General features: G+C 35.0%; 11 protein-coding genes, 1 long non-coding RNA gene, 9 other non-coding genes and 6 pseudogenes across 29 annotated transcripts; 16 read left to right on the forward strand and 11 right to left on the reverse strand.

Annotated features, from left to right (window-relative positions):
- Positions 1 to 16,346: 16,346 nt before the first annotated feature.
- Positions 16,347 to 19,335, forward strand: LOC145631534 (scarecrow-like protein 8 pseudogene; annotated as a pseudogene).
- Positions 19,336 to 23,438: 4,103 nt separating this feature from the next.
- On the forward strand, positions 23,439 to 25,596 carry LOC145630080 (uncharacterized). The gene is made up of 4 exons (XM_081682322.1): positions 23,439 to 23,668; positions 24,486 to 24,949; positions 25,049 to 25,107; positions 25,208 to 25,596. The coding sequence occupies exons 2-4, from the start codon at positions 24,529 to 24,531 to the stop codon at positions 25,385 to 25,387; spliced, it is 660 nt and encodes a 219-aa protein (XP_081538448.1). The 5' UTR covers positions 23,439 to 23,668; positions 24,486 to 24,528; the 3' UTR covers positions 25,388 to 25,596.
- Positions 25,597 to 26,035: 439 nt separating this feature from the next.
- Positions 26,036 to 26,877, reverse strand: LOC145631536 (germin-like protein subfamily 2 member 4). Its single transcript, XM_081683641.1, has 2 exons — positions 26,769 to 26,877; positions 26,036 to 26,577 (listed from the first exon to the last, which is right to left on the reverse strand). Exons 1-2 carry the CDS (start codon positions 26,875 to 26,877, stop codon positions 26,036 to 26,038), a joined length of 651 nt encoding a protein of 216 aa, XP_081539767.1.
- A 457-nt stretch (positions 26,878 to 27,334) lies between these two features.
- Positions 27,335 to 32,363, forward strand: LOC145631325 (DEAD-box ATP-dependent RNA helicase 35 pseudogene; annotated as a pseudogene).
- Positions 32,364 to 32,660: 297 nt separating this feature from the next.
- Positions 32,661 to 38,698, reverse strand: LOC145631535 (ferric reduction oxidase 4-like). Of its 2 annotated transcripts, XM_081683640.1 has the most exons (9): positions 38,417 to 38,698; positions 36,782 to 36,871; positions 36,574 to 36,673; positions 36,060 to 36,254; positions 35,711 to 35,945; positions 35,194 to 35,521; positions 34,551 to 34,791; positions 33,365 to 34,083; positions 32,661 to 32,980 (listed from the first exon to the last, which is right to left on the reverse strand). In XM_081683640.1, exons 3-9 carry the CDS (start codon positions 36,639 to 36,641, stop codon positions 32,841 to 32,843), a joined length of 1,926 nt encoding a protein of 641 aa, XP_081539766.1. In that variant the 5' UTR covers positions 36,642 to 36,673; positions 36,782 to 36,871; positions 38,417 to 38,698; the 3' UTR covers positions 32,661 to 32,840. The 2 variants fall into 2 exon arrangements, with proteins under 2 accessions (XP_081539766.1, XP_081539765.1); XM_081683639.1 differs by lacking the exon at positions 38,417 to 38,698 and having other exon boundaries at positions 36,782 to 37,537.
- Positions 38,699 to 38,866: 168 nt separating this feature from the next.
- LOC145630081 (uncharacterized) lies at positions 38,867 to 43,499 on the reverse strand. 4 transcript variants are annotated; one of them, XM_081682324.1, is made up of 7 exons: positions 43,145 to 43,493; positions 41,452 to 41,678; positions 40,864 to 40,974; positions 40,027 to 40,182; positions 39,705 to 39,946; positions 39,103 to 39,454; positions 38,867 to 38,936 (listed from the first exon to the last, which is right to left on the reverse strand). In XM_081682324.1, the coding sequence occupies exons 1-6, from the start codon at positions 43,447 to 43,449 to the stop codon at positions 39,131 to 39,133; spliced, it is 1,365 nt and encodes a 454-aa protein (XP_081538450.1). In that variant the 5' UTR covers positions 43,450 to 43,493; the 3' UTR covers positions 38,867 to 38,936; positions 39,103 to 39,130. The 4 variants fall into 4 exon arrangements, with proteins under 4 accessions (XP_081538450.1, XP_081538451.1, XP_081538452.1 ...); XM_081682325.1 differs by lacking the exon at positions 38,867 to 38,936 and having other exon boundaries at positions 39,082 to 39,454; positions 39,705 to 39,937; positions 43,145 to 43,499; XM_081682326.1 differs by lacking the exon at positions 38,867 to 38,936 and having other exon boundaries at positions 39,082 to 39,454; positions 41,452 to 41,704; positions 43,145 to 43,496.
- Positions 43,500 to 47,702: 4,203 nt separating this feature from the next.
- On the reverse strand, positions 47,703 to 52,837 carry LOC145630082 (ferric reduction oxidase 4-like). Its single transcript, XM_081682327.1, has 8 exons — positions 52,687 to 52,837; positions 52,457 to 52,556; positions 52,106 to 52,297; positions 51,190 to 51,424; positions 50,378 to 50,705; positions 50,033 to 50,273; positions 48,212 to 48,930; positions 47,703 to 48,097 (listed from the first exon to the last, which is right to left on the reverse strand). Exons 1-8 carry the CDS (start codon positions 52,835 to 52,837, stop codon positions 47,958 to 47,960), a joined length of 2,106 nt encoding a protein of 701 aa, XP_081538453.1. The 3' UTR covers positions 47,703 to 47,957.
- Positions 52,838 to 54,729: 1,892 nt separating this feature from the next.
- On the reverse strand, positions 54,730 to 56,683 carry LOC145630083 (uncharacterized). The gene is made up of 4 exons (XR_014112003.1): positions 56,543 to 56,683; positions 56,401 to 56,455; positions 55,033 to 55,241; positions 54,730 to 54,894 (listed from the first exon to the last, which is right to left on the reverse strand). It is a non-coding gene; the product is annotated as an uncharacterized LOC145630083 (long non-coding RNA).
- A 989-nt stretch (positions 56,684 to 57,672) lies between these two features.
- On the forward strand, positions 57,673 to 58,424 carry LOC145631326 (germin-like protein subfamily 2 member 4 pseudogene; annotated as a pseudogene).
- On the reverse strand, positions 57,997 to 62,575 carry LOC145630084 (uncharacterized). Of its 2 annotated transcripts, XR_014112004.1 has the most exons (7): positions 62,138 to 62,575; positions 61,478 to 61,704; positions 60,514 to 60,624; positions 59,948 to 60,103; positions 59,447 to 59,688; positions 58,418 to 59,049; positions 57,997 to 58,341 (listed from the first exon to the last, which is right to left on the reverse strand). XR_014112004.1 is itself a non-coding variant. In XM_081682328.1 (6 exons), the coding sequence occupies exons 1-6, from the start codon at positions 62,443 to 62,445 to the stop codon at positions 58,726 to 58,728; spliced, it is 1,368 nt and encodes a 455-aa protein (XP_081538454.1). In that variant the 5' UTR covers positions 62,446 to 62,575; the 3' UTR covers positions 57,997 to 58,725. The 2 variants fall into 2 exon arrangements, 1 of the variants encoding a protein (XP_081538454.1); XM_081682328.1 differs by having other exon boundaries at positions 57,997 to 59,049.
- Positions 62,576 to 62,902: 327 nt separating this feature from the next.
- On the reverse strand, positions 62,903 to 65,534 carry LOC145631538 (uncharacterized). Its single transcript, XM_081683643.1, has 4 exons — positions 65,202 to 65,534; positions 63,851 to 63,924; positions 63,651 to 63,777; positions 62,903 to 63,535 (listed from the first exon to the last, which is right to left on the reverse strand). The coding sequence occupies exons 1-4, from the start codon at positions 65,214 to 65,216 to the stop codon at positions 63,263 to 63,265; spliced, it is 489 nt and encodes a 162-aa protein (XP_081539769.1). The 5' UTR covers positions 65,217 to 65,534; the 3' UTR covers positions 62,903 to 63,262.
- Positions 65,535 to 65,631: 97 nt separating this feature from the next.
- On the reverse strand, positions 65,632 to 71,060 carry LOC145631537 (NF-X1-type zinc finger protein NFXL1-like). The gene is made up of 2 exons (XM_081683642.1): positions 70,807 to 71,060; positions 65,632 to 69,448 (listed from the first exon to the last, which is right to left on the reverse strand). The coding sequence occupies exon 2, from the start codon at positions 69,323 to 69,325 to the stop codon at positions 65,894 to 65,896; it is 3,432 nt and encodes a 1,143-aa protein (XP_081539768.1). The 5' UTR covers positions 69,326 to 69,448; positions 70,807 to 71,060; the 3' UTR covers positions 65,632 to 65,893.
- Positions 71,061 to 74,132: 3,072 nt separating this feature from the next.
- On the forward strand, positions 74,133 to 78,601 carry LOC145631539 (putative receptor-like protein kinase At5g24010 pseudogene; annotated as a pseudogene). The gene is made up of 2 exons (XR_014112398.1): positions 74,133 to 76,937; positions 78,219 to 78,601. The product of XR_014112398.1 is annotated as a putative receptor-like protein kinase At5g24010 pseudogene (transcript).
- A 109-nt stretch (positions 78,602 to 78,710) lies between these two features.
- LOC145631327 (NF-X1-type zinc finger protein NFXL1 pseudogene) lies at positions 78,711 to 81,524 on the reverse strand (annotated as a pseudogene).
- A 5,911-nt stretch (positions 81,525 to 87,435) lies between these two features.
- Positions 87,436 to 92,546, forward strand: LOC145631540 (deSI-like protein At4g17486). Its single transcript, XM_081683644.1, has 4 exons — positions 87,436 to 87,837; positions 89,281 to 89,542; positions 90,863 to 90,930; positions 91,883 to 92,546. Exons 1-4 carry the CDS (start codon positions 87,703 to 87,705, stop codon positions 92,177 to 92,179), a joined length of 762 nt encoding a protein of 253 aa, XP_081539770.1. The 5' UTR covers positions 87,436 to 87,702; the 3' UTR covers positions 92,180 to 92,546.
- A 609-nt stretch (positions 92,547 to 93,155) lies between these two features.
- Positions 93,156 to 95,892, reverse strand: LOC145631541 (uncharacterized). The gene is made up of 2 exons (XM_081683645.1): positions 95,730 to 95,892; positions 93,156 to 94,583 (listed from the first exon to the last, which is right to left on the reverse strand). The coding sequence occupies exon 2, from the start codon at positions 94,117 to 94,119 to the stop codon at positions 93,505 to 93,507; it is 615 nt and encodes a 204-aa protein (XP_081539771.1). The 5' UTR covers positions 94,120 to 94,583; positions 95,730 to 95,892; the 3' UTR covers positions 93,156 to 93,504.
- A 2,734-nt stretch (positions 95,893 to 98,626) lies between these two features.
- Positions 98,627 to 98,715, forward strand: LOC145633594 (small nucleolar RNA R11/Z151). Its single transcript, XR_014112904.1, has one exon. It is a non-coding gene; the product is annotated as a small nucleolar RNA R11/Z151 (small nucleolar RNA).
- A 139-nt stretch (positions 98,716 to 98,854) lies between these two features.
- On the forward strand, positions 98,855 to 98,968 carry LOC145633595 (small nucleolar RNA Z152/R70/R12). Its single transcript, XR_014112905.1, has one exon. It is a non-coding gene; the product is annotated as a small nucleolar RNA Z152/R70/R12 (small nucleolar RNA).
- A 110-nt stretch (positions 98,969 to 99,078) lies between these two features.
- Positions 99,079 to 99,216, forward strand: LOC145633598 (small nucleolar RNA snoR80). The gene has a single exon (XR_014112908.1). It is a non-coding gene; the product is annotated as a small nucleolar RNA snoR80 (small nucleolar RNA).
- Positions 99,217 to 99,318: 102 nt separating this feature from the next.
- LOC145633587 (small nucleolar RNA Z157/R69/R10) lies at positions 99,319 to 99,404 on the forward strand. Its single transcript, XR_014112897.1, has one exon. It is a non-coding gene; the product is annotated as a small nucleolar RNA Z157/R69/R10 (small nucleolar RNA).
- A 114-nt stretch (positions 99,405 to 99,518) lies between these two features.
- LOC145633588 (small nucleolar RNA Z157/R69/R10) lies at positions 99,519 to 99,602 on the forward strand. Its single transcript, XR_014112898.1, has one exon. It is a non-coding gene; the product is annotated as a small nucleolar RNA Z157/R69/R10 (small nucleolar RNA).
- Positions 99,603 to 99,678: 76 nt separating this feature from the next.
- Positions 99,679 to 99,763, forward strand: LOC145633586 (small nucleolar RNA Z157/R69/R10). The gene has a single exon (XR_014112896.1). It is a non-coding gene; the product is annotated as a small nucleolar RNA Z157/R69/R10 (small nucleolar RNA).
- An 80-nt stretch (positions 99,764 to 99,843) lies between these two features.
- LOC145633593 (small nucleolar RNA R11/Z151) lies at positions 99,844 to 99,929 on the forward strand. The gene has a single exon (XR_014112903.1). It is a non-coding gene; the product is annotated as a small nucleolar RNA R11/Z151 (small nucleolar RNA).
- Positions 99,930 to 99,987: 58 nt separating this feature from the next.
- Positions 99,988 to 100,095, forward strand: LOC145633596 (small nucleolar RNA Z152/R70/R12). Its single transcript, XR_014112906.1, has one exon. It is a non-coding gene; the product is annotated as a small nucleolar RNA Z152/R70/R12 (small nucleolar RNA).
- A 58-nt stretch (positions 100,096 to 100,153) lies between these two features.
- LOC145633599 (small nucleolar RNA snoR80) lies at positions 100,154 to 100,286 on the forward strand. The gene has a single exon (XR_014112909.1). It is a non-coding gene; the product is annotated as a small nucleolar RNA snoR80 (small nucleolar RNA).
- A 4,006-nt stretch (positions 100,287 to 104,292) lies between these two features.
- On the forward strand, positions 104,293 to 112,063 carry LOC145631543 (septum site-determining protein minD homolog, chloroplastic pseudogene; annotated as a pseudogene). 2 transcript variants are annotated; one of them, XR_014112400.1, is made up of 2 exons: positions 104,293 to 105,536; positions 111,932 to 112,063. The product of XR_014112400.1 is annotated as a septum site-determining protein minD homolog, chloroplastic pseudogene, transcript variant X2 (transcript). The 2 variants fall into 2 exon arrangements; XR_014112399.1 differs by lacking the exon at positions 111,932 to 112,063 and having other exon boundaries at positions 104,293 to 105,705.
- LOC145631542 (U-box domain-containing protein 35-like) lies at positions 108,216 to 113,031 on the reverse strand. The gene is made up of 10 exons (XM_081683646.1): positions 112,770 to 113,031; positions 112,514 to 112,635; positions 112,147 to 112,268; positions 111,833 to 112,044; positions 111,613 to 111,648; positions 110,774 to 111,525; positions 110,609 to 110,695; positions 109,985 to 110,413; positions 109,104 to 109,862; positions 108,216 to 108,624 (listed from the first exon to the last, which is right to left on the reverse strand). The coding sequence occupies exons 1-10, from the start codon at positions 113,017 to 113,019 to the stop codon at positions 108,436 to 108,438; spliced, it is 2,958 nt and encodes a 985-aa protein (XP_081539772.1). The 5' UTR covers positions 113,020 to 113,031; the 3' UTR covers positions 108,216 to 108,435.
- Between the last annotated feature and the right edge of the window lie 9,657 nt (positions 113,032 to 122,688).

The raw sequence follows: 122,688 nt of genomic DNA on the forward strand, positions 1-122,688 counted from the left end.
ACTTCCGCATAATTAAGAATCTGCCATAAAAAATTACATATATTAAACCAACATAGTTGATTCAACTTAATCTGCCATGTGAAATAAAAGTTGTTATTCGGCATTGCTTATTAGCCAATCATGGTGTAAAACTTGAAGACCTGAAATGAGTGTTAAGCCATCCGCAGGTATTTAGATCTTAAACTAATCCATGTCTTTATTGCCATCAAAGTTATATTGCCATCAAAGTCCAATGAATAAAAAACCTTATAACAGCTACATATAAATGAATGTAACAACATTGCTAAAATTTGAGGTGATGATTTTAGTTAAAAGGTTAAAATTTCCACGTTTGTTATGAGTTGAAATTTGTGAAATCGTGACACCCAATCCATAAGTTCAATTAATAACATTCCCTAAATATATATATATATATATATATATATATATATATATATATATATATATATATATATTTCTATTTTTTAACCTTTTAACTAAAATCATCACCTCAAATTTTAGCTCTTCCATCTATTAATTTGTATATGGTAATCAAGATTTAGGATCTAATCTCATATATGTAAGTAATGTTGTTACATTCATTTATATATAGCTTCCAACAAAAAGTAAAAGACCATACACATTTATTTTTAAATTTAGATCAAGATAGCATCTATCTTTATGTGCTTCATATATGTTTTCATTGACGCTAGGCCGCTAGGGTGCAAAAGCTTATTTTGAGCACATTCCATGAACATTATTGTGTCATAGATTTTACATGTATTTTATAATTTATTTAGCAGCATTTTTACAGCAAATTAAAGATAAGACAGTTGAAAAACAAGGGTCAATGTTACTGAATTTAATGGCCAGGATGACGATCGACAGCACGTGGCTTATCTATTTTTGCAAAACCGCTCACATAGTCATACTATGCACTCGATTTCAGCTATATATTTGAAATCAGTAATATATTGCAAACCAGCAGCTCAAAAATCAGCTGCTCAAAGATGCAACCAGTTATATATTCAACTAAAATCTGCCATATATATTTTCTAATTAATGAACTAACACTAAACCTGAAATTAAACTAAGTCATTGTTAAAGTTAAATGCTACATTCTATCTACCATGAAAAGATTGAACATAAATAGAAGCAATCTTACCTTAGGTGAAATTGACTTCATAAATTCAATAATGTCAAGCCGAAATCCCCCCTCGAATTATTGTTGCTGTAATTTCTTGACTGGAATTCGAACAATTTCTATTTATGACTGAAATAGGGGATTTCGAACCCTTAAACCCAGAAAAAGACGTAATTCGAACAATTATTGTTGCTGTAATTTCTTGAAATCAACTATTGTTGCTGTAATTTCTTGACTGAAATTCGAACAATTTCTATTTATGACTGAAATGGGACGAATTTCTTAGGGTATTTTGCGTCGCTGCCAAAAACCCAAATCCCCCTTCGAAATCCCCCAATCGAACTTGAAGACCGAAAATGAATTTTTTGGGGTTTCCAGGGTTCGAATTCATATGCTTTTGAGTTGATTTTTTGCTCGAAATGGGGGATTTTTGGTCGGAAACAATCAATTTTTCTGGGTTCAAGGGTTCGAATTTCTTAGGGTTTTTGGTCTAAATTTTTGCTCTAAATTGCTCGGATTTGCTGCCGATTATGGGTCTTCAACTTGACTGCGATTTTAGATGTTAAATTTGTTGGGGAATCACAGTTTTTTGGCCGATTTTGTTGGATTTCAGAGACGAATTTGTGGGTGTTTTGCTGTAGAAATTCACTGGAATTGAAGAACTCTTGCTTTTTTTCTTTTTGTTTAGTGAATGTAGGCGTACGTGATGAAAAACTAAGGTAAAAAAACGCAGAATAACCTAAAGCCAAAAGAGTTATTTGCGACACTTTATTATAAAAAAGCGACGCAAATAACCTTGTTTATAATGTTGTACACAGCACATATGCGTCGCTCATTTAGTAAAAGAGTGACGCAATTTACTCAATCACTTATTTGCGTCGCTTGTTAACAAATGAGTGACGCAAATAAGTTTATTAATTGCGTCGCTTTAATAAATAAGAGCGACGCAAATGATAGAAAGCTGAAATGAACTTGAGTTTTGCGTCGCTTCTTGAATAATATGCGACGCAAATAACTTAAAAGGATGGTAAAAATAAACATTTGCTTCGCTTCTTAGAATGAGTGACGCAAATATGGCGACGCAAATGTACATTTTTCTACTAGTGGTTGTTGCGAGCTTTCGTAACTAAACGATCTCATAAAAACTGGAATATCAGTTACGACTTGGCCCCAAAAGGTAGCCCCACCGCACACGTGCCACGAACCAAACCGGTCGAGCGGCAGCACGCGCGTGGGGATGCCCCCTTCTAGCCCACAACAATAAGGAAAGCACTTCAAACACCAAAGTATAAAGACACATATTTAAACCAAGTAAAACCTTCCTTATCCCACCAATGTGGGACAAAGAGTTTTCTTCCAAAAATAAAAAACCTTCCTTTGCATTATTTCCAACACATGGCACTAGTTTTTGAGGAACTTAGTTATTAAATTAACGTTGGATCGGATGCTTAATGTTCAAAATACCCTCCCTTCCCACCCCTTCTTACCCTTGATAGGGTAAAACACCAAACTAATCACAATTAGGTAGTGCCCTAGAATGTCATTTATTTAAAGCTTTGACCTTCCAAATAATAAACACAATATACATAATTTGGTTTGGTTTGGTAGAGATATTAAAATATTGAGATGAAGAATCTATCTTATTGGATAAAGCTTTATTAAACTATTTCCTCTGCTCTTACTTTTATAAGTGCTATTTTTTAAAAAAATAAAAATAAAAATTAAGTACTATGATGAGTAATTTTTTTATTTTTTTTTTTAAAAAAACATTATGTATAAAAATTAGAACTCTGTTAGATTAGTAATATATTGTTGGATTAGTCTTGGTGAATATGCATGTTTCGACTACTCTATTTTTTTATAAACTTTGATTAACGCATATAATATAGAATACCGTCTAATTAATAAGAACCTTCACCAACTCCTAATTTAATTAAACAACTTGAGCTGTACACCGTATGCCCTTTCCCATGATCTCCAATATACGTATAGCCGTATAGGAGATAGTATTAGAAAAATAAAGCTGAAAGTTTCCCAAATACCAACATTTAACAAGCGTTGTTCTATGCTAAGGAATACAATTAAGACTAGATTAATTAATGAAAGCTTTGTCTTATAATTTATAAAACATTTTTTTCCCCCTAGTAACTTATTATTAGTGGTAGGTAAGTGATACTTTTTGGTAGTTCATAAGTAACAAATCTTCTATCACATACATTTTCATGCAATGTAATTATTGTCAGATATATTTTTTTTGCTGTCCCAAACAATGTAAGGGTAAAATCCAAGTGACATTAATATAAGACTACTATTAATGCTCACGTCTTATATGTGAATATTTTCCATTGAAAATTTACCAAGGATTTACCTTGAACTTGACTTAGGGCTTGTTCCGATTGACTGAACTCAGCTGAACTGAACTGAACTTATTAATTAGTAATTTTTAACTACGGATTAGTGATCTTTGATTATTTATTGATTATTTATTACTATACATATGTGTATATACAAATGTACATAATAATAATAATAATAATATTATTATTATTATTATTATTATTATTATTAATTATTGATGATGATTATTATTATTATTATTTATTGATTATTATTATTATTATTGTTATTTACTATTATTATTATTATTTATTGATTATTATTATTATTATTCTTATTTATTACTTATTGATTATTATTATTTTTTTATTATTGTTATTATTATTATTGTTGTTGTTGTTGTTGTTGTCGTCGTCGTCGTTGTAATAAGAGTTTAAAAGAATGAAATTTGGCTTTATATCATTCGCAATATCATTAGACGTAAATTAAGAGTTGAACTGAGCTGAACTGAACTGAGCTGAACTGAATTGAACTGAACTGAAATTCAACAGAAGAGAACAGACCCTTAATTCATAAACTATAACCAAAAACGTAAATTTCAAAATTTAAATAACCAATTATAGTTGTTAAGAATATAATACTCATGTAAATACTTTAACATCTCATATAATTGATTGTTGTCAAAATAAGTGGTTCCTCAACCATCCAAACCTCTTGAAACCTCGAATTTATATGAAATTAGAGAATAAAACTCGCAGTAATTACAAAATAAAATTCCACAAAAATTGAAGAAAAAAAAAAGAAGTTAAAAGTGTTTTTAAAGACAATGCAAGTAAAAGAGAAGACACGTTCCCAAAAATGGCACTTATGCAATGCAATCCTTGAAAAACAAAAATAATACAAATTCATGAAAATAATCCTCCTTTTTATGGGATGGTGTCTTTTTGGAATCATTAATAAATACAAACCCTTAGTTGGGTAGTTAAAGCTATAGATGCTTCATATTGTAGGCAAAATCAAATAAAAATTTTAATTTTTCAAATCAAAATAAATTTGTAAAATACTAAAAATTAAAGTATGGTTGAACCAAGTCTTTGGATCTAGAGTCTAGCCAATCGTTGGATTGAGTTGACCGGTAACCGGTATTACCTGTTAACTTATATAATTTGGTAATTTGTGGGGTTTCGTATGCCGTCAAATTAATCAATTTGGCGTGTGTCAATTACCAAATTCGTTTCTTATTATTAATTTTTTATTTTTTATTTTTTATATTGCAAGCGCGTGATATTCAACAGAAATCGGCGCGTGAGGTGATCAACTTTGGAATAGTAGTGATGTGAAGAGTAGAGTGTAGCCATTGGGCGGCGGTTCTGAAATCCAAGGATAAAAGCTTCTACCCAACTTATGAATTTTCTTGACTTTTAACTAACTCGAATTTTAGTTTGGATATTAATTAATTTTATGCCGGCACCTATAATTTATAAATTTAATTAAAACAAAAACTTAGTAGTATAGAAAAAATATGGACTATGACGTTTCTGATTTATTAAACTGAATTTATTGGAGTTGAAGTGAACTGCATAAGGAAATTAAGAATTAAACTGAATTTATTGGAGCTAAACTGAACTCGATTGAAAATAAGCTGAAGAGAACAAACCCTTATTGAGGTGAAATTAGTTAATTTTACCAGGTGAAAAATGCATCCGAGCTAATTTCTTTTTCTTGCTATGGTTGTTATTTATTAAAATGATGTAGGTAGTTATGCATGATATAAATCTCCGCGTTTTTTACATGAAAATGTCTTTATACGTTTATACGTACATGTGTATATCAGGCGGCGAAAGCGTAATGTTTAAGATGTTTCATGACAAATAACTCCATAAAGTATGTAAGTTTTCATAAATGTACGTATTGCAAAAAATTACTACCTCCGTTAATTGTTATCTGCAACTTTGGGGTATTATTATTTGTGAGATATAAAATATTCCAAAGTTGCAGATAGTAATTAACGGAGGTAATACTTCTTTTGATTCTAGATATATGATCATATTGATTTTATGTACAATCTACATGCTTTATTTGATTTAAGACTATATTTTCATGCGAGATTTTACTAAATTTATCTCAATGTACTTGATATATTATATCAACTTTGTACAATTACGTATTATTAATAAATAATGATTAAAAGTATTTGTAGTAGATACGCTATGCACTGACAATTTGACAAAGGTGTACATATACCTACAAATAAATTTATTTATGTTACTCGTAATAATAAATTGTAAAAAAAAAATGAAAAAAATGAAAAAAAAAAAAAGTCGAGTAGAATTGAGATTTAGGGTCTGTTCTGATTTACTGAGCTGAGCTAAGCTGAACTGAACTGATTGAAGCTGAACTGAATTGTTTATAAGAGAAGAAAATTAGGAACTGAATTGAATTGTTTATGAGAGAAGGAAAAAATGAACTGAACTGAACTAAAATTAAGCTGAAGAGATCAGATCCTTAATAGTAATAATACTTATGACATCATACTTGTATAAATTCAGGCTATCTAAATAATCCCTTATTTTTGTGTGTGTTTCACATATGAGTTTAGGATATAATACGTACATTATACTCTTGTTTATTACATGTCGGCAACAAATATAAAAGAATTAATTAACTCTCTTCGTCCATGCCACGTTAAGGACTATAGCTTATATAGCTTATACGAGTTATACCGTTTCAAACAAAGGTTGCTTTGAAGCTCTTGCTCTTCATATTGCTTTTACTAATAATACCCTAATATAATTATAAGAATTTTATCTAAATCATAAATATTAAAAGACGATGTTGGTGTGTTGGATAATCTCATATTTTATACTCTAAATGTTTCTTAAATTTCTTTATACTTTTTGTTTCGAGTTGTTCATTAAAAATATTTAAGCATGCGAATTATTAATATTTCTTTATCCTATATAATCTTAATTGTTGGATCCGCCTAGCTTATTTCAAACGCTGTACTCTGGTAGTTACAATTTTTCTCTTCAATTATTTTCACACTCCACAATGGAGTAATTAAGGGCCTGTTCTCATACGTTGAACTTCAGTTTAGTTCAGTTCAGTTCAGCTCATTTCAGTTCAGTTCAATTCAGCTCTTAATTTCCTTCTCTTGTAAAATATTCATTCCATTTCAGTTCACTTCAGTTCAGTTCAATTCAATTCAGTTCAATTCAATTCAGTTCAGTTCAGCCGAGTTCAGTCAATGAGAACATACCCTAAATCTTCGACATATTTTTAAAAAGGATATTTTGAAACGAAGAAGTATTAAAAACGGATCAGAGTTAAATAAGTTCTTAGAAATGACGGATGAATTGATATATTATTTTCCTTACAGGTTACTCCCTTCGTCTTCTTTTGATAGTTTCTTATGGGCATTTTTTACGGGAATTAATAAACACAAAATAATAGAAGTAGAGAGAGAAAGTAATAAAAGTACACGGGAAAACAAAATTTACATGCGAAAATTAAATTTGCACAAATATTGTTGCAAATTGGAGGAAATTTTGGTAAAAATTTAATACTAATAGTTGTTGGAAAAAGCAAATGAGATGAATATTTTGGGACTCAAATTTGTCCATAAAAGACTATCAAAGGGGACGGAGGGGGTAATAGTTACATATAAAGGGTTAGTTTAATTTGAATATTTGCGTACGTTACTTTGAAGTTTTGGTCATAACTTAAGTTGTAAATATGTTAATTGCGTCCAACAGGTAACAACTACCAGTGTCTACTGTCTAGCACTTGATTATTATTAGTTGATTTGATTTTTAAAGCAATGATGTTTGCCTTGCTCAAAAGTTTAATTAAGATTAAAAAGTCTAAAGACATATTTTTTAATCGTTATAAATTGGTTTATCTTTTTTCCATAACTCAGTAATTTGTGAATTGATAAATACAGTATTTGAATATATCATGTAACAATAATAAATTATTACTTAGAATGAAAAACTTCGAGGGTATTTATCTTGAAAGTTCAATTAAAAAAAAATTATATTTTAGAAAAAGTTTGGTATATGGTATAAAAATATGTGGATTAGTAGATGGTGCAAGTTTAGTTTAATTAGCATTGAATGGGTAAAGCTTCTTAAGTCTGCGTAAGTGGTAAGATAATAAGATTTTTCAACTGCAACATAGAAATGTCAATTTTTCCTCCTCAAAATCTTAGGGGGATTTTAAAATTTTTTGTTAAGCAAGTAATCATATTCAATATATGACTAATTAATTGAGATTAATATATTGAGATTAATATGCACAAGTGATTATTACTTTTCTATGTTGAGAAAATAATATATACACTTCAACAACATATTTTCATGATCGAAGAATAAGCATCATCTTGAATGGATATTTTTTTTTTTTTTGGAGAACCTTAAATGAATATCAATAGTTAGTTAATTTGAATTCATACGCATTCTGTATTATTTTCTTTAATTTATATTGAAATAAAGAGAATGTACCCGTCAAACTCGAACCTTTATAGGATAATCCAACACGAATTAGCGGGTAAAATCTAAGGGGGAAGGTAAGAGAATCCCCGCCCTCAATTAAGTTAAGCTGCTCATAGCCTCCTAGCTAGTGAGAATTGCCCTCAGTTGTGACTCTTGTGAGATACAAAATTCTTATTTTCACTAAACCCTGGCCTCTATATTACCTGTTTGGCTAATTCACTTTTAAGTATTTTGTACAATTTTACACCCTCTCTCAATTAATAAGGCCACAAATAATTTAATGTCTTTATTTAGGCTAGGCTCAAAATATTCACCCAAACCCCATATATTTACCCAAATATATCCCACATAAATTACATATCCAATACCTTTAATAGATATATCTTTTAGCTAATTGATATAGCTAATTATATAAAATGGTTTAACTAGCTGGTTATATTAGCCAGGTATAATTAGTTGATCATGTAACACTGTTTGGTAAATAACTATTTGTTATTGCAATATATAGTTGTTTTAGGGCCTGTTTCGATTGGCTGAACTCAGCTGAACTGAACTGAACTGAACTTAACTGAACTTATTAATTAGTGATTTTTAACTACGGATTAGTGATCTTTGATTATTTATTGATTATTTATTACTATACATATGTGTATATACAAATGTACATATTATTATTAATATTATTATTATTATTAATTATTGATGATTATTATTATTATTATTTATTGATTATTATTATTATTATTATTATTATTATTATTATTATTATTATTATTATTATTATTATTATTATTATTATTATTATTATTATTATTATTATTATTATTATTATTATTATTATTATTATTGTTGTTGTTGTTGTTGTTGTTGTTGTTGTTGTTGTTGTTGTTGTCGTCGTCGTTGTAATAAGAGCTTAAAAGAATGAAATTTGGCTTTATATCATTAGCAATATCATTAGACGTAAATTAAGAGCTGAAATGAACTGAACTGAATTTTAACGGAAGAGAACAAACCCTTAGTGTATTTACCCAATAAGCTAATTGCACAAAGCTCTTACAATGAGCTTTTTCTAAAAGAGTTTTTTGGACCTAAAAAGCTCTTTTAGTAAGTAATTTACCCAACACCCAAATTACGAGTAGTTTTTTTAAAATAGTCAAACCTCTAATAGTGCTTAATAAGCTAAAAGCTTTTCAAAAAACTCTTTAAATACCAAATTAAACAAAGCCTACACAACTCAGGCTAATAATGAATTATAAGTTAAAATATTAAAATTTTCTAACAAAAAGTCACATCCTAGAATTCGAGAAAATATAAAGATACGTATAAATATATAATCCCTGAGAAAATGAAATTTCCTCTCTCTATATATACATATGTATATCCAAAAATGTTCAAGCAATACACATGAATATCCAAATATGTAGAATCAGAGTATTCTTAAATGCTAAAAATAATCTTATATGTCTTCTTTATTTTTTTTCTTTTTTTAAACACATGCATCTCACAATTTGGGCACATATTATTGCTCTTAAAATAATGTGTGATAGTGTAAACTATAAAATGTCTCACATAAAATCGCATCAACGCGTAAGCTAAAATTATAAGTTTGAAACCAGCTAGGAAAAAATATTTTCAAGGTCTAAGAAATTTAGTCTTTTATTATATATGCAGTCTAACAAGCATAAGATTTGTCGCATTTTCTAATTGCTCTAAGAACTAGTCACAACTAGTTGACCTATTCAACTAATTTAAGAAACAAGTTACTCTAGATTTAAGGACTATCATTTTAACAATTGTGTAATTAAATAATCATTAAAAATCAAGCACTTGAAAGTATATGTATCTAATATGTATGGTATCATACATGAAATTTCCTGAGAGTTACAAATTGCGTAAATAAAATATCGCATGAAATAATCATTGATACGGAGTAAAATATACTACAATATAATTTTGTAATCTATGAATGACGAGATGATTTATAAAATCTACTCGTATTTATTAATTCGTATATCTTAAAGTTTTGCATCTTAGCTTATACGGAGTACAATAATTATATATTCCGTAGCTTTATGAGTAATTAATTATATTATTCTAAATGATGATTAATTTTAAAAGGGTATAATGTTGTGGACCCAGTAAAAAGGTCTACTTGTAGTTTAAAAACAGAGGGAAATTAAAGTGCCAATAACAACAATTGATTTTTCAATTAAAGTTGAGTACTTTTCAAGTAATGAAAATGTTGTAATATTTGTGCTAAACAAATGAAATAAGACCTTAAAATAGCAGTTAAATGACCATCATACCCTTCAGATGCAACGTGTTGGGACTATTTGGACTTTGTGTGTGATCCGTTTTTCTGTTAGGCAGTCCCTATTTGACATTATACTTATTTTGGTGGTTGATCACATTGATATATATATATAAATACCAAAAAATAAATATTTTATTGTATTTTTTGTATGTGGTTCAGAAATTAGTTAATTACATACTCCTAGTATTCTAGTAGAGTAGTAGCTAGGACTACGTATGTATGTAATAAAAATACCTTTATAAAAATAATTAATCTGTTTTAAAATAATCTTCCCGCTTTAAACGTATAGGTTTGTCTACACATTACTTTGATCATAAATATTATTTTTATATACAATACATATTAATAAAATATATAACAATTGAATAATAATAAACTATTTGTCGAGAATAATCAAACAAGACCCAACACATGTATATATATGCGGTAGAGGGAGGAGGAGTGGGAAATGTATTCCAAATAATACATACACTGATACACAATTGTAAAACTAAATATTGATGATGATGATGACAATAATTTTGCAACACTAATCTCATGAAAGAAAAAAAAAATGGAATAAACCGCACTAATTAATAAATTTAATTAACTCATGACCTTCGTGTGGTTCCTTCGCCTATTAATTAGTGGTAGACTGGTAGTTAGCTGTAACTTAGTTGCAAATTGGAAAGGGTAAAGAAAGAATGAGAGAGTTTGGTGAGACAATAATACTTGTTTATAATAATCTAAGGCACTGTATGGATTAGGGAGATTAATTGGGTAGTTTGGTATTTAGCCATTTAAATTAGAAGATAATATATTATTATTAATCAAATTAAATAAAGGGTTTGATCATTTCAGGAAAATTGAACAAGTGTACAAGTTTCTTAAACATGGTTTACTATTAGACAACTGTCAGTGGATTGTCCCTTTAAATATTCTATTTATAAGACTACAAATTATATCTCTTCTAATGTCCTTATTTTATTGCCAACACGGCAACACGCAACTTTTATCAGCTCTAAAACATGGAAAGTAAAAATTGAGTTCAGATCTATTTATTTTATCGAACATATCTTAACTTGTTTCATATCAAATCACAATCACTTAATTTATTAGGTTATGAATTGATTTTATTTGATCTAATCGGACTTAAATTTGACCTTGTTCTTACAATTATATTGCTATTCAAAATAATTAAAATTATGTACGTCAATAATACATGTACTCGTGTTATTGTGTACATTTTCAAATAAGATTTTACAATTTTTGTTTTTACAAACTAAGGGCTTGTTCTCTTCAAATTATTTTTAGTTCAATTCAGCTCTAATTAGTTCAGTTCAGTTCTTAATTTTCTTCTCTTAAAATATTCAGTTTAGTTCAATTCAGCTCACTTCAGTCAATCAGAATAGGCCCTAAGAATATTTAGCGATAATTACTAGCTAGCGATGTTAGATGATTTAAAAATTATAATCTGATCTAATTTGATTATACATGTACATATGATATAAGTATGCATTAGCTTCATAACTTGAACTAAACATAGCGTTAATTATATCTATAATAATCCACATACTACACCCGTTTCATACTATTTTCAATGATTTGATATAAAGTGTGTGTAAAAAGTGTCTAATCGTTGCAAATTATATAAAACGGGGGTAGTATATAGTCTTTATATATACGGTGTTTCCCAAGTCCCTGTTATCTTAAATTAGGTGAAACTCTATATTAATTTAGGTAGCAGTAAGAAAATTTTACCCCCCTAATAAGGAACTTGTGGAAAAGTGGTCAACACCTCACAAACCTTATTCACCATCCTCATCATCATCAATGGGGAAAAGAACAAGCAAAAAAGTGAATGAAAGAGAATTTGACTCTTCATGCATGAAAGATGCATGTTGACATTTGACAATCATGTAATTTTAAATTAACCGTGATTTTTGTGAATTTAATATACCATGTATTAAAATAAGTAGTTCTCATCTCAAGAAAAACTACTCCATAGTATTTTTTTTTTTTATTACTCCGTATTATTTATTTTTTTCTTTGACCTACTACATTTTAAGGTTTTATTTATTTTTAACCTTAATCAGTTAAAAATCTTGAAATGGAAGTAGGGTTGTCTTAGCCAGGGACAACATTTTCTTTAAAAATTTGAGAACTCGCGTGAAGGAACCATTTAAAAAAGTTTGTGATTTTATTTATTTTCGAGAGGAATATTGATCGGATTATTGATATTATTCTAACAAATCAAGTTCCACCAAGGTAACTAGTGCGTTAAGAGGGTAAGTGTTTAGAATACTCGATGAATCCCATTAAGGGTGGTAATCAAGCCACTAATTGAGTTACACCATAATTGGCCCTACGGATATGGCAAATACAAGAGAAAGAGGCGAAATTAGAGATTAATATACAAACATTTTTAATGATTAAATCGAAAGGAGTTCTTCCTAGCTTCTTGTCTTGCGTGCATTGGTGATCTCCTGGATAGATGGATTGCCTTCACCACCTTATTCATTGTTGGTTTCAGAAAAATTAAATTAATATGTAGTGACGTAGTCTGTCATCTTTTCGTAATTAGTTTTCCTATTTTTCTTTAGCTCTATTAATTATTATTTTGAGATGGATTTACCATATCAATTTTATGATAATACTTATTTTTTTTTTCCAATAGTTAAAGTAATTTGTTGGTTTTTATTTAACTTAGCGCCTATTCTGATTTACTAAAAAGAGCTGAGATGAACTGAATATTTTATGAAAGAAGGAAATTAAGAACTGAACTAAACTGAAAATAAGCCGAAGAAAACAGGTCGTTAGTTTAAGTATCTAGTGCCACTGAGAAATATGGTCAATTTTAATCATATTTTTATATGTAACCATTCTTTTCCTATGAAAATTAATTTAAAACCTAATTAGTCAAACCATATTGATACGTACACATTTGTTACCACAAGGCCGACCAAAATTATTTTCAAAATAAACCACATCAATGAAGATTAGTGTGAAAGAATTTCCTTAGCGATATTAACTACATATTATTGATTATTATATATGTTTTCTATTTTGTAAATAAATCATATAAAAAAAAAATCCTTTTGTATGATACAAGAAAGTGATTATGAATATATTAAAGCCGGACTCAAACAAATAGCTATATTCTTTATATGATATAGTGATACCGTATAACGTTTCAACATCAAAACTACTCCACTTATCACTTATTTGTACTCCATATTATAATAAAGTAAATTAAATGTTGTAAATTATATGTCACACAAAATGGAACACTTAAAAAATAAACGATTGAGATATAATATTTTAAATAATGTCACTATTAAAATATTTTATAGGGAAAAAAATAATTGTTGGAAAATAATACAGTGTCGAATATGTATATAGAGGATGATACGTGATTAATACTCTAATAATGTTGTTGGATATGTGGGAATAATTTAATGGTTGGGGCTTGGCCAACATATGGCTACCTTTTTAGTTTCAAATTTTGCATTTTGACGTAAAGTCCCGTGATCACACCGACACGTGGCGGTAAATCTCTCACAAACAATTTTTTTTTTTAATTTAAAAAAAATCATAATCATACCCGATTTGTCCGAATATGAAGATTTGTGGATACAATTTTTTTTTTTTGGGGGTGCACGTTAAATGTTATTTCGTGATTTGTTATTCTATAAAATTCCATCACGCACTAAAGATCTTGAATGGGATTTGAGATTTCTATTAGGAAGGATAAATAAATAAATGGGATTAATATTAACGCACCTTTATAAATTAAAAATTATATACCCATTTGGCCACATGGCTTATAAAACCAAGGAGAAAAGATATAATTCATTTTAAAAAATTAACATGCAACCTTTTAGTGAAAATAATATACTATATGATCGATATGAGATTTTATCACACATTATTGAATCAATTCATAGTTTTAAATTCACATTGATTAAATAGCATAAAGTGCTTCTTTTAATTTTTCCATTGCTAGCTACCGTGCGGGATGAAAACAGTATAGTTGCTGATTGATTAGCAAATAAAGGGATGCTTTGAAGCTAAATGTCATTCGAGTTTCTCTATTGGTTGGGTTGTACTTTACACGAAGATCTATTCACCAAAAAAAAAAAAAAAAAAAAAAAAAGCCAAGGGTTCTATTGAAGCTAAATGTCATTCAATTTTCTTTATTGGCTAGGTCATATTTTACACAAAGATCTAATAAAAAAAAATAAAAAAATAAAAGGAATGCCCTTTTTCATGCTTACTTTATTTTCACTTAAATACTTAAATGGGATGCATGTATTAAACGGATTGTTTCTCCAAAACTATTTAATTGATCAATTTCTACTTATAAATAATGAACCGTCATGCAAATGTGTGTGAGTTTTCAAGTCATATACAAAATACAGTTCTCAATAATTTTCTCTTTTAGGAATTCACGATAATTGGATTTTATTGTTGTACTCTTGAGTAAAGTTACACAAAATAAAATTTTCCTATAAAAAAGTAAAATACAAAAATTTTCTTTATTCACCACTCATCTCGGATTTTAGAGGAGCTAAAGGCTAATATGTTCGGTATATGCTCATGTAATCAAGTTTGGCCATTGAAAATGATATGAGAGTTGATCAATCAACAATGTCCATTGAATAAATACACTTATACACTCACATTGAATGTCAAAAATTTCCAATAACAAAAAACATATAAACCAACTATACACTTATGGATTACTGGTATTTTTTCTCATTAGTTTATGTTAATCCGGTGGTGGATAAATCACAGATTTTTTTTTACCCTATTCCGCCTTAAAAAGAAAAGTTTTACCCTTTGGATTAAGTTTATGCAATAAGATAAATTAGAGATCAACACACCTATCAATGATATGATAATGTTTACAATATCAATATGAGAAAATTTCAAAGTAACCCCTATTCAACTATCCAAATTTGTTGTCTTAAAAAAAAAAAAAAACTATCCAAATTTGATTTTTTTTACCCTTTATTACTATTAATAAGTTTACATTCTAAAATAAACTACAAACTAATGTATCTATCAACGATTTCATATTATATTCACACAAACACATTATCGATAAAACAAATATCTATTTTGTACTCCGTATAATTTATTACACAATCCATATTTCTATGGATAAACTTTCACTTCCAACAACGATTTATAGGGTTCAATTCTCACCCCCTTCAATTTATATATCCTTCACGGTAAAATAGAAGTAAATAGTTATGTAAATTTCAAAAATTTTAAAATCTTACATTTATTGCACACTTACCTATGATGTATCACTATAATTCCAAAACAATTTTAACAAATTTAAGATAAGCTAAATTTGTACCAATCTTTTGATATGAAACTATGTACTATCATGGGACCACATACCTTCCCATCAAATTGTAGTAGGCGTTCAAAAAAAAAAAAAAAAAAAAAAAAAAGAAAAGGTGTTTTTAATATTTATATGATTCCACACGCGCCAAAGTTAGGAGAGTGTGTGAAGAAATTAATAGCTAGTAGTGGTGTGAAAGAGCTGGAAATTGTACCCATTTATATGAATAATTAATTTAAAAATATTCTCTACAAAATTTTAAGTACTTCAAAACAGAATACGTGTTTGGTGAGTCAGCACCGTCGGAGTTATTTACTTTTCATCGACGCTAACACCCTTAACACCCAATCCAACGGCCACTAATACGCAATCAACTCTTCCACAATTTTTCATCAATATTTTCTGGAATTGGATTGACATGTGCGAGGTTTTAACTTGATAAAACTTTCACCTTATCTTAAAAAAATCAACCATTATTACAGCATTAGTGTGATTAAATATGAGCTTTGATTATATTTCCTAATATAATTCTTTATGATACTCCGTATTAATTTTAATTAATTCAATAAGTGAACTATAATTTTGAATTATGAAAGGAAAGTAGTACGTAGTAATTACGTGTCGATCAGTGTTATTGCTTTAACTCGCTTTGATGAGTACCTATAATATTTCCAAAAATAAGAAATAATAATAATTTAAAAAAATAAAAAAATAATACCGAAGAAACTAATGTTTTCTCTCTCCTGGGGGGTTATAATTAAGAGAATCAATTCAATATCACAAGAGAAACTCTCCCTTCTTTTAACATTCACATTGATATTCTCTCTCCTTCGTTCTTCCCTTACATCACACCAAATGTATGAAATTTCTCTCTCTTAAATTGTTTCTCTTCCTTTTGTCCGTTTCTAATGTATTAGCAATTTCTTTACCCAAATCAATCAATTGAAAGAGCACCAGAATAAGATGACGTCAGGGTATTCCGGTGATCTTTTCTACGCCGGAGGAGGGGCAGAGACGGGTGCAGGAAGGCCGTCGTCGTTAGCCGGGATGGCGGGTTTTCGACAACAACAGCAACAACAACAACAACAGCAAGGGATGTTAATCTCCCCGATTGACCAGATCGCTCAAAGGAGAGCGGATTTGTTGATGGGTAAACGCTCTTTTGGTGATTTTTACCAACAAATTCTCCTTCAACAACCGCAACAACAACAGCAACCGAATCCGCTTTTGTATATGCAAAAACAACAGCAGTCGCAGCAACAACCACAACAGAAATCTCATCAGCAGTTGTCGTTCTTGCAACAACAATACTTGATGCGATCGGTAAAACAAAGAACCAATGCTTTTGTTTCTTCCCCGATTTCTCCGCTTTCACAAACCATTGATCTTTGTTCTCCTACTAGTAATAACAATTCTCTCTCTTCATCCTCGACTCGTTTCGGTGTTCCGATTTACCAGCAACTCCGTCAACAACAACAACTGCAACAGCAACACCAACTACAACAACACCAGCAACAGCAAGCAATTTCTGTCCTAAACAATAACAACAATAATCACCAATTTCTCCACCATAACCAATTCAACAACCCCACAAATAATTGTTTAATCCCAACCCTTTCTAATAATACCAACAATAATCTCATCAGCCCGATTCAAAACCCGAACATGGGGTATTCAAATTACGGGCCGAATTCGGTCAAACCAAAACCCGAACCTCAGCCCGAAAATTTTTCTGGTTCTGGGTTTTCAAATTTGGGGCAGAATCCCAACCTCGTTGAGCCCAAGATTGATGCGGATTCCGAAGATCACAAGATTCTCAACACCCTTCAAGAGCTTGAGAAACATCTTCTCGACGACGACGACAACGACGATGAAAACGATGCCGTTTCGGTAATCACCAACAGTGAATGGTCTGAAACGTTTCAGAATCTCGTGAGTCCGAGTGGAAACCCGAACCCAAGCCCGAGTCCAAGCCCAAGCCCGAATACCAACCATGCTTCTTCCAGCACAAGCGGGAGCAGCAACACCAATAATACAAATACCATTGCAAGCAATAACAATAACATGATTTCGCCTTCGCCAACATCGTCCACTTCATCATGCTGCTCTACGTCTGCGCCACCACTTCCACCGCAGCAACAACCACCACCGGCCGAGACGCTCTCGGCTAAGCAACTGATTGCCGAGGCAGCGATGACTATCGCAGAAGGAAAGAACGAGGTAGCAACTGATTTGTTGGCTCGTTTGAGTCGAATTTCGAACTCCAAAGGGAGTTCGGAGCAAAGGTTGGCCTTTTACATGGGGAACGCGCTACGTTGTCGCGCGTGCCCCAGTGAGATCTCTGCCCCTGTGCATGAACTCTACTCGGAGGAACAAATGCTAGCGATGTACTCGCTGTATGATATCTCCCCTTGCTTTAAGTTCGGGCTATTGGCCGCAAACCTCGTGATGTTGGAAGCAATCACGAGTGCTTTGCAGGAAGGGATTAAGGTTCATGTCATTGACTTCGACGTCGGCCACGGCGCGCAGTACATTAATCTGCTGCGCGCCCTGGCCGAGCGTCGGTCGCAAATCGTATCGGCCGGGGCCGGGTCTTATGAGCTGAAGGTTACTGTCGTCGAGACAGAGGTTAACAATCGCGGGGTTAAGGAGTCTGTGAAGGAAGGGTTGATCAAGCTGGCTGAGCGGGTTGGAATTAATTTGAAATTTCAGGGTTTGACTCGGAGGATCACCGAATTGAGTCGCGAGTCACTTGGGTGCGAAGATGGAGAGGCGATTGTTGTGAATTTTGCTTTCAAGCTTCACCGGGTACCGGATGAGAGTGTTTCAATGGAGAATTTACGTGACGAGCTACTTAGGCGCGTGAAAGGGCTTAACCCACGCGCAGTTACGTTAGTGGAGCAGGAAATGAATGGGAATACTGCTCCTTTTATGACCCGCGTGAATGAATCATGTGCGTACTATGGAGCCTTGTTGGATTCGCTCGAATCGACCCTCCCTAAGGAGAATTCGGACCGGGCTCGAGTCGAGGAGGGGCTAGGGCGAAAGATGTCGAATTCGATTGCGTGTGAAGGGAGGGAGCGCGTGGAGCGTGCGGAAGTGTTTGGAAAGTGGCGGGCCCGGATGGGGATGGCTGGGTTTGAGCTAAAACCGCTTAGCCAGAGCGTGGCGGAGTCAATGCGGGCTAAGTTAAATTCGGCCCGTGGTGGGAACCCCGGGTTTACGGTTAAGGAAGAAAATGGTGGGGTCGGGTTCGGGTGGATGGGTCGGACTCTTACCGTCGCATCTGCTTGGCGTTAACTTCACTCATTATCTTTCCAAACACACCCTTAAGGAAAATTAGTATTAGTATATTATTGTTTACTTACTTTTGCCCACAATTGTCATAGTATATGCTTAATTTTAATTTTAGTATTAGTATATTTTTAATCAAATTTTCCTTTTTTAAATTTTGTTTAAGGGAGAGGGGAATGTAAGGAGGGAAAAACCCCACCAAACAAAGTAATAAAAAGAAGGTTGGGGGAAGTGTTTGGATGGATGTGAGAGAAAATTCTTGTGATCAATTATTTTATTTTGTTTTTAATTTTTAATTTTAAGTGGTTAAAGGAAGGTGGGATTTAAGGGATTGTTGAAATTGGAAAAGTTTGTTTGGCAAATTGGGCTGACTTGTATGGATAGGTTCTTCTCTTAATTGGCAAAAATATATTGAATGGGGTCCACTATTTTATTAGCATTTGAAGTATTATTATTATTATTATTATTATTATTGTATTATATCCTTTTTATTATTTGGCATGTATGTATATATTTTTATAAATTGTTTTCTCTTTTATCATAAAGTTATTGGATACTTTGGATCATATGCTTGAATATGTTCTTTTTAACAAACAAAATGTAAGGTTGTGTTAGAGAAATAGCGTTTACTTGTCCTATTTTTATTGGCTAATGTAGAACGATAATAATAATTTTTTTTTTCTTTCCTAATAATATCTCGAGTTGATTCAAAAAAATACAAATAATTGATTAGGCCTTTTTCCCTTCTTTTGTGGGCTATGAATGGCTAGTTGTTTATGAGCCTTATTAAAGCATGCTTTGACTTAAACAGGCAAATTTTTTTAATCTTTTTCACCAAGTTGCAATAATCATTTATGATACAATTGCAACAATGGTTTTCGCATTTTCTATCTTCATTCATGTACAAACAAGATGTAAAAGTTAGGTCAGCACGAATTGGTTGCCAACTTATTTTGTCAAACGCCAACCAACTATAATTAGAATTTATTTGTTGCACTTATTTCGCCAAATTAATTACTAGTATCATTTTGGATGCACGCACACATACTCGCTCATAGTCTCATACTACACATATAAATAAGATTGGTTGAGGTTAAAAAATTTCTCTAAGGATATATAAAAATCTAACTTACTTTTGCAATTAATAGGAGTTCATACGTACTCCTCTCATCAATTATTTAGTTGGTTCACTAATCACTTGTACGAGTGTACGTTGTTAGGTCGTTGACCTTTTTGCAATACAAAGAATACCGATCACATTAAACAGATAATAAGTCGTGGCAATCCTCTCGTCAATTACTTTATAAGTTTCTCACTATATGTACTATTTTTAAGTTTTTGTACGATTAATAAATGTGACCATTTTTTATGGTTATTGTGTAATAATAATGTATCTTACAAAAAATTGTTGTTGAGTCAAAATTTCAAAATGTAAACTTTTTATTACTTTAATCTAGTAATTTACAAAGTCTAAGGGCCTGTTCATATGTACTGAACTGAATATTTTATGAGAGAAAGAAATTAGGAGTTGAACTGAACAAACCCTACTGGCTACTACTTATGGTTAAAGTCGAGTGTTGTTAAACATAAATTTTATAAAATCCGAAAATTGCAAAACGGAGTAAAAATATGTTAGTATGTACTTTCTACATTTTTCATTTGGCCTTTCTTTGGATTAAAGATGAGAGCTTATTATCATCTGATATGGATTGTAACAAGCTAAAAGGGGAAGTTAGTTTATTTTCCTTGAATGGAATGCAATGTGGAAATATTATTTTACTTAATGCCAAAATAATTGCTTCATTTGCGCTCAATGTAACTATGCAACGCCAAATTGTACTATGCGGCCACTAAGGATCAAGTCTAAATGCAGCTAATCTGCTTCAAGGAGATATCAATCTTCAATTTCAATAATATTACAAAGTCATTTATTAAAAGTAGTATCAACGTGATTTGAGCAAAAGGATACACTAAGCAATATTATCCATTAGAGGTTGCGGATCACCGATCTTTTTTGATTCATTTTCGGTCATTAATATATCAATAAGAGTAAATTTTAGAAACTAGACCTATTAAATACAATCAACAACTTTCACGCTAAACTAGTGAGGTCTTTTGGTCTTGGCCTAATGGTTTATTGGCCGGGCTTGTGTACACACTACACAAGTTACATGTTCGAATTGTCCATCTTAATTGTTATTTAGTTCGTAGACTACTTTTGAATTGAAAATCCTTATTCCTCGGTAAATATTGTCGTAATAACAAATAAAGCTCACCAATCGGCCTTAATAAGACAAAATTTGAACAAGAAAAATTAGTTTTCCGTACTCCTAATGTATTTAGAGAATTTTTAACCACTATAGAACCAATGGAATAACAAATATTCTAAATTTAGTTTCCAACAGAACAACATTTTGTACGTGTACTTATGTGAGCCTAAATTACCCAAAAGATGTAACAGAATGTTACTGCATTTTTTTCCAGCCTCATAAATGTTTTAAATTCATTTATTGCATCACAATTCACAAACAATTTATTGTGTTACTATTTTTTTTTTTTTCACTAACAGTTTTGTTTACTACTGTATATGCTAGCTAGCTAGAGCGTTCCATACAAACTTGGATTTAAAAATAAACCTTTATTCTTTCACACGTTATAATTATACCCTTTTTTTTTTTTTTTTTTTTTTTTTTTTTTTTTTTTAATTTCAAGTTGCAAGTCATGGAAATTTTGTTAGAAGCTAGAATCAACTATATTTCTACCTAACAATTTCCACATCTACTTGCATTTTTCTATTCATTCAGTTATAATATAAGGTTCACAGTTTAAACTTTAACTATGATACTATTGTATAACTATTTAGGAAAATTTGCCAATTACTACCTTAAGTTGATACTACTTTGTAAATTACTACCGTAAATTAAAAAAGTTGTGAATTACTACCGTAAAAAATTTTAAGATGTTGCGATTACTACCAAACCCCCCATTAAACCCAACTATGACGTCATTATATCACTTTAACCCATGGTTAAAGCCCTTAACCATGACGTCATTATATTCCTAATCCATTTTCTTTTTTGAGGGGGCTCGTTAAAGCCCTTAACCATGGTCAAACACGGGTTAAAGTAGAGATGGCAATGGATCGGATTCGGATCGGGTGGAGCTTCACCCGCATCCATCCATTACTTTAATCGCTCCATCCATATCCATCCATCATCCGCTTCACCCATCATCCATATCCGTCCGTCCATCATCCGCGGATGAAACGGGTGGAGCGGATGATTAATGGATAAGTATTAAAATGGAAAAAAAACTCACATAAACTCTAAATTCGGTTATTTTTACAATAATTTTATTTATTTTATTAATTAAAAATGAAACAATAACAATATATGTTTGAAAAATTAATTTGCAACATAAAAAATAAGTAATTTTCTTGCACATTTCATATTTTATTATTAAAATTCTTAAATTAAAAAATCTAATATATGTTAAATGGGTGGGTGGATGGTTAGCGGATGAAAAAAGTATCATCCACATCCGATCCGATCCATCACCCGCTTCATCCGTCACCCGCTTTTCATCCATTTAATTCGGGTTTTCGTCCATATATTTATAGCGGGTGGAGCGGGTTTGTGGATATCCACTTAATATTGCCATCCCTAGGTTAAAGGGATATAATGACGTCATAGTTGGGTTTAATGGGGGTTTGGTAGTAATCGCAACATTTTAAAATTTTTTGCGGTAGTAATTCACAACTTTTAAAATTTGCGGTAGTAATTTACAAAGTGGTATTAACTTGCGGTAGTAATTGGCAAATTATCCAATTAATTATAACTTAAGTTACATCCTTCCAAATATTATACTAATAAAAATGATTGTGTTTATTGCGATACGTTGTCTTCATATACAATACAACTATACAAGTATTATTAAGAAACATAAAGTATGGATTGGAGCTAATGCTAGGGTCCAACAATTTCGGGCATTGGGGCTGTAATCTTTTTTTGGGCTAAAAGCGGGCTGTAGCTGAACCAATTCAGGCTAATTAACATAGAATATTATGCAAGTATAACAAGGATAAAGCTAAGAGATTCGATTTAAACTTTTTTTTTTTTTGACGAGGGAAAAAAATAAAACAAAGGGGCAAGGATTCGAATCTTTTACTGTTTGCTTAATAATTATCCCATGTCGTAATATTTTTTGTGTAAAATTAGTTTTTAAGTTCATAAACTAATTAATTACAATGATCTACCGGAAGCCAGGCTCGAAAATGGCCCCGGTTGAAAGTCCCCTCTGCTTCCGACTATGGATCTAACAGAACTATTTTTTTTTTTTTTTTGGAAAACAAATAGAACTAATTAATAGTGTGGAACTGAATTAAATTTTTTTTTTCTTTTGACAAAGGAACTGAGTTAAATTTGGGACTATATACAATAATACAAACATAGAGTTAGTAATTAAACTCGTCCAAATCCGATCATTCATTCATATAAACTCAAACGGCCCATTTATATGATCCAAGTAGTTTATGGGCCAAGAAGTACGATCCACAAAAGTAAAGAAACAAAAAGGGTAAAATGGTAAATCGTCTTTAAAATGTTACCGTTGTAGCAAAGACCGCCTTTTTATACACACATCACAAACAAACTCTCTCTCATTTTCTTTCCCTGTAAACTCATACTTTGACGTTTTTTGTTCCGTTGAGAAGATCAAGAATAAAGCGACGGAAAATTCACTCAAATTTTCGATCAACAGAAGCTCTTACATAAGTAAGCAACAATTTCTTCTTTAATCTTTCCCTAATTTCTCTATTTTTTTTTGGGTACAATTTTTTTTTACAAATTTTCTGCAGCGATTATATGTCAAAGTGGTTGATTATTAAGTTAGCATAATTATTGATTGTTTCTGTTGAAATCATGTGCAAAATATTAAAATTTTTTTGTAGAAATCTTGGTAATTTTTCACTTGGTGTTTGAAATCTGCAATTTCGAAATTTCCAGTTAGGGTTTTAGGGTTTTTTCGGCTTCAATCATTTTGGGTGTCTTTATACTTTGTCAGAAATCGGTTGTTATTTGTGGGTTATAATCAAATTTTCAAAGAACACTATTAAAGCTTATTATTGATGAATTGACGAATTATTGTCCAACTGCGGTAAATGGAAGCAAATGAGAAAATTGATGTTATTGAAACTTAAGAGTTTTATTGATATAATTTTAGAGGATTTCTGTCTATGTCATTTACTTAATCATGATTCATGATCAGTTCTTTTGTAAAATTGTTGCTTACTCGAATTGTTATTTCGGGATTGTTTAGGAAATGAAAGCTCGTATATAATTCTGGGAATGGATTTATTTGATGTAAATTAGGCAACTCAATATATTCTCAGTGCATACATAGTTTTGGCCTTTATTGTGGTGAAATTTGCTGGATTTCTGTGTCTGTTGTGTATTTTCGTGGTGCTGTCTTTCTTTGTGTAATCGTGTGCATTGTGGTTGTGTTGTCGAATTGACTGCCCCGTTAGGATGATTCTTGCAAGTTAAGCTTATATCTGTACTCTGATTGTGTCATTGGTTGATTTCCTTGCAGTTCTGAAACAGAAGTATACTGAAATTCTGCCCATTACTTAGCAATGACGTCGTTTGAACCTATCATTCGAATGGATGAAAATGCGTTTAGAGCTCATGAGAAGATTCAGCAGCCTAGAGTGGGCAGGAAACCTCTTACTGATATGACCAACTCTAGGAAGCCAACTGCAAAGGACAAGTCATCAGTGAAGAATATCAGTGGTTTCAAGGCTCCAGAGAAGGTGTTGCAGCCTAATAAGATTGGCAGGAAACCTCTTGGTGATCTAACAAACTCGAAGAAGCCGACTGCTCAAGAGAAATCGGCTAAAAATAATTGCACTCAGAGTGTTTCAGCTGCTGTCAAGAAAGAGCAAGTCCAGAGTTTTGCTTTAGAAGGTTTTCTGCATAACCATGATGATTGCATAAAGGCAAATCGACAATCTATGAGCTTGGATTATTTCCTGGAAACTGTTGCCCTTAAAAGAGGTATGATACCTAAGAGAAAGAATTTCTAGCTGGATAATAATATACTTTCTACTGATTTGGTTGTTATGATGATAAACTATACATGGTTTTCAATTTCAGATTCTGCATCAGTTGCAACTCCTCAGCACCCTGAACTGTCTAAGGCCGCGAATCTGGAGGTTTGTACTAATTATAATGTGACTTGCATCTCTTATTCCTCCCCCGTGCCCCACCTCTTTATCTGTTTTGCTCATCATACACATGTTTTCTATGTTTCAGCTTGAAATTCCTATGGAGATCGAAGAGATGGAAATCGAAACTTGGGATGTCTGCGCTCCTGAAAGTCCTCAAGCACCAAAGTCTCCAAGGTCCCCTGATTGGAGTATGGATTTTCATGATCTGGAGTTATCACCCTTGAAGCTGAAGGAGTCACCAGTCAGGAGGAGCCTCAGGATTTAGTTTTCTGCTTAACATTCATTTCCTTGTGACATCTTGGCTTTATCAGGTGCCTAGTATAGTCCCATGATTGTAGAATAAAATAGATTGCTGCTTTCTTTTGCTGCTAGAGGGAGATCAATACTTTCTTGTGTTATCTCCTCACTTTGTTGTGTCGATCCAATATTAAAATTGGAGTATTAATATTAGTTCCCGATCTCTTTGTTTTACTACTAGTCTGTTGTATCAGGTGCCTAGTATAGTTCCATGATCGTCTCTTTCTGTTTTCCCCATCTTTACGGTTTTCAGCTGAAAAGTTGACGTGTTGTCAATTGCTTATAAGGATTAAAAAAATAGGTGAGGATGAGGATGAGGATGAGGATGTTGGAGTTTCCCATCAAAAGCCACTAGTAGTACAAGAACGAGAGAAATATAATTGAATGGAGTTTCACAAAATTATACAAGGAACGGAGTTTGAACAAGTAACAACTTCGTTTATTCTGTTAAATTAAATAGCATTAATACACACCAATGAAGAACAACAATCTTAACAACGAAAACATAGAATTAACGTAAGATATCAAAATCCAATTTGGTCTTTACAGTCGTGCAATATTAATGTCAATGTGATGAATAAACGTGTTTAGGAACTCAAATTCGTTAAGGCTAATTTTAGGCAGCAAGGCCAGCCTTGATCTTCTCAACATTGTGTTCGTCGATGTTAAATGTTTGAGCCAATACGTCGTTAGACACAGGAGGGTTGGAAGTAAAGAGAGCAGCAGCAAACTGTTGAGTGCCTGGCAATTGGCTGTTAAAGGCAGCTATAACAGAAGTCGGGTATTTAGACTTGTTTTTCTGGTAATGAGCCAAACCTCTAGGAAAAACAAATACTTCACCTGTCTTAACAACCTTAGAAATGAGTTTGTTACCGGTTGTTATGAAAGCAACGTACAATTCACCCTCAAGAACGTAGATTATCTCAGTGGCACGGGGATGAATGTGAGGTGGGTTTAGACCGTAGGGAGCAAAGTCGACTCGAGCCATGGAGACTCCTAAGGTGTTAAGGCCAGGGATGTCCATAACATTTGCCCCGGTGACTTTCGATCCAAGGACTTTGTTGGTAATCTGGCCTGGTTTAGAAATCCCCATGAAGAAGAAGTCTTCCGCGGTTATCATGCTCATATTTTTGCAAGGAAATCCATTCACTAGTATTCCTGTGACATTGATCAATACAAAATATGAGTTGACATAAGTAATAAAAAACGAGTTGACATACTATATACCTCTGTTTCTTATTATGTGCAACAAATGGGTAATATTTATAGTACAAACTATTTCTTTGATGCACATAATAAGAAACATAGGTGCTTAAAAATGTACAATATTTTCGCTACTTTGAATATACCTGATGCATCAGCAACACAAACATCTTGAAGCATGTCTGGATCATTGGCAAAGGCCCCAATTGAACATGCCAGCAGCAAAACAAAGACGACTGCCCTAACACCGGCCATTTCGAAGGTTCACGTAGCGTTGCAATAGGCTTGTAAGTGTATGAACACAAGAAGGGTACTATACTCAAGTCTTGGTGCAAGTTTGAGAATTAATAACAGGGACCATGCTTTATATAGTACTAATATCATTATATAGAAGAAGTCAATGATGAGCAATTAGGCAAGAAACATGCCTTCTTAGCTCTGAACACTTCAACACTAATAATACAAACATTAAAGAATTCCATTTCCCCTTTCCATTAATCTACTACTTGTATATATCAATTATATATACAATTAGTTGCTTAATCTATGTATTTTTATATTATCTACTATCAATTGTACAAATTGTACTTCAAATATAAGAACCAACACAAAAATGAAGAAGGATAAGGATAATGATTGATAGTTGACATTTTTTTTGCGACAACATTTTTATTTTGATAACAGGTGGACATTATATTTTGGTTTTAGAAACATGGACTCTTTCAAAAACATCTCGCAAAATTTAGATTTCAAGATTAAAAATTCAATGTACCAAAAGAACAAAAGTGCATATTTACAAGTATATTTTGTTACTTTCATAATGTTAGTTTCATATACTATTTTGGACGTTTCAAAAAGATCTACCCATATTGAATATATTTCATTTACAACTTGATTTTTTTTGGAATTAATTGGTTGTGAATTGATAATATGATTCCAAGTAAGAAAATCTTTACCTTAAATTATGCAATTAAAACTTGTGCTTTTCCTAATAAAGAATAAAAAAGTTAAATAAGGTAATATTATGAATTATGTTGTACTTTAATGTTACATTCCAAATATATTTCTTTTCTTATTTTATGTGATTGATTCCATATGGAACTAACATTATGAAACGGAGGGAGTATAATACAACAACTTGCAAACAAATATATATACTCACTTTAGTTGTTTAACGTATGCTGAGACACAACTTTAACTAGAGCTGTCAAAAGTTGACCCGACCCGAAATACCGACTCAAACCAAATTATTAAACGACCCATCTGAACCCGAAAAAATGGAGACCCAAACCTGACCTGACCCGACCTAAAACCAACCCTAGACCCGAGTTGACCCGAGTATGTGAGACCCGAACCCGAACATGAACTGACCTGGAGGTGACCCGACACGAATGTAACCCGTAAATTATTGACCTAAACCGAACCCGACTTGAACCGAAATTGACCCAAACTCGTTTTAACTGGTCAAAACCCGAATTTAACCCGACTTATTACTAACCTGACCTGAATTCAACCCAACCTGTTCCTAACCAACCTGTTACAAACCCGACCCAAAATCAACCCGACTTGTCATTGACCTGACCCAAATTCAACCCGACTTGTTATTGACCCAACCCGAATTTTACCAGACCTATTGCTAACCCGACCCAAAAATTCAACCTGATCTGTTACTAACCCGACTCAAAATCAACACTACTTATTATTGACCCGACCTAAATTCAACCCAAATTGTTCCTGACTCAATTCAAATCACCTTAAATGCAATTTAGACCACTTAATTATTGTTGATCAAAGCATTTTGTCTAGGGAGACTAAGTCGGTTCAGGCCAACAAAAGAAAGGAGCATCATCCTCAAATTTAAGAGTTAATTAAATATAGTATATATTTGTTGTGTGGTCAAAGGAGATAATTTCAAAAGGAGATAATTTCAAAAGGAGATAATTATCTTCCTAAATTATAAACTATAGTTCCCTAGTATATTGCCATAATTAGCTTAAAAAATGATAATTATCTATTTATAGTTAGTTGAACCTGAATATGACCTGATTTAGAAATGACCCGACCTGATTGTAACCTGTAAATTATTGACTTGAACATAACTCGACTTGACTCCGAGAATGACCCGACTTAGAAATGACCTAACCTGATTATAACCCGCAAATTATTGACCTTGAACCAAACCTGACTTGAACCCGAGAATGACCCAACTTAAAAATAACCCGACCTGATTATAACCCACAAGTTATTGACTTGAACTGAACCTGACTCAAACCCGAGAATGATCCGACTTGATTCTAACCCGACTTGATTCTAACCCGCAAATTATTGACTTGAACCGAACCCGATTCGAACCCGAGAATTACCCTAACCCGTTTTAACCCGAATTAAATCCGACTTATTGTTCACCCGACCCGAATATAACCCGGCCAGTTATTAACCTGACCTAAACTCGACCAAAACTCGATAAGAAGTATGAACCGTAATGACCCGACTCAAGCATGACCAAACCCAAACCCGACCCGCATAGGTTATGGAATTAATCCTAATTGACCCGACCCGAGTTGACCTGATCCACTCTTACCGACCCAAACCCGACCCATTTACCCGAATTAACAACTCTACAAGAAACCTAAAAAAATTCTCAAAAATCGTGGATATTAGCCTTCAATTTTGGAAATTTTTGACTTTTATTCCCGAAATAAAAATTGCCGAAATGTTTACCATGGTCCCTGATACCGTCCGGGAGTCCCATTGTATGGGTGGAACCATCCAATTTGCCTTTAAACTACCAATTCACTGGATTATAACTTGCACCGATTTCATTAATTCAAGCCTACCACGAACATTTATGACAATAAATAATAATCATATATGGTTCCAAACAGCATTATATGACCCCGAGATGTATCCCCTAAAATTTCAAGACTTTTCGACACTGGGACCCGAAACCTTCAAAATTTCTTAAAAAGCGTGGATATTAGTCTTCAATTTTGGAATTTTTTGACTTTTATTCGCCCCGAAATAAAAAATTGCCGAAATGTTTACCATGGTCCCTAATACCCTTCAGGTGTCCAATTGAGTGGGTGGAACCATCCAATTTGCCTTTAAACGACCAATTTATCGGTTTATAACTTGCACCGATTTCATTAATTCAAGCCTACCACGAACATTTATGACAACAAATAATGATCATATATAGTTCCAAACGACATTATATGACCCCGAGGTGTATCCCAAAGAATTTCAAGACTTTTCGACACAGGGCCCCGAAACTTCCAAAATTTCTTTAAAAGCGTGGATAATAGCCTTCAATTTTGGAATTTTTTGACTTTTTTTGTCGCCCGAAAATAAAAATTGGCAAAATTTTTACCATGGTCCCTAATACCCTCCGGGAGTCCAATTGAGTGTGTGGATTCATTCAATTTGCTTTTAAACGGCCAATTTACCGGTTTACAACTTGCATCGATTTACCGATTTACAACGGCCAATTTAATTAACTTGCATCGAACCCGACTTGAACCAAAATTGACCTAAACCCGTTTTAACACGTCAAAACCCGAATTTAACCTGACTTGTTACTAACCTGACCTGAATTCATCCCGTCCCGTTTCCTAACCCGACCCGAATTTAACCCAACCTGGTACAAACCCGACTCGAATAAACCCGACTTGTTATTGACCCGACCCGAATTTTACCATACCTATTATTTACCCAACCCAAAAATTCAACCCGATTTTTTACTAACTCGACTCGTAATTAACACGATTTGTTATAAATCCGACCTAAATTCAGCCCAAATTGTTCCTGACCCGATTTCGAATCACCTTAAATGCAATTTAGACCACCTTATTATTGTTGATCAAAGCATTTTGTCTTGGGAGACTAAGTCGGTCCAGACCAGCAAAAAAAATTTAAGAGTTAAATATAGTATATATTTGTTGTATGGTGAAAGGAGATAATTATCTTCCTAAATTATAGACTATAGTTCCCAAGTATATTGCCATATATATTATAGTCAAAGAAAATAATTAGCTTGATAAAAATGATAAATATCTACTTATAGTTAGTTGAACCCGAAATATGATCTGACTTGGAAATGACCCGACCTGATTGTAACCTGCAAATTATTGACTTGTCATAACCCGACTTGAATCCGAGAATGACCCTACTTGGAAATGTCCCAACCTGATTATATCCCGCAAATTATTGACTTGAACCAAACCCAACTTGAACCCGAGATAGACCCGACTTGAAAATGACCCAACCTGATTATAATCCGCAAATTTTTGACTTGAACCGAACCCGACTCAAACTCGAGAATGACCTGACCTGATTCTAACCCGCAAATTATTGACTTGAACTGAACCCGAGAATTACCCTAACCCGTTTTAACTCGTGAAAACCCGACCTATTGTTCACCCGACCCGAATGTAACCTGACCTGTTATTAACTCGACCCAAACCCGATAAGAAGTATGACCCGACTTGACCCGACTCAAGCATGACCCAACCCAAACCCGACCTACACAGGTTATGGAATTAATCTGAATTGGCCCAACCCGATTTGACTTGATCCACTCTTACCCGACCCAAACCCAACCCGTTTTCCCGAATTGACAGCTCTAACTTTAACCATTATCTTTTCTAAGTATATGTTTGTATAATAAATAAAGAATTTGATATTATAAAAGTATACATTATGACGAATCCAACAATATTTGTAATTTATATACTTCGTATTAGTTAAATAGCTGAGTCAAAACTTATTCTAAAAAAAAATCAAAGCGTAACACTAAAAAAAAACACAGATGTAGTATATGAGCTAGTGATCACCTCCCCTTAGAGATTTATCAGCACTATAATTTTATTTATTTATTCATCAATCTTGAGGAGAGTGTGCATATTGTTGTTGCTACTCTAGGGAGGCTCAACAATTTGCTTGTAAAGAAGTTCATGAATCTTGATGATTGTAGAAATGTATGTTTGGATGAAGCTCATCGTTTGCTCGATTTAGGTTTCGAGGATGATGTTAGAGAAGTCTTTGGTCTCTGCAAAGAACAATAAGGCAGACAATCTTGTTCTCTGCTACAATCCCAACAAAGATCCAAAACTTTGCTAGAAGCGCGATGGTTAAGCCTACTGCTTTTAATGTTGGTAAACCCGGGGCTGTAATCTTGATATCATCCAAGAAGAGTATGTGAAGCAGGAGGCCAAAACAGTTTACCTCCTCGAATGCTTGCAGGAGACTCCACCCTCGGCTCTAACATTTTGTGCAAACAACAGTACGCGATTAAATTTTTCAAAGCAGGGAAGAAAGATGTCTTAGTAGCCACCAATGTGGTCTTAAAGGGGCTGGATTTTCTTCATATCCAGCATGTAATCTACTATGATGTGCCTGCTGAGATTGAAAACTATGTACATCATATAGACCGGACAGAAAGACGTGGTAAAACTGGAGTTGCAACGACACTTATAAATAAAAACCAAAGTGAGACTACACTGCTTGATCTAAAGCACCTTCTGCAAGAAGCTAAACAAAGGATACCTCCTGTATTGGCTGAACTAGATGGTCTAACAGCGGATGAAACAGAGTCAATTGCCTTTCTTAGTGAAGTTAAAGGTTGCGCATATTGGAGGGCTTGGTCATAGCATTCAAAATCGTCCTAATTGGAGTACTAAAATTCGCTACTTGTCAATTCTAGGAAGGATTTTGGTGGTGGTGGTTTTAGGGCTGAAATATGAATTTGTTTTGATCTCAGTCAGTTTGTTATATGTACAGACTATTATGTATGAATGATTAGTGTCAATATTATGTATCATGTATGTTACATGAAAAATTTGTGACTCTTTTGAATGTAAATCTTATAAACGAGGTGGTAAAGATTGAACTATAATAAGAACATTTAGTTCATAAAAAAAAAAAAAAAAAAGAGAGATCTAGATTTGTCACAAACAAGCTCTGTAACACGTATGTTGAAGTGTTGATAGAGTCCAAATAATTCGTCATATCACCATAAACAAGATCAATACATGAGAAAATTGTTGTACAAAGAGCTAGAATGTCGATAATTTTTTACTTACTGCTGTAATAGTTGAGCGGCTTTAGCCTAGTTTTAATTTACATACAAATCTTAAGCAAGACATTCAATATAATAAAAGAACAAAAGAGAGAAACAAGTATAGAAAGCATGCAATTCAAACTCTGCAGCGCGATCAGAATCACCAGTTGAAGCTAAGGTATTCGAAATGCAGGTTGGTTGCGCCACACCCTGAACAAATTCTTGCAACATCATGTCTTAATCCCCTTGGTCCTGAAGCCATGACTCCCACATCATGTCCTTTGGACTCCAACAATATTTCTGCCCAAATTTCAAACAAAACTTTAACTGCTATTTGAAGACAAAAAAACATTTTTTTTCCTAGTCTAAAAATTACTAGTACAACCCAAGATTTTTCATTATCAAGAAGGTATGTGTTTGATAATTAGTATATTTTAACTATATGCACATTTATAGTCATTAGTATGAATGCAATATCATTTGTTGGTTCAATATAGGAATGCAGCAATGCACTATTTTTTGTCAAATTTGATTGAAATCAATGATATAATTGATCGAAATGCTTGATAGCAATATTATTAATTCAACAATTAACAGGTTTTGAAAACTCGTATATAACCTTATATGACATGATGAAGTGGTATGTAAAATTTGTACTACGTAGTAGATATAGCAATAACTTACTCTGGAGATTAGGCCTTCCTCCATAATGCACCTGAGTAGCTTGAACAAGAGACTGATAGGGATGACTTTCGAGCTCCCCGCCCCCACCACATAACCAAGATCCTGGAGAAGTCATTGGCATAGGCACCTCCACATTCTTGATCTGCTTCTCTTCTAATGCAGCCATTTTCTTCTTTTGAATAAAAAAGACGATGCTGCTTATGAAGATAATGCTAATGCACATAAGAAACATATCCCAGACAACCCAGCTAGTGAAGTCATATAAGCTGTTGGTGTTTTTATCTATGGGGTAGATATAGTATTGAGTCACTACGGCAAGGAGGATAAGAAACAGGACAAAGGAAGATGCGATAATGAGGCAAAGGCAGAGCCAACTATTGTGTCCCAAAACCGGAGTGATGGGTGAGTCTAATGGGCTAGGTTTAAACCAATTGGTATGAACTAACAAATCCTGGCCATTGGATGCAGGTGGTGCTTGATCCTCTCGAGTCACGTATGCCTGAATTTCAAGTTGGATATTTGAAAGATCAGCTGGAGAGCTCTCAGCAGGAAGCAAGAGGTCAAGCATGGTGAGATCAGCCGCATGCTTGAAGGCACATATAAGGACAACTTTTGGGACTTTGCCTTTTTGGGTATTTGATTGATGTATAATCTCTCGAATTATGGATATATATGGGGTCATACCACTTCCTCCACTGATCAACACCAAAGTTTCATGCCTGGAAGAAGGAAAAAGTTTTAGATTATTGAACTTTATAGTTAAGCTGGCATGTTGCATGTACAAGATATAACCATCCACCATCCCTTCTCAATTCTAAGTATTTTATTTGATTGAGTTAATTTGATCTTTTCCTCATTACAAAAGAAAATAAAGAATCAGTCTTAGGCCAATGTGTGTCTCATCAACTTATTTTCACTAATGAAATATTTCAAAAAAAAAAACAAAAAAAAAACAAAAATACTGGAAACTGAGATAAGTTCCGCATAAGGATTACCCAAGCTCTTTCCATAACTACATTTAGATCATCATAAAAGTTTTTAGGTGAAGAAAACACATCCTAAGAAGGTCTCAACTTTGGTAGCCCGAACACAATGAAATATTTAGGGGCATACTAGAAGCTGAATCTATATCAATTTGCAACTTCCGAACATACAAAATTGAGCTAAGTTTTACCACTTTACTTACTTGATGAAGCTGGTAGAAGCTGGACCATATGGCCCTTCAACAGACACTTCAAGCCTGTCCAGAGAAGAAGATGACAGTTCTTTGTACAGCTTGGTTGTCCAACTCCCTCCAGTCTTGAACACAATACTTAGCCTATCAGGTTCCATGTTATCATTTGAGCTCACAGTAAAAGGGTGCCACTGTAACGAGGAAATTTTTGGCACGCTCACAAATAAGTTACTTGCGACGTTGTAATGTAAACCTGTAAAACAAACAAGTAAAATAGAAAACTTAAAGCTTTTCTAATCTCGACAATCACGCTAAAGTTTTTGTTTCTACCTAAGAAAGAAATACTTATAAGTTCTACAATGACCATCCTTTTTTAGTATTTTGATTGTCATTTACAGCTTTTACTAGTCAATAAAAGATCATTGCATGTTCTCTTTAACTAAAAAAATAGTATACAGTAACAATTCCGACAAATGAGAATTAATTTTCCGATCCCACTCCAAAATTTGATTTTGACACTTTCATTGTGAGAGTATAACCTATTTATATAAGTCAGACGGAAGTGTGAGGCCAAAACCAATCTAATAGTGTAGAAATCACTACCGGTGCATTATTAAAAATCAATTGTAGACAAATGTTAAAGTTCGACAATCACCTCGACTCTTGGCAAATGTCATCTCCACAGTCCCACCCGGAAGAACGCGAACTGAGGTTAACCTTGCACGAGAGCGTGACTGTAAGAACCTTAGGTATCGATCAAGTGTGAAGAGGTAAACTCCAGGAAGGAGTTGCATCGTCCAGGCAGCTCCTATGTGCACGATGTAGAAAAAAGTGGCTAGGGCGTAAAGTTGGTGAGTGTAAAAGAAAACTTCGAACGACTTTCTTCTGGTGTATGCAAAGCTTGTTATCCACATTGCTATCAAGAAAACCCAAGATATCTCTCCTGCTATATTTGACACATGAGTTTTGCTCCATTCAAGTGCCTACATAACCGAAAACCCTTGTTAGCACCAATTACCACAATAATATGCCTTAATAATATAGGCGGGTTAGTTTGGCTTCATTCTTTTCATCTGAATTTCCCTTGTCAGAACTAATTAGCTTTAAGTAGATTTGAAATAAGTGGCCTCTGTGTAAATTTTTGTTTAAATTAAGCTTTGAAATGAACTTACTAGATACAATTGGCTAACTATAGCCCAGTAGATGAAAAAACCAGCACTGTGTAACGCTGAAGTTATCATGACTACTTGCCCAATCCATATATGATACTTGATGCTAGACTCAGATGTGAGACCAACCAAAGGCAAAAGTGACGACAATCGAATTACAGGGAAGAACACAAAGGCCCAGGATATGTTTGAGGCATAACCAAGTCTTAGTGACACAGTCCGTAAAGTAATTTGCCACCTGAAAATCGAACAAAAGAAAGAAAAGAAAAAAAATAACACAATTCTTCGGTGTTAGTAGTAGCACAGTAGTACGTAATAGAATTAGCACGAAAATAGTAAGTTTCACACGTACTTTTTTTGATGCTCTCTGCCATGCCCCATGAATGGATGCTTAACACTGACATAATAATAATGGCCAAAATGCCAGCACACAAGCGCAATCCCCATAACCAAAAACACGAGTTCCATTGCTGTAACCACCCCTAGAGGCCCTATAACAAGAAGAGGACGTCTCAACATTGCCAGATGCGTCTGAGGTGATGAATTACTATATACAAAGATGATTGATTTTGTTAGCTCTTTGATAGACAAAATCATCAACTTTATTATAAAACAACCAAAAACCGAAAAAGACAAAAACTGCTCCGATCAAATTTAATTTAAGCCATATACAAAAATAATTGTTAGATGTTTGATCAATATGAAAAGGCCAACAAGCTAATTGTAGGCAAACAACCCAAAATCAAACAAGGCCATACCCAAGAGCAATTCTGTCACAAATTAATAATGAATATCGAAAATGTTGGTACAATGTACGTAGCAGTATAACACTATATTTAAACATGCAATGTAAGAAATGAATAAACCTTTCCAAGGAAGATTCTCTTTTATCCTTCAGATGAAGGTAAAAGCAGCCGAGAACCACGATCAACATCACAGGAAATGTAAGGAAGAAAAGGTTTACTCCTGCAAATAATGAGGTTAATTATTAAATTGATTCTAACCATAGACACATACAAAGTACAACATCAATAAAAAAAAATAAAAAAAAAATAAAAAAGCTTGGTTTTATACCTTGCTCTCCAATGTATGTTGGATTGAAGGATTCTGCTAGTTTGGGAAGCCAATTATACTTGAAAACTTCCAAAGGTAATACAATCCATACTACCATCCATCCAAGAAAAACCAGCACACATGTTAGCTTCAGCAATGCAAGGCTGCTCATTGATCTTTTTCTGCTTTAATTTCTTAAAAATAATTCACAAAATTATTGTTGATTTCAGTAGTATATTCTTTATACAATATACAATTCTTTTCTTTTTTTTTGATGGAAATAGTTTCTTACAAGACGTATATATAGAAGCAAAATTAATGTAAGTCAGCTTTGTTGTAACATCATCAGAAAATCTTGCAGTTTATGATGCTTAACCAGAAAGGCATGATTCTTGCAGTTTGTGACTCCTATCATATAAAATATACAAAAATTTCCAATTTCAATGTTAAATAATCAAATAAAGACACAGTTCTTCAAACACACATTAAAAATATGACATATTTGCTATGTCAAAAATGAGTGGACTTCAATGCAGGCTTTTCAAATTATAGTGGACTATATGTTTTACAGCCCCAGGTTAATGAAGTCCACCCAATGTTAATATAGACTCAAGTACATAAATACATGTGTGTGGCACAAGTAGTCGAGTACATGTCCTAGGGTTAGAGACAGCTACTTTGTGGTAAATAGTAAAGTGCTTAAAACCTTGACAACATTAAGTTGAAGTATAACAATCAGACAAAGAGTCCAAATATAATAGAATTACCGTACTTTGACATCTTGCATGTTGGAGATATTTTTTTTAAAAAAGAAGATTAATCTATATAGTTGAATAAATTAATACTACATATCATAAGAGAATGATTCTAGGAACCCTCAAATATAACTTCCATTGGATGTTAGTACAGTTGACTTGCGAGTTCTCAAATACTTCTGTACTATAAAGTAGTACTACACATATACAGAGCAATCCTGGATAGCTTAAAAAATAATTTCATGAGAAAATGACCTAGTATCTTTCATTGATTCACATATCCAAGTTCTATCATTAGGGACATGTACTACTTGTACTAAAACTTTGACTTATTAAGCCTCATATATATAATTATATAAATATACAAAGAGATTGACTCAGAATATGGCCCCTTCAGAGTAAAAATAATTAAGAATTATAATTTGATAATAACTTTTTAATTTTTAAAATTGTTCTAGGCTTCAAAATTTTGAGGTCTTTTTAGTTATTGTCTACAAGGAAAGACTTTAATGAAATTTACATTAATTAGTGACAAATTGTACATCATACGTAGTAATATATTACTAAGTCACATATAAACCAAAGTCAAAACACCTAAAGCCATAAAACAAAAAACCTTACATCTATAAAATCATTCGAAATAAGTGAATAACTAATAAAATATTATCATAAAAAAAAAAGCTCGGAAAACCATGCCCGTCATAAGTGACAAGAAACAGAAACCCAATTATCAAGTTAGCATCACCATCAAAGAATTATAACATCATTTATGTTCTATGTGTAACGCATCTCCCTATCAATCGTAAATATTCTTAAGGTGCCTTTTCTGAAAATAATCCATAGATCATATAAGTTGCATTTAAAGCAATAATTAGATCATACTCAGGATCAGACTTCCTACTTTGATCAATCCTTCCATGAATAGTTTCTTAGTGACTCCTCATTTTCTTCAGAAACTTCACAGCCCCTGTAGCAAATATTATCAATCATCATTTTAGAAGAAACAACATTATTCAAGCCATGAAATTCAAATCCTTAAGAACAAAATAAATTACCAGAATATATAGCCTCTTCGTTTCAAAATACGTACATTAAAGCTCCTTGACACGCAAATTTAAGAAAAAAGAGAGGGTAAATGGACAAATTATTAAAAAAAAAAAACCTTTAACCCAACCCACCCTTTTACTACTGTGTAAGTTATTTAGTTTTAAAATGTGTGTTTACCCTCTCTTAAATTACATGTCAATAAGCATGGTTGCAACTTGCAAGTATTATAAAATAAAAGTATATATTATGAAAAATAAATGACAAGAATGAAGATAAGAGTTCACCTTCTACCATGGAAAATGGAAGATAGCTTATTGTGGACAAACAAAACCCACAGATTTCAGGGTTGCTAGTTTGCTACTCAATCCAACAAGCTGTAGTGAAATAAATGTAGATAAAATTAAATAATTCAGATTCCATATCTTATGAAGGATATTAGGAGGGGAGGGAAAGGAGGAGGTCTCTTTGTCAAAATCAAATAATTCAGATTCCATAGCTTATGAAGGATATTCAACAGAATTATACTCAGAAACAATCTACCATTCAAGCATTATGTGTGTTTGTTAAGTTACATGTGCTTAAGGACTGTTACTCCAACACCAATAGCAACAAAAGTTGCGATAGCTATGCCAAAAATGCCAATAAGAATCCCAGGAATGATCAAAGATTTCCACCCTTTGGATGTGGCCATTCCTGAAGCTGTAGTAGGGCCTCCAATGTTAGCATTGGAAGCCAAAAGCAACAACTTAAGATCAAAGTTAAATATCTTCCCTAAACCTAGAATGATGAACAGATGGGCCATAACTTGTACAAATGCAAACAAGAAAATACTTGGCGCGGTGTTGATAACACTCCAGACATTGCCACTTGCACCAATCACAACGAAGAAAACCTATTATTGCATAAAAAATTAAGTCAATTCTGAAATGTCAAATAAATATCTGCAAGCACCACTAATAAAATTCCAAGTTTTTCTGTAATCAAAACAAATCCAATATGGGAAGCAATGTGGATAATAACTGAGAATCGATAAATTAATATAGAGTAGCTTCGAAAGACATATTTTACTATGAAAATGGCACATGGTCAAATAAGACATGGAGTCATATGAACAAGAAGAAGAATATATAATTTTTTTTTACCTGCATCGAAATTGAAGATATAACCTCTGCGGAAGGTGCAAGGTAGCTAAATATTGGGGGGCAGACAGTAGCTAGAATCACCACAATTGCTGTAGCTATTGGAATAATGCCTCCTTGGATTCCAGATAACTTTGTGATATAGGCAGCACAGCTGCATATAGCAAAGGATACAGCAATAGCAGTGGCAGTAGGTAGTGTATGGAACTTAATCTCAGTTTTACTCTCTGAAGTAACTGCAACATCTATTCAGCGAAAGTCAGTTTCTATTAGATGTAAACATAGAAATTAAATAATTACTACTCTATAACAGAAATAAACATACCTGTGGCAGATTTTGAGACTTCAGGAGGTATTCTGGACGCTATTGCAAATAACACCATAAAGTAAACAGCACAAATGACATTGTCTGCAGCTACTCCAGCAGCCACATTTGATGGGGAAGTGCCAAGAATCTCTGAAATTGCAATGTAATTGACAGCTGCAACATAAATTGCATTAAAATCATCACTAACTGATGATAGAAACTTGTTTTGACATTTCCACAGCAGCAAGTGTTATTGCCCAAAAATTAAAAGCTCCCCCTTCAACATCATTAGCTACTTAGAAAAGCGTACTTATTAATTTGTATGATGTGTTATTAAGGAAGAGGGTGGGGGGGGGGGGGGGGGTTCCAATAAATATCTAGTAATCATATAAATAATTTCAGAAGACCAGTTCCAAATTCTTGTAAAAAGATCATCTTAAAATGAAGTATTACTGCAAAGAGGAGCACAGAAGCTATTCATCTCATTTTCTACGTTAGAGCCTACAAACATGAAGTATCCATCAAGAGAACTCAGCAACAGATGCAATCACTTCTGGTCCATGGGGCTACAACAAGATAATGATCACAAACAGGCATCAAATGCCATATTCTTTGCAAAGAATAATACTTTCCTAAAAAAAACTGGCTGCTTTGAACGGTAAACCTACCTTCAACTGACATCAGTGAATTGTAGAGGAGCATAGAGATTTAGGAGTGAATCAGATAAATAAAATAATGTAGAAATTATTCATGAAGCTTAAAAGTTAGTGAACTACATCAATGGGACTAAACCTAAAGTTTTATGTAAAAATGTGAAGCAAAACAAGCTTGCAATTATTGTTTCACATTACTTACATCCACCAATGTAACTGCCCATGAGTGCAGTAGCAATTTTCCAACCATCAGCACCAAGCGATCGCATGGGAACTATAAAAAATGCAACCACTGTCCCAATCACTGTAGCCACTGGAATAAGAAGGTGAAGAAAGCATTCAGGAGATGAGAACTTAGGAATATTAATGGAATGCTCATTGACTAAAAATAACACAACACAAAGCAGTAAAATCCCTAGAGCCCTTTAGTTCTGTTTAGATGTATTATTCAGCAACTCATAACAGAAATTAACCATCCCTCTAAATTTTTTGAAGACAGGTTCAAATAGCTTCAATAAGACAAGAAACTACAGTTGCGATTTTGTGATCCATTAAGACGATTTAAGGGTCCATTATGTCCAAGTTTAAAATTTCAAACACAAAACAAAAAGTAACTATTACTCATCAAGTATTTTTATGAATATATACATACCTCTTAACTGAAACAAACATAACCACTACTCATCAAATACACCATTTATAATCTGAAATTCCCAGGAAGCGCATATAATTGATTTCTCTTCAATACACTATAGAATTTTAAATATATATACTTGCAAAATAGCACCACCTGATCCAAGCAAGAATGCCAAAAGTAACTTCCCAGTTGACTGCGCAAGCTGACGCATATTAGCTCTAAACAAGAGCAAAGGAACAGTCAAGGGTAACAAGTATTCCAACACAATGGAATATGTTTTTGCTTCATAAGGAATGATCCTCAGATTACTCGCTGCAAGGCCAATCAAAATGCTCACAAGTGCAGAACTGATCATGCTCCCAACCTTTGTTTTCTCCGACCTTAAATCCCCAAAATACTCATTTGCCTCCATATGATAGCAGATGAAATATAATTAAGACAAGAAATAATATCTAGAATTACCTTTCTCCTTTGAAAAGAAAATAAGTATGTCTTACCAACAATGTCATACATAGCAAACTGAAGTTTGATAAAAACAACTCAAAATATGTTATGATTTATGACCCATCTCCAATCCCACCATTCAACTACATATCCTTTTATCGACTTCATAATCAAGAAAGGAAACCACAGGAGACAGTGGCATATTTGTTTCTATCTCCGCTTATAGGATTAAGGCTTTGATTGATTTATTGATTTCTTTTTAACTTCATAGAGAATATAAGTATCTAAGTTATGTCCATACTCCATACATCCAATTTCCGCAGAATCTGAATAGAGTAAGTTTGAGTTAAGTTTATCTTCGTTTCAAATCGAAAGCGAAGATGCATAGATTGATAAAGAAGAATTGGAACAGTCTAATACTCCACTAAAATATACCAAAATTGAAAGTAACACAGTCAACTCATGACACAATTTAAAATAGGCCAATTCTTTTAAGTTTTTCAGCACAGATATCACACCTGATAATGCTAAAACAGGAAATTTTAGATGTTTTTTCAATTCAAGTAAGAGTAAAAGAGTGGGATCATGGAGAGGTTTAACGAGGTAGAGGGAGATCAAAAATGACTAGGTTGGAAAGAGTTGGGAAGAATATGAAGCATATGGATTTACGTGAGAATGAGGTATTTGATCGTAAGAAATGGAGGTGGAAGATTTCCGTGAATGACTATCTAAATAATCCCTTTTGGTTCATGGTTCATATAACTGACCTCACTTATGGAATTGATTGATTCTAAACACGGCAAAAACTCAACCTTTGACCTCATTAATATGAGTATTACCTATACTTTACTACTCCCTTTATCCCTTAGTTAGATTCCTCTTCTATCATTTATTCCTCATATAATAAACACGGCAAAACTCGACCTTTGAGCTCATTATTATGAATATAGCCGACCTCACTTATGAATAACTCTCACATGCTTCTAAATACGGCAAAACTTGACCTTTGACCTCATTATTATGAATATTACCTATACTTTACTACTCCCTCAGTCCCTTAATTAGATTCCTACTTCTATTATTTATTCCTGGTATAATAACAGAAGTATAGATCTAATTAAGGGATGGAGGGAGTAATACAAATTAACATTAAAAATTAAGCTAAACACATACTTCAAGTTACTATTTTTTTTTTCCGCCAAGAATGATACTTTTTTCCATACTTTGCTTACTTTTTATATCTTTCTTATTACGATGTTCAACTTGTGTAATTATTAATTAATAAATATAGGTCAACAGAAATCACCCATTAGAAAGCAATGCAATAATTTATGTAAATTCCAAAGAAAAATAATATAAAATAAAATCAACAAAAATTGAGTGTAAAAGCGATTAAAATTACCAGAAACTGAAAGCTCCAGTGGATAGAAGAACAGACCATAAACCCCAGTGATCGTTTGGTGAAATAATTGGGTAACTGAAATTCAATTGCGAGTTTATTCTTAAAGATGCTCTTGATTTGGTATTAGTAGATAAGAAATCAACATTGTAGGATGAAGGAGAATTATAAGAATGAAGTTTAGAGGACGAGAGAGTTGAATTATGGAGTATGAGTTTTGGTTTTGGAGGTTTTAGGAGAGAGAAAGGAACTACTGGCTTGCTGAAGAACATGGTGAGTGACGCCATTAGTTTGATACAATCTAGCATTGACACCTTGGTTAGACGGTTTATAGGATTGCTAGGTAATTTCTTTGACGGATAATTTTCGATTTTAGACATTACGGGTATGTTCTCTTCAACTTAATTTCAGTTCAGTTTCAATTTTTAATTCAACTTAATTTCAGTTCATTTTAATCAGTTCAATTTCTTATTTTCTTCGCTCGTAAACACTTTAGTTCAATTAAGTTAAGCTCAGTAAATCAAAACAGACCCTACATGAGCTTTATATTTCAAACTCAAAATAAATGTTTTTGCAAGGATTAATTTTTTATTTATAAACAAAAAAATCAATTAGATTTGGTAATTGTGCGGTCTTCATTTTGTATTCAAAACCTAGATTTTTCAGATTGGTTTCAAGTTAATTATGGGCCGATTAAATCTATTTTCTTACTCATCAGCTAACACATCATATCAATCAATACACATGTGAATAACAATATCTTAATCAATAGTTACATCATACGAAGTATAATATACGTTCTTTTCCATAACTATTGTCAAATCAAATCAATATTATGTTTTCCTCAAAAAAAAAAAAAATCAATTTATATAACATCATTTTATTTATGACATCACTTATATAATATAATTATACTTTTATGACATCATTATTGTCAAGTCACATCATATTATGATATGACATCACATCACTACAAATATATTTACATAATATGACATCATTATACTTATATGACATCTTTAGATTCGTATGACATCATTATAGTCAACCCACATCACTATTAAACTTTTACGACATCATTATAGTTATATAGTATCGTTATAATTAAGTCATATCACATCATTATACTTATATGACATCATTACATTTCCTGAATATTAAAATAGAGTCAAAACTTGACCAAAAATCGTGTATAGCCTTTAATTTTGGATAATTTTCCACTTTTTTCGAACCGAAAATAAAAATTGTCGAGATGCTTACCATGGAACCTATTACACCCCGGGAATGCATTTGGGTGGTTAAAACCATCCAATATGTCATTAAACGGTTAATTTACCCATTTACAACTTGCATCAATTTCATAAACTCAAGTTTACCACAGACATTTATGACAACATATAAGGTCATAAATAGTTCCAAACGGCATTATATGACCCTGAGATGTATCCCCTTACATTTCAATACTTTTGACATCAGGTCCCGAAACCTCCAAAATTGCTCAAAAAGCGTGGATAAAAATTTTTGATTTTTTTTTACCCAAAATAAAAATTATCAAGATCTTTATCATGGAACCTAATACCCTCCGAGAGTCTAATTGGGTGGGTAGAAGCACCCAATGTGCCTTTAAACGGTCAATTTACCCGTTTACAATCTGAACCGATTTTATAAACTCAAGCCTACCACGAACATTTACAACAATATATAATGATCATATATGGTTCCAAACGGTATTTTATGACCGTGGGATGTATCCCGTATAATCTCAAGACTTTTCGACACCGGGTCTCGAAACCTCCAAAATTGCTCAAAAAGCGTGGATAATAACCTTAAGTTTTGGAAATTTTTGATTTTTTTTTACCCAAAATAAAAATTGTCAAGATCTTTATCATGGAACCTAATACCCTCCGAGAGTCTAATTGGGTGGGTAGAAGCACCCAATGTGCCTTTAAACGGTCAATTTACCCGTTTACAATCTGAACCGATTTTATAAACTCAAGCCTACCACGAACATTTACAACAATATATAATGATCATATATGGTTCCAAACGGTATTTTATGACCGTGGGATGTATCCCGTATAATCTCAAGACTTTTCGACACCGGGTCTCGAAACCTCCAAAATTGCTCAAAAAGCGTGGATAATAACCTTAAGTTTTGGAAATTTTTGATTTTTTTTTACCCAAAATAAAAATTGTCAAGATCTTTATCATGGAACCTAATACCCTCCGAGAGTCTAATTGGGTGGGTAGAAGCACCCAATGTGCCTTTAAACGGTCAATTTACCCGTTTACAATCTGAACCGATTTTATAAACTCAAGCCTACCACGAACATTTACAACAATATATAATGATCATATATGGTTCCAAACGGTATTTTATGACCGTGGGATGTATCCCGTATAATCTCAAGACTTTTCGACACCGGGTCTCGAAACCTCCAAAATTGCTCAAAAAGCGTGGATAAACCTTTAATTTTGAAAATTTTTAATTTTTTTTTGACCCAAAATAAAAATTGCCAAGATCTTTATCATGGACCCTAATACCCTCCGAGATTCTAATTGGATGGGTGGAAGCACCCAATGTGTCTTTAAACGGTCAATTTACCCGTTTTTGAACCGATTTCATAAATTCAAGACTACACGGACATTTACAAGAACATATAATGATCATATATGGTTCCAAACGGCATTATATGATCCTGGGATGTATCCCCTATAATCTCAAAACTTTTCGACACCAGGTCCCGAAACCTACAAAATTGCTTAAAAAGCGTGGATAATAACCTTCAGTTTTGGAAATTTTTGATTTTTTTTTTGACCCAAAATAAAAATTTCCAAGAGCTTTATAATGGACCCTAATACCCTCCGAGAGTCTAATTGGGTGGGTGGAAGCACCCAATGTGCCTTTAAACGGTCAATTTACCCGTTTACAACTTGAACTGGTTTTATAAACTCAAGTCTATCACAGACATTTACATCAACATATAATGATCATATATGGTTCCAAATGACATTATATGACCCTGGGATGTATTCCTTATAATCTCAAGACTTTTCGACACCAAGTCCCAAAACCTCCAAAATTGCTCAAAAAACGTGGATAATAACCTTCAGTTTTGGAAATTTTTGACTTTTTTTTTGGCCCAAAATAAAAATTGCCGAGATATTTGTCATGGACCCTAATACCCTCCGAGAGTCTAATTGGATGGGTGGAAGCACCCAATGTGCCTTTAAATGGTCAATTTACCCGTTTACAACTTGAACCAATTTCATAAATTCAAGCCTACCACAGACATTTACAACAACATGTAATGATCATATATGGTTCCAAACAGCATTATATGATCCTGGGATGTATCCCCTATAATCTCAAAACTTTTCGACATCAGGTCCCGAAACCTACAAAATTGCTCAAAAAGCGTGGATAATAATCTTAAGTTTTGGAAATTTTTGATTTTTTTTTTGACCCAAAATAAAAATTGCCAAGAGCTTTATCATGGACCCTAATACCCTCCGAGAGTCTAATTGGGTGGGTGGAAGCAACCAATGTGCCTTTAAACGGTCAATTTATCCGTTTACAACTTGAACCGATTTTATAAACACAAGCCTACCACGGGCATTTACATCAACATATAATGATCATATATGGTTCCAAACGATATTTTATGACCCCGGTATGTATCCCGTAAAATCTCAAGACTTTTCGACACCGGGTCCCGAAACCTCCAAAATTGCTCAAAAAGCGTGGATAAAGTAGCGTTCAATTTTGTAAATTTTTGACTTTTTTTTACCCGGAAATAAAAATTGTCGAGATGTTTACCATGAAACCTTATTTCCTCCGGGAGTCCAATTGGGTGGATGGAACCATCCAATATGCCTTTAAGCATCCAATTTAAATGTTTTCGTACATGCCTCTTGTATTGGCTATAATCTTTTACAGGTCCTTTACACAGCCGAATAATGGTCATATTGGGTCAAAACAATATTATATAACCCCGAAATGCATCCTGTAGTGTTCCGTGAATTTCCGACACCAGGTCTCGACACCTCCTAAATTGTTGTGATTTCGTGTATTATAGCCTTCATATTTGGCTACCGTATATCATTTTTACACCCAACAAGATTATTCATCCAGGTATTTCCATATGTTCCGAAAGAGTCTTAGGAGTCATAAATAGTACCCGAAACCATCTCATCCATCCTTAATCATCATGTCTAAGGCAAAGTCGACATACCCTCAAATGACAAAAATATCTCCAAGTATGCCTTATCCTTGGGTGCACATGTCCTGTGCAAATGCCACACACCTCCTTGCACCATCCAACATCCCAAAACTTAGGCTTTGTGACTTATCTTAACCCCGTACTTGGCATTTTTTAGCATAACCGCTAACCCCGTTTTCCAAAATATAGGTGTTTTTAGGGAATAGGCTTAGGGGAAGGACAAATCGAGATGACATAAGGCTAAATCTTAGTGGATCGTGGCAGCAAGGATTCAACCCACTTACTTAAAAAACATGTCAATGAAGTGTAAAATGGGTGACTATTTGTATGGCACCAAGTTATGGAGTAATAGACACAATACACAATCAACATATTTATCCAAGTTCTTTTTTTACGGTTGTGAACACCATAAAAAATAAAATTAAACAATAGTCCTAGTTCTTTTTTGCAAAGAGCAATGAAAATTCACGCCGTCTTGCCAAACAGCCTTTCAGGTTAAATACAAGTCACGAGTGAAGCAATCAGATATTACAAGAATGTATAACATGGTAAATGAGCAAAAAGATTCTATACATTGTTCCAACGGGATCAGATCACCAGTTAAAGCTAAGGTACTCAAAATGCAGGTTTTTGGCAGCACTACAAGAACAGATCCTTGCAACATCATGTCTCATACCCCTAGGTCCTGAAGCCATGACTCCGACATCTTGTCCTTTGGATTCCGACAATATTTCTGTAAAACACCAACCAAATTAAATCATTTAACTTTCATACAAACTGCTTCAAAAGAAACCACAACACAATATGAAGCACAATAGGAAAAAAGAGTAGTTAATTCGGTCAGTACTTTTGAGATCAGGCCTTCCTCCGTAGTGCACTTTTGTAGCTTGAACAAGAGACTGATATGGAAGACTCTCCAGTTCCCTATCCCCACCAAGGCCACCATATAACCAAGATCCAGGAGAAGTTACAGGTGTTGGTACTTCAACGTTCATGATCTGTTTAGCTTCTGCTGTGATTTTTCTCTTTTGCAACAGAAAGACAACACTGCTGATGAGAATAATGCAGATACACATCAAAAAGAGATCCCATAGGACCCAAATAGTGAAATTGTATTGGCGGTTTGTTCCTTGATCAATAGGGTAAATATGGTATTGAGTCACCAAAGCCAGAAGAACAAGAAACAGGATGAATGAGGACACAATAATGAAGCAAAGGTGGAGCCATCCATTGGGGCCCAAAACAGAGGTAACGGGCAAATCTGATGGGTTAGGCTTGAACCATTTAGTCTGGACAAGCTTTTGGCTATCTGATTCAGGGGGCTGGTAATCTCTAGTCACGTATGCATGAATTTCTAGTTGGATTTTTGAGAGATCTTCTACAGCGTTCCCAGCAGGAAGCAAAAGATCGAGCATGGTGAGCTCAGCTGCATGCTTGAAGGCACAAATGAGCTGAACTCGAGGGACTTGTCCTTTCTGGATATTAGATTGATATATTATCTCACGAATTATGGGTATAAATGGGGTTATCCCACTGCCTCCACTGATCAACACAAGCGATTCATGCCTGGAAACAGGGAAGAGAAATTGTTGAGAAATCACATTAATAGTTGAGAAATAGTGTTACCCCTAAGGCCCTAACACTATCAAATAATTCTAGCCGGTGGCAATGTAAAGTAAGGTGTGTACACAATCTCACTCCAAGGTAAACACAGTGGCTGTTTACAATTTTACAATAGAAAGATGCACAAATAGTTTAAGAAACCACTTTCCATAATACCCAAAGTCAAATTATGAGAAAATCTTTTGGGTCCACTGCAGGAATAAATACAAGTTCTAAGCACATCTGAACATGTTGGTGAGATTTTACACAGTTGGACATAGAGATAATAAAGCTAACCTTCACTAAACTTAAACTATGCTTCAAATTATTGTGTCCAGGCTGACAGTTGCAGCCTGTTATACTAAATAGGTAAGCTTGATTAGCCAAAATTAGTTAATATTAATAATATCAACTTGTTTGCTTGCTCTACTTGGTAATGACTAAGGTAAGACTGCCTAATTCAGATTTCCTGAACCCACATAAGTGACAAGGTGATAGGCGAGGTTCTTGCACTCCAACAATGTTGTGTTCCTTAGTTCGATACAAAATTGAAGCTATTTTCCCATAGGTCTTTTTGAAACACTTTGTTTTCTGGTCTGAATCAGAAACTCATAAGTTTGCATACACCAGGATTTATGAAATGAATCAGCTTGAATTTTAGCAATATTCTCTCACTAAACAGAATTGGTGATAATCACAGTGGAAATCACCAATTAAAACCTAACCAACATTCAACAGGTTGGGACTATCCCTAGCCAAAATTCCAGAGGTTGGAGCTCTACAAAAGTACAAAGTATCTCCATCTAAACAATATTTAACATCCTGATATCTCCCTAATTAGCTCCAACTCTAACAAACTAACTGGCTTCCTTTTCAAGCTTCTTGACAATCTATTCATTATGCAACAACCTAAATTACCCATTCCCCTAATATCTTTTAATAACAGAAATCCATGATATAACAGCAATTGTTCTTGTAGTAAAGTTGTGCGAACATTTTATTATATAGATAAATATAAAAACAAAAAGACCATGCAAATTAAGAATCTGACAAGTTTGTGCCATACTTTAAAAAGTTGGTCGATGCAGGTCCATATGGTCCTTCAACAGACACTTCAAGCCTGTCTAGAGAAGATGATGAAAGCTCTTTGTATAGCTTGGTTGTCCAACTCCCTCCACTTTTGAAGACAATGCTGAGCTTATCAGGCTCCATGTTATCATTTGAGGTCACAGTAAAAGGGTGCCACTGTAACTTAGAAATTTTGGGCACATTTACAAATAAATTACTAGTGACATTGTATCGCACTCCTGAAAAGAGGGAAAAAGAGAAGTAATTAACCAAATTCTCTCTAAAAGCTTACTAAGAAGAGCTCATTCACACATGTTAGACAAATTATCATAAGTCTGATTACCTGGACTCTTAGAAAAGGTCAATTCAACAGTCCCACCAGGAAGAATCCGAGCTAAAATCAGCCGGGCACAAGAGCGTGATTGTAGGAACCTTAGGAATCGATCGAGTGTGAAGAGGAATATCCCAGGAACAATCTGCATAGTCCAGGCAACCCCTATGTGTATAACATAAAAAAAGGTTGCCAGAGTATAGAGTTGGTGTGTGTAAAAGAAGACTTCAAATGTCCTCCTCCTAGTGTAAGCAAAACTTGTCACCCACATTACCATCAAAAACACCCATGACATTTCTCCCGCTATGTTCGACACATAGTCTCTGGTCCATTCTAGCATCTGCAAGATAAAATTTTTTATTACTACACACAGCTGAAATGTAACAGACAATTTGATATATGCTAGAATTACCACTAGGAAGAACAAAGAATGTTCGATTTGAAAAAAAACTTTCAAAGTGAGTTTTATTATCTATGAAAATACATTCTAAGAACACCAGTTATCGAACTTCATTTCTCTTTGTTTGGTCCTTGATAGAAAGTTAGAAAAGAAAGAAGGGAGATGGTGGGGAAGAAAGGAGGAAGGTAAGGGATGAGCAAGAAGATGAAACACCCCTTCCATATAAGTTCCACCCCTTGAGTAAATTAAATCCCCCACTTAACAAACCAAAACGGAGAAGATTGATTTTCCTGGAAAAAGCTTAACCTTTCAACCAAACACATCCTTATAATTTTATACAGAAACACAATTTAGTCACCACAATTCTACAAAAGATGGAGACAATAATACGACGAGGAAAATATACAATCACGTGCACAAATACCTCAGACATTTGGTTAACCATAGCCCAGTAGATGATGAAGCCAATGCTGTGTAGTGCAGAAGTTATCATGACTACTTGCCCAATCCATACATGATATTTGATGCTTGACTCAAATGTGAGACCAACTAGAGGTAAAATTGAAGATAATCGAGCTACAGGAAAGAAAACAAAGGCCCAGGCAATATTTGAAGCATAGCCAATTCGCAATGACGCACTTCGGAACCGCAACTGCCACCTGTGGAAACATTTAATAATATTTAAAAGAAGATAAACTTTTCAGTTTCTTAGAAATGCAACAAGGATATCCCTCTTCTATACTGAATCACTCTAGGCCTCTAGCAAACCAGGATTTTTTTTTTTTTTTTTTTTTGGGGGGGGTGGGGGTGGGAGAGCGTAATATTGGATGAACAGTAGATTCAAATCCAGCAGCCAGAAGTTCAGTACTGTAGAAAGCGACAGAAATGTGAAGTTATGTGAACAACTGCAGTAATGCCTATCAAAATAGCATCAAGAAAGCTTAACAGCAGACAGAGAGCCAATAATAAAATAACAGGAGGAATTATAAGGTAATAACTATATATATATAAATTCATCATATAAACTTTTCCACCGAGAAAAATAGGGGGCTTCAAGTAAGTGATCAAACCATGCAGATGTTATATCAGAATTCAGAGCATTGTTTCTGCCAATGATTACCAAAGTTTTTATAAATAAGCTTTATTCTTCATTTCTCGATATTCTGTTTATGTTCAACAGCCACAACACTACCACTTTAACAGTGTGAAATATGCTTATGCAATTTCCAGGGAATTTTTATATTTTAAGTCCTGCAGTAGCACTTTTGTTTAATGATAGATAACATTCATGTTGAGGAGATTGGAGTTTTTGAAGTTAGATACGAAGAAGTTCTACTTACGGTTTTTGATTCTCTTGGCCACTCATCATGAATGGATGCTTGACACTGACATAAAAGTAGTTGCCAAATTGCCAACATACAAGTGCAAAACCCATAATTAAAAAGATGAGCTCCATTGATGTGACAACCCCTAGAGGTCCCAGTACAAGCAGTGGGCGTCTCAAGGAGGTGAGATGCTGCTGAGTTGAAGACCTGCAACAAAATTATCACAAAGCATACAAGACTAAATAATTTGAAAGTAAAGAGCCAAAACTAATTAGAACTCATCAGGATTGTTGATATTATATGCAATAAGCAGGTAGTAAATATATTAAAAGAAATGCTATGCGAAACAAGAAATGGAGAGAAAACCTTTTTGAGGAGGCCTCCGTTTTGTTTCTAATATGAAGATAGATGCACCCGAGGACCGATATTAACATCATGGGAAACGTAAGCAGGAAAAGATATATTCCTGAAAAATTTAAAGGCAATGTGATTATTTACTGATAACCTGAACCCAACACCCCAAAAGGGTGAGAAAAGAAAAGGAGGAAAAAAAAAAGGAAGAAGAAATTCATTTATGGAAAAGAGAGAATGGAAACCTTGCCCTCCAATGTATGATGGATTGAACATCTTTGATAACTTGGGAGTTGAATCATATTTAAAGAATTCCATGGGCAACACTATCCACACCACAATCCACCCAAGGAACAACAGAAGACATATTAACTTCAGCAACACGAGGCTGTTCATTTTCTTTTAGATATTCAGAAGATTGATTTTTAGATGGAGAATGCTGACTTAGAAGGTCGTACATATATATAGCAATAGTGAACCAGTTAAAAATCTAGCAGATCTTGATAACTAAAATGGCATGTTTCATGCAGCTTTAGACCTAAAAGCATAAGAAACTATACTCCATAACAGATATAATAATTAAAATGAAAGTTCTAATTTTGACAAGTAATTGTATAAAAAATTATTTAATTGTTTAAAGTCAAAAGGTTTAAACCTAAATGAAAGCTCCCATCTGAAAGAAGGAAACAAGCAGTTAAAAGTTATAATATAAGGGAGTATAATGTGGATGTGCTATAGTAAGAAACTGTTAGTATCTGGATCACACGAATACACAATGTCAGACCCAGCTTTAGTAAATTTTATATTAAGTTGGAGATAGTTATTGTCGCTGTTATTATTGTTTATTACTTTGTGTTAGACTGGCAGGAGATTATATATCATGATGAATAATGTAATCGTATTTATGGGAATCAACTTCCAATAGTTAATTCAGTTGACTAATTTCTCTGGTGCGAGTGCAAATGTACTACACAGATATAGTAATGTACTACAGTACTACATAACTACATATAGCACAATCCTGGATGATTTTACAGAAAACTATAATCTATCTTTCCTCAGAAAATGACCCAGTAACGAATTTCCCAGATCCAGATTCCCTTATAAGATGACTTGATATTAGAAGCTTAACTAGTTAAGCCTTTCAAATCATTCAAGCATATATATTGACCAAGTCCAAAACCCTTTGAAATGAGTAAATTATTAGTTGACTTATAAGAAAAATTTATCAGAAGATTAAGGCCAGCACTATTATAATTATTTGTCAATATCAGTTATGAGTCTCATGACAATATGAGATCAAGCACAAATATGTCTATAAAATCACTAGACTAGATATATTACGTAGTAAATGAGCAATAATTGATACCAAATAAGCTCAGAAAACCATACCCAAATAAGTCACAAAAAACGGATGACCTAATGATCAAGTTTGAATCACTAATAAAGAAGTATATCAGAATTTCTTCCTTCTATATTATATAGCACATCAAAACTAGAAAATTTTTACAGTGCCTCCTGTGATTATTATTTATAGAACATATAACTAGCATTTAGAACAACTGATAGATCATACTCAGGATAAAACTTCCAATTTTGAGCAATCCTTCCCTGAAAAGTTTTAAGTGAGTGCTCAATCTTCTTTGAGATGGAAATCTTCACAATTCCTGTCACATTTATTAGAAAAAACGAGGGTGCCCCAGTTTCTCATGGTGAGAAACAAATTTTGTTTCTCACATGACATTTTCGTAAATAAATCAACAACTTTATTCAACTGTGGAGCCCACAATAATGAAAAAGTTGTTGATTTATTCACGAAAATGCCTCCATGAGAAACAGGGAATTTCCCAAAAACAACACAGCTCGAGCCGCAAAATTAAATTCCTACTAACAAAATAATCAATTAAAAATATACATATATTTCAAAATACTTGCAACCAAGCTACTTGGCACACAATTTAAGAAAAAGGGGACAGAGGGTGAACGGAAAAATGAAATAAGTAATTCATAGCCTTTATAACCCAACCCTCTTACATGTGTTTGAGGTATTTCAAATAATTTGTCCATTTACCTTTCTTTTCTCATTCTTATATTGTGTGTTAAGGAGTCTGGTTGCAAGTATTTCGAAATGAAAGAAGTCTATAAGTATTCAAAAATAAACTACTACCTCCGTTAACTTTTATTTGCAACTTTGGGGTATTATTTGTGAGACATAAAATATTCCAAAGTTGCAAATAAAAGTTAACGGAGGTAGTAATAATGAAAGAAGCTCACCTTCTACCATGGAAACTAACTTATAGAGGAAAAGTTCTTGAATTGTTAGTTTGCTACACAGGCCAATACCTAATTTTTTTTTTTTAAAGGGGGTGGGGTCGTCTTTGTCAAAGGCAGATGATTTTGATTCCATGTTAACTTTTGCAGGATATTCAACATCAATATAATCGGGTGACAATCTGCAATTCAAGCTATTTTCGAATTTGTGAATTTAAATGTGCTCAAGGACCATTAAACCAGCACCACTAGCAACAAAATTTGCAACAGATATGCCAAAAATGCCAACAAGAATGCCAGGAAAGATCAAAGAATCCCACCTTTTGGCTTTGGTCTTTCCTAAAGCTTTAGTAGGGCCTCCAATATTAGCATTGTAAGCCAAAATTAACAGCTTCCAGTCAAAGTGAAATACCTTCTCTAGACCTAAAACGATGGCTGTAACTTGTACAAATGCATCCAAGAAAATACTTGGCACGGTGCTAATAACACTCCAGATACTTCCACTTGCACCAATCACAACGAAGAACACCTATTATTGCATTAAAAATATAGGTCAATTCTAAAATGTCAAATTAATGTATTCAAGTTGTATACAAGCACCACAAGTAAGAACTAAAAAGCTTAAGTCTTTCCATGATCAAAACAAGCCCAATACGGAAAGCAAATAAGTGGAATAGACTAATTACTAATAATACAGTGTAGCAAGCAGGAGAAATTTTAAAATGTCTTGGCAAATCTGTCCAGGGTTTTAATTTTCAAAATCTTTAAGCTTCAAGTCAGTAGATTAAGAAACCTCTCCAACAATATTTGCTAGTACAGAAAAGTATACAAACCAAGTTTGGAGAGAGCGTGTGGTAAGGTGGACTATCTACTTTGCAAGAAAGAGGGCGCAGGTCAATGGCTCAAAACTTGTGAAAAATGTAAAAATAGCACCCATATGTTTTTGCCGGAATTCAACATACGGTGTTAAGCTTAATTTTGACAATTTTCGAAAGGAAAGAGGTTCAGGTGTTTCCTAAGAACCTCATAAGACTCCGAGAGGCCATTTGGGTGGTTGGAACCATCCACTTTGCCTTGTCAATTTAGTTGGTTACGTACATGTCTCCCTTCATTGACTAAGGCAACCATAGGCCTTTATGTGACCAATTGGCGGCCTTATATGGCTCTTAACAATATGATTGACCCCGGATCCATCCCTTAACATCACTTGAATTTTCAACATCGGGTCCCAAAACCTACCAAAATGGGTTGATTTCATGTTAAAATTATTTTCAGACTCGTCAAGGTCCCAAAATCTTCTAAAGTCTCCACTCAATCTGTTAATTTACCCTTTTTTTTTTTCTTACACTCATCCATTTTTTACACTCTCCCAATTTATCCATCTTTTACTTTATTACATACACTCGCTACGGACATTTTCTTTCCAATTGCCTAATTTGTGTGCAAAACGCAAATACGAAGAACATTAAGAAACGAAAGTAGTATTCCGATATACATGCAGTCGGAATTCGATCTCAAGTCTTAAATTAAAGTAAGTCAACCTCCACAATATCCGCATTACAATGTATAATTTAAAATTAGGATAACCAAAATCAGCAAGGCAATATTTAATGTCAACTTCAAAGAAATCTTAATTAAAAAAATTAATATAACCAAATCATTGAAAAGTGTAAAAGAGAATTAATTACCAAAAACTGAAAGCTCCAGTTCAAAGAAGAACAGTCCATAGACCCCGGTGATCATCTGGCGAAATGTTAGGGTAATTGAATTTAAATTGCTATTTAATTCTAAAAAAAAGCGCCGAATTTCAAATTGTAGTTAAGAAATTACCACCATACGAAGAAGAAGCTGCTACAATGTCGGAAGTATGAAATTGAAGTTTAGACGATAAGAGAATTGAGGTATGGAGGTTTGAGTGTTGGTTTTGGAGGTTTGAGGAGAGAGAAAATGTGGTGACTGACGCCATTAATTTGGTGATGTGATAATACCGGAGAGTCGACGGTCTTTCTATTGTATGGAGAAAATGCGTCAATACTGGTTTTTTATATTTTAAAAATATATTAAATATGCCACATGAATCAAAAAATATTTGAACTTATTAAAAATATATTATGATAATTTTGAAAACTGACAACAGAAAACTGTTTTTGATTTTTAGTTTTCAAAAAAACAGGAAACTGAAAACTAAAAATGATTCCAAACAAACCCTTAGTTACTAATTTTCTCATCTTATATATGAGTACAATTTATTTTAGCTCGTTCAATTCAGCTCAGTAAATTAGAACAGGCCCTGAGGATATAAGAAATTAAGGTTAAATTTTAATTTGAACTAATAAATTAAGGTCGGCAAATAGGTTAAGGAGAAACCTCTTCAAAAAGGAAAGTTGTTTTTACAAAAATCAAATGACATAACAAAAATATGATTCTAGGTAGGGCTATACAAAACTCCAAATTGATTTAAAACTGATTGGAATGGAAACCGGATTCATGAACATTAATGGACTAGAGTTCGGGTTGACATTTTAAACTCCTACCTGGCTAGAATCCCTCATAGGCCAACCTATCTTGAATTAAAACGTAAAATGCAAGTACTTAATTGAAGTTTATAAAATTGCAAGCAATTAGATTTAGGTCAGCTCATATAGTACAAGTTGTTAGTATATATATTTAACAAAGAAAAATTAAGATTTTATTTATGCTTAAGAAGCCGGAGTGATGCTTTGATGAAATGAATTACGGAGGTCAAGCCTAAGAAGGCATGTTCCTTGCATTACCTATTAAGTCAATTTTAATGCCACGGCCTCTTCAACAGACTGATATTATATATAGCATGATGACTGTTATCTTTGTTCTCAACTCTCAAGCCTACTATACTTTAGCATACTAGTTCTTGTACTCTTTCTTGCGCGTAGTAGCTTATTGCAACGTTGGACAGTAGTTGAGAACAATTAAACTTCGAAATGGCCGGTGTTACCACAGTCATGTTGGTGGTGCTGCTGGCAAATACAATTGGGGCCTTTGCCAATGATCCTGATATGCTTCAAGATGTCTGTGTTGCTGATCCTACATCAGGTATATTGAAAGATAAAATTTTGCACATTTCTATGTCAACTCATTTTTAAGTACTCTCACTTATGTCCAACCCATTCTTGTCTTGATCAACTTTACAGGAATAATGGTGAATGGGTTCCCTTGCAAAAATATTAGCATGATAACTGCAGAAGACTTCTTCTTCACCGGAATTTCTAAACCGAGCCAGATCGCCAACAACATCCTTGGTTCAAAAGTCACTGGGGCAAATGTTATGGACATCCCTGGCCTCAACACCTTGGGAGTCTCTATGGCTCGAGTCGACTTTGCTCCCTACGGTCTAAACCCACCTCACATACATCCTCGTGCCACTGAGATGATCTACATTCTTCAGGGTGAACTGTACGTTGGTTTCATTACTACCAACAATAAGCTTGTTTCCAAGATTGTTAAGGCTGGTGAAGTATTTGTATTCCCAAGAGGCTTGGCTCACTTCCAGAAAAACACGTCCAAATATCCAACCGCTGTTGTAGCTGCCTTCAACAGCCAGCTACCAGGCACTCAGCAATTTGCAGCTGCTCTCTTTACTTCTAAAGATCCTGTGCCCAAAGATGTGTTAGCTCAGGCATTTAACATTGACGAACATGAAGTTGAGATGATCAGAACTGGCCTTACTCAATAATTGTTTTAGAATTACGATAAGATATCTATAATTTTTCTGTGATTGTGCCTTAAGCTCTCCATTTTTAAGACTATTGATCATTGGTGTGTAACAACAGAGTAGCTCTGCTTGATATTATTCTATGTTATCTGACAAGGAAAAAAATTGGAGGTGGAGTCATTATTCTTGTACGTCCTTAAGATTTTCTCAAAACAAAACTATGGTTGACTGCATTCTGCTGAGGTACTTGTTCGCTATGCAAAATAAAGTTGCAAGACTTACAACCACCAATTATATCTGACCGTAAATCTTCGGAGCTTGTTCACATGAGTCGGAGAACCATAGTACCAAATCCGTAACCAAGGAAAGTTGCTATGGAAATACCGAAAATTCCAGCAAGAATACCAGGAACTACCATAGAATGCCACCCTTTTGCAGTTGCCATTCCACAGGCTGTTGTAGGACCCCCAACATTGGCATTCGAAGCTATTAGCAATAGCTTCAGGTCAAAGCCAAAAAGTTTGCCCAATCCAAGAATCAGACCAAGATGGACAGAAATTTGGACAAGGCAAAACAGGAATATACTTGGTGCAGTGTTAATGACACTCCAAACGTTCCCACTCGCCCCCACCACAGTGAAGAATACCTGTGTCAAAAACAATGACAAAATAGATGTCAGTAGATGAATAACTGGAATCAGTGAGCATCAGAAGTGTTGGACCAAAACCTTTACCATCCTAGGCCAGATATTTCATTCAAGGTGTTCTTTTATTAATTAATTAGGTAATTGAGGAGATTAGGTACCTCAACATGGTGCATTGGTGCCTAATCGAATCACAGAAGAGCTAGCATGAAAAACAGAAATCACAGGCAGAAAGACTCAGTACTACACTACATAACCAACATTGGTGCTACGGTACTGGCACTTTCTTTCTTCAAAGTCCAGGATGGCTACGTTTTGGAGGTCCCAGAAATAGCATACATTAAGAAAACAGTATCACATCCATTATCCAACATGTTCAATTAAATCAGAAACATAGTACCTGCATCAAAACCACAGCCATAACTTCCCCAGAAGGCGCTAACTGATTAAACTGTTTTGGGAACACAGTTGCCAAGAGGACCACAATTGCTGTTATTGCAGGAAGCATACCACCCTGAATTCCGTAATATTTGGTAAGAAAACTTCCAGCTTTGCATATTAGAAAAGACACTGCTATGGCAATTGCAGACTGTAAAACAGGGAGCTTGTCACCAGAGCCAGAGCTCATGTCCGTCACGCTATCTGTTCAGAGAGAAACTTGCTTAAGAGGAAAGTTTTGGTAGCAACTATACATTATAAAGATCTTCAAGACAACAATATATGTATCAATATATGAAATAAGATGTTGCTCTGCCCTCATTCAAGAAAATGAAAGGAAAAACATAACTGAAAAATAATTTTTTATAACCTCATAAAGGAAGAAATGAAGAGCATCACAAGGTCTGACAATAAAAGCATCTCAATTTTTTTGAGAAAAAATGGTAGATGTTATACAACATACCACCAGTTGATGCTTCAGCTTCTGGAGGCACTCTGGATGCTATTGCAAACAGTGTGGCAAAATATACTGCACATAGAACATTATCTGCGGCTAGTCCAGCGGTTAGCACTGATGGAGAGATCTCCAAAGCTTCCGCAATGGCAACATAATTGACAGCTGCACCCATTGCGAACAAGGTTATTTGAACTAAAATTCTCAGCTTTTAGACAAAAATTCCACAAAATTAATTAGTTACAATATTTTCACAAGAAGAAACTCATGATAGAAAGGTGAAGGATGCAAAATATCCAGAAAACTGACTGTAACGAGCAAGAAAAGTTAAATGAACATTGAGAAATATAAAATTTCAGTCTTCGAAACATTTTAACACCAGTTTACTTGTGCAGATCATGTAAGCCTTTTACTCGAACCAAAAAACTCAGCACTAAAGTATGAGGAATAGGAAGCCCTTAGTTGAACGATACCAAGTTTACCAACACATCATTTGCAAGTGGAAGTTGTTCAAGCTAACAAACATATATCAAAGAAACAGCAACAAAACACCAGTAAAGTAGCAAGTACATTACCTCCGCCAATATGTCTACCCATGAGAGCAGCAGCTATCTTCCATGCATCTCCACCAAGTGACCGCATTGGCACCAAAAAGAATGCTACAACAGTTCCAACAGTGGTGGCAACTACAGATAAGGAAAAAATTAGCCTAAAAACAATAAAAATAAAAAATAAAAAACACAATATCCAACTACTAATTACTAATACGAAGTATATCTATAAGAAAAAGAAGACAGACACATAAATACATAATTATAAGAAAACTCCACAGCAATTGGATAAAAAGATAACATATTCTAACTCTTGGTGGTTTCCAATCATTTGTCTGAATGCACCAATGCATGCCATTAAAGGAAAATTGTGGAGAATTAAATCCGTGATTATCCTCTTTTCCAAGATCTTGAACTCATGTTGGAAGGAGATGTTCATGAAAAGTCTTACTTAAACTACTTCTCTATATGAAATCAACTTGGCCCAATAATAAAACATAAATAGCCATGAAGGAGTAATATACTAACTTGTGAAAGGAACATTTCATTATATGTTGTACAGCATTCTCAAACTTATTACTTACTGCAGTAACCTAGTTCCATCTCCCAGTAACTTTTTGTCTTTGCTCTTCTAAGAGCTTCTACCATGTCCTCATTCATGGACATCTCAATTTTTAGCTGCAATGAATTCGCATTAAGCCAGAAGAGTTTGTTGATAGAAGCGGACATGTCCATTCAAAGAAATTTAGCACCAATTAACAAATTTCAGGCAACCAGTAGACCACCTGACTACTGGGTCCTGAAGTGGTTGTACAAAAAGGGTGTGCTTAAGGTGCCAAATGCCCCACATTATTACGGGACTGACTGAACATTTCAAAATCTGAACATGACTACATAGTCTACATCATAAAAAGACCAACTAAACGTCAAGGATCCACATATTTTGGATTGCTATTACACATTAAATACATGATCTAAAGAATGCTACCTGATCCAATCAAGAATGCCAAGAGCAATTTCCCGGTTGATTTGATTACACTACGTATATCTGCTCTATATAATAGCAACGGGACAGCCAAAGGAAGCAGAAACTCCATGACAACTGAATATGCTTTCGCTTCAGAAGCAATAATCCCCAAGTTACTTGCTGCAAGCCCAACTAGTGTAGCAACTAACGGACCACTCAGGGCGCTCCCTATCTTAGTCTTCTCTGACCTGCAACCATAAATTAACAATACCGCAATTGTATCATCAACACTAACAACCATTATACTCAATACTCTACTCGAGATTTCCAATGACACCCATCGCCGAGACAATGCTCAGATGGAAATTACGCATTTCGCGTCCAACTTTTCTTGATAAAAATGACCTCCACACCTTATTGACAAATACTTAATTTGGGATGATGGAAGTTCCAATTATTCTCACTATTGCACATTTCATGGTTAGGATTTGGGAAGTTATAGAAACATCTACTTCAACATATTTAATATCTAAATACAAATTCAGTAATCTCACAAATTCATACTTCTCCATACTAATAAGCACAAAATCTGATTTCGCATTCAAAGCAAAAATAGAATTCAATCTACAATTAGAAAAACTCAAATATTCAGCACCAAATTAGGAAAGAGAGAAAACAAACCAGAGACCGAAAGCGGCGGAGGCGAAGAGAGCAGTCCAGGTGCCCCATGAATCGGTCGGAGATATGATCGGCGACGACAACGACGATTTCACAGTGGTCAACGGTTTGACCGAGCTAAATTTCTTCAAATTTGCTGGAAATCTTAGCAAACGGTGTTTGAGAACGAGGTTTTTCTCGTGGAATTCGGAGTTTGATGTCGACAAGTAGCTCTGTAAGTGTGGATTTCGATGCCGGAGAATCGCCGCCGGCGATAAAAAGTGTGATTTTTGCGGCGGCGAAAGTACCGCCGATGGGAAGATTAACGGCATTGCCGGCGGAAGCTCGGCAGAAAGTGGCAATGGAAGAGTGGTAGTCTAGTCTACAGGTTAGCAAAGAGATTAGAACTCTGATAGTCTGTTAAGAAATGGCCAACTGGTTTTTTTTAAGTGTTTTACTTTGACTTTTTACGCTCTTTACGTGATTGGACGTGCGTCTTTTGGTTAACGGCAAGCGTGTTGAAACACTGAGGGCTATGGTAACATTCAAGCAAATTTATGTAAACATTAAGGTATTCATGAGATGGTTTTGGTTTATGTAAATACTTGTATATTGACTTGCAAAGCCAAGCAAATTATGATATGGCTTGTTAAATAGATCTCTTGATTCTATAGAAAATTAGAAATCGCAGAGAATGTGACTATTTTTTACAATTGCCTTCATTCTTTGTCGATTTGGTAAAAACATCCACTTAATTATTATCCATATCAATCGCCTCTGGTGGTCAATATTTACTCCTTAACAATCTCAAGGAGTCATGAATCATGATCATGATCATTTGGAAGCTTCAAAATTTCATCTGTAGCAGAACTTTCATGAAAGCTGATTTGTAACATTAGAAAATCCATTCCCTCTGACAGCTATATGATGCATAATTCATTTGCTCGACAAACAAATGCAAGTAATAATCTACCAAAACAATTTCTATAACTTACTCCTAATTTACAGAGAAACAGCAAGGTGCAGATACAGTCGGGCTGTTAATAGTAACCAAGTAACCAACAGAGCACACAGGTGCAAATGTGCTATCATCGCTTTAACTCATGAATAATTACAGCACTTTATAGATGAGAAACCATTGTTTAAGAGCTAGGATGAATAGTGCTCAACCTGCTTCTGCTTTTTTGCTCTACTGCCATCGTCTTCCAGCACCTTCAACTTATTCTTTATTGCAGCAATTTTTGCACTTCGACTCATTTGTCCAGAAGAGCTGCCTGAATGGGTTGATCTGCTCACAACTCCAGCAACCTTAGATGAACTTTCCACCAATTCAGCAGCAGATTTCTCGTTAGCAAGGCGTACAACCAAAGGGCGTCCACAAGCCAACCTCCCATGCATCTTCTCCTTGGCTAGTCTAGCTTCCTGCATGCTCACTCCAATGAAGAACATAAGAAATTGTTTTTGATTCATCTTCTTAGCAGACCAACAATTAGAAAAGGAAATTACAAAGACGGGCTTCAGTATATAAGCAGCTTACCTCTTTCGTGCTATACTGGACAAAAGCAAAGCCACGTGGTTCACCTCGTTTTGGTCCCCGGGTATGCAACAAGAAATCCTCAGATTCTATCTTCCCAAACGGAGAAAACATCTTGAGCAGAGTAGCCCTTCATTGAGAAAAACCGTGTCACCAGGGCAGAAAATGGAAGGAACTTTCAAACTTTGATGCATAATACTTACTCAGAAATCCTATGATCAATATTACCAACGTAAATTCTTCTGTCAGAGGTCTCGTTACTCGTACCATTTAAATCCTGTGCATAAAAACACCCGAAATTTTACAAAGAAAATTGATTTCAGAATAATGCTTTGGTCACTATAACCAAGTAAATGTATCCATTCAAAAAAGGCACTTGAGAGCTAAGTATTTGTCAATGTATCCAATCAAATATAACAGAACCGCTTCAAAAGCAGCAGTCCAAGAAATTTAAGCTACATTGGACCACCAAACCTTACTTAGATTAAAATAAATGAAATGTACCCTGCCAAAGACTTAATCCTGATAACATGTATTGACAAGAATTAACAGTTTCACATCAAGTTCCAAGTACTGGAGTATGGGTATGGCTCTATTACCCAACAAACCATATTTGCAGTGAATCAGTGATGGAAAAAAAAAAAAAAAAAAAAAAAAAAAAAAAATGATACTCCAATATGCTGACTATATATACACTTGTATTATTTATCAAATTATCTATCAAGACAATTCTTAAATCCAAAGTCAAATGAATCTGAAACGTGTATTAGATATCATGCTGACAACAACGTAAGATGACCTCTCTCCAATTCTCAATCCCCAAACAGGTCTAACTTGCTATTTTCAGATATTGAGGAAAAAAAATTACGAAGTTTGTAAACAAAGGCTCCTCTGTATCATTAATATCTGTTATAGCTACATTCTTGGCAGTTGGCAATCACTATCCTAATATCCTCTGTCATAAGATTTAAAATCAAAGCAAAGCAAATTAATTGAGTACGAGAAATTAAAATCTTAATCAAAGTAGTAAGTTAGTAACATAACTCCCTCAAGAATGGAAGTAATATATGGAATTTTTAAATGACTTATAGGGAAACAGCAGTAGGTTCCCAAGTGTCTAGACTCTACAGCAAAGGATGGAGGTAATATATGAAATTCTTAAATTGACTTATAGAAAAATAGCAGTTGGTTCTCAAGTGTCTAGGCTCTACAACAGAATTACTAAATGAAACACTCCCTTACAAGAAGACAGTAACAGAGTACATGCCTTTAGATCACGAAACAGGGAACAAGAAAAATGCATCACCACAAGCTAAACAAAGACAAAAACCAAAAAAAAAAACCAAAAAAAAAAACAAAAAAAAAACAATGACAATGGCATCAATAACAGCATTCGATCTCACATCAGTTCTAAAGTGGCCAATTAGCCACCCTCTATAAGATTTGGGGCCACTAAGCTTTACAGCTAGAAGTTGTGTGGTATGTGCATGCAAACTATTCACATATAGACAAGGCTATAAGATATCTTGCATTTACAACACGAAAATACATTACCATAATCTTGGACATGGAATCTGATGCCAATCAAGCAATGGTACCCACAAAGTGAGCAGCTAATATGAACCAGAGCATCACAATTTCTCTTCAACTGCATTCACATACATGAAAAACCATAATCAATTTACAAAAGAGTTTACTTCACATAAGTTAACTTTGCATGAAGATAATATCAAATTAAATTGAATACAGTATACAGAAAATGGTTGTGAAAGGTAAGTTGATGTATCCAAGTAATTCAATCCTTGTTCCAACTCTTACAAGAAGCTGCCAGCAAACAGTTTTACTACTATAACATGCAGTGCATCGAAGCAGTTCCATTTTTTTACTCAATTATACAACGATAATACCCTCTCCTCCACCCATAATCGAAAATCTACAACTATAGTAAACTTATAAATAAGTCTGCACTTAAATTGCAAAGGAATGAACTCTTAAATAATAGCATAATTGAAGTTAGAGAAGATATGCTGAGCACCTATGACAACTGACAAGTGACAACAAATCCAAGGAATCATATTCACAGTAAAAATAAATAATAAAAAAAAAAAATTTAAAAAAAAAAAAAAAGGCAAACTGCACTTTGTGGCCCAAAAAGGCCTGATTTCACAATCTCATGTTCTCTTCAAATTAAGTAAATGTGAAAATACCAGCCCTCGACTACTAACAGAATAATAAAGTACATTGAATCACTCATAAGCCTTTTCCCAGTCGTCTGCAACTTCTGCATTGTCATCAGGAGTGCCCATAAGCTGGACAGTTGAACTGCTTGATGGCACACTCTTCATTTCCCTCTCAGAAGTGGGTTCAGCAGCTGCAGTTCTTTTGACAAAGTCCAAAGCTCTTGCTGATGACTCTATTGAGCTCAAAGAAGAATCGGGATTCAGAACTGTCCATCGGTTTGTTGTCGAAGTAACTGGGGCCTCACGACCTTTAGATGATGTAGAGGGTCCAACATCAGCAGTAACACTGCCACCGGACCAGTCCTCCTCACCCCATGAATCTTCAACCCAGCTATTAGATTCCTTTACAACAGCTTTTTTCCAGGGATTACCCTTGAGAGCAGAAGAAGCTGCCGCCCCTCCCCAAGCAGATGCTGCAGTGGCTCCAACACCAATATGTTGAACGACAGCAGCCCCTTGATAGACAGATCCATTATCTAACCTTCTCATAGCAGTTGCTGCACGAGCAGGATCACTGAAAACAGCAAGAGCATTCTTGTCATTCAACCACACCAGTTCACACTCACCACCAAACCGCAGAACCAATGTGCTGATGTCTGCATCGCTTGGGAGGTCAAGCAGGGCAACAACATGCCTAGGATCCATATCCACCAAAGGGTCAAAAACAGGTGGGTGGTGGGCACTCACTGCAGCTGAACCCTTGGGCCCAATAATACGAGCTGGAGCTTTGGATTTAGCAGTGGCCTGAACCACTATGAAACGCTTAGGCTCCCAACCAGCAGCATTGATTGAGAGTTTCCATCTCTCCGCTATTATACGGATTGCATCTCGCTTCTCCTTCAGCATTGGACAAAAGACATGAACTTTAATATTGCTACCACTACATCCTTTGCCTTTACCAAGTACCAGGTGTTTGCATCTCTCCTCCACTGCAAGTACCCATTTTGGATCACGGCGAAGTAATTCTGAAACCACTTGTGAAACAGCTGCATTCTCACCAAAATGAAGAGCATCCAGACTAGGCTGAGAAATATCAAAAGCATCTGCAAGAACACGCTTCCTCTCAAGCTTGGCACATTCATCGTCACACATGAGTTTCCTCTGTCCAAGCGGAACTCTTTTCTCATTTGCTTCCACCGGCTGAAGTGGTGCTGGCAGCTTCTGTAGAGTAGAAGCTTCAAGCACATTCACAGCACTAAAGCCTAAATTGCTTCCCCCAGCATCACAAGGCACTGCTGCAGTAATTCTGCCACAAGAGCATGTGATTGTCACAGGAAATTCACATCTTGACTCGGGACAAGGAGTTGTAGGGTGGCAAAAAGCTTGACAAGTGTGTCTACAGTCTCTCCTCGGAGCACCACATACTTGTCCACAAGAACCCTTTACAGTAGGATCTGACGGTCCGCAAGATGGATCACATGGTGCCGGGTGGCAACTCCTAGAACAAGAATGCAGTCCACATCGCCTAGTCTTTCCACAAAGTTTGTTACAAGTTATGTCCTTTGACCCACAAGGAATGTTGCGAAGAACCACATGTCCACCAACACATTCCTTCGCTATGGGAACTGAACAAGGAGGGCAGTTTCCAAAATGACAGCTGTGAGTAGATTGGTGGCCACAAGGCTGGGGAACTAAACATGGATATTGGCATGAGGGAGGAGGGGTCCCACAAGGTAGGGGTGGCGGGATTGAAGTCCTTCCACATGCACATGTAAGGTCAATAAAAATAGTTTCCATGCAGGGAGGACAATGACCACAGTGACAGAAGGCTTCACAAGAATGTTGCCCGCATTTCAACTTCTTTCCACAAGGCATGGAACAAAAGTGTGGGTTCCAATCACCAGATACAGTGTTTCTAGAATCAGAAAGGGGGCAACAGCGCTCACTACACCGATGCCTTCCACAATTCTTCTTACGCCCACATTGCCGATCACAGACAAATTTCTCACTGGCAAGGGTGGTCTTATAGCATTCCACAGTTTGAGAAGTTGAACCACAACGGCATTTCTGAGTGACTAGCTCGGAGCAAGGAGAGCAATTTCCAGCATGACACTTATCCTTACAGTAATGTTTATTACAAGGAAGAAGCTTGCCACAAGTACCTAAACATGTAGGAATTAGGTCCAGACAGCTCCTTCGCCGAACCCTAAGGTTTGTCTTGCCACAATAACATGTCTTTACATTGCTGGGCAAGAATTCACACTCCCCACAAGGACCTGGGTGACATATTTCAGCACAAACATGGTTTCCACATTTCAACTTCTTTCCACATGTAGAACTACAAGAGTAAAGACCATCATCCGGCCTTATCTCTCCCTTCAATGACAATTCTCCACAAATAACCACCTCAGACTTCTTCTTACAGAAGCAAGAGGAATCTATGGGAACCTGGCAAGGCTCACACGGACCCACATGACAAATCTGATAGCAGTGATGACGCCCACATTCAAGAATCTTATTGCATACCTCACCACAAGTATAAACAGATTTCCGTTCAGAACATCTCGTTGTAATTACTTTCTTACCACAAGGACAAGGGCGAGAAGGAGCAAAAGCCTTGCAAGGTGGACAAGGACCAGGATGGCACTGCAACACACAAAGATGGGGACACATATCCTCCTTGCTTAAATCAGCTCTAGGAAGTTCCCTTTCTAGTGATTTTCCACAAGGCTCACCGCAAGAGTGCGGTGTCAAGTATAAATCAGATGGAGGATCATGTCTCTTACCACAAAAGCAAATATAACGAATATCCTTAGATGTTGTTAGCTGCACTGCCTGACATCCAGGACACCGCCAATTATATCCCTGAAGCTTCTCAGCAGATGTATCAGCAGAAGTAGGTGCACGAGCCCATTTCTTAATACAGTTCAAATGGAAAATAGAGTAGCAACTCGAGCAAGACCAAACAGGAGCATTCCTCCTCACCATATCATAACAAATCATACATTCCACAATCCCCTTACTTAACTTCTCCTGAATTTCTTGCACCAACTGAGGTAAATCCGAATCCACAACATTTCTCTTCTGATTACTTTTTTCCTTATTAACTGCTCCTCCTCTCTCTCCCACGCCCTCCCTTGGCTCATTTCGCTCTCTTCTTAGATAATGTGGTCGACCCATATAACTACGACCCCCACCACCACCACCACCTCTAAATCCTCGACCCCCTCTACTGTTCATTTGCCCTTGCCTCTCTCTGTTATCTGTTTGCCCCTGCCTCTCTCTGTTATCCATTTGCCCCTGCCTCTCTCTACTATCCACTTGCCCCTGCCTCTCAAAGACATTGTCGTCGCTTCGACCAGCATCCACATTAAAGTTTGACGGCGGGGAGCTCAAGATCCCAGGACCTCTTGCAACCCACTGCTGGGTCTGGGTTTGCTGGCGTTGTCCAGAAAACCTTGTACGATCTCTACGATCAATCTGAGCTTGAAAACTCATAATTCCAACAATAATCCCCAAAATCAAACACTACTCACTCACTCACAAAAATTAGCCTTCAAATCAAATTGGGTATGTACAAAACAACCCTCGAATGTAACTTCTGAGTTTCTTCTTACACCCCTGCATTTATTCCATACAATCAATCAATTACCCAGAAATTCATACATATCGTTACAAAATATAACAAACCCCACATTAAATATAACAGTTCTAAACATTTTTGGTAACTTTTCGGATTATCTATAAACCTCATTGCCCAATATTGAAACAGCAAAATATATATTTATATAAATAAAATTACAAGAAAGTGCAAAGTTCCCAGAAAAATTCAATCAAGAAATCAACAACAACAAAAAAATCGAATTTACAGAAAATATAAACAGAAATCAATATGAATAAAGAATACTAACCTGGGATAAAATTTGGGAAAAAATAACAATCGAATTAGTCCCTTCAAAATTAACCATCGGTGTTGTTTGGTTGGATGCAGACAATACCCAGGAAATCCCCAAAATTCTTAGAAGCCTGATGTCCTAGTGTCCTACTAAATCTTCGAGGTGCAAGGTAAGCAACTCCCCTAACCTAGGCAAAGATGGATATTCCTAGTATATATAACTTCTAATCCTTTGCTATTGTCATAGAAAGAACTCAGCAATTGGGTAGTGCCCATCGCCAAACAAAAATGAAAATCCTAAATTTTAATTTCACCAAACAAATAACCACCAAACTTTCACACGGACATCCTTATACCCCATTGCCATTTCAGATATCAGTCTTTACCATTGAACCTAATCCATAAATCCATAGAACACACCATCACTATTTGGATGTTCACCTCGACCTCGATACAAGTCATGCTAGTTGTTTCAACTCCTCATAATATCAAACCTACTCCAAGCCTACTTCTAAAGCATTTAAGTAACTATGATTTAAGGACAAGACACTAATTTAGCTATTTACAAGAAGTCCTGTGAATTGGCTCATCCATACAACGCCAAATCTAACACAAGTGTTATAGTTCCAATCCGAAGTTCGAGCAGGCAAATACTTAATGTGAGGTGAATTCGTGAAAGTTCATTTAGCATAATTTGGAACTTACAAAGTTACAAGGAAAAAAAACTACAACCATACAATTAACTGTTCAATGCTATTTGATGACAAGAAGTGTTCTTTTTCCATACCCATAAAAATTAACATATGTAAAGTCAATTTTGTAGGAATAACTCATTCAATTACATATGAATGATTGCATACAACAAAATCAACAAACCCAAACTAAAAAGGGGGGGGTGGGGGGGAAATCAATAGAAAACGTTACAAAACCCTAAAAACAAAGAAAACAAATATTTATAAATAAAAATCGAATCCAAATATAAAACTGGCATCGCAAAAATCACAGATGTTTTGAAATTCATTCAACAAAAGCCAAAGAACGAAATTTCAGTTGAAAAACTATGAGACGAAGAAAGCAAAAATACCTTGATAAATTAGCTTCAGATCAATGAATTGTAGCTAACGATGTGATGGTGGTAAGGATCAACCGACCGAGTACGATGATTGAAGGGTTTGAAGCGCCGACGATTATTGTGTCGCTGGAATTTGGAATTGGTTTTTGGTTAGATAATTTGACGTGTATTTATCGTAGTAGTACGAGTATTAGGCTTGGCACAGGCCACAGGGTGATTCACGATTGTTTGGGTTGATCTAGGACGGGATGGGAAAATTAGGCCCGGTATGACCTTGCACGAAAAAGTTTGTGACTCGTGCCGTGCCTAAGGCTATGTTCGATTCAGCAAATATTTCAGAAATGATCAGATCAGGTCTATTTATTTACGTTTAATTTATTACTAAATATATTTGTGATTAGCAAAATTATGCAAATTTCATATTTATAACTCTAATGACCTTTCGTTTGATAACTTTTTAAGTAAACAAATATGGTCAAAGTTTAATTAAACCTAGAATTTAGGTCAGATTGGGTGAACTTAAAATAGACTAAATTATGGTTTAAGATTGGCCAGTATGGCAACATTATATTACGTGTTACTACAGGCATGATTTTAAGTGTAGTTCTTGTCGAGATAAACCCAAATGAATTGTTGGTCGCATGGCCCAACATAATGTCAAACGAAAGAATTAGGTCATTTAGGCTCTGTTCCAATTTACTAAACTGTTGAAGCTGAACTAAACTGAATTGAATTGAGCTGAAATGAGAGAAGGAAATTAAAAACTGAATTGAATTGAGCTGAATTGAATTTGTTTATGAGAGAACGAAATTAGGAACTGAACTAAATAGAGCCGACGTCATTTGTTTATGAGAGAAAGAGATTAGGAAGTGAAAGGATTGAAGTTGAACAGAACTCAAATGAAATTAAGCTGAACATAACAAAGCCCTTAGTTTATTTTGATTTTATTAAGTAAAACAAGCTTAAACGGACGAAGACAATAAGTTCAAACAACTTGAGTTATCCCCAACTCTCAAAAATTAAGTTCACTTAATTCAAGTAAAGTTTTTTTTTTTTTTTTCCAAATGAATAACATAACTTTTAGGCAAAAACTAATTAAATCCGATAACATCAATACTAGATACTAAGGGGGCGTTTGGTTGGGGTAATAAATAAAGGGAATGGGAATGAGAGGGTTTCATTCCCTTTGTTATTGTTTGTTTGCCACATTTCCCCATTCCCTTTACCCCTTTTTATTTTTGGGTTCACCCATTTTCCCTCTACACCCATTCCCCACCCCCCCTCCCCTTTTGCATTCCCATTCCCCTCATCACCACTACACCACCAACCTCACACCAACCACCACCTTGCTGCCCTACACCACCGTCCAGCCACCTTGCTGCCTCTCCCTATTCATCGCTGCTCCACCGTCGCCGTCATCGCCGCCGAATGACCGATCTCCCTCGACGGCGATCCTCATTAGTCGCTGCCTTTGGTCGCACGTAGATCGTCGCTCCTCCCCCCATGGTCGCCGAACATCGTCGCTCCTTCTCCACCCCTCCCTTGCCTTGACCCTCGCCGCCCCTCCCGTTCTCGAAAAACCACCCCCTCCCAATCTCCCATCACGCAAAAACCCTCCCTCTCCCCTCAAAATCGTCGGCCGCCGTTACCCCCACCCTCGAAAACCTAGAAGCTAGGGTTTCGAGGGTGGGGGTAACGGCGACCGACGGTTTTGAGGGGAGAGGGAGGGTTTTTTTAGGGTTTTGCGTGATGGGAGATTGGGAGGGGTGGTTTTTCGAGGACGGGAGGGGCGGCGAAGAAGGGCAGCGAACATCGAGGCAAGGGCGGTGGCTAGGTTGTGGGTTGCGGTTGTGTTGAAATTGGAGGTGTTGCGGTTGTGTTGTGGTGGTGCTGTGGTGGTGTGATTCTTGGGTGTTTTTTTGAAAACAAACAACATGTTAAAAAGAATTGTTAAAAAGAATGGGTTTCATTCCATTCTCTTTAATTACCTTTCTTCATTCCATTCCGATTCCCTTGGGCGAACCAAACGGCCCCTAAAGTAATACCAACATTATTCTAGAACTACACGTGTCGCGTCCACATTAAACAAATTTCCGCCAAAAACTTTCTTTTTTATTTTTTTTTCCTTAATATATATATATATATATATATATATATATATATATATATATATATATATATATTCGGAGATCAGTTATGGGTGGTTAGGTTCCAGTCCCCTCCCGATTGTTGTTGTGTGAGATCGAACACGAGTCCTCCCTACCAAGTGTGGTCCCAATCACCACTACACCAACAACCAATTGGTACCTTTTGTTCTACGATAATGATACAAACATACAATTGAGGCTTGATAGTCTAGCCAAGTTGATTGGATTAAAAGCTTTATACTAACTTGTAAAAACTATAATCTCTTATCATAAGAAAATATTTGGTTCCCAAATTCCGTGTATAAAGTATTTATCTACTTTAATCCTAATTCACTTATACTGATTTTCTATTCAATGTGTCCAATTTTACATTCTTGTTTTCACGTTAAAGTAAATTTTTTTGTCCTAACTTTTTTCTCTTGAACTTGATATCACATTTGCACACCCATTATTTTTTTCCTTTTTATTTTTCATTTGCTTTTATTCACAAGAAATTAGTGTTTGTTTAAGAAAATAACAAATTCTAATGGCATCCCACATTCTTGGCCCAAGCCCCCATCCCCTTCATCGGTTCATCCGGCTCATCCCATATTCCCACATACCAAATACTCCTTTAAAGTAGTTGAAAAAAGTGCATTCCAACTAATTCATAGTTGTCATTATTCTCATTATCATCCAAAGAAAGTCAGCAAAAGCTTATCTCAAGTTCAATGAGATTCTGCACTTTATGGTATTGCACTATTGCTACTTCTTGGTGGAACTATTGCCTGTGATCACTACTTTAGGCTTTTTAGCTACCAAAATGGATTACCCATTGCTTATCACAGTATCGGAAAAGAGTTTTTTTTTTAGCTCACCTTTAACTAAAAAATAAATAATCTTATTTTCTTCTCCACAAAATAAAACATATGATATATACAATTAAATTTAAATTTAAACAATACAAGCTTAACATAGACCATGTTCTTTTAACTTAAATAGATGAATTAAACTGAACTAATATGAACCGAATATACAATATATCTGATTTGAGCTAAACTACGTCACTGTTAATCGTTTTCACCATATTCGGTTATGTGCACGTAATAAATAACAAAATTTGTGACAGATAATCCAAACCCTTAAGTCAATCTGCAAAAGAGTGCAAGAAATTTTCATTCATATGAAAATGGAGATGTGAAATTTTGACATAAGTGGTGTTTTGGGCCCGCCATAAAACACGCGTCTTCCAAATTGTTGCATAAAACAATTTTCATCATCCATGTGAACTCAATACTAGATACACCAACGGTCCAAATTCTTCTTTTTTGTCAAATATAAAAAATTCCTTAGTTTTATTCTAAAGCTCAATGATTTACATCACACTCACTCAAATAGTACCCATGATTTGCTATAATGATATGAAATTAAGCTAAATAACACAATTTTTCACTGAAATCTAGCTAAAATATGGATACCCAGATGAATAATTTCCTCTTTTCTTTGCTAATTTTCTGTTTAATGACCTCTTTTTCTGCTGCTGACTTTAATCCACCTGATAATTACCTCATAAACTGTGGTTCAAGCTCAAAACTTTCAATTGAAAATCGTGTTTTTATTGGAGATTTAACAAAACCCAGATTTCTTAAAGTTGATTCTTCTTCTAAATCATCACCAATTTCAATTTCTAACCCAAAACCATCACCAAATTCACCTCCAATTTACAACACAGCTAGGGTGTTCATAGGTGGGTCAACTGCTACATATGAATTCAGCATCAAATCAAGGGGTATTCATTTGGTACGTCTTCATTTTTCGCCTTTCAATTCACTGAATTATAATCTTAGTTCTGCAATTTTTAGTGTTTCTGCAAATGGGTATTCTTTATTTACTGGTTTTAGAGCTTCTAAGTATTTTTTGAGGGAGTTTATAATGAGGGTGGATTCTAATACGCTTAAAATTGTGTTTACTCCTGATGGTGGCGAAACCGGGGTCGGGTTTGTTAATGCTATTGAGCTGATTTCTGCTCCTGATAATTTAATTCTTGATTTTGGGGTGATGTCTTTAGAAAATTATGGTACTAAGGAGTATAAAAACATGTCTTCCCAAATTTTAGAGCCTGTTTTTAGAATTAATGTGGGTGGTTTGAAATTAACCCCTTTTAATGATACCCTTTGGAGAAATTGGATTCCAGATGATGATTATCTGGTTTTAGAGTCAGCTGCTAGAAAAGTAAGCACAAATCATGCTCCTAATTATAAGCTTAGTGGTGCTAGTGAGGAGGTTGCACCAGGTAATGTGTATATGACTGCACAGGAGATGAATCAAAATAATATGTCAGGCCTTTCTGATTTCAACATAACCTGGAATTTTCCTGTGATTGATCATGTAATGTATCTTGTGAGGCTTCATTTTTGCGATATCGTGAGTATTGGCCTTAATCAGCTTTATTTCAATGTGTTTATCAATGGGATGATGGCATATAAAGACCTTGATTTGTCGGCCCTTACATTCCATACGCTTGCATCTCCTTATTATCTTGATTACGTTGTACGAATGGACCATTCAGGGCCTATTCAAGTTAGTGTTGGTCCATCTTCGTTGAGTACTTCTTTGAAGAAGAATGCTATCTTGAACGGAGTTGAGATCATGAAGGTAGTGAACAGCAAGGTTACTGAAGCCGGATCCAAGAAAAATCATATGTGGGTCATTTTGGGTTGTGTCCTTGGAGGTTTTGCTGTTTTGAGCCTTGTGTTGGTTGCTGTTTTGCTTGCACTAAGATGCAGGAGGAAAAAAAAACCTGCATCAGAAAGTATAGGTTGGACTACCTTGCGTGTACCGGGAGGAAGCGTGTATAGTAGAGTTACAGAAAGTAGTACCTCTCCACACAGGAATGGATTGAAAATCCCTTTTGAGGAAATACAATTTGCGACCAACAATTTTGACCGTACTTTGATAATTGGTACTGGCGGATTTGGAATGGTGTTCAAAGGGGTTCTTAGAGATGGTACAAAAGTTGCTGTGAAACGAGCCATGCCGGGGTCCAGGCAGGGTCTTCCAGAATTCCAAACGGAAATATCAGTTTTATCAAAAATCAGACATCGCCACCTTGTTTCAATGGTTGGCTATTGTGAAGAGCAATCAGAAATGATCCTAGCATATGAGTACGTGGAGAAAGGACCACTGAAGAAGCATCTATATGGTGGTAAATCACCTCCATTGTCTTGGAAGCAGAGGCTTGACATTTGCATTGGTGCTGCTAGAGGTCTTCACTACCTTCATACTGGTTTTGCTCAGGGGATCATTCATCGAGATGTCAAATCTACAAACATTTTACTTGATGAAAGTTATGTTGCCAAAGTGGCTGATTTTGGGCTTTCTAGGTCTGGCCCACATCTTGATCAGACCCATGTAAGCACAGGTGTAAAAGGTAGCTTTGGTTATCTAGATCCAGAATATTTTAGAAGACAGCAGCTAACAGATAAATCGGATGTATATTCCTTTGGTGTCGTGTTGCTCGAAGTTCTTTGTGCTAGACCTGCAGTAGATCCCCAGCTAACAAGGGAACAAGTAAATTTAGCTGAATGGGCATTAGAATTTCAAAAGCAAGGCCTTATAGAGGAAATTGTTGATCCCCATCTCAAGGATCAGATAAAACCAAGCTCTCTAAAGAAATTTGGAGATACAGCACAAAAATGTTTAGCTGAATATGGTGCTGATAGGCCAACTATGGGAGATGTTCTGTGGAACTTGGAGTATGCATTGCAACTTCAAGAGGGTCAACCTACTACAGAGACAGACGAAACTAGTGAAACATTTACTTCAGAGATTTCTGTAACTAGAATTGTTGCTCGTGGGCCTAGCAATGTTATTCCTGTTGGTGATACAAGTGATGAGAATTTAGGCAAGTCTACTAGTGACGTTTTCTCTCAGTTGGTGACCAATGAAGGCAGATAATCTACACCATGGTCCAGCAAGTTCTAGCTTGTAAATGTTTCTCAGCATTGTATATTATCGGTAATCATCTAAAATTTCATGCCATTCTTTGGAATTTATTTGGGGTTCATAATTGTTTTATTTGGTCATAGTTTGCTTCATGATTGCATGCTAGTGTTGTTTTTACCTGTAAGTGTGGTATTGTGGATTCTATCTGCAGTGTGCTCTAATTCACAAATCTATTCTCAGTACATTTAAGTCAAATCATGCCTCTAATTCAAATCAAAAAGTCGTTTTAACAAATTTTCTCACATATTAAAAAGCTTATTAGTGTGAGTTACTACTTCAGTATTGTTGAACATTGTGTGGATACTATAAAAATGCTTTGTAATTTAAATTAAATGACAATTGAATGTTGCATGGGTGTTGAATATTGCATTGTAGCTGTATTAAGACTATTAACTGGTGGTCCCTGTATATACTTTTGGTTTATCATGCCATTTTCTCTATAAAACAAGTTCCATAACCACAATCAAAAAGTGAGGTATTCCACCCACATGAGCTGTTGAGCGAAGCACTTGTATTTGGCTGCATCACTATAGTAGCTCTTGTATCTACTGCTTGCAACTGAGTATTGTAAAACCCACGAGGTCGCATAATAATAATTGGTCTAGTTTTGGGCTGAAGATGATTGGGTTGGGATTTTAACTAGATGGGTGAGCTTGTCTTTTGCTGCTATCGAGTCTTATTACACATTAATTAGCATGCTCTGTAAAAGTATATCATTTGTAGAGTAATTGTACTCTTCAATTCAATCTGCCATTATAAAGTTGCGCCAACTGTGAGTTGGAAAGTCTTTAACTTCTGAGGAAATCCTTGGCTGCTATTGTTTGCCAATTAGGATCTGCTTTAGTGTAATAAGCTTTAAAAAGGGAGAAAGATGGAAGTTTATTAAACTGTCTCCAGTTCATTGGCAAGGATTCCACTTCCAATATCGTTACATGCTTTTAAAATGCATAATATGAGTGACCATGTTGATAAATTCAGTTGATTGCTATCTGTTTTGTACCCTTTTTTCTTAGTTATAGGGCATTTATTCCTTAATTATCACTTTATTTTCCTTTGCTAACAAAACTGAGCTTCATTGCTTTGCCAGGACTCGGAATATATGCCACTTCTTGTTTTAATTATACATAAAACATATAGGGATTTTCTCCAAAGTTTCTTGTTATAAGATAATCACTGATAGCATATGACTATCCTGTTACATTGCATTCAGTTTAAAGAGCCATTCCCTTTGTTTCAGAAAGTGTTTTTTTTTGTTTGGTTGATTTTGACATTTTGTGCTTGTTATTGTAATAGATTATAGAAGATGTCGAGATGCGGCAGAAGATCATGGCTGAGATGAGGCCTCATGTTTGATTGAATAACAAAATTCTTGGATGATTACATCAGACCTATAGAATATTAAAATATGGAGGACAAGATTGCAGTTACCTATAATCCGTTTGGTAATGAGCTTGTGTACGGAGTTCCTCATTCCATGACACTGCAATTCTGTTTGGATTGTTATAGGGAATATTTCAATTACGAAAGTGAAAGTGTAATATGATTAAGGCATTAAACATGGTCCAATACATCTAGTTAGGTGGTTAAATTTTTGATTCTTTGTAAATTCAAGTACATAATTTGTTCCTCTTGCCACAGATTGAAATCTATATCCACACGTTAAGATATTGTATGAATATGTCCATCTTTGTATTAATGAACATCCGCGAATTCAAAAGCAGATGTGCAAATTATATTGCACATACATAAATTATTGTTGCATTCAGCCGATGATGAACAATGCCATCACTTATTCCCTTCTAACATTATTCTGTACTTAAGAGTGGTTTTACCAAGTACATAATTAATATTGCTACCACTACATCCTTTGCCTTTACCAAGTACCAGGTGTTTGCATCTCTCCTCCACTGCAAGTACCCATTTTGGATCACGGCGAAGTAATTTTGAAACCACTTGTGAAACAGCTGCATTCTTGCCAAAATGAAGAGCATCCAGACTAGGCTGAGAAATATCAAAAGCATCTGCAAGAACACGCTTCCTCACAAGCTTGGCACATTCATCGTCACACATGAGTTTCCTCTGTCAAAGCGGAACTCTTTTCTCATTTGCTTCCACCGGCTGAAGTGGTGCTGCAGCTTCTGTAGAGTAGAAGCCTCAAGCACATTCACAGCACTAAAGCCTAAATTGCTTCCCCCAGCATCACAAGGCACCGTTGCGGTAATTCTGCCACAAGAGCATGTGATTGTCACAGGAAATTCACATCTTGACTCAGGACAAGGAGTTGTAGGGTGGCAGAAAGCTTGACAAGTGTGTCTACAGTCTCTCCTTGGAGCACCACATACCTGTCCACAAGAACCCTTTACGACAGGATCTGACGGTCCACAAGATGGATCACATGGTGCTGGGTGGCAACTCCTGGAACAAGAATGCAGTCCACATCGCTTAGTCTTTCCACAAAGTTTGATACAAGTTATGTCCTTTGACCCACAAGGAATGTTGCGAAGAACCACATGTCCACCAACACATTCCTTCGCTATGGGAACTGAACAAGGAGGGCGGTCTCCAAAATGACAGCTGTGAATAGATTGGTGGCCACAAGGCTGGGGAACTGAATATGGATGTTGGCATGAGGGAGGAGGGGTCCCACAAGGTAGGGGTGGCGGGATTGAAGTCCTTCCACATGCACATGTAAGGTCAGTAAAAATAGTTTCCATGCATGGAGGACAATGACCACAGTGACAACAGAAGGCTTCACAAGAATGTTGCCCGCATTTCAACTTCTTTCCACAAGGCATGGAACAAAAGTGTGGGATCCAATCACCAGATACAGTGTTTCTAGAATCAGAAAGGGGGCAACAGCGCTCACTACACCGATGCCTTCCACAATTCATCTAACGCCCACATTGCCGATCACAGACAAATTTCTCACTGGAAAGGGTGGTCTTATATCATTCCACAGTTCGAGAAGTTGAACCACAACGACATTTCTGAGTAGAGCAAGGAGAGCAATTTCCAACATGACACTTATCCTTACAGTAATGTTTATTACAAGGAAGAAGCTTGCCACAAGTACCTAAACATGTAGGAATTGGGTCCAGACAGCTCCTTCGCCGAACCCTAAGGTTTGTCTTGCCACAATAACATGTCTTTACTTTGCTGGGCAAGAATTCACACTCCCCACAAGGACCTGGGTGACATATTTCAGCACAAACATGGTTTCCACATTTCAACTTCTTTCCACATGTAGAACTACAAGAGTAAAGACCATCATCCGGCCTTATCTCTCCCTTCAATGACAATTCTCCACAAATAACCACCTCAGACTTCTTCTTACAGAAGCAAGAGGAATCTATGGGAACCTGGCAACGCTCACACGGACCCACATGACAAATCTGATAGCAGTGATGACGCCCACATTCAAGAATCTTATTGCATACCTCACCACAAGTATAAACAGATTTCCGTTTAGAACATCTCGTTGTAATTACTTTCTTACCACAAGGACAAGGGCGAGGAGGAGCAAAAGCCTTGCAAGGTGGACAAGGACCAGGATGGCACTGCAACACACAAAGATGGGGACACATATCCTCCTTGCTTAAATCAGCTCTAGGAAGTTCCCTCTCTAGTGATTTTCCACAAGGCTCACCACAAGAGTGCGGTGTCAAGTATAAATCAGATGGAGGATCATGTCTCTTACCACAAAAGCAAATATAACGAATATCCTTAGATGTTTTTAGCTGCACTGCCTGACATCCAGGACACCGCCAATTATATCCCTGAAGCTTCTCAGCAGATGTATCAGCAGAAGTAGGTGCACGAGCCCATTTCTTAATACAGTTCAAATGGAAAATAGAGTAGCAACTCGAGCAAGACCAAACAGGAGCATTCCTCCTCACCATATCATAACAAATCATACATTCCACAATCCCCTTACTTAACTTCTCCTGAATTTCTTGCACCAACTGAGGTAAATCCGAATCCACAACATTTCTCTTCTGATTACTTTTTTCCTTATTAACTGCTCCTCCTCTCTCTCCCACGCCCTCCCTTGGCTCATTTCGCTCTCTTCTTAGATAATGTGGTCGACCCATATAACTACGACCCCCACCACCACTACCACCTCTAAATCCTCGACCCCCTCTACTGTTCATTTGCCCTTGCCTCTCTCTGTTATCTGCTTGCCCCTGCCTCTCTCTGTTATCCATTTGCCCCTGCCTCCCTCTACTATCCAATTGCCCCTGCCTCTCAAAGACATTGTTGTCGCTTCGACCAGCATCCACATTAAAGTTTGACGGCGGGGAGCTCAAGATCCCAGGACCTCTTGCAACCCACTGCTGGGTCTGGGTTTGCTGGCGTTGTCCAGAAAACCTTGTACGATCTCTACGATCAATCTGAGCTTGAAAACTCATAATTCCAACAATAATCCCCAAAATCAAACACTACTCACTCACTCACAAAAATTAGCCTTCAAATCAAATTGGGTATGTACAAAACAACCCTCGAATGTAACTTCTGAGTTTCTTCTTACACCCCTGCATTTATTCCATACAATCAATCAATTACCCAGAAATTCATACATATCGTTACAAAATATAACAAACCCCACATTAAATATAACAGTTCTAAACATTTTTGGTAACTTTTCGGATTATCTATAAACCTCATTGCCCAATATTGAAACAGCAAAATATATATTTATATAAATAAAATTACAAGAAAGTGCAAAGTTCCCAGAAAAATTCAATCAAGAAATCAACAACAACAAAAAAATCGAATTTACAGAAAATATAAACAGAAATCAATATGAATAAAGAATACTAACCTGGGATAAAATTTGGGAAAAAATAACAATCGAATTAGTCCCTTCAAATTTCTCTCTTCTCTTTCTCTATCCTCTCTTGTGATTGAAGAGACTTGGGTAGGAGAAGTTCACGGAGATCTTCTGAGAGAGAGAAATGGGGTTGGGGTCTTAGGGATGGCAATGGATCTGGACCCGACCCGGATCCGTGGATCTAGATCCGTTTTTAACGGATATGGGTCTTTAAATTTTGGACCCGACGGATTCGGGTCGGATCCGGGTCCTGCTGACAAAAACGGATCTGGATCCGGGTCTGAGATCTGGGTCTGGGCCTTAGACCCGGATCCAGATCCGTGGACCCTTTTTTTTTTTTTTCCTATTAAAAAAAAACTAAAATTGTTTGTTTCTTTATTAAAATGTTGATAATGTCAGTAATGATAAAGATTAACCCTTTCAAGTGATGAATTTTGGATGCTCATATCATATACATCATTGTTGTTTTTTCATTAGCTCATATGTAACATCGTATTTTTTTTGTTGTTTATTATTTTAAGGAAATTTTGACTTTTACCACCAAAAAATTTGGACAAATTGTTTTTTACCACCTACTATTTTAAAAGTTGTATTTTACCACCAAATAATGTTCTAAAAATTGTTTTTCACCACCTACCGTTAAGAAAACCGTTAAATCTAACGGTGTTTAAAAACATTCTTCGATTTTCGTGCCTAAAATATGTTCTTTATAGGTTTAGGGGGGCATTTTGGCCCTACGGGTCCAATTTGAGGTCAAAATTGATAAAAATGATCAGAAATACCTCGTTTTGCGTGTTTAAAAAACGAGGTATTTCTGATCATTTTTTATCAATTTTGACCTCAAATTGGACCCATAGGGCCAAAATGCCCCCCTAAACCTATGAAGAACATATTTTGGGCACGAAAATCGAAGAATTTAAAAAAATTCCGTTAGATTTAACGGTTTTCTAAATGGCAGGTGGTAAAAAACAATTTTTTGAGTTTTATTTGGTGGTAAAATACAACTTTTAAAATAGTAGGTGGTAAAAAACAATTTGTCGAAATTTTTTGGTGGTAAAAGTCAAAATTTCCTTATTTTAATTCAAAATATGAGTGTATAAGTTGGTTAATTTGGGGTTGAACTTAATAACCAACAACGTAAGTTTGAAATAAATTTTTTGACCCGAACATTACATTTATTGCAAAATATTAGGCAAAATATATTGGACCCGTTTTGGACCCGGATCCGATGGACCCGACGGATCCGGATCCGGGTCTTCATTTTCTAGATTCGACGGATCCGAGTCGGATCTGGATCCTATATACAAAAACGAATCTGGATCCGGGTCCATCCAGACCCGGTCCAGATCCGACCCGTTGCCATCCCTAAATGGGGTGCGCTGAATTTATACGGTAAAACCAGAAAAATCAATACTTGGAGACCAAGCGAAAGAAAAGAGAGATGAATAAGGATTCTTGTAGGCCAAGAGAAGGAGTCGCAAAATATGACTCGTGTAAAATTTTATCCAATAAGATAATCAAATAAACCGACTTTTTTATGAGCCCATATTGCATTGTATTGGGCTTTCTAGATTTTTAAGGTGCATTTTAATCCTAGGATCATGTTCTCTATCCCATATTCCCATCCCACCTTTTGATATTGTGTTCATGAAAGAAGGGGTGTGTGTGATATTAATGGCATTTGAAAAAAACGAAAAAATAAAAATGATGCGAGCGATGATGTGTGATGATGGGTTGAGTATGTAATGTTTTGATTTGGTGTATCGATAATGTATGTGTCTGTATTATAATCTTTATTACTGCAACGTTTGTTTAAAAACAGATGATGCAGCTGTATAGATGAAAAAAAATGTGTGAAGATAGTCTGTGTATGTTAAGTGTTGATCTGATAAGATAGATTTTGCATATACTATGCGTCTATGCATGTATTAGTGTACTGCATATTCTGTTGATGGCTTCATAATGTCCATCATATTCCAAAGATTTGAGACTGATTTTGATTCTGTTGCCTAAATAAGCTTTAGGGTTATATGTTGGGTAAACCTATTTTGGTTGCATTAAATAATGAATTGTGAAATGCAAAAGACGTAGGTATACAAAGCAAAACAAATGGTGTATGATGATGGTCTTTACATGGTGTGTGTTGTTTTGATAAGATATATTTTTCACATACTGCATACATCAATGCAATGGATATTCCGTTGATGGTTTCATAACCTCTATTATCTTTCAAGGATATAGGACATATAGGGATTCATGTTGTCCAGTTGGCTTTAGGGCTATATGTTCGGTAAACATATTTCGAATGTATAAAATGATGAATGTGGAAAATGACGAATGTGGAAAATAATGAATTGTTAAAATGCAGAAGATGCAAGTATACACATAAACAGAAGGTGTGGTGATAGTTTGTGTATGTTATGTGTTGTTTTGAAATGATAAATTTTTCATATACTGTGTGTACATCTGTGCAATAAATATTTCGTTGATGGCTTCATGATCTCCATTATTATATACTACGGATCTGTGATTGATTTGGATTCATGTTGTCTAATCAGCTTTAGGGCTATGTGTTTGATAAACCTATTTCAGTTGCATTAAATGAAGAATTGTGGAAAATTATGCAACTTATATCAAATAAATATTTTACACCTTTTTTTTTTTTTTTTTTTTTTTTTTTTTTTTTTTTTCCGATGTTCATGTACACAATATCCTATGATCCACTAACCATGACGGTGCACAATCAATGTGTAACGATCACTCCGATCATAAATTCATAGTAGTAGGAGAAGATTTGGGAATCAAATTACTTGTTACCAAGCTCTCGTGTGGGCTTCACAATTCGTTTTCAATTACCTTAGTTAAATCATCAGTTAGAGGAATTAAGAAGCTTAATGATTAAAGAGTGTATCGAGTGAGAACTTAAAAATAGAGGGCGTTTGATTTAGGGCATGTTAGGGAAGGCCTTTTGGACACATAAGGTCAGTAACTCCCTTTGTTATTTATTTTTTTTGTCAAGAAATTTTAATCAATTTCTATACCCACTTTATTTTATCATGATTCATCAACTGCCTTTTTGATCCCATACTCCTTTACGTCCGCTAAACATTGACCAATGCCGACTATCATATTGGCTGATAGTGAGTTATTAGTGACCACCCCATAAACACCTCGTGTATTGAAAAGTCAGCTATTACAATTAAATTTAGCGGGTTTTAAAAATGAAGTTTTATTGTTTGCGTGATCATGAACTCGACTCGACTCGCTCAAAAACGGGTTTGGAAGCCCATACCATAAGGATGCATAGGCCCTGTTTGGGAGAAAGCGGAAAGCTGAAGCTGATTGAGTTAGCTAATTTTGACTAGCTGATTTTATTAACTGATTTGACTAACTTATTGTATTAACTGATTTTATAAAAGTGTTTGGTAAATAGCTGATAGCTTAAAGGTGATTGAGTATGTGAAATGACCAATAAGCTAATTGTGGGGTAGGTAGTTTAGATAGGATTTTAAATTAAATGAGGTTATAAGTGTCATTTCACAATAATTAATGAATAAGTTAATTGAAAAAGCTCCTAAAATGAGCTTTTTCAAAAATAGCTTATTTAGTGGAATAAGCTCTTTCAATAAGCTTACTTCCAAACACTTGTATTAGCTTGTTTGACTAGTCAATCAGCTAAAGTTAGTCAAATAAGCTAATATACCCCAAATAAGCTTACTACCAAACAGGGTCATAACCGTCTGTCCGTCTCTACCAAAAACGGCAGAAATATATATATACTTCCTCTGTTCTTTTTTACTTGACCTGTTTCTTTTATCACACTTGCCAATGTAAAATTTTAACAATCAATAACTTAAATTTTCCAAAAGTAAAAATTATAAAAGTTATATATTATGATAGTACTTATTGAGACGAATTCAAAATGATCATACATGAATATATTTTTCCTTACATATTATTCACAAAATACGGTCAAAGAAGGGGTAATGAATAGCGTAAAAGTCAAAGCGGGTCAAGTAATAAAGAATGGAGGAAGTATTATATATATAGAGGTGGCATAGTATCATGGTGGATTGATTGATGACATACATATGTTAATACCAGCTATAGCAAAATTAGATGGGTGGTTAGTTACATAACATGTGACAAAAGACAATGACACTAATTAGTTAGTGGCTTAAATAATGTTGCTGCATGGACTCCGTTGGACTTGGGTCGGGCCCACTCGCCTTTTTATATTACCAACCCTACTAATCCCCTCCTCACTGCCTCAATCATGTCAATCTAGTTTTTTTTTTTTTAGGAAATCATGTCATGAAGTAGCTTTTCCCTTTTTATTAAAAAAAAACAAGGAAAAGAAAAAAGGAGTAATATAAAAATAAATAAATAAATCTTGAAGCAGCTTAAATTATCCCAGGCAGGCAGACCAAAAAAAAAAGCACAATCTTCTCTCTCCTCTGACTTCTCATTTTATATATATATATATATATATATATATATATATATATATATATATATATATATATATATATATATATATATATATATATATATATATTTGATTAATTGGGAATTAGAGTTAGTTGCTACCTAATTTTTAAAGATTTATTTTAATGATGTAGGTAAAGGGTTTTTTATGTTTTAAAAAATTGCAAATTATGTACCTCTAGATACTAATCATAGGTTGTTAGGAAGTTAAGGTAAAAATGGCAATATAATTCATATATATATATATATATAAATATATATATATATATATATATATATATATATATATATCATGTATATATATATATATATATATATATATATATATATATATATATATATATATATACATGATATATATATATATATATATATATATATATTTATATATATATATATATATATATATATATATATACATGATATATATATACATAATTCCCCAATGAATAAATACATGATATTATCATGAATTGTAGAAAATAATGTTACTTGTACTTTGTAAGATTTATAATTGAGCCACTTATAATGGCGAAGGTAATGATTATGTCAATAACCATAAAGTATTGTATAACATTCATCTCATATGGTTATCCTTGTATAATCGGAGTTATGTATACCAAATACTCCGTATAATGCAATCATTTGCTCATTTGTTTCCATCACTTCGTCGATAAATCTGATTGTCAAGTACCTACAATGCCTATAGTTTTTAAAGAGTAAAAGTTATACATGTATGGTGGATATTTTTTTTTTCTCCCTTTTCAAACCGTTAATATATATATATATTTATATTCGTTGGAGATTTTTTTTAAAATGCACTCATCAATTTTATTTGATAACAAGTCATATATTTTTTCTAATTTTCTATGACCAGTGTACGAAATACTGTATAAACTATGAGCTTATCAAAATTCAAAACGTTTTGTTTTTAACTCCAGTGAAAATCAGGTCAAATTATTGGCATTAAAATCATTTACAAAATAACTTATTATAACATTAATGATGGCATTAACTACTAAGATTAAAATCTTTAAGAAAGAAGGTCATTTATGTCTTTTACACTATATCCTTTTTAACCAAAATCAAAAACCCAGAAAGACGAAGAAGGTACTCCAATTATCACTCTTTCCTTCCATTTTATTACAGTTTTCCGAAATCCACAAAATACAAGAAAGAAGAAGATATTTGCAACATTCCCCAAACAATATTTTCATTTCCCCCCTAAATTTGTCGACACTTTCACAAACGTCGCAAATTTCACAATTCCACACTCTTGAAGAGAGAGAAAGTGTACAATTGATGCATTCTGGAGTAATTCATGTTCCTCAAATCATCAATTTAGAGAGAGAAAAAGCAAGGAGTTAATTCAAGCATAGAGGGATAAAATTAGGGTTTTTTTGGGGTTGAATTAGGGTTTATAATTTTGGAAATCAGCATTTGTTTGGTTAGAAAGAGATGACGGATGTTGTACTTCACATTTACGATGTGACGAACAGCGGTTCAGATAAGACGAACAATACTATTATGCATATCAACAAGTTCTTCAAAGATGGAATTGGATTAGGCGGTATCTTTCACAGTGCTGTTCAGGTAATTTCAGTTTGATTATTTTTGGTAATTTTGTATTTTTGAGATTTTGAATTTTTTGTGCCAGATCTAGGGTTTTTGTTTGATAATTTTGCTAAATTTACCTATTATAGCTCTGCTTTACTGTTTTTATTACTTGATTTTGTGTGTTTACTAGTTTATGATCATATGCTTGATTTCTAGCAATTTTTAGCTTTACATTATTCGAGTTTTTTTGTTTGTTTGACATTAATTGTCGTTGGAGTTTTCTGATTGTTATTGGTTGGTTGTTTGTGGTGGCATAGTTGTTGAGATGCTATAGAGTAGATTGCGTTGCGAATTTCCAGTCTCGGCTGTAGTGTACTTCTATAGTTCTGATGTTCTATATAGAGGAGGTGATTTAAAGGACTGTAGTCTTGAACTCATGATTGTGTACGTAGCAAGAGGAATACTGTCAACGATGTGGTCATGAGGAGGTGGTTTGAAGGACTGTTGATTATTTACGCTTCAAGAAATCAAGAGGATTAATGTCACCGGCGTAGTTATTACATCATGTCTTTGCATTAGATAGCTGTTGTAATTGTAGTTTGAAGGTCTGTATTGAGAATGAATGAGTTGCATCTTAATGTACCTGGTATGTGAATGCGTTAAAAGAGCAAAGGGCGTGTGGTTATCTGCTGATATGTTTACTTACTTATTAGCAGCAGCATTCATCTACGCTTATTGTAATTATTTTGTGTGCTTTAGGGTTAGGCATCACAAAAGTTTCTGTCCCTTGGTCAGCTTCAGCCAATTAAATATCCATCACTACTGCGTTTCTATGATTTTTTTTTTTTTTTTTTTTTTTTTTTTTTTTTTTTTACAAATATCAACATTTACGCGTGATGATTGGGAGCCTCCTTTATTTGTTACTCTTTAGTTTGTCTAGATAGTATGTTTGTTTTATAGTATTTTGTATTGATACGATGATATATTGATATTTGGTCAGTGCTAAATTCTGACTGACTCTCTCTATTATACCTGAACTCCTGGCATTAAACTTTGAGCTGCCAATTTATCTCTTCCCCTTTTTCTGTTGTTAACTGAAAATCATACATATACCATTTACAAAGTACAAATTAGTGACTTCACGGGGGTGTGAACTTCCTAAGTTGTTATCAAGCTGTTATGTTCCCATGCTAAGTTAATCATTGTGTGTTACTGTTCTTAATTATTAAACAAGTACATTAGAATTGCGGGACAAGAAATTTTTCTGACCCGTTTTGTAATCTGTGTTGATTCTACTGTTGTTGCATTCCAATATTTTGGTAATTTTTGATTGTTTTTGTTGGTTATATCAGATTAGTTTGTAGTATATAGTTATGCCAAATACTTCATAGTAACAACTTTATGTGTTTTCAATTTTTGATTTATGACATGTATTAAGGATAGTAATGATAATTGGTAAGTTCCATGGAATAATTACAGGTGTATGGAGAAGATGAATGGTCGTTTGGGTATTGTGAACAAGGAACTGGAGTCTTTAGCTGCCCTGCTACACAAAACCCCATGTATACATACCGTGAAAAAATTGTTCTTGGACAAACCAATCTTCCTGTCTCCAAGGTTAATCAGATTTTGAGGGAACTCAGTAGAGAGTGGCAAGGAGAATCCTATGATTTGCTCGCACGAAATTGCAATCACTTTTGTGATGAGTTATGTGAAAGGTTTGGTGTTCCAAAACTTCCAGGTATAGTATCAGTGCAGCCTTGCTTTTATTATGATTAATTGTAACTAATTTCATGGCCCCTTGTCTTGATTGCATTTATTACTGTCACGAGTTGACTTTTACATTCATAAGATTGTGCTCTTTTGGTATGTGATCACCTAGCTAATCTGTGGCTCCAAATCTGTACTCTGTACATGAGAGCTATGAATATTTTACCACTCTTTACTGTGGTAAATTATCTGGGAGCATATTATGATATCATTAAAAGGTTTAGAAATCTGAATTCCCGATGTCAGTTTAACTTTAGCATGTAAGCGTGTTCTTAGGTTTACATTTAGTAGCAATCTGTATTTAAGCTGATTGGCACAATGATCTGTTCAGTGTTCACTAAGAAAATCCCTCATTTTTAAGTCACTTTTTCTCAAACCTTTCCAACTGATTATCTTTGTTATGTCTGTTTCTCTTTATTGTACGTTTCCTTATGACGATGCATGTTTAGCCGACCCCAAATCATTTTGGGACTAAGGCTTTGTTGTTGGTGGTGGTAATTTGGGGGAATGATTTGTTCACTATATTCCACTTTTCCTCTATCCCTTGTTACCGTTCTTTATAATTCTTCATTCCTTCATTTTCCTACATATTTTTTTGGCGTGAAAACCCCTGTTTTTGGCCATGAGTTGGCCCAATGTGTATTTCTATGCTTACCTAGCATCCTGCTGCGGCTAGTGTGTGTCTCAAGGATTGTCAGCTTTTGTGATGTTTATGTTTTCCTGTTTACTAGATTCGTTTCTACCGATGGGTGGACCAGGTGGTGGTATTAAACTTTTAAATTCCGCAGGGAATTTAGGGAATTGTACTTTATCTAATAATTATCGGTCCTTAACTTTCATTTGAATTATTCTATCAGACATCATGTTTTAGTTTATAATATTATAGTGTATGATGAACCACGTATTCTGTTTTTCTCATTCCCTATGAACTTGTGCATATGTATATAAGAAGTAAGGGTGTAATTGTCTATTGCATACCTGAATATGATTCTATTGCAGCTACTGTTTGTATCATATTATCATTGCTTTGACAGAATTCTGAATCACATTGGATGGAAAGTGGTTTTACCACTCCCCCTCCCTCTCTCTTTCCGGGGCTCTCTTTTAAGCTGCAAGGTTTTTTTTTTTTTTTTTTTTTTTTTTTTTTGTAGAATCATTATGCAACTCAGGTTTGCATAAATTCATAATGTATCATTGTATCCCAAGTTACTGCTAGGCTATTTTGAGAGAAGATATCTGTGTTCCTAGCAAAGTTTTCTACGAATTAATCGATAGCCCCTGATACTTGCAGGTTGGGTTAACCGATTTGCACATGCTGGTGATGCTGCAGTTGAAATAGCGGGAAACACTGCATATCGTGTAAGCTTGCTGCTGTACTGTCTTAGAAAGTTAAAATTGTCTTTTTTCTCATTGTCAGCGGTGTTAGTAACATATCAACTTTCTTATCGTCTCTTAAACAGCCTTGTGAAATGTTTATTACCTTCCGAAGGACTAAGATTCGATGATATTGTATAGTACCAAATAGGAGAAACTGCTGGGGTAGTAAAGGAGTAGACTGTATTGGTAGTGAGCCGACCTTTCTCAGAGGGGAATCTACTTTTATAAAGGTTATGGGTCATGTATACCTGCATTGCTGGAATGATGGTAGTGAACATAGGTCCTTGTTTTATGAAATTAAGAGATACCTGTGCAAAGTATTGTTGGTTTTAGAGAGATTGATTTAGATTAAATGGGAAAAATGATTCACTTATTGAGCTAGGTGAATTTCATTTGAGGCCCTCAAATTTAATTTTAACTCTGAAATTTCCTTATACTAACTTGTGCTGATATGAGTAGTGGAAGTTATTGAATGGTAGGATGAGATAGGAAATGTAGTTTAAAATTGAAGTATGAAAGATCTTGTGGTTTAAAGTTGAACGCTGACTCCTAAATTATGATAGTACGTATAAGATTTATTAAGTGTGCTTCACTTCAGTGAGGCGTGTGCCTAGGTGCAGCAGGCCACTCATTGCCTTAATGCACCTTGGGATTTATACATTGGGTTCAGTGAAGTTGACTTTGCTTCCCCCTGCACCCCTCCCTCTGCTAGGGATGATTATCCAGCTTTTTCTGCATGCTATATAACATATATAGGAAGTAATCACCAACTGTGAACTTTAGACTTCATTCTGTAAAAAATATGCCCTGGTTTAAACAGCCCAACTGCATGCCATTCTTTGAAATTCTATACCATCTCAACAGCCCATCCTCCCTCCCTTCAGTCTTTTGTTTGTTTTTAAGTTCTTATGACTAATTTCTGATGTCACTGCAGTTCAAACAAGCTAAGACAGAAATTGTCACAGCCAGCAAGGTTGCATATCGTTTCCTTGCAGGCATTGCCTCTAACTCACAAGTATCCCCGGACAGCCCAAATTCCAACAGGAATTCACCTCGATTCCAAGTTTCTTGGTTCAAGAATATGATTCCTGCTGGTGACAAACCCTCCACAAGCTCTGTAATTGATGGGCCAAATCAGGACGTGATTAGGCAACAGCAGCAGCAACAGGAAGCAGATGATGAAGCAGCGGCAGCAGCACCCCTCAGACAGAATTCACGTCGTGGTAGCTGATGGGAAGAGTACATGGATTTTTTAACTGATAAAAGATGCCAATGCTATTCTCCAAGAATGTGTTATGTAACTGTGTATCCTTGTAAAATGTACTGCTCTCTCTTCTTTAAACTTGCACTTATGACCAACTCAAGTTGTATGAAGTACATTGTGAAAATTTGTTGTATTCCTTCAAATTCCTGCAACAAAATTGTTAGGCCAGTTTTACCATCCTGCTTCCCCCCTCTACGTGGGATGGAATTGCATTTACATTAGTAATGTTCTCAGGCTTCCAGCAAGTTAGCAATTTATTTTCTTTGCATTGAACTCATTTTGTGAGAACTTTGTAGTCATGGTATAGTATTTCAGAACTGAAACAATTTATTCAGTGTTCCCTTGTTATAAATCGTCGTTTCAATATTAGCCAGAAAAAAAAAATGATATTAACTGATCCTCAAAAGTGTACATTGTACAGTTTAGTAAGATTGCCACAAAATTATCCATACTGATCAGTTGTTCCCAACAATGCGAGTACAGAGCTAACCGCAGTTTTGGAAGCAATTTAAACTTTAAGGCTACATGATCGAAACTGCAAACTGCTTTCTTTTTTTTTTTTTTTTTGACAGATGAGAAAAAGGGATATTAGTCCCCAGAAACCTTACGAAAGCTAATACTAAACAGTGAAAAAAAGGTAGAAAAGATTGTAATTTGCTGAGCTTTCCACTGGCATGTAAAGCTCCTGCTAGATCGCCCTGCACCCATTTGATAAGTCTGATGTCTTGAGTGGTCACCTCCAAGTGCCACAGCTGCTTCTCCAGCGCTAAGTAAACAACTAGGCTGAACAAATCAACACTACATGTCTTCAACTTCTAAGTCAACAGGCCAGGTAAAGATCGCTGAAAAAAAGAGACATTAGAAGTCCACCAAGGTCTATCTTAGCAGCCGCCTTTTTTTTCCAAGAACTTACACGCACAAAAACATTAGCAATCAAAGCACAAGAAGAAAAACATAACCATATTGTATTAGCATCTCATAGCCCAGTTACACAGTAACACAGAATGATGATAATAATACTAGTTCAAATCACAATAACAAAGACATTACTGGTCATTCAGAATATCCCAGTCTTGACAAAGCTCAAACTCAATTCATCCTATACGAAACGCTAAGAACCAGTAAGCCATACTAAAAGAAAAATCCAAACACATGATGACAATAACAATGTCGACAACATTACAGGAGACTGAAAACAAGGGGCACATCAGAGAAGCAGTATATACATTGGATGTTTATTCAGTGATATTCTGCCTTTATCATATGAATCATAACCCTTATTTTAAGCAATCTCAATATCGGTTGAAGAAAACTCTGTCCACGTGTGCATCTTCTCCAATCTGGAGAGATGAAACAGCCTGTGCCGCAATAAGGCCTGCAGAGATATCGTCATTGCTCCATGGTCCATCATCCAAATATGGCATGTGGAAGTTTTTCTCAAGTGGATATGATGAAAAGGGCTGATTGATATCTCCAAAGTGATTGCACTCGCACTCTTGTCCATAAGATCCCGGAAACCAGCCAAAACTCTCCAAGGAGCACTTATTTAGGCTCTGATGCGACAGAGCAGATTTGTCCATAAAAAGTCCAATATTCGCAGTATGGTGCCAACCACCAAAGTCTTCCTCTTTCTTCAAAACAATTGTAGGCGTGTCATTGGAGTCTTCTCCAAGTAAAACATGGAGAGCAACTGCTTCAGCAATTGCAGCACCCTCTTCATCAAGTCTCTGTTGCTCTTCATTTTTCAGCTGTTTCTTCTTCTCAAGTTCAGATCGAATTGCTGCAGAAGTCGCCAAGGCTTTCTCCAATCTCCTCCTTTTTTTCTCTGCCTGCTTCATGCGATCCAATTCATCCTTCACCTGCTTCTTTTTTGCCTTTTTCACATGGGGGGTTTTCGCTGACTCCATCTCCGACCTTTTTAACTCCAATTAACCTCAACTATAGTATGTTAGTAAGATTATCTTTCCTGAAATAAGAACTATTTTACGAAGTATACATTTACCCTCTAATTATCTCTCTTTTTATTTAAATGTTTTGAGAGACTTGTTTTATCTACCTTTTTTTTTTATCTCCTGCTATTTTTTTTTTATATTTTCCTTATATGTTTCCTATCAGCTGTGGAACTATACTGAATTCTGAGGCAATGTCTACTACACCCACTCAGGACTGTAATTATACCTTATCTTACGAACAAAACAACCCCAAACTGAGACAACAGGGGAAAGAAGAAGACCAAACTGGTAAGTTCTGAATGATTCATTCCTTCGCATCATTGTCCTCAGTTCACCCATCTGTGTGTGCCAGGGATGTATACAATTTGAATTCACATATGACAGCAGTCAGTTCCAAAAGAAGTTACATGACCACCAAGCTGTAGTTATAAACACAAAAACAAAGTCAGGACTCAGGAATCAGGATCATGAGCAGCATGGACTTATCACACATATTGCATATACAGAGCGCACACACAAAAACTCTTCAATAGAGACCATTAACATATGGAATCAGTATCCCCCCCCCCCCACACACACACACATGCGCTGTATAATTATTTAATCTAAAACACATCCCAATAGCATAATTCTTTCCAACAATTTTTCCACCAAAGTCAAGTTGGAAGAGATCACAAAGTGTCTTACAAAATCGTCCAAAACTCATTAGTCCATACAAAAGCACGCGCAAATACTCTTAATAAATGACATTAACACATGGAATCAGTATGAACACCCTCCCCTCCCTCCACCCCCAAACAACCAAAGAAAAAAAAGTCCAAGCTGTATTATTTACTCTATAACCCATCCCAAATCCCAATTCCTTCCAACAATTTATCCATCAAAGCCGAGTTGAAAGGTCATCAACTCATCATGTGCCTTACAAACTCGTCTAAAACTCAATCAAGCCACTTATCCAATGTATCGGATCGTATCCAAGCCAACAAAACCTCAAGACCCAATCCCGTTACACATCCGAAAGTTCATCTACCCCATTCAAAGTTAAATCCCAAGCTAAACAAATAAGAACACTAAATTGAAGTAATTGAGTACTATGGTTCCAATTCGGAAGCTTAATCATTCATAATAAATTAATAAGCACTCTGTCAAATATATAGATCATATTCAATGAAAATTTAGCTTGGATCAAACAAAATGAGAGAAATAAACATTTCTATTTACAGATAACAATCACGAGATTAGTAACGAATCAAACTCAACAAATATTTTACCTAGAAATGCTAAAATTATAGGTATAACAATGATTCCAACAAAATAATCCCAAAATTCTCATCAAAAAGGGGGAAAACAGGATCTACGACCAAAAAAAATTACATAAAACCCTCAAATCCGACGAAATAATAACACAAAAATCGAGATCCAACACACCCAAATGAAATTATGCACAATCACAGTATGCTGGATCAGCAATTTCATGAAATATCAAGAAATCAAACAAACCGACAATCAAAATCCAAAATTTAATTAAAAATTCCAAATTTTAATACAATTTAATAAATCAATACCTGATTTAATCCAAGATTAAGCCCAAATAATACGAACCCTAATCCTATGCATACGATTAAAAGGAAGCGAGTTTCAATAGATCGAAAAAACCAAGAAAGAAAAGAGAGAGAAAATGAAAGGAAAAAAAAAGGAAGAAAAGAGGAAAAGAAAAGAGAGAAGGAAACTATGAACTGATTATCACAAGGATATTGAGGTGAGAGAAATTACAAGGGTAATTTAGTCATTTTAAGAGTTTTGGTTGGACAGGTGTCAATTTTTGATTGAGTAAGGTAGACGTTAAATCTAGATAATTCTGACACGTGGGTTTTACTAGTGTGCCAACCAGTGTAGATTTGAAGGCAAGTTTGTGGGTCCCTATTTTGTGAAGTGTGGGGTCAGAATTTGAGGAGATCTTGACCGTTGATTGGGAATGGCATGATGATCATGGGATGTAAAATTGACGATCTAGATTTTAAGAGCTATGTAGTGTTGCGTAGAGTTGACTTCTAAGCATTTTCTGTGGGTTGTATAAAAAAATCTAGTTGGATAGAGGACAAATTATAATGAAATTTGTCACTTGTATTATCTTATAATTTTAAAAGTATCAAAATACAAATTAATTGAAAAGGTTAAGAGAAATACAAGTTGTTGGGTATAGAAGTAGTTATTGAAGTCTTTAAAGGGGAGACGGTGACCATTAGTTTATCGATATGTTTTAATTTAAATGCGGCTAGACTTTTATTTTATTTTTGATTTCAATTACTCGATTTAGGATCACAGTTTGTGTTGCGAATTTTGATATACTAGCACATGTAAAATCAATCTATGGTTATTATGTGCACAAGCATTGTTGATGCCTTGATGGAACATGGTATGCAATGATTATGATATTTTATTAAGATAGTGTTTTTGTATAAATATAAACAATATGATAGATAATTGCTAAGGATACTAGATATCATATGGGATGTGAATGCTAGTGTGGAACTGCGGAACATAATTGTGGATGTTGATGTGTTGCATATGTCAATTCAATGGTAGTTGCAATGAAAACAATAAGTCAAAGTTTAATTGTTAATTTATTTAGTCTTTTAAGTCACTCGTGAGAAAATATAATTGTATAAGAAGTTTTTAACCATTTAAGATTTGAATTGTTAAACGCCCAAAAAAAAAAAGAGCTTAAGGTTGTTGGAAGAAGGAAACACTAGCAACTCGGGTTGTTGAAAAGACGCCAACAATCTTAAATGAGATATTAAGGGCCAATTCAATTCAACTTCAATTATTTCAGTTCATTTTCTAATTTCTTTCTCTCATAAATTATATAATTCAGCTCAATTCAGTAAATCAGAATATGCCCTAAATCACGAAGGACATTTTGTTTTTTTTTTTCCTTGGTTTATTTTTCTTTGTCCATTTGCATTATTTTACACAATTCTAAAGTGCACAATTAAACATTAATGTTTCTAGTTATAGGCATTGCAACTATACACAAAATAAACAAGGCTCTATCTTTGTAAATTTACATAACAAACAATCGTAATTTTAAGTAAAAAGGGAGATTATACATATTGACCCTCTACTATTGCGTTTTTCAAATTGTGATCTCGCTTTTTAAAAATTACACATTACGTAGTAAATTACTAAACTATACCGTGATGTTGTCGTTATATAACCATTAAGGCCCCGTTCACTTTACCTTAAAAAATAATAATCAGTAAAAATAATTTCAATTTAGTAAAAATAATTCTAAATCGGTAACTTTAATAAGGAAATATCACTAGAATTAATAAAAATAATTTAACTTCAGCAAAAATAATTTAAATTCTATAAAACAGATTTCAATTTAGCAAATTAAGACGAAGTGAACATGGCCTAACACCCAATACATGAGTAAGTATTACCCACTACCATGGTATGGGTAATACTACCCAATACCACCTTTTTTTTCTTCCCTTTCCTCTTCATCTTCTTCCTTCCTTAAACCCTTTCCCCAACCTCCATGGATAGCTCCTATTGCCGGCCAAGACAGCAAGAAGCCCACCCACCAGCTACCACCTTGGTCGAAATCCAAAAACAAGCAACTACCTCCATTAAAAATCACCGAAAACCACCCCAAAAAAATTACCAAAAAACGAGAGACACAAACTTATGGCTCTAGCCATTAAAAACGGTGAGTTCTATACTAGAATTCGCTGAGTTCGGTCGAAATTGACGTGCGGTAATTTTTTGTCGATGCTCAGTTATTATTAATTTCTATATTGTTATTATTGGTTGTACTGTTATTCATGGTTTTATATTGTTATTTTTAATTTATATATTGTTATTGAGAGGAGAGAGACTGCAATTTTGCAACATGGGTGGGCTATCACTACTCCCCAATAGATGAAGTTTGATCAAGGTAGACTTTACAAATTACAATTGGCAATGGATAAAGGCCCAACACTAAAATTATGAAGTTCAACCTCAACTAAAACCCAAAACCCAAACCCATTGAATTATAGCCGCAATTCAAGTCAGCAAAACCCTAAATATTCTTCTTCATCCTCTACAAAACCCTAACCCCTCTTTTCAATTTCATCATTCCTCTCAATCTCTCTCCTCTCAGCACTCCGCTCTTCTATCAAATCCCCCCATTAATTACCTGAATTAGGTTTCTGATACTCAATTTCGACGTCAAGGTTCAACGATATTTTGCTAATTCGTCGGAATTTTCAGCGTTGGAAAGTTTTCAATTGCAATATCTTCATTTTGGTTGATGATGGTGGTAATCTTTCAAATACCCTTCTTTTTTTAAAAAATGTGAAAGATCCTTTTTTTTTTGTTAATTGAAATTTGTTTTTGCTTGATTTCTTTTTAAAAAATGTGAAAGATCCTTTTTTTTTTGTTAATTGAAATTTGTTTTTGCTTGATTTAATTAGGGCTAAATGATGATAACTTAAATTGAATCTTAGCGGATTTCAGTGAGATTATTAATCTATGATCTGATTGTTACACACACTGATGCCCTTTTGTACTAAATTAAATGTTTTAATTTTTACATTAACCCTAAAAATGCAGTCTTTAATTCTCAAAAAGCTTGTATATTTGATTATTTAAATGAAATTTATTGTTTTACTAGTATTTAAACCCTAAAAATGCAATACTTGATGCGATGATGAGATAAAAACACTGGAAGTGTAAATAGGCAGTGGACAAGATCCAATTTATTGGGTTTTGCCGTGAGCTTTAAAACAAACGACTTCTCCTTCCACTGAGCTCAAAATATCAAATTCTTATTATTTGATTTGAATTATTTTTACTTAATTTGTGTTCAAAATTATAAATTTGATTTCTTGAAATTAGCCCATTTGATTTTATGTTGCGCCCATTACCAATTCTGGGGGATAAATTCAGTTCCTCTTGGCATAATGGCTCGGGCGACAAATCAATGTTTAACAATGTGGTATATCCTGATCATTGGATTTTTTTAATTTGTGTCTCTTGATCCTGGAAACGCCACATATATTTCAATTCATCCTGTTTGTTTTATTTGTTTTGGGGTCGTGTTTTGGTGATGACATTATTCATTGTGTTGTGTTCGTTGTCGAATTTATTATTGAATCTTATGTAGTGAAGTGCAGTGATGAAGCTTAAGTGTGGACTAGAGTTTCTGATCATTTGGTTGAAGACAAACCCTTGGCTGTCTGAGCACTCATTACATCACATTACATTACCCTTTTTTTTTGAAACAATCTTCATCAACATAGATTTATTGTTTGTAATGGTTTTTGATTAGTAGAATATAATTGTGTTATTTGTTGTAAATTTAAAGGGTTACAGTGATGAAGCTAAGTGTGGACTAGAGTTTCTGACCTTTTGGTTGAGGACAAACCCTTGGCTGTCTGAGTACTCGTTACAGAATTAAATGTATAGTTGTGTTGATGTATTTGTGATTGTGTGTTGTTCAGGTAAAGTCTAGTGTTTGTTTTTGGGTATGCAGTGATGAAGCTTAGTGTGGACTAGAGTTTCTGACCTTCGGGTTGAAGACAAACCCCTTGGCTGTCTGAGTAAACCTCTTAGATATCGATGTTTGTATAATGTGTTTTTTTTATTGTGAATTGTTTGTGATTTTGTGTTATGTTTGTGGAATGATTAGAGTTGATGATGATACTTTATATTATCTTAGCGGATTTCAGTGAGATCAATGATCTATGATCTGATTGTTACACACACTGAAGCTCTTATTTCACAATTCATTAGTTATGTTTGCTTACAGTTTTTGTTTATGTTTGTATGTATGTTGCTATGACGACATTGGAACACGGGAGTGTTCTTTGGGCAGTGGACAGGATCTATTGGTCTTGCCGTGAGCCTTTCTATTAACGACTTCTCCTTCCACCGAGCATTAAACACAAATCTATAATTCATCTATTGCGTTTTTGTAATGGTTAGTTTGCGTCCAAATACCAATTCCGTAGGATAAATTTCGTTCCTTATGGTGTAATGGCTCGGATGCTATATAAATTAATGTGGTTTATCCTGATCAGTGGCTTGTTTACTTGTAGTGTCATATGATCCTGGAAAGGCTTCATACATTTCTTATTTTCTGTATGTTGAACCTTATGCTGTTTGGTGCTGCTATGATGAATCTAAGTTTGGATAGAATTTTCTGACCTTTTGGCTGAAGACAACACATACTTGGCTGTGGTTCTGAGCAAGCACATATAGTGATTTTTCAGTTCTTGTTTTCAAACTTTATTGCTTGGTGTTGAATATTATTGAAAATGCATGTTTCTGATTTGATTGATTAAACTAATATGATGTGCTGATAAATATCGAGACAAAGGGGTGATGAATCTCTATAATATTGCAAACGCAGCATCTCAATATATTGGGTTGCAATGAGCGTGGCTAAACCACACGAGATTTCTGACTTCTCTTTATGTTAATCAAAATCAAATCTCTTTTATTTGTTTGTGTTTCTTAGGGTGTTTTTATGTTGCAAATCTGATTTTATGTATTTGAATATTTGTGTTGGTTGATTAGTTGATCATATATATCCTTTCCAAAGAATTCAGAGGGTACAGGGATAGCTTGTTTTCTGTTATGGAAGTTGCTTGCATATTTGAGCTGTTTGTGCATAGGCTGTTGATGTTTATTGGTTGAGACTTAACTGAAGAAAATGAGAGAGCTGCTGAAGGGGAGGCGGGATGTATTTTCAATGAGGATGAGTGTCTTGTTGCTATTGAAGGACGGTGTGCTTCATGTTTAGTTTACCTTAATTTTATTGATAAATTTTCTTTAGTTAACTTTGTAGTGTAAAATAATATGAACATTGTGAAGATTTGTTTACAAGCTATAATTTATAATGTATATTCGATTATTCAATGTAATTTTTTCTTTAGTTTTTGTTGTTGGCCGTGTGTTTTTTCAAACTGAATTGTAATACTTTCAATCTGCATTGCAAAGATCTACAAACAAGAATTGTTATGGTTAGTATAAAAGATGAGAATTTTAATTTTGTATGGCAAGCTAGACAATTTTACTCGAATTGTATGAAGTGAAAATGTAGGAAAATTTCACATCTGTTACTGCTCAAATACCCCTAGTTCACTTTTGCTACTCATCAAACAATTTATTTTATTTTGCTATCATACAAAATCACATAATTTTAATTTTGCTATCACTTTTAATTACAACTAGATGTAAGCCCGTGCGATGCACGGTTTTTAAATATTTTATTTTGTATTTTTTTTTTTGTAATTTCTTAATATTTTTTGTTTTTATTTTCTATTCTATTATTTTAACATTAATTTAAGGTAAAATATTTTGTTAAGTTTTAAATTATTCCTATTCAAATTTTACGTATATAGAACTTGAATTTATAAATTGAAATAAATATTATCTCGTTCATCGGATAGTTAGATAAAATCATTAAATCAAAATATATTTTTTAATTTCTAATTATTTATTAAAATAATATAAATCCTAATGTAAAAGATAATAAAAAAGATAATTTTTTTTTCATAATTTAAATCTTAAATTACTATTTTTTTGTTTTCAATTCTCAAATTTCATTTGTTAATTTTTTCTTCAATGACGATGAAAATTTAAATTCAAAATTAATATATAAATCTAATTTTTCATTGGTCGAAATATTACTTTTGCTTATGTGGCGTGCGATGCACGAATTTTTATATACATTTTGTATATAAATATTTTTTGGTGATCTCTTAATTTTTTTTTCTTGCATTATAAGTTTTAAAATTTTGTATAAAAATATCATATCATCAAATATTTACATAAAAACCATTAACATCAAATGATAATTTATATTTTTTAAATATCAAAATATAATTTTTTTAGTTTTTTAAATAATATAAATCCTAATATTTAAAGATAATTGTTAGTTTTGTAACAAATAAAAATGATAAAATTTAGTGTTCTTAAATAATTAAAATCTTAATAAATTACTATTCGTCGTTTTTACCTACGTGGCAAAAATTTAAAATTTCATTGGTCACTTTTGTTTAAGTGGCGAGTGATTTTTTTAATTCTAAAATAAAATATACATCTAATTTTAATTGGTCGAAAATATACATTTTCTTATGTGGCGCTCCCAATCCTCTCCAAAAATGTCTACTTTATTTATATATATTAGATTTATGTGCGTGAGATCAATTACCCTCACTGCCACCCTCCCTCCTCGCACACCGTCGTTGCCTCCCCGTTTGCCACCTTCAACCCATCATGATTTTTTGGTTTTCAAAAACCCAGCAACCCCCCTACCGACACCGGTGACAGCCCATTAGGGCAGCCACCACCCTCCTTTATCCCCTTCTCGCTGCCCTAACCCCTAGCTTTAAATCGAAAAACCACCCTAAAAAACCCCCCCAGCCCTTAAACACCAGCCCGAAACCACTATAAACGAAACCCGTAACCCCGTTCCCCTCGTCGGCGACCGACCATCAGTTTTTCTCTCCTTTGGTATGAGCCCAACCACTTTCTCTGCTCCAACGCTGCATACTGTCGCCCCTCCTCCTTACCCCTAACCACAATCCCGAAGCCCACGAAATCCTAGAAATAAAAACCCATCCCCTACCTCTAAAATCCCCAAATCGTTCCTCCTCCACCCTCGAAAATCCTATTTTGGAGCTAGGCGAGGAGCGATCAGGAGGTTTCAAGGGTGGGGGAGGGTTATACTAGGATTTCTTGGGAGGGAAAAGGGTTTCAGGGCTAAAGGCAGAGCGGTGTCGCCGCACAAGAGATTCTAGTGCGTCGGTCGAGGTTTGGGGTTCGGCGTCGAGAGAACGACGTTTGGACGCCGGCATAGGGAAGGGGAGGGGGAGGGTGGTTGACGGGGATGGGAGGTGGCTGGGAATTTTTTTTCAAAGAGTTGTTTTTTTTTTTAAAAAAAAAAAGAAAAAAAGTAAATTATTATTTAATTAAATAATAAGTCCCACTTTACAGAATTCGTTGCAATATGTATAACTTTGGGATTTGGGTGGTAGTAAGATAATATAAAAAATTAAACTGATAGTAAATGTGAGGCAAAGTGCTTTCGCTGGTAGCAAATGTAAAATTTTCCGAAAATTTATTAACATTGCAAGTTCAAGAGGAAGTGTAATTTCGCAATAAAAAATCATCAAATGGAGGTCCTTGTCATGTTGAAGTAGTGTCATCTAATCAATGTGAAAGTCTTATAACTAGGCAACTAGTTATCAAGGACTTGTGTTACCATTAGTTGGTTCACTTGGTTGTCTTGATCATAAATGTTTTCTCTCTTATATTTGTACTTTAAGTTTCTTATGCACGTAAAACACCTAAGAGAATATAAGTAGCATAAAATAAAAAAATAAAAAAAAACTATCGGCCAATTATAAGTTTATAACTAGACAAGTAGCGAACCCTAATCTTTTGCCCACTTTTTGCCTTAAGTCATGCAAGTCATGCATTTATGTCTCCATTTTTTTTCCCCATCTTCTCTCTCCTCATGCCCATTATAAAAGGACAACCAATGAGTGTGCTATGTAATATAGATCTCTAAGGGGTATTTATGTTTAGATCGATGTAATCTTTATTTTTCCATTTTTAACATGTTATATGCGGCTAAGGGTTATATAAGTCATTTTTCTTACTTTAATTAGGTTAAACAACACATAGATGTACTTGTGGAATGAAAACGTAAAAAATATGTCTTTGTTATGCAAATTACTCTTATCAACTTTCAAGTCATCTCTATTAACACAATATATTTTCAAATTTAAGACAATAATGAAATAATATGAAACAGAGGTAGTATTCTCTTCTTTGTTGAACAAATAACAGTACTCTGTATTAAAACCCCACCGTATCCAAACTTATGCATACAGTCTATTCTTTATGTCTCTCTAATCTCGTCTCACCCAAACCCAATTTGTCCCGTTACTATTGATACTCACCGTAATTTATACCACCAATTCTCCGTACTTTAAAAACATAAGTGTAGTTTAATGAAGCAATGTTAAAGGCACGAACGAGTTGTATCGTCTAATATGTGATACGAGTAGGTCCTTCTATTTTGGACATACACATATTGTCCTAATTGTTATACCCAAATCGTATTATCTCAACCTTGTTCATATCAACCGTTGTGCTTCTATCCCCAGAAATTTGGCCCAAAACTAACCTTCTTCAACCTTCCTTCCTTCCCAACAAAATGAGCTCACACCTGTAAATTTCCAACACCCAATTCACCTCCCATCTCCAATTCTCCATAGCAATGCTATCCCTAAAACCTCCATTTTCCCCTCACTCTCTCTCTCCTTCCAACAACCCCTTCTTTTCCTTCAAACCCCTCCTTAAACCCTACTTTTCCCGACCTCAAAAACCCCATTTCACCTCCATTAAATCACTTCTTCAATACAATCGTAAACCCCAACTCGCCGGAACCACCCCTAGAGTCGTCGTCATCACCTCCGGCAAAGGCGGCGTTGGAAAAACCACCACCACTGCTAACATCGGCATCTCCCTCGCTCGTCATGGATTCTCTGTTGTCGCCATTGATGCCGATGTTGGGCTTAGAAACCTCGATCTTCTTCTGGGTCTTGAGAATCGTGTGAATTACACTGCTTTAGAGGTTCTTAATGGCGATTGTCGTCTTGATCAAGCGTTGGTTAGGGATAAGAGGTGGTCCCATTTCGAGCTTCTTTGTATTTCTAAACCCAGATCGAAATTGCCATTAGGGTTTGGCGGAAAAGCCCTAATTTGGCTTGTTGATGCCCTAAAACATCGAAATGAGGGATCCCCAGATTTTATTATAATTGATTGTCCTGCTGGAATTGATGCTGGGTTTATCACCGCAATTACGCCGGCGAATGAGGCGATTTTGGTTACGACACCGGATATTACGGCGTTGAGGGATGCTGATAGGGTTACTGGATTGTTGGAGTGTGATGGGATTAAGGATATTAAGATGATTGTTAATAGGGTTAGAACTGATATGATTCAAGGGGAAGATATGATGTCTGTTTTGGATGTTCAGGAGATGCTTGGGTTGGCGCTTCTGGGTGTAATTCCGGATGATACCGAGGTTATTCGGAGCACAAATCGAGGGTATCCTTTGGTTTTGAATAAGCCCCCGACATTGGCCGGATTGGCTTTCGAGCAAGCTGCTTGGAGGCTTGTGGAACAGGATAGTATGACCGCGGTTATGGTTGAGGAGGAGCCCAAGAAACGCGGCTTCTTTTCGTTCTTTGGAGGATGAAGTGAGGTTTGGACAATGTAGTTATAGGGATCATGTGGAGGAGGTCAATTGTTGGAGCTTGGATTATGAATTTGCTTTGAGAAGTTTTGTGTACAGATGCTAGGTACGGGATTTTTTAACTAAAAGTTTATTTTGGAATTCAATTTGCTGTCGTTTTTTTTTCTCTATGAAGTAGCTAGAATATTGGAATGCAGCTTTGGATAATTGTATCATGAAAACTTTGTAACTTTTGTTGCATTAATTTGAATGGAATGTTGTACATTGTTGAATCATTTTTTGTTTATGTTGGAGAAGTTATTCTTAGTTGCTTTGCCTGTATATATTTTGATTTTCATCATCTGCACAATGTAGTTAGCTGCGTAATCAACTTGTATGACTTATAGGCTGTTTGATTTACTTGTTTGTTGAGATAGATTGAATGATTGATGCTTAAAAAACACTTTGAGCTTTCAAGATTAGTTCTTTTTCTATTTTTATTTTGCTTTTGTGTGAGTAGAAAGAAATGGGAGCCCTTAGTTGAGGGTTAATGTAGATTATGTAGTTACCATTTATATTGTGCATATTTTGCGCTGTAGTACTTGTGGAGTGCTATAGTTGTGTAACGCGTTCATATGCATTTGGGACTGAGACCACTTTTTACACATTGAGAAAGCATTAGAGGGACATGATTGTAGATGAGCTTTTGGATGATGTAGTTTTCTTGATAATTTGTGACATTACTTAAGTGCCTATTCCGTGGCTCTTTTGAGTAAAATCTTAAGATAGAATTCGATTGATAGATTTTTGCAGCTCACTGCTGTGCCATTGTAACCTATTTTTTCTCCCTGGGTTATCGTGGATTCATCTAGTGCAGTACTGTTCCCACTTTAACCTAGCACACCAATGACCTAAGCAACTCACACTCTCTAGTCTTTAAATATTGGTTTTCTTTTGCTGAGTGAGTTGGGGAGACAGGGGGGGAGTTAAAATAACAGTTTCAAGGCGAAAGGGATATCTTGAAGATAGACCTGAGAGACCATGATTCGCCATAAGGGTCAAGGTTAAAATTCTGCAGGGGATAATATCAAAACTTAAAAAGACAATTATACCGAGTGATAGAAGCCACCCCTTAAGAGATTTGGTGCTTGTAGAGGAAATATAAATTATAAAAGCCCAGTACCTCAAGCAAAAAGCAAGGTCAAAATGGATTTGGGGGAAAAAAAAAAGAAAAAGGCTGTATATTGCTTTTTATAAGCTATCAAGGGAATTGTTGTCTATATGATGGATTGATTGTGGTTTTCACTGATAGCTGATGTTGAGGTTGCTGCTGCTGATTATATTTTAGTGATCAGGATCTCAGGGAACCTCTGTTTCATTATTTACCTTGCAATTTCGTTCTGCTTCACTCTCAACCAGAACATACAAAGTAAAAGATTTTTTTTTAAATCCTGGATCTTGATTTTCTTGTATTCTGATTAAGATTAGGATAGATCTGTTAGGATGGTCAGACATTACTTATTGGAAAGCGGTATGTCGATTCTTTTGGAAGACTTTTACTGTAGAAGTGGAGGAAATAAAGCATCATTTCCTGATGGTCAAGCAATTGTTCAAAATGAAGATCTGTGGAAGGTATAAGATCCTCTTTCATTTCTCCGATCTTTATAATTATATTGTGTCTGGTTACTCTGGTATGAGAAGTGTACACCAATTATGTAGCCGGGAGTTTCAGTTAGTTTAATGACGAACTTTGGGTTCTGGTTGCTAATTAGTTGGTGTTTCTACCCGTAAATTCAAATAGAGCTGCTTTGATATATGAGTTTCACTTTAAGAGTTGTGTATTTTATTATTTATAACAACAGTAAGGAAAAGGATGACAAGAAGCCAAGAAGGGTTGTGTACTTAAGTGTGTTTTGGATGGCTATTTTTGGATTGTGTATATTGGGTACTTGGGCGGTTATCAAAATACTGTGCCTGTGCCCTGTGGGCAGTACTCGGCGGATTATGCTGCTGGGTGTGAATATTTTATGCAGATGAGAGTTACTAATCAAGTACGGAGTGTGTTGGCTTTCCAAGAGGCTGTAATCTCAGATTATGTTCTATTTGACTATTTCCCAAGGCTTTGTGGTTATCTTCTATAAAATATAGAACTTCCGCTTCTTTGGTAAGGAAATGATTCTCATACATTAAGTATTTTTTGGCCTTTTGGGTGGCAAGCCGAGTGGGGGGGTTCAAGATTACTGATAAAAAGGAGGAACTCGGTGAGCCTTGAGTGGTGATGGGATATAAGATCAGAAAATAATGGCTTTAAATCAAGGATTTTGAAGGACAAACCATGTGAACTAATAAGTTTGATTTACATGCTTTACATTTTGAAGTGACTATAAAATTGCTTCATGATGTCTTTATGTTGTTCCAGAAGTCAAAATAGTTTGCTATGTGCATTGATTTACTTCCATGAGTTTTGTAAAGATGATTACAGCCTTGTGTATGAGAAGAATATTTAACAGAGAGGCGAACAAACGAATCTACCAACTTGTCTCACAATATTATGTTTATGTTAGATGATATTCTGCTTATTTTCTCCTCTATATGTTTTGTCAAAATCATTGCACCACAATACAAAGCATATTGGAAAAAACGATGTCGCCCATGTCCTTACGAAGTTAGATCTTTGAAGTTAGAAAAATAAGCTAAGATGAGAAAATAAACAAGAGTGGGAGACATCTCATGAAACACGACCCATTCCAGAATAACATGTAAATCCATTCATATTAACGTATATAAACCTATAATGTCATGCATGTTGATCCAAAAATGGAATAACTTTGATTTATCTTCTCATGAATGAATATATAATTACATTACATTAGAGAAAATGTAATAGTGCAATGTAGAAATTAATCAATCTTGCCCGTTCCAGGTCCTCTTGAAGGTTAGTAGTATTTGCTAAAGTTCCTTTCATTCTATAACACTCTCTTCTACAAAACCAAGCCAAGCCTGTAGTATATGCAGCAAAGTGTCAGTTATCTTGTACGTTGTTTGGACTTCCATTGTTTAATAGCTTCAAGCAGGGCAGTGTTTGGCATTATAAACTTGTGAGGAAGTGGTTGATTTGTAGAGGGCGATGTGTCATTTTCTGTCAGCCACTGCTCTATCGCCCTCCGGTCGTATGTGTATCCATCAGCTGCCACATATGGGTCCTCCATTACATCCTGTTAGTGAAATCACAAGGATTTATTAGCAATGAATCAATAATTTCAAGTGTAGTTTATGACTTCCTGTTTTAATTTGCTTTCTTACAACCTTGGTTTTTAATGCTAGGTAACAAATTATTTTAAGAACTAAAAAATGTTGCATTCTGATATCCTATTATACTGGTTTGGGATCTTGAGGGACTCATAATGATCTGAGATTGTTCTGTAGTAGATTCTATCAAGGACAAATTCATTTCAATAGCTTAATAAATTCACTGTTGGCTAGTCTTTAGGGGATCCAGTTTCCAGATGTATGCCGTAAACAAAAGAGACGTATAGTCCATGTCAGTGGACTATTTGTTCATGTAAGAACCATGAAAACTTTACAATGTGTCTAGCAGTCTAGATTAAGGTGACCAGCAAAGATTCAATCTTTTAGTTCTGTCAAGTTAGGAAAGCAAATGAAATCTGACAAGAGAAAGGGATGACTGGCATACCTTGAGAATGGGGCAGATAAAGTGTACTGGTGTTGCTGTTTGGGCGTTTGAAGCTGAATTGCGGGCACTGTCAGCCATTTCATTCATTCTCTCTAGGGCAGGAAGAACCTTATCTCTTAAATCAGGCCGATCTCTACCTCTAAGTTCAGAACACTGCAGTCCTAGTAACGCCAACTCAAGTGTTTCCTTCTCTGGCCATTCCCCAGCTTCTGGATCCAAGATTTCTATCAAATTGTCTTCATCAATTGCATCCTCAACCAAATAAGATATCCCAACTGCTGCTTTTGCTGTCAATAACTGTAAGATCACCACTCCCAAGGCATATATGTCCGACTTAGTTGAAACTCTTCCAGTCCTCTGATACTCAGGATCAATGTAGCAAAGTGTACCAACTGGGCTAGTTTCTTTGTATATGGTTTTCAGGGACATATCGGAGGGCTCTAAATTGATCATTGTACCTAGACCAGCATCACCAATCTTGCTAACTAAGTTGTGGTCAAGCAAGATGTTTGCTGGTTTCAGGTCCCTGTGAATAATAGGTCTTGGCTTCGTGCTGTGAAGAAAGGCAAGTGCCCCTGCCACCTCATAGCAGATTCTGAACCTTTCATACCAAGGTAGAGAAGGCTTTCCATTCTTATGAAACAACACATCATCAAGGCTACCGTAGTCCATGTACTCGTATATAAGTGAACTCTCTTCTGGAACAGCTCCAAGGAGCAGCAGTAGGTGAGGGTGACGAATTGTGCTCAAGATTTCTAGCTGTTAAAGTACCAATAGTAAATTAAACATCATTATCTGATTAAACTAATGTCTTTCATCTTATTGTTGCACAATTATTTGTTGGTTTATTTCAAACATAATTTTAAAACTAATTCTCATACCTCCTGAACGAATTGCTTGTTTGTGACACTATCTTTGGAGTGGAGGACCTTTACTGCCACAGTAGTGTGGTGCAACTTGCACTTGTACACAATCCCAAATGCACCTGCCCCGATCTTAAACTCCTCTGACAAGGACGAAGTGGCTTCCACAATCTCTTCCCATGTAAACTTCTGATACTGAACGGCTGGACTTGCAAACAGCTCTTTGAGCCTGTTCTTGCTTTCCTCCTCTTGAGCAGCCTTACTGTCAGATCTGCTCTTGCGATTATTTCTTTCAGCTTTTACCCCTGTATCTATAGCTGCAAATTGTGCTGCTTTGGTTTTGTTCTCAAGATTAGTGATCTCTTTACATTTATCCTCCTTCAGTTTTAGTGCTTCCTCCAATCGCTCCTTGCTCATTTCTTGGAGCTGATCAAGTGGAAATTGGAACTACAAAGGTGAAATTACATAAGCAGGACATGGAAAATATATAATGGAAGTTCCTTATATCTATTGACATGAAGTTCAATTAGTGTAGCTTATATATCATCTTTGAGCAAGCATTTTGAGATGTTCACATTAATCTGTAAGCATTTTTAAACAAAGGGAGTGGTTGAAATTAGTTGGCGTTGAATAAGAGATTACCCGTTCATCAATAGAACTATTCTGGGTCAGTTCATACATTTTTTCGATATGCCTTAGTTCAATCCTCAGCTTTTCAAGTTCCGACATCTGCATACCAGGCTATAAGAAATCCATCATAGGAGCTAGGTAATGATCTAATAGATAATTTATCAGTCATGAGATTACCTGATTTGGAGAAGCACTTTGTTCAGAACCTGATGGTATACCTAGAAAAGAAACTGAGGGTAGAGGACCAGAGCTAGGGACTGGATGGGTGTCCGGATAAGAACATCCTGGTGGAGTCCCTGGGCGAGAGAGTGCTAGAGGTGTGCCTGGATAAGAACCTGTAGGCGCAGTACCAGCATAAGGAACTGCATGAGTATCCACATAAGAACGTCCTGGTGGAGTTCCTGGACGAGAGAGGGCTAGTGGTGTCCCTGCATAAGGACCTCCTGGTGGAGTTCCTGGGCGAGAGAGTGCTAGTGGTGTGCCTGCATAAGTATCTGTGGGTGGAGTTCCTACAGGAGAGACCACGGGGGGAGTGCCCCTATAATAACCTGTCGGGTGTGTTTCTGCATAAGAGACTGCGGGAGTATTCCCAACAAAAGAACCAGCAGGTGGAGTGTAAAGAAAAGATCTCGGGGGTGGAGTGCCTGTAGGTGACTGGGCATTAGGTTGGATCCCTGCGAATGAACTTCCAGGAGATGTTCGATCAGAGGCCCATGATCCAGAGTCTCCACTGCTAGAACTGTGACTGCGAATACTGGCACTCCCAACATTTGAATTTGTATCCTTATAAAAATAATGCTTGAGTTCTATTGTTTCCCTTGCTAAAACTTTAGGTCCAGCAGCATTTCTTGGGAGATATTCGTGTTGTTTAGGTTGGGAAACAGAAGTGGAAGATTCTGAAGCAGGAGGGCCACTAGCTAAGCTTCCGTCTGTCAAAGTTGTCTGTGTTAGATAACTTTAAAGCAGGTATGACCTAATATTGTGTTTAAATAGACAAGCAACTCGTAAAAACTCACATTTTGGTGATGAAGGCCTGCTTTTCAGTAGACGGCCTGCAACATAGGAAACGCCTTAGATTCAAAAACTGATTTTCTTCACTAACTTTAAGGTTGTGTTCTCTTCACATCAACATCAGAATATCCTTAGTTTTAAGAAATACTCGGATAATTCCAGAAGTAGTACATATACTCACAACTTCAAAATAAATAGATAAGTTCATATTGTCTGCAGATTTACCTATTGTAAGTGAAGAAGAGCTAGAAGAACTATCAGTCGACGTGCTTGACAGATTACTTGTTTCATCCATGTATATCACATTCTGTTCTGAATCTGCAGGACGTATTTGCTGAAGCTTTCCATCACCAATGACATAGACTGAACAAAAACCAGGAGCATTTTCTGAAATGACTTGTGATAGATCATCTCCCCTGATCATTGTCAGATTTTTCCTACAAAAAAGTTATTTTCTGATTGAGCTTATTCGTCGTGGAATTAAGATGTGAAAACATCAATGAACCATGTAAGATACTTTCTCACTATCTGGTTAGTACATTGAAAAAATGCTTGTTGATGTAACTCCGATGACAAGATGTCTTATTGCTTTTCTAGTGATCTCCAATGAAAGTGCCATGGCAATATCATCTGACTCAAGTACTACAATTTCTGATTTTACCTGCATTTAGCAGAATAAGTTTTGTTAACTGAAATAACAGATGAAGCAGAATATAGTAGGGGGGGGGGGGGAAGCAGTTGTAATCAGCAAATCAGTATATACAAAATACTACTCCATCATGAATCAGTAAAGATCAGTTAGTACATACAGTTTCAGTTTTAGTAAAAATCGCGTTAACAGAATAAGGATATACACTCTCCAATAACAGTACTTTTCATATAAGTTGTAGGAAGGGGAAAAAAAACCTTTTGTGCTTTCAGTATTTTGTGGTATGGGAACATTTTCCTCTGTTTCTTCCACTCAATTTCCTGTCTATAACCATTTACAACTTCCTCTCGAACTTGTGATACAGGTAGCCAAGTTCCCACTGAAAACAATACTCAGAAAATTAGTCAGCAGGTGTAATATATCTGTATTCTGCATCATTTTATTTAGAAAAAGAAAGCCTTAGCATATTTGCAATTGTTTTTCAGATGTTTATCTCTTAGGAGTTTTACTCACTTGGTGTAGGTACTAAAGTTATTTTTGGGTACACATATATGAGCTTGAAGGTAACATCTCCCTCTGGAAGGAATTTGTCGAGTGCCCACTTCAAAATATACTTGCTTTTTCGGCTTCCAGTCAGCGCGACTGCAACAAGGAGTTGTTCTTGATCAGCAGCCTTCATTTCTGCCATTTCTTGACAATAAGCAGCAAATGACTCTCTGTAATAACATGGTAAATCAACAAAGTTATATATATTTTTTTTCATCTACATTGAAAATTAAATGCATGCTATGATATTGTTACAAGTTTTCATGTTTTAGGTTAGCTTTTGAATATTGATTTCCTCCTTTCATGTGGAAAGAAATCTATCAATTTAGCCCTTGTGTACTATTAAAACAAGTCCAACGACCAACTTTTCGTATAGGCAATGGTGCAATTTTAGTCGAACCATGTCAGAGGCGGTGTGTCACGGCCTCAAGCATAGCCCTTGGCTTCGTGCCAAATCGGCCATCCTAGATTCCTAGGGACCTAACCAACGGCATGGCACGGCCATACATGTTCAACACTAAGCATTTCATGATGCATTGTATAAATAGTTTGACCATGTCGCGCCATGGGTCACCCGTGCTAGATTGCAGCCTAGACATAGCCTATTTTAGCAGAGGCAGCCTTGTGAACAAGACAAAAACCAAACAATTGGGAAGAAAAATCCATGAATTGGATGATCTGATATAAAGCAAGTCAAGTTTCACATACATTATAATGCAGACAATAGAAAAGTTGGTTAAATCAAGAAAACTTACCAATTTCTGGAGTCCAACTATGTTTGATATCTGCAAAATTCAAAGAATGTACATCTATTTCTCTGTAATCTGAATACTAATTAAAGAGATTAATAGATCATCTCTGCTAAAACAAAAGAAAAACTCATGTCTCATGCCATTGAATTAGAACAAAAGGGACCCACCTTTGCACGTCTCTGTGTTTTGTTGGTGACATTACAAATGCTGGAGTATTCAAGGAACTAGTGTTTGATCAACGACTTGTTCATTATGTTATGTGAAATTTTATTATTGCGTACTTTGACTAGCATTGCCGCCTTCTATATGTAAAAGCTTTGCTTGGGGTGCTACGTAATATGTTGACGGATTTTGATATTTGATTCTCAATAGTCATTTCTCGGTACCATCTTCCAATAATTTGAATAGCATTCAAAATTAAATTGAAGGTAGAGAAAAAAAAAATTGTCACCTTTTCTAGTAAAGTATTGGATAAATCCATTCGAAATTAATATGGAGTACATTTTAATTGAATGACTAAGAAAACTATTTGATTTTTAAATATACTTAATTAGATTTGTTGTTATTTTTTTTGAGCCTACAAATATAATGTCAAAGAAATTTTGAAGCACGAAGTACTTCGTATAAATATTTTATTTTATTTTATTTTATTATTTTTATTTTTTATTTATTTATTTTTTTATGAAAAAAATGTATTGATAATAAGTTAGTTGTTTTTTTTTAATGGGAAGTGCTTTGACTTGAACATCCTAAAGAACTAGGCGAGGTGACATTAAAAAAAGGGACAAGGATCAAGTGCATATTCGATGTAGTTGCATGCACGTTCGTCATATTAATAAAACCTCAAAGAAATGGACAGGAAGTTTGAGGTTGTCAAAGTGTCAATCTTGAGGGAGCAGGACCATGCGTCTTACTTCACTCCCTTGGACAATTATTTATTTATTTAAAAAAAAAAAAAAAAAAAATTCAATCGTGATATGTATTTACGAACCCATGTGTTTCTAATGTATAAATTTTGGTTCACAAGGGGAAAAAAATTACATTTATCGACGGTTACAAGTGGTTAGCAACTCAGTAAAAAACCATTAATGACCCCCAATATTGCCAATTTAAAATCCCACCAAAGAAGGGAAACACATTAGGCCAAGCTATGCTTGATCTTCTTGGGAGGTGATGGATGTTCTTCATCAATCTTAAAAATATAATTAAATTAGGTTATTAACTAATTTTACATGTCTATACCTGCATTGTAGTCTAATTTCCAAATTACAGCATAGTATAACTATTTATATTATGGGTAATGTTATATGTTAGGGCTATATATATGCATTAAATATACTCTTGGAAATTGTATCAAATTAGGAATTCATGACCAAAACACGCGTAAATCAGTGTTATTAGTGTTTATATTTTGATGATTTCTTAATTGCATCTGCCCTAAAAAAAATAATATTTGCATCTTATTAATTTATTAGGTTTTGATGGACTTCTACATCCAGAGTCTTGAAACTGTAAATCTTTCACCAAGTAAAGACCCATAAATATTCGGACCATATTAATCTTTCACCAAGTAAAGACCCATCTGAAGCCCGTGAAAGCCATAAGTTAATATTTTGGGTGGGCTTAGAAAATAGAAAGGATTCTTGCCAGTTGGTCTAATGTCCATATAAAAACAGATACCACATTCACACCAAGACCCCATTGTAGTCCTTTTTTGTTTTAGGAAGAGGGTGTAGACCGTTGTCATAGGGCCAAAACCTCTAAAATTTCTCAAAAAGCGTGGATGTTAGCCTTTAATTTTGAAATTTTTTGACTTTTTTCACCCCGGAAATTTAAATTGCCGAAATAATCACCATGTTCCCTAATACCCTCCGGGAGTCCAGTTGGCTGGGTGGAACTATCAAATTTGCCTTTGAACGACAAATTTACCGGTTTACAACTAGCATCGATTTCATTAACTCAAGCCTACCACGAACATTTATGACAACATATAACGATCATATATGGTTCTAAACAGAATTATTTGACCTCGAGATATATCCCCTAAAATCTCAATTCTTTTTGACAACGGGTCGCAGAACAATCGAAATTTCTCAAAAAGCGTGGATAGCCTTTAATTTTGGAATTTTTTGACTTTTTTTTCGCCCGGATAGAAAAATTGCCGAAATGTTTATCATGGTCCCTAATACCCTCCTGGAGTCCAATTGGGTGGGTGGAACCCTCCAATTTGCCTTTCTACGGCCAGTTTACCGGTTTACAACTTCATCTATTTCATTACCTCAAGCCTACCACGAACATTTATGACAACATATAATGATCATATGGTTCTCAAAAAGCGTGGATATTAGCATTCAATTTTGGAATTTTTTGACTTTTTTCGGATAGAAAAAAAATTATATCGAAATGTTTACCAGGGTCCCTAATACCCTCCAGGAGTCCAATTGGTTTGGTGAAACCATCAAGTTTGCCTTTAAAGGACCAATTTACCGGTTTATAAATTGCACCGATTTCATTAATTCAAGCCTACCACGAACATTTAAAACAACATATAATGATCATATATAGTTCTAAACTGCATTATATGACCCCGAGGTATATCCCCTAAAATTTCAATTCTTTTCGACACCGGACCCCGGAACATTCGAAATTTCTCCAAAAGCGTGGATATTAGCCTTTAATTTTGGAATTTTTTGACTTTTTTTTCGCCCGGATATAAAAAATTGCCGAAATATTTACCATGGTCCCTTATACCCTCCTGGAGTCCAATTGGATGGGTGAAACCATCCAATTTGCCTTTAAACGGCCAATTTACCGGTTTACAACTTGCACAGATTTCATTAACTCAAGCTTACCACGAACATTTATGACAACATATAATGATTTATATATAATTCCAAACGTCATTATATGACCCCGAGATGTATCCCTTAAATTTTCAAGGCTTTTCGACACAGGGCCACGAAATCTCCAAAATTGCTCAAAATGCGTGGAAATAGTCTTTAGTTTTGGAATTTTTTGACTTTTTCACCCGTAAATAAAAATTTCAGAAATGTTTACCATGGTATTTAATATCCTCCGGGAGTCCAATTGGGTGGGTTCTACCATCCAATTTGCCTTTAAACGACCAATATACCGGTTTACAACTTGCACCGATTTCATTAACTCAAGCCTTCCACGAACATTTATGACAACAAATAATGATTACATATGGTTCCAAACGACATTATATGACCCCGAGATGTATTCCCTAGCATTTTAAGACTTTTAGACATCGGGTCCCGAATAGTCCAAAATTTCTTAAAAAGGTGGATATTAGGCTTCAATTTTGGAATTTTTTGCCCTTTTTTCGCCTGGAATAAAAAATTGTTGAAATGTTTATCATGGTCTCTAATACCTGCTGGGAGTCCAATTGGGAGGGTGGAAGTGGAACCATCCAATTTGCCTTTAAACGGCCAATTTACCGATTTACAACTTGCACCGATTTCATTAACTCAAGCCTACCACGAACATTTATGACAAAATAAAACGATTATGTATGATTTCAAACAGCATTATATAACCCCCAAATAAATCCAGTAAATTTTCAAGGCTTTTCGCCCGGAAATAAAAATTGACGAAATGTTTATCATGGTCCTTAATACCCTCCGGGAGTCCAATTGACTGGGTGGAACCATCCAATTTGCCTTTAAACAACCATTTTACCGGTTTACAACTTGCACAGCTTTCATTAATTCAAAACTACCACGAACATTTATGAAAACATATAATGATCATATATGGTTCCAAAAAGCATTATATGACCCAAGATGTATCCCCTAAAATCTCAAGACTTTTCGACACTAGGTCCCAAAACCTTCGAAATTTCTAAAAAATCGTGGATATTAGCCTTCAATTTTGGAAATTTTTGACTTTTTTTCGCCCGTAAAAAATATTGGCAAAATGTTTACCATGGTCACTAATACCCTCTGGAATTCCAATTGGGTGGGTGGAACCATCCAATTCGTGTTTAAACGACCAATTTACTGGTTTACAACTTGCACCGATTTCATTAAATTAAATCAAGCCTACCACGAACATTTATGACAATATATAATGATCATATATGGTTCCAAACGACATTATATGACCCTGAGATGTATCTCCTAAAATTTCAAAGCTTTTAGACACCGAGCCCTGCTCCAAGATTTCTCAAAAAACGTGGATATTAGCCTTTAATTTTGGAATTTTTTGATTTTTTTTTTTTGCCCGGTAATAAAAATTGCCGAAATGTTTACCATGGTCCCTAAAACCCTCCGGGAGTCCAATTGGGTGGTTGTAACCATCCAATTTGCCTTTAAATGGCCAATTTACCGGTTTAATACTTGCACCGATTTCATTAAATCAAGCCTACCACGAACATTTATGACAAAATATAATGATCATAAATGGTTTCAAACATCACTATATTACCCTGAGATGTATCCCCTAAAATTTCAAGACTTTTCGACACCGGGCCTCGAAGCCTCCAATACTTCTCAAAAGCGTGGATATTAGCCTTTAATTATGGAATTTTTTGACTTTTTATCGCCCGAAAATAAAAATTGCCGAAATTTTTACCATGATCCCTAATACCATCCGGGAGTCTAATTGGGTGGGTGGAACCATCCAATTTTCCTTTAAACGGCCAATTTACTGATTTACAACTTGCACCGATTTCATTAACTGAAGCATACCACAAACATTTATGAAAACATATAATGATCATATATGGTTTCAAACGGCACTATATGACCTTGAGATGTATCCCCTAAAATTTCAAAACTTTTCGACACCGGGCCCTGAAACCTCCAAAATTTCTCAAAAAGCGTGAATCTTAGCCTTTAATTTTGGAATTTTTTGACTGTTTATCGCCCGAAAGTAAAAAGTGTCGAAATGTTTATCATGGTCCCTAATATCCTCCGGGGGTCCAATTGGGTGGATGGAACCATCCAATTTGTCTTTAAACGACCAATTTACTGGTTTACAACTTGCACCGGTTTACCGGATTTACAACGGCCAATTTAATTAACTTGCACCGAACTTGCCTTGAACCGAAATTGTCTCAAACCCATTTTAACCTGTCAAAATCCGAATTTAACCCGACTGGTTACTAACCTGACCCGTTCCTAACCCGACCCGATCCTAACCTGACCCGAATTTAACCCAACATGTTACAAACCCGACCCGAAATCAACCCGACTTGTTATTGACCTGACCCAAATTAAACTTGACTTGTTATTGACCCGTCCCGAATTTTGCCAGACCTTTTACTTACCCGTTCCAAAAATTCAACCCAATCTGTTACTAACCCAACTCGAAATTAACACGACTTGTTATTGACTCGACCAAAATTCAACCCAAATTATTCATGACCTGATTTTAAATCACCTTAAGTGCAATTTAGACCACCTTATTATTGTTGATCAAAGCATTTTGTCTAGGGAGACCAAGTCGGTCCAGGCCAGCAAAAGAGAGCATCATCCTCAAATTTAAGAGTTAAATATAGTATATATTTGTTGTATGGTCAAAGGAGATAATTATCATCCTAAATTATAGACTATAGTTCCCTAGTATATTGTCGTTCCCTAGTATATTGCCATACATATTATAGTCAAAGGAAATAATTAGCTTGATAAAAATAATTATTATCTATTTATAGTTAGTTGAACCCGACTATGACCTGACTTGAAAATGACCCAACCTGATTATAACCTGCAAATTATTGACTTGAACATAACCCGATTTGAATTCGAGAATGAACCGACTTGAAAATGACCTAACCTGATTATAACTCGCAAATTATTGACTTGAACCAAACCCGACTTGAACCCGAGAATGACCCGACTTGAAAATGACCGACCTGATTATAATACGCAAATTATTGACTTGAACAGAACCCAATTCAAACCGAGAATGACCCGACCTGATTCTAACCCGCAAATTTTTTACTTGAACCGAACTCGACTCGAACCCGAGAATTACCCTAACCCGTTTTTACTCGTGAAAACCCGAATTAAACCCGACCTATTGTTCACCCGACCCGAACGTAACCTGACTTGTTATTAACCTGACCTAAACCAGACCCAAACCTGATAAGAAGTATGATCCGACGTGACCCGATTCAAGCATGACTCAACCCAAACCCGACCCGAATAGGTTATGGAATTAATTCGAATTGACTCGACCCGAGTTGACCCGATTCACTCTTTCCTGACCTAAACCCGACCCGTTTACCCGAATTGACAGCTCTAGTCATATCGGTTACGTACTTTGGTAGCATGCACAATTTACGCGAATTTATCTGTGTGTTTGGTGTACTGGTGTAGTGGTGTGTACTGTGTACATGATATTTTGTATCAAGTTTCTTTACATTAGTGTCTTATGGCTTGTTTGGTTGCACAAAGAATATGGGGTAAGTGAAAAATCATGGAAAATTCGAAATTGGATGAGTTATTTGGTTGACAATAAAAAGTGTGAACGTGAAATTACAAATTCATGGAAATTATGACTTCACACAAAACATGGAAAGTTAATTACCTAATTAACCTCCCTAGGTAAGTCAAAGTTCCCATGATTTGTAACTTTCTTCGGTCTAATCAAACAAATTTAGACAATTCCTAAAAATTAAATATAGGTATTTAATTCCCATGAAATACAAAATTCCCATACCAAGCAAACAACGCCTTAGCTTTGTTTATTCTTTCTCAAGTCAATCTTGTGTTTAAATGTGGCAAAATATGGAGAGTTCGTTAAGATATACTTGTAGAAAAGTAGTTAGTTTATTGTTTTCTTTGTAATTTAAATGTTTTGTCTTTTTTTCCAATATAAAAATGTAACAACAATTGGAAACGTCAATCCACGCACTATGGAACATTATGGTTCAAAATTAGCATCAAAGCCGAGTAGCGTCCAATTAGAAGGAAATTACGTCGGCAGTCAACATATAATAATGGTAACTCTATATTTAATATTGGTAATAAAGTTAGGCACAATTATGCTAATTTATTTATTAGTACTAACGTTGTCATCCATTTATATAAGCTCATGCCGCATATGGATGAGTTAGTTGTTTTTGTTTTCTTATCTTCCTATGATGATTTATTAAATCAACTAACCAATCTCCAATTTTTATCATTTTTTATATACAATAAATTACAGATATCTTGTTCCATCTTTGCTACTCATCAATCACATAGTTAAGTTTTTAACTTAGCTTAGGCTCTGTTTTTTGGATTCAATTTATCTAAATTAAATTTTAAGTATTGAACAAACTAATCTGAAAATTATAGAAATTAAGTCCGAAAAAAAAAAAAAGCAAACCTGAGTTATATAGTTTAGATTTTCTCCTCTTAATTAATGAACTTATTATTCAATAACTGTATCTATTCATCAAGTAAAGTTTAGGGCCTGTTCTTTTCAGCTTAATTTCCGTTTAGTTTAATTCAGCTCAGTTTCTAATTTCTTTTTCTCAAAAACAATTTATTTCAATTCAGTTTAGCTTCAATCAGCTCAGTTCAGTTCAGTGAATCAAAACAGACTCATAAAGTTTTAACGACAACACAATTAAGATTAGATTTCATACATCTTTTTATCTTACTAAATAGTGCATCATGATCTATTTGCTTACACATTTTCATCATTTAGAAAATATTAGTAGAGAAAAAGTAGGCACAAATGTCTTTCTCTTTTGAAGACAAAAGTTCTTGACCTCACACGTAGCACAACATGAATTATAATGTAGGGGATGAAATCATGAAACAAAATGTGGGTTGACAATTTCCTATCACAAAAGGAAAAAACCTAACTCACCCCCAATCTATAATTGGCTACCTACCATATTTTGTGGATGTATATGCCATGGTTGGTTAAACAGTTTTAAATTAAAATTTTCAAACTTTCTATATTTGCACTTTTAGGGGTGTACTTTTCCTTTTAGTCAAATTCTTTTTTGTTTTTGGAATAAAAAAGGCATAAATATTTGATTAGTCATAATGTTTATTCACTTTGTATTTATAAGGCGACACGTAAGTATTTGTCTTGATTGAAAACTTCAAGTATAACAAACACATTAACAAGTGAAACACTAAAAGTAGGATGGGATAAATTTCCCTAATCAATGAAATGAGTTCTTGTTGGGATTTGTTAGGATATTATTCGATTGTTATGCTATATTTATATCATATTAGGGTTTGTTTCTTTTAAATTACTTTTAGTTCAGTTCAGTTCAGATTCAATTTAAACAGTTTAGTTTCTAATTTTCTTCTTTTATAAACAATTCATTTCAGCTCTATTCAATTCAGTTTAGTTCAATTTAGCTCCAACTAGTTCAGTTAAGTTGTTTTCAGTAAATTAGAACAAGCCCTTAGTTACCTTAAATATAGGATATGATATGGTAAATACAGGATATATCATATGTAATGTGTTGGTGCCATGGTGATTTATATACTAGAGATTCTACAAGAGGGAAATATGTACGCTATATATATGTTGAATGGCATTGATGGTCAAGCTTTAAGCCCTTACCTAAATATTTACATGGTATCAGAGGCCAAACATATTGAGTACATCTATATTTTGACTAGTATTAAACGATATATATGTGATTCACTTTTTTAATATTATGATCATTCTAAGTTTTCCAACCAGAGTATTGGTACTCCGTAGTTGTCGATAAAAGATCAAATTTTTCTTGTTATTTAACGCATATGAAATTGCTCAATAAATCTAAGATTTTTCAAATGCTACTTGATAATTTAACACATACGAAAGTACAAATTCTCTATAATATTTACTTCTCCTCTAGTAGAGCTTTTGATTTTTATTTTTCTACAATCAATCAATGATCAGTGCTTTCAAATACTGGTGATAGATGGAAAGATATTTATAGGAATATAAAGTAAAAGATATTTTGAAATATTAGAGTTTTTTTTATTGCTTGTTGTTTATCTTAAAACTTTCTTTCAATAGTAACGTGGACGTAACTAAAAAAAGCATGGGATTGTTGGTGTGAAGTGTGATATACTATTAATCGTATGAGCTTGCGTACATAAATAGAAAGTGGCAATAATAACTAACAGAAACGTTAAAGGTGAACTAACGAGAGACGGGCACGCATT

This window comes from Chenopodium album, chromosome 5 (genome assembly GCF_948465745.1).
Source record: "Chenopodium album chromosome 5, dcCheAlbu1.1, whole genome shotgun sequence".
Lineage (NCBI taxonomy): Eukaryota > Viridiplantae > Streptophyta > Magnoliopsida > Caryophyllales > Amaranthaceae > Chenopodium > Chenopodium album.

Excerpts from the sequence above, each read along its gene's own strand:
- LOC145630080 (XM_081682322.1), top strand. The coding sequence starts at position 24,529 with ATGACGTCGTTTGAACCTATCATTCGAATGGATGAAAATGCGTTTAGA. Across the intron at positions 24,950-25,048 it reads AACTGTTGCCCTTAAAAGAG|ATTCTGCATCAGTTGCAACT; the intron begins GTATGATACCTA and ends TTTCAATTTCAG. Across the intron at positions 25,108-25,207 it reads CTAAGGCCGCGAATCTGGAG|CTTGAAATTCCTATGGAGAT; the intron begins GTTTGTACTAAT and ends TCTATGTTTCAG.
- LOC145631536 (XM_081683641.1), bottom strand. The coding sequence starts at position 26,877 with ATGGCCGGTGTTAGGGCAGTCGTCTTTGTTTTGCTGCTGGCATGTTCA. Across the intron at positions 26,578-26,768 it reads TTGTGTTGCTGATGCATCAG|GAATACTAGTGAATGGATTT; the intron begins GTATATTCAAAG and ends TCAATGTCACAG.
- LOC145631535 (XM_081683639.1), bottom strand. The coding sequence starts at position 36,932 with ATGAGCAGCCTTGCATTGCTGAAGCTAACATGTGTGCTGGTTTTTCTT. Across the intron at positions 36,255-36,573 it reads AGAGAATCTTCCTTGGAAAG|TAATTCATCACCTCAGACGC; the intron begins GTTTATTCATTT and ends CTTTGTATATAG. Across the intron at positions 34,792-35,193 it reads GACATTTGCCAAGAGTCGAG|GTTTACATTACAACGTCGCA; the intron begins GTGATTGTCGAA and ends TTTGTTTTACAG.
- LOC145630081 (XM_081682324.1), bottom strand. The coding sequence starts at position 43,449 with ATGCTAGATTGTATCAAACTAATGGCGTCACTCACCATGTTCTTCAGC. Across the intron at positions 40,975-41,451 it reads GGCATTCTTGCTTGGATCAG|TGGCTACAGTGATTGGGACA; the intron begins GTGGTGCTATTT and ends TTCTTATTCCAG. Across the intron at positions 39,455-39,704 it reads TATCTTCAATTTCGATGCAG|GTTTTCTTCGTTGTGATTGG; the intron begins GTAAAAAAAAAT and ends ATGCAATAATAG.
- LOC145630082 (XM_081682327.1), bottom strand. The coding sequence starts at position 52,837 with ATGAACAGCCTCGTGTTGCTGAAGTTAATATGTCTTCTGTTGTTCCTT. Across the intron at positions 50,274-50,377 it reads GACCTTTTCTAAGAGTCCAG|GAGTGCGATACAATGTCACT; the intron begins GTAATCAGACTT and ends CCCTCTTTTCAG. Across the intron at positions 48,931-50,032 it reads GCATCGACCAACTTTTTAAA|GCATGAATCGCTTGTGTTGA; the intron begins GTATGGCACAAA and ends CCCTGTTTCCAG.
- LOC145630084 (XM_081682328.1), bottom strand. The coding sequence starts at position 62,445 with ATGCCGTTAATCTTCCCATCGGCGGTACTTTCGCCGCCGCAAAAATCA. Across the intron at positions 60,625-61,477 it reads GGCATTCTTGATTGGATCAG|TTGCCACCACTGTTGGAACT; the intron begins GTAGCATTCTTT and ends CCTTATCTGTAG. Across the intron at positions 59,050-59,446 it reads TGGCTGTGGTTTTGATGCAG|GTATTCTTCACTGTGGTGGG; the intron begins GTACTATGTTTC and ends TTTTTGACACAG.
- LOC145631538 (XM_081683643.1), bottom strand. Across the intron at positions 63,778-63,850 it reads ATTGATCATAGGATTTCTGA|GGCTACTCTGCTCAAGATGT; the intron begins GTAAGTATTATG and ends TTCTCAATGAAG. Across the intron at positions 63,536-63,650 it reads TCCAGTATAGCACGAAAGAG|GAAGCTAGACTAGCCAAGGA; the intron begins GTAAGCTGCTTA and ends GTGAGCATGCAG.
- LOC145631537 (XM_081683642.1), bottom strand. The coding sequence starts at position 69,325 with ATGAGTTTTCAAGCTCAGATTGATCGTAGAGATCGTACAAGGTTTTCT.
- LOC145631540 (XM_081683644.1), top strand. The coding sequence starts at position 87,703 with ATGACGGATGTTGTACTTCACATTTACGATGTGACGAACAGCGGTTCA. Across the intron at positions 87,838-89,280 it reads TCTTTCACAGTGCTGTTCAG|GTGTATGGAGAAGATGAATG; the intron begins GTAATTTCAGTT and ends GAATAATTACAG. Across the intron at positions 90,931-91,882 it reads CGGGAAACACTGCATATCGT|TTCAAACAAGCTAAGACAGA; the intron begins GTAAGCTTGCTG and ends ATGTCACTGCAG.
- LOC145631541 (XM_081683645.1), bottom strand. The coding sequence starts at position 94,119 with ATGGAGTCAGCGAAAACCCCCCATGTGAAAAAGGCAAAAAAGAAGCAG.
- LOC145631542 (XM_081683646.1), bottom strand. The coding sequence starts at position 113,019 with ATGAAAAAAAATATATATAACTTTGTTGATTTACCATGTTATTACAGA. Across the intron at positions 112,045-112,146 it reads TCAACAAGCATTTTTTCAAT|GAAAAATCTGACAATGATCA; the intron begins GTACTAACCAGA and ends ACTTTTTTGTAG. Across the intron at positions 111,526-111,612 it reads CAGGCCTTCATCACCAAAAT|ACGGAAGCTTAGCTAGTGGC; the intron begins GTGAGTTTTTAC and ends CAACTTTGACAG.